Source organism: Gasterosteus aculeatus, chromosome 18 (assembly GCF_964276395.1).
Source record: "Gasterosteus aculeatus chromosome 18, fGasAcu3.hap1.1, whole genome shotgun sequence".
NCBI classification, from domain to species: Eukaryota; Metazoa; Chordata; class Actinopteri; order Perciformes; family Gasterosteidae; genus Gasterosteus; species Gasterosteus aculeatus.
In genome coordinates this window covers 14591618-14713513 of record NC_135706.1, presented here as the reverse complement: position 1 = coordinate 14713513, position 121896 = coordinate 14591618, and the positions used below count along the sequence as shown (strand labels likewise).

Sequence of the window (121896 nt, the reverse complement as noted above, 5' to 3'; positions counted from 1 at the left end):
CGTTGTTTTTGCAAACACACCTGTGGCGATTTTGATTCTCCTGCAGGCCCAAATGTTAAAATGTTACTGTTCCTGTCTACGGTGATAAATGGTTGTAGGATATGTGAAACTGCTGCAGCGTAAATAAATAAATGATGGAATTGAGGACTGCGGGGGAGCCAGCACACGCACTTGGTTTGACAAAACTGCTTTTTCACTTAAATTACGTTTTACGCTCGCCGCTCGAAAGAGTACAACATCTAGAAATACGACCAGGGAGGTTTGTGAACTGCTGTCCTGACCACAGCCGAGGCCCGTGTGAGTCGCTCTGTGTCTCTCGGACACCTACCCACCACCCTCGAGGACAAACAAATGCCCGTGGGAGGCAGACAAACGAGCCCAGTGGCGGCCGGCGGTCGCGCCGGGGGGGGTCACAGTTTGACCTCTCAGAGGTCGTTCATTTGTACTTCAGATAGCGTACCTCTATCTGCACCCCACACACACACACACACACACCTCTCTCCCAACCCCCCCCCTCCGGCTTCCAGGGGGTTCTCGCTCTGCCATGTTGTCCTTTCAATCAGCATGTAATTGGATCAGCCTCAGCGATTAGATAAGAGCGACGTATCTGGCTCAAAACAATGATGCATATCGCATCACAGCCGCGTGATCTTCTCAAACCACTGTGGGCACCACTGATCAAGTCCTCAACCCTCATTCCTCGGCCCGGGTCTGACGCGAGCTTCGCAAAGGCACGCGCACACACACACACACACACACACACACACAATATGCGCATGCACGTGCCCTCAAAACACACGCCTTTACATGGTCAGTCATTCAAAAGAGGGAAAAGAGGGAGAAAGCCTCAGATAAAGCCCTCTCTTTCTAATCCTCTCACTGGGGTAATTAAAGATACTCACGGCTTACTGTGCGAGGCCTTATCCTGCAATCTAAAGCATCTAAATGCCGAGCAGCTTTTACCTGCGTTTGGGTTCTGAGCGCCAGCTCCAGCAAAAAGGTGTTTTGGCAACAGAAGGGAGCCCAGCTATCGCTGCCAACGGATTAACACGACAATAATTGCCTGATCTAGAGCTACGCGGGATGAATTGCCCCTCGTGCTTTGATTTTATGACTGAATGGGAGAATAGATGAATGAATGTCTTCAACTAGACAAAGTATATGGCGCTGGAAGAGCTCGGGGATCCAGCGAGGGGAAGGCCAACAATCGAGGGCACCCGGCGTCTCAGGTAACGGCACGCACACCCGGGCCCCGTCCGGATTTTAATTTCTAAGTGGAAGATCTGGGATTATCCCTCATAAAATGTTATCGTCCTGGTAGGAGAGAAAGATATCTTGTGATCTGTCGGGGGGGGGGAGGGGGGAATTTAATCTATTGCCACCTCTCCGAAAGATAACAGGCCGAGCGCTTTGGCCTCAACAGGCCCGAACCGCCGTCACCTAACGGGATTCACTGCAGGGAATCAATGGGGGCTTTTCTTGTGCAGATGACCCAAACATCAGTGCTGCGTAGCCCCCCGCCCCCCCCGCAGCCCGAAAACAACGCAGCAAACCTCTGTCTCAGAAGACAAAACGCGCAACTGTTTTCAACGACACTGGACAGAAATTGAAATAAAACATATACACGTTTCTCTCTGCCGTAGCAGACCAGACTTTCGACGTGTTGTGCTGTAGCTCATCTAAAGCAGCAATGTGTGCTGCCAAAAGCTGTCAATAGTATAGTGAGTATGTGCTGTCAAGTGACATGAGGCATGTAAACATCTGCTCTGGGGTCAGACACACGTGTACAAGCACACGCACACACAGACAGTGAAGTTCAGCAGGAGCACGTGACAGTCCAGTGCAGGGACTAATCCTCTAAAACCACAAACGTAACGCACTGTGAGGCCTTTATCTATCAGCCTTAATACAAACATGTTTGATCCAGCTATTAACACCTTCGGCAATTATCTATTTGTGAACCAGCATGAGTTGTTTTTCTTCCTCTTGCGGTCACATTCACATAGGAATATTACACCCCCCCCCCCCCCCCCATGGCACTATACGATAAGCCAATGTGATGTTATTTAAAAACGTAACACAAATAGACGATCGCTAGTATGGAACATAACCTCAAAAACAAACAACTAAAAGCAACAGTATGGTTTTTAACTGTTGACTGAACGACTATTTTTATGGGGTGAATTTCCAGGACATGTATAGGTGAGCAAAAAGAGTTGTTTGTAATAACGACAGATATTCTATTCATATATGCGCTCAAACATCGAGGTGGGGATCAGCATTTTATAGAATCATTTAATTGGACTGTAAAGCAGCAGGACTCCAATTCATAATATATAATACAAAAGCAAATCCCGTGAGGCTGTCGGGGGGGAAACTCTTATCCAAACTGGGCCACTAAAGCGCGTTTAAACGTGAAAACGCTGCGGCACTGCGGCATGTGGAGGTGCGCGGGGGTTGTGTGTGTTTTTTTTTTTTCTTCTTCAGTGGATAAATGATTGACAGCCCTCGGTGACATCACTGCACGACAAAAAGGGTCGCTGGGGGAAGCGCAGGCACCAATCAATGCAACCACTACGCCGTGGCGCACAGAGGAGAGGCGACGCGCTCCCCGACTGGAGGCAACAAGGTCCAAGGAGCGACGCTTTGAGTGCGCTTATCTCCCCCCCCCCCCCCCCGCCCGCCTCCCTCCCCTCCCTCCCCCGACACAGCTCCGATCAACTGCCGCTGTCTGTATTTTGTCCCGGCGAACTGCTCTCCGTTCGAAGATGTTCAACCAAGATGCTTTCCCCATAGATCGGTCCTGCCTGCGCGGCGGCTCCGCTTCCTCGTAGACCGAACGTATCTGTTTGTTTGTTTTTGGTTGTTGTTTTTGTTTTTTTTTGTGTTTTTTTTTCCTTCTTTCCGCGCTGACCGAGACCGAACTCCGAGAAGCAGCTGGTGAGAATATGTGCGAGAGGCGATCGGCGGAGGGCATGGGCTGTCTTGGGTCCCTGGAGGAGAAGAAGCGTGGATTAAACACGAATTAATGTGGAATTTATCGGAGCGCCAAGGTGGAACGACGACCGGTTCCTCGCTTCCTCGTCAGGTAAAGACTTTTCGCCCCCCGGTCGGACTTTTGTGCAAAGAAACCACACGCCGTCTGGTGTAAATGACGCTGACCGAGTGTGTGCGTAAAAGTTTAAGCGTCCCCAACATATGAAGTTCTTGTTTGTCTTGTTTTTTTTGTTTTTTTTTAAATGTCTTGTCCCGGGTCACATCTGTCTCTGTTACGCACGTCAGATGTAACACCTGCGAGCCCCTTGAAGTAACTCTATCCCTTCTGATTACACATGACCGCCGAAGCCTCCGCGAACCAGACGCGCGTCGGCTCGCTACACTTAAAACGTGCTTTCGTATCTCTTCTAATTGCAGACTGTATGTCTGCGGTGCCCCCCCCCCCCCTCTCCTCCTCCTCCTCCTCCCTACCCACCCTCTCCAAAAACCCCTGCTTCTTTCTTTGATTTGTCATTTTTGTTCGTCTCTTCCATACCTGCCTCACCTTGATATTTGTGCTTCTGCTCCCGTTGAGATCAATCTGGTGCGCTAAGGCGCGCTCCATCGCCGGCGGGGCTGTTTTTCTCAGCCCCCCCCCCCCCCCCATTTTTTTTTCTTTCTGTTTTTTTTTTTTGTTCTACTTCAAAGTGAGGAGCCTGTCTTCCCTTTCTAACCTGCAGCCCTTCAATCATTCCTACTGTATGGGAGGAGGGGAGGTGGGGTGAGGGGGGGGGGGGGGGGGGGGGGGGGGGAGTGTTGCGCTCACTTTTGGAGAAGCCCCTGCTGTGTCTGCCCCCATGTCAATACCCCAGCGCCAGTGTATTGACGCGACACCAACTTTCTCCGCAGGGACTGACTGATCATGGTCGCCGTGGTCCGCTCTTTCATGGTACTGCTGATCGCTCAGGTGTTGCTGGAAGGTGCTACGGGACTCATCCCCGAGGTCGGCCGGAGGAAATACAGCGAGTCCGGGAAGCAGACCCCCGAGCGGTCGGAGAGCTTCCTCCACGAGTTCGAGCTCCGGCTTCTCAACATGTTCGGACTGAGGCGCAGGCCGACCCCGAGCAGGCAAGCCGTGGTGCCGCAGTACATGGTGGATCTTTACCGCATGCACTCAGCGAACGGAGACCACAGCGCCAAACGACCCAAGAGCATGGGGAGGCACGCAGAGAGGGCTGCGAGCAAGGCCAACACGATTAGAAGCTTTCACCACGAAGGTATGTATTAGTGACATACCTGTCTCCCTCAGACGGCACCAGCCTATATTTAAACATGACTAGTGCGCCAGGGCCGAACTTCAGAGTCTTCTCTGTTTTATGGAGCGTTCGTCATTTACAGGTGACACGCGTCCACGTTATGTGTCACAGCCTTTACCCAAACGTCCCCCTCTGGCGCAGCTGTCACGGGGTTCGAAAACATCAAGGTGGGCGGCGGTGTGCCTGCGGTAATTTGTTTCTTAATAATTGATGGTGTTTGCGTGGGACTCCGAAAACAGTTTTTTTTTTTCCAGACACGCACCATAGGAGCGGGATAAAGGGCGGCGTGCGCGGGCGCGCAGGTGATAGTCATCTCCGTCTCACCTCAAGGACACGGGACATGGCATTACGCGGGCACGCGCTGTGACATATCGGGCTAGACGGAATTCTGAGTCATTTCCAACAGGACCTAGACGAGTCCTTGGCAAAAAAAAAGGAGGCCAATGAGAGTGTCGCGCGGTTTCGTACTATATCCGAATCGCCCCTCTCTGCGCGCCGTGCGCCATTACGCGCGTTCCAACAACCACAATTGCTCGCTCCGTTTTTTTTTTTTTTTTACCTTGGATACACGTCGCTTGTTAAGTTCGCTGTTTCAATTCCATTTTTAAGTTAACACACGCTGCCCTGATGAATGAGGCGCACACACGTGGATACGGTGCATTAGTTCAGCAGCTGTACGCCGTGTTTACACGATGCCACAGACGACCACGGTTATTTTAAGCCGCCTAAAATAATCCAACAGGTGAAATTCAAACATGACTGAGGCTTATAAACCCGTGCAGCAGTGCCCCGAGGCCCTGGTCGTACTATCAAGAGGATGATGAATGAATGACATGATAAAAAAAAAAAACCTTTACTCGTTGAACATAGCAGCTCTGTATCATTCTATCCGCTAGGTTCCTATATTCCACTTAACAACGTTCAAGTCACCCGAGTCCATAGGAGCTCCACACAGAGTCCTTGTACAGAGTCCTAAGTGTTTTAGTGGGGAAGTTTCCATGGGTGAGTCAGAGGGGTGGTTGAGTGGTTGCTTGGGTGCTCTCCAGAGGCCTAGTGCAATGACACCCAGTGGCTACACTGACACACTACAAACACGCCGGGCTGAGTGACTGCTCCCTGCCCACTACTGGAAACCTCTGCAGCTGGCCAGCAAACACCTTGACACCACCGGCCATTACCGATGTGTTCAGACAGTGTTTACACACGCTCCGCTGACTCTTTCATCCCATGCTAACAGAGCCGCAGGCTTGTTAAGGCTTCCCACGTCAAGAGACGCGCAATTGACGGCTACTCCGCGTGACAAGCATTTCATCGACTGATGTAAGCGCAGCGCGTCGATGCAAACTCGCTCTAATCACTCATCCAATCGGCCGTCTGATATTATATGTGCCCGGGTACTTAGTTTCACTCCAATCGCTTTTCAAAAATAACCATTTCCCCCGTGCCAAATAGAACATTTCCACCATTACGCAGGAAGTGGCTGCATGCCTGAAGACAGGTCCGTGATGAATGACCCGACATTAGCCTTTATCTTCTGTTTTGGCACGTGACGCAAAATGAAATTAGGAATGTTGATACACTTTTTTTTCCCGACAAGCCGCAACTCGTTCACACAGAACAGAGACAGGAGGGAGAGAGTGAGCCGCAGAATACACAGAGAATGAGTGACAGACGAGGAGGCGTAGAGAAAAGAGGATTTGGGGCAAGGAGAACAGAGGGAGAAGGGGATTTGGGAGGGGGGGGGGGGCTGAGGAAGGAAAGAAAGAGAGGGATTGGGGACAGGGGAGAGGGAAAGAGAGACAGGGGGCTTTCCCACATCAAATGAGCAGTGATAGGCCTAATTGAGGTCTTTGTGCCTCTGGAGGGAGGTTTAGGATGAGATGGTGGAATTTCCTAAATGGCTCCTTTGAAAGCGCACCCGGTTCAAAGTTTGTGTTTGTTTCACCACACCGAACAGATTAAAAAGTGCGTCTATACGTCTTCTATGAACTTCATAAAGTACAAGTTCAAAGCAGAGCAGCCTTAAAGAAAATTGCAGCTTCGACTTGTGTCTTTTAATGTGCACGCATGGAAGGGGAATACCTCGCGCAGAGGGTTTCTACGCTTTGATTGGTCAAATAAAAGCAACGTTGTATCAGCTTTACGTTTTATGGGCTGTACATGCAAATTGAGACATCGCATAGGCCTTATTACCATGGAAGTATAACCTTTCACATTAAAGCAGTGACATTTCAGAGGGGGGGGGGGCAGTTGCTTAAAGGTTAACGCAACAGTTGACATTTATTTAGGAACTTATTCAATCAGGTTTATACTGATTTCCACATTCACCTTCTGTTCATGCTCCTCTTCTGCGCGTACGCCAGCAGCCGAAGCAAAAAGGCTAATTTGACATTAGAAGGCCGACTGGCGAGCGTGTCTGGAAGCGCGCCGCTTTCACCGTGAATTCACCAGCGTGACACCGATTAAATCTCCGCGAGAACATCGTCACACAGAGTGACACACGCAAAGAGACAACGTGTGCGCGCGCGCGTGTGTGTGTGTGTGTGTGTGACAATGGCCCACAGCCGCTCTGCGTAACCACGTGGCAGCTTGGCCGCGCAGAAGGCAGCCTGCAAGTTGTGTGAGTGTGTGTGTGTGTGTGTGTGTGTGTGCGTCTTTGAGAGAGACAGAGACGGAGAGGGAAACCATGAGAGGAACCGTCTTTTGCCAATAACTCGCTGGGCTTGAATCCTGGATGTTGTTTCACGTTCTTGAACCGTGCCCTGACTCTTTGTTTCCTCGTTGGAATGGACTTCACACATACGTCCTCTCACGCCATGTCTGTCCGTGTGCCGTCTCTTGCAGAGTCCATGGAGGCCCTGGCCCGGCTGAAGGGTAAAACAACCCAGCAGTTCTACTTCAACCTCACTTCGATCCCCGAGGAGGAGCTCATCACCTCCGCAGAGCTCCGCGTCTACAGGGACCAGGTCATGGGAGCCGCGGCCCCCGACAACAGCGCCGGGAACAGCAGCACTAGTGGCAGCGCGCCGGCGGGTGGCTTCCATCGCATCAACATTTATGAGATATTTGGAGTTCCCTCCGCCCAAGGTGGGGAGCCCCTGGCGCGTCTGCTGGACACTCGGCTAGTGCGGGACTCTTTGAGCCGCTGGGAGAGCTTCGACGTCAGCCCCGCCGTGTCTCAGTGGACCGCCGGGAAAGGTCGCAACCATGGCTTCATGGTGGAGGTGCATCACCCAGAGGAGGGGGCGACGGACGGGGAGCACGCCCAGAGACGCAGCAGGCACGTCAGGGTGAGCCGGTCCCTGCACCAGGACCGGGACTCGTGGCCTCAGGCTCGGCCTCTGCTGGTGACGTACGGTCACGACGGCCGCGGGGACTCGGTGCTCCACACGCGGGAAAAGCGCCAGGCGGCGCTCCGCAAACAGCGCAGGAAGCACCAGCACAAGGCCAGCTGCAAGAGGCACGCCCTGTACGTGGACTTCAGCGACGTGGGGTGGAACGAGTGGATAGTGGCGCCGCCCGGCTACCACGCCTTTTACTGCCAGGGGGAGTGTCCGTTCCCCCTGGCGGAGCATCTCAATTCCACCAATCACGCCATCGTGCAGACGCTGGTCAACTCGGTCAACTCGAACATCCCCAGAGCCTGCTGCGTGCCCACTGACCTCAGCCCCATCTCCCTGCTCTACCTGGACGAGTACGAGAAGGTCATCCTGAAAAACTACCAGGACATGGTGGTGGAGGGGTGCGGCTGCCGGTGAGATACCGACAGTGGAGTGGAGCGAAAGAGACTGACAGAGACATCAGAGGTTATGTGGACACCCGGTTTCCCAATGAAGACGTTTATTTATATGAAAGACAAAACAGAGTTATTGTGGAAGAAGAAAAAAAAAGCTATATATGAATATATTTATGTCTACGTAAAGTTGGGAAAAATAAATATTTTAATCAGAGGAATATTCCTTTACTGGTTTTGAAAATGTATTTCAAAATGGGTGCAATACCACATGAAGTATAATGCTCAGATTTTTATTTTGTATTTATTTCTATTATAACCACTTTATTTGTAAATAAATTATGTGTATTTATCGTGAAAAAACAACAACCGTGTTCACTCAAATTTTCCGAGAGCCGCCGCCGGGAACCAGTCCCTCCCGTCGTTGACGTGTCCGTGCGAGGGGGCCGACGTGTGGGGGGGCGGACATGAATGACGAGTGTTTCAAACCCTGACAGAAATTAGCTGCACAAACACGCCGCGTGACGAGGAGCTCGCGCCGCGCTGATTGCAAACCAAGCATTGGACTCCTTTTGGTAAACGTAATTGGAAACCGACAACAATAGAGGCGGGTCGGGGGCGCCGGGCCGGTGTAATGAACTGCGGTGGGGTGCAGGGGTCACATGACGGGAGTGACACGTTACAAGCCCACGAATGTGATAGACTCCCAGGGGAGGATTAGAACAACACCAGAGCATGTTTTCATGCATTACATGTCACTGCGAAGAATTACATGTCACTGCGAAGATCCCTGGGAACGTTCCACTTGGCTCCTGGTTTTTTTCTGGTCTCGACCAGTATTAACGGAGGGGGGGGGGGGGGGGGGGTGGGAGAAGGTGGGGGGAGGCGTGTGGGATCTGCAGGGCTTCTGAAGGAGTTCTGACGAGGGCGGCGGGGTTTATTTATGCTGCGATTTGAGACTTGAGAGATCTCAAAACTGTGGCAGGCTGACCACATCAACGGGCTATCAGCAAAGACTGGCACTTTAATTAATAGAGACACACACACACACACACACACACACACACCTGCACCTGTCCACATACTGCACGTGCTCAGACAGATTCTTCCCCGCTTCAGAGTTGGCCGCCTTTCTTTGTCGTCTCTGACTCACGGGGCTCTGGTGTGTTTCGGCGCTGAAGGAAAAAAAAAGCAAAAAAAGAGTAAAGGAAAGAAATAAATCCAGGGGCACGTTTCAGAAACCTTCTCAGCTGCAGCAGATAACAAAGGGCAACACAACACAACACAACACAAACACAATACCCAACGCCGACGCTGACGCGCTTCATTCAGGGGGACGAAAACAAAAACGTAGCACATGTTGCCGCAGGGACACAGTTTGAACTGTGGACACCTGAGTCAATATCGTCCCACTGCGAGTGTTTAAGGTGTCGCCACAATAGCCGATCAGATGATGAGAGGGAGAAGAGAGGCCGAGGGGAGAGTCTCTGCAGAGTTTGACTGACTGCGTTTTTCTGCTGTGTTTGCATTAGAAAGGGTTTGGAGGGATCACAAGGCAGCTCAAAATGCTCTAAATAGAATGTTTTTTATGTGAGCGCACATTGGGACCGTGGAATGTTGGTTTTCAATCTCAGACACATGCATACGCATGCACGGAAAACCAACGTGGTTGTTTTTTCAATCATCTATTCAAGGGTTTCCTGGTGGGCTCTTTCTCCTGAAAAACCCCACAAATGTGCGTCGGACAAAGATACGCTTGTTGCTCATGTAGGAGATGTAAATCAAAACAGAAGGGGCCGTGAGACTTTATTCGGTGGGGGGGGGGGGGGGGGGGGGAGGGGGGGGGGGCAGCAAAAACATGCTGAAATGTCACTTCTTCTTTTTTTTCCTCAGATCACATCTGTTTACCTATTCTTATCCTCCGAGTGTTTGCACCCGGCGACTCCAGATGATGCAACCGTGCAATTATTTCAAACCCTCCCCCCCCCCCCCCCCACCCCCACCACCACACCACATTTCAGTTTCAATCTTCTGCATGTGTTATTTTATTCTACCATGCACGCCCTCCCCCACCCCCCCACGCCCCTCTGGTCCCATCTGGTGTCCATTTCTCTCCTCCGTGGACCCCCACCAACCCACAACCCCACAGATGGGCTGCTGCACATACCTCTGCCAGTAGCAGCAGCCCCATTTTAATGGACTTCAGGAGGAAGTCACTTGGCTGGCACACTTAATGAACATTTGATACAAACCAACAGTTAAAGCGTTAAAGTCCCAAAAACACGGCTGGAAATTTCTGTGTTGAGCAAAAAAAAAAGGTTTTGAGACTGAGTGGCTTTTGCCATTATGGTTCAAGTCCATAAACCTTTCATTGGGTTGGGTGGAAATACTGCTCCCAGGGTGGGTAGCACTTCTGAACCCCCCCCCCTCCCCTCCCTCCCCCCTCTCACCCGGCACCCCCGTCCCAGCTGAAAACAGGGTTCCGGTTGCCGCTGTTTCCTCGACTTCTCTCTCCGGAGCGGCGTTAGTGGCGGCCAGGTCCTAAACTCCTCGCTAGGAACAGGGGTCAAGGGTCAGAGTAATAAGGACCCATTATCTCCGCCATTACCGAGTGGCTTCCCGGCTGGACGCGTCACGCCGCGGGCTAGCGGTCAGCCGCCGCGGGCTGAGGCCCGAGGAACGTGTTTGTGTTGCAGAGTCCGTTCTTTCCACCCGGCACAACCAGCACCTATTTCGCCCCGCGGGAGAATTGATGATGAGCTCAGACATTTAGTCTGAGTGCAACTGTTTATTCCATGATTGTGTTACAAAAGCCCAACTGTGAGATATGTGTTCTTGGCAAGATCGTCTTCACCTGCTACACAGACCTCAGCAGAGTCACTCTGCGAAAACAGATTTCCCCCCCTTTTCCCTCCTCCGGGCACATCTGGTAAGTCTGTTAGAGGTGTCCTTCGCTGTCTTTGTTTACGCACAAAAACACACAACAGAGCAGCCGCATGACTGATGAGAAAAAAACAGTGGGAGCGGCGGCCCGCTAGCGTGGCAGGGCTCGTTTCGTTTCGTTTGGTGGGCAGCAAACCGCACCGAAAAATATCTGCAGCGCCAAACAAGCCAAATCATAAGGGCTGCGAAAAAAAAAAACGATTCCCAGATTTCTGGGCCGGGGCCGGAAGGGGAAAGTATGTGGCACGCCGTGTATCTTCGGTGAGGCGGAGGGGCTCAGTCGCCGTGGGAGATCTCCGCTGGCTCCGTGCCGGGGTGGGACGCAAAAATGAGACCAGCGAAGAGCTTTGGAGTCTTTTTCAAACTTTGGATTTTTTTTTCTTCTCTTCTCTCTCCTTCGTGTGCTGCACACACACAGATTTCAGAGGTGGTGCACGTGGTGTTTTCTTTCCCCTCCCTTCGGCATTCTGAGAACAGCCAGTCAGATGACGTCCAGCATGAAACTGTGGCATCTGCGCTGCAGCTCCGGACACATCAAACAGACGCGCGTCCGCAGGATTCAGGAGCAGCGCGAATATGGAAATGACTTTCCCAGCACGACTGCACGCACGATTGTACTTTTTCACGTATATACAAGCGTCCTTCGCCCGCACGTATGAATTAAAGCTGTGAGCGTGTGCCACGAAAGGCACCGGGACACCAAGAAGAACCCCCCCCCCCCCCCCCCCCCCCTTCCCCGCCGACCTTCTCCTGAAGTATGCTCGACTACGACCATTACTGTAAGAGCTAATCATCCGTGCAATCACGGTGCCGTCGGCCTGGAGTGACATGCTGAAATCATTACCCCTGGCTGGGACGCCATGGAGGAGACTATAATACAGCCTTATACTCACAGCAGAAGAGTTAAACGTTGGTCGCCCGTAATGATACTCTGGAGGCGTTGAAGGCTCAGAGGATGGACGTGACCTTAAGCCAGACGCTTTTTGTCTGCGGGGAGCAGCAGCGGGAGAAACGGCCTTCGTGACACCATTTCCTGCCAACCGAAGCCATTTTTTTTAAATCGATATAAATATATGTAGTTGCCATGAAGATCATTCATTTTCATTTTATTTGAAACTGTTATTTTGCGACTCGAACAGACGGGCGTCAGATTGTGTTCGTTGCACTTTCCACGCATACAGGCAGGAAGGAGTTCCATATGGACCACATATGGGCCTCCAGAACTGGCTCACGGGTTGGATTTGCCTCTACATGCTGATCTAAGGTCAGTGTTGTGTTTACTCCTCTGATGGTTACAGTTATGGTTGGGCAGGAGGGGGTCGCAGGGGGGGGTTGAACCCGACTGATCCCGGAACCTTGCCCGAAGGGCGTCTCTTACACCCCTTGAAAGGGGTTGTGTGGTTACGGGAGAGGCCTCCATCTTTGTAGCAGGAAGTGCAGAGATCCATCAAAGGGAGCTACATGACATCCTCCAGCACGCCTGCTCAATAAACGTCAGTCCCGAGCCCCGTAAATCCCACGCATTCCCGCGCACGCGGCTTCAAATCAGCGCCGCTGCTGATTCGGAGCGGGGAAAAGGAAGCTCGAGACTCGGTTTTGTCTGATGACAAATAGTCAACACAAGTGAGTAATAGGTATGGTACAAAAAACAGCACACAGATACACAATTACGTCGCTAAATAGGCAATAAAACGCACATTTTAACGCAAATTTCTTCTCCCGAAATCAAATTATTTTGTACTTAAAATGAAATTAAACTGGAAACTGAAATTTAACTTAAAATTAAATTTACTTAGGTCTTTCTACAAAAGCCATATAGAAATAGAATATTTAGAAAAGTATATAACATAGTAGGTATAGTCATTGTGATATTAAAATATTTTTGTTGTCATTTTGACAATATGGGTTCTCTACCGGCACATGTATGCATGTAACCATCTGCAGCTCTGCCCGGGTGAGACCACGACGCTGATAGCAAAGACCAGGACGGTCCGGTCCAGACCGCCTCTCTGCCGCGGCGGACGCCACCGCGCTGACGCCGACATCCCTGTCGGGCTGAAGTGTCGACGCGGCACCTTGAGGAGCTCCAGCCATGAAACGAAACCTGTTATGGAGCTCGGGGCCTCACTTGGTGGTCTATGAGAACAAGCTGGCGCGGAACCTTTTGTACTTATTGCAGATTACCGAGAGGCTGCTTCCAGATGCGGTGCACCGGGGGGGGGAAACGGGCCCTCGTTCCCTGGGTGGTACGGGACAAACCCATTCCCCACACTTTTCTCATTAGCGTAATAAGCTTTGTATAAACCAGTGCACCGACATTGTCAAAGACACATGCACCATCTCCTCCATCCGTCCATCCATCACACATCTCTGTGCTGCAGCTATTCTCGTATCATGTTACTGTTTCAAGTCGAGCTGTGCACTAATTATATTACACCAAAGTGATGCAGCGCGTACGGCACACTGCTCGCGCGGTGGTTCGCGGGAGAAAGACTTTTCCGTACCCATCTGTTACTTTAGAAAAAGGCCTGGAAGACCTGATTGCAGAGGGAGATGAGAGAAGCCTGTTTATGTAAAGAACAGGTCCACAACCAGAGGGCCCCATCAGCTCCGCTACAAGGTGGAACCCTCCACCCCCCCCCCCCACATCACACACACTCTCCCACCGCCTGTCAGTGGCGTGGCAAAGTCTGCCTCACCAGGCTTCCTGTGACTCACTTCCTGTCCCGGCCCTGCACCTGCACTCCCCCCTGGGTGATGTCATGGCAGGTTTTCCTCTCGGAGTCGCACTACCGAGCACACTCCCCCGCCTGCGTGCGTGCAGTGTACTGTGTGTGTGTGTGTTTACGGGTGTACATCCATCAGCGTGCCTGGCTCAAACATCAGTCAGCGGACCTGTGGTGAATGCCGCCCTTCATGGCTTCGGCGGTGACCTCTTCCGTGAGGGAAAGGCTTTGCAGCGCTGAAAGGCAGATCAAACAGAGGCGAGTAAGAGGACAGTGGTGGTTGGAACAGGGAGTCCCAAAGCTGGATTATTGGGACCCCCCCCCCCCTTCCTCCTCCTCCTCCTCCTCCTCCTTGGCTACCGTCTTCTCTCGGATACAAATGAGTCCATTTGTTGCCTCCTTGTGTCTGCGTATTAAATTACCCCTCCGTCAATCCGTCTGAGAATCCTCACTGAGCTTCACGTAATGAAAACTCGACCTCTATGAGAAAGGAGTAGTTCTGTTTTCCAGTGAGGAGAAACCACCTCTAGATGTCCTCAATATCTGCAGGAATAATTACAGTAGGCCGCTCCACCGTTGGTGACCGCAGTGAAAATGATAGATTGAGGGGAACACACTACTTGGACGGGCCCATGAGTAAATGGAAATATTGTTTGAGAACGAGTGCACGCTTTTTTTCCCCCTCGTCCTCGTAGGCCGTTAGAGGTGAGGGCTTTTTTTTTTTTAACTCGCTCTTTTCTCCCTGGGATTGAACGTGTACGTACGTGAACGGGCAGGAAATGCCTTCCAGCTCCCGTCAAGCAGAGGAGAAACCCGTCGGAGGTCAGGGGTCGCAAGAGGAAGGCAGCAGACGTGTATCTAATATTCATTTCCCTTTCTGGTACGTTCACAGACCTCGTGCTGGTTTCACTCCTTTATGGGGTGCGTTATGGACCATTACTTCTCGCTAGTTGCCTGTTGACAACATTAGCCGCTGTAATGGTCGTCCGTGGGAAACTCTGCGCCGCGTCCTCCCTGTGTGTGTGTGTGTGTGTGTGTGTGTGTGTGTGTGTGTGTGACGTTCATCTGGTCCTGGAGCTGATAGATGGTCCTGCACCAGAAAGAGGCCAGTGAGACAGTGAGATAGAGAGAGAAGGGAGGCTCGCAGTAAAGTCCACATGGTCCCATCGTGACTGGAGCGGCATGAAAACGTGGTCATTAAGCGCCCGCGGGTGTGAAGACGGTTATTGATAAAGCACACTGAGAAACGTCTGTCTGCCATTAGAATGGGCCCCGGTTTACCAACATGCGGGGGGGTTGACATTGGACTGGATCTCTGTGCTGTCACTGGGCAAACAGCGAGCGTTCTGTTGACTGGGACGTAAAATCGTGCTGTTGGGTTTTGGGTTTCCAGAGCGGGATCAGGGCTGCAGTATATTGAGTCCATGTGGGGAGCGCGTTTTTAATCTGAGCCTTACCCACAGTCCTTCCTGTTTCTAATTTGGCGCTGCAGCGGTTTTGTCCGCGGGCCAAGAGCCTCTCTTCCACAGAGTGTCTATTTCCTCTGAAGTGAACAGTACCAGGTGTGCTGGCCTGAGATCCCTTGGAGAAGCCTGCTTATGAATGGCCCACATCTCGCTCTTTCTCGCCTGTCTTTGTTTTATTTTTTTCTTCCTTTCATTCTTATTTCTCATTCTGTCGCGCATTCTCTTTCTCTCTCTCCTTTTCCACATTCTTTCTTTCTTTTTTCCTTCGCTGTTATGTCTTCCCCGCCGCGGTTGATCCCTTTGTCTCCCTCATCCCTTTGGATTTTCTTTCATTCCTCCCCTTTGCTCTCTTTGCCGCCTTCAAGATCAAGGTGTGGTGCTTTGATAAGTCATAAAAAGGCAGCCTGCGCTGATGAAAACAATAAGAGACAATAGCTTGAACAAGGGCAGCACCATCACACGTCAACCGGGCCAGACATCGGACGTAATGAATCTCACCAGACGGTGAAACTGTCAAAACATCCAAATCACGTTTGGAATTCTGTTTATTCGCCTTTGTTGCAGCATAAAATACCTCAAATCCTTCAGCGGTTACAATCATTCTGAATGAACTTAACTTAAAGAAATGTCCACAAGCAGCCAAAATACCCTAAATAAGGAACACAATTAATTCATGCGTGCAGGTGGAGGCAGAATGTGTGTGAGCGATAGGCTCCATCTTCCACACGTTGTAATCAGTAACTCATCCAATCTGTGAGCAGAGGAGACATGCTGTCACGCTGCTTCAAGGAGGCACCGCGATTGGAATTAACCTCCAGTGACCTTCACCCCCCCGCCCCCCCGTTCCCCTCCTTCCCCAAAACACACTCCCTAATGAGTTGCGCTTGAAGCGGCGCGGCCTTTCCTCCGAGGCAAATAAATCCCATCAAGGCAAAGTCATATTCTCACTCATCTCCGAGGACAACGAAGCAAGAGAAAGCGCGTCGGCTGCCAATGATTTAGTGACTTAACACGGGGGGATACGTCTGCAAAGCCATCAAGGAAATGAGGGTCCACCCAAAGGGCTCTTTAACTGGAACACATGAACTCTTAATGGTGTTTGTGTTTGTTCAATGTTGCTTCCGCATCATTTGCCAAAGACTTGGTGTAAAGGTCATGAGCACAGGCCGCAGATTCTGTTCCCAGAGATTGTGAGTCCAACAAGACTTACGCTAACCTCGGATATATTTAATGTACTTTTACTTCTTTTTTTTTTATTAATATTTGTAGGGATGTTTAATCTGTAAACTATCAAACCTTGAGAAACGAATTCAGCCCTTATTCCCGCCTCACCGACCACCGATCTGTAGCGCTCCATTCCACTCATACGTCGGTTGAAGAAGTAGCCTTTGACCCCCAACTAACAATGGAACCTCCCCGGCCTTTCCACTCTTCTGATTCTGTGCCAAAGAAGCCAACCACGGGCATTTACGCCTCCGGACGTGGCGTTTCCGGCATCAGCACACGCTTGTGTTTACACAGGATGTTCAAACTTGATGCAGATTAAACAAATCCAATTTGGAGGCTGAGTTCCATCACCTCCTTTATTTCAACATTAAGTAGATGAAGCCGGGGGCCAGATCACAGCTACCATGTCCAAGAGGATTGTGTAGGGGGGGGGATGATGTGTACACCAGTAAGTCCAGCAAGTATTTTGAGAGTATTTATATGTGGAGAGAAGTCATCCGCTGGTTCCCACAGGCTTGCATGTGGTTGGATTTGCTCAGTGTGGTGTGGGATATTTTTTCAGAAATCTCCAGCTCTGCCTGGCAAAGAGCCGCGGGCCTTTCGAAGGGCCCACGGGTAGTTTGGCATTGGTTCCGTTCCCACACTTACGGCGTAAAACGCAGGGCCCGGCTTTGTGCAGACATGCCCAGACCGGGCACACGTAGCACCATTCAATGTTAGGGACATGTCATTTTGCCAGGACTTTTTACATCTTACATCAGATAATCACTGATTACTTAAACTCAGGAAACCCTGTGTAGGTCAGACGGCAATCGTGCCAAGTTCTCTTTCCCGTATGGGAGAGTAGACGGCTTCCACGTTTGGCCGAGGGCGGGTCCTCTGATGGAGCCGAGCTCCAGCTCCTCGGGTTGCTGACTGAGATGGGAAATTCTACAGGGGACTGAACGGTCTCTGACGCTTTTTTCACGAGTTGCAAAAGGACGTCCTTTGTGTGCACAAGAGTCATTTGTTCAACAGGATTTTTTAATTGCTGCTCGCTCCCAGTAAACCAGTAAGTTGGCTCGTGTTTGGGTCCTCACCTGTGTCCCACTTTCCCATTTCCGAGGGGGTCTTGACCTACTGTGGCACCTGTTTGGCTCGCGTCCGGTTGCCCATCTGCTCCGGGCTAATGCAGCCATCCCGCTTCTATGGAGTATTCAGGATGGCAAGCTGTCCGCCTAATTGTATCACATTCTACGGGCTTTGTCCCGGCCTTCCCTTGCCAGCTAAAGGTTGCCGAAATCTCATCCGCCACATCAGAGGGGCCCCTATTAACCCCTAACCCCGGGTTGGTGTGTGTGGACAAGGTCGCTCCTCACACCCAACTCCGGGCCCATTAACACGTCGCCCCATAGCAGAAAAACTATTTTGACGGGCTGTAATTGGCGCTAAGTGACGGTGGACAAAGGCCCCCTCTGTGCTGCCTGCCGGACTGAGCGTTACTGACCACTCTCTGAGCTTCACGCTTGACATTTCCTTTCTGAGTCCGATGTGAGAAGAGAGGAACTGGGGAAGCCCCTTCCTGCACCGCCACCTCCTCCGTTTCTCCATCCCTTCGAACTGTGTACCGTGGCGCTCCTTTGAAAACGTGAGATAATGAGGTTCTAGGTGGGCAGAGCCGGCCGCGGCAGAATTGCGCGGTGTAGATCAGCGGAGGTCCGACTAAGCCAATGGCAGGGCCCTTCCTTTCAGAGCCAGCCTAATTAGTTTATGTTAGCCGAGTAAGGTCAGGGGGCGTGTTTGACTGAGGCCTTTTCTTTAAAACGCCACAATGGCGCGATGATCTGTGGATGCAGGTGCAGCAATCGGCTGCTTTAATGTTGCGGAGCGGCTTTAGGTTTTGGTCGTACGGTTGAGCAGCGAACCGGCAAAGACAATGAGGTCTTTTACTTGAGTGTATGACATTTGTAAGCCATTCTCCAGCCATCCAGTTGGCTTTCCAAGTTGATTAGCCTTGAACTCAAAGCACTCCACGAAAAACATGGAAATCCCCTCAGTATCGTAGCCGGATGGTGGTTAAAAAAAGATGGCCAGCCCTGACTTACAAACAACTAAAGACTTTGAAAGTATACTTTTCCTGGTAGTCTTGGCCGGGTGTATTGAATCGCTAACCCTGAGTCGACCCAGCGAATTATAAACCGTGTAGTCTGAGCACTATGTTAGTAAATGGAAGTCTCCCCCCCCCCCTCCCCCCCTTAAATCGTATCACCATTTACCTTGACTGTTTTCATATTTATGGCCGATGCAAATCCCCAAAAATCACAGTCAATCCAACGATTGACTGTGATCCCGAGTTCCTCCTGTGTGCCGTGCTTGTGTCCTTAGCAACGCTCCAAGGGAACCGGGCCAGGCTTCCCTCACACAAAGCTGTATATTTAAGACAGGTCTAACTCCCTTCCGCATAGGCCCTGCCATGCTCTCATTCCCCGAATTTAACAGCCTGACGTCAGGCAGGAGCAGCGGAGGCAGCGGAGGAGACTTTAATACCAAATCTCTCCCCCCTGTCATTACCAGGCTGTGTGACCGCCTATCAGAGGCCCTTGAGTGATGTGGGGAAACCCGGGGCCCGGTCCTCCCAACCCCTGCAGGCCCGGCCGCCTGTTCTGTCCAAACCGAACCGAAAACTACAGGACGGGCACAGCCAGGGTTGACATCAATGAGGCGCCGGGCTCTTCATGCCCACTCTGTGGTCGGGAGGAGAGAAGCCTGGATCTCTCTCTCTCTCTTGCTCGCTCTTAATCAAACTTAGACTCACAGTGACAAAAATAAATTAGACTTAAGACTGTTTCGATAGCTGTTGCAGCTGGAGGAAGTTTCCTCTCAAACACGGTGGATGGAAGGTAGAAGGAAATTAACGATCTGGCCTTAACCCAGGTCGGAGTGATGGATAGTACCGGCCGCCTAAGCTGAGTTCTGGGTTATTTTTTCTATGTTCATCCCTCCATTAATAATCGCCTGGAGTGTTTTTCCTTGAACCGGAAAAAGTCAACCGCACCTTCGCCGACACTCTGAAGCTGACCACATTCCTATTAAATCCACATGCAGATCACCTTCATTTAATCGTACCATAAACCATCAACACAACAGCATTAAACTTACGGACTGACAAAGTACTGAATGATTATTTACACTGAGTTAAAATATGAAAATTGATAATTCCACTAGTCTTACACCTAGCATATGGCACTTGCATAATATTGTGTTCGAATTGTGTTGATTTTTTGCCTCAGAGGAGAGGGGGGTGGCGGCGGAGGGTGGGGGGGGGGTAACCCAAACAACTCAGTCAGTCAGTCCGGCAGCCCATGTGATGCGGGTCTTTATGAGGGGACACCTGCAGCACCCGGCGTCCCCGGGTCGGCTCTGTGAAAGCCTCTGAACTGGGTGGGGGGGGATTGAGGCGAAAGCCAGAGGGCCGGACCCAGGTTTGGCCCCGAAGGCCTTAACTATCACTCCAGTCCACGGGTTGCCTTTGGCCTTGCTAACTGTTCCATGAAATGGGCCCCAGGAACAGTGCAAACCTCCCAGAAACAGGCCGCTCACTGTTAGCCAACAGTGCCGCCTTTGTGTGAAAATTGTCAAAGCTGGCCCTTCTCTGCGCCGGCCCTGCCTTTCTTTTGAGCCTCAGCTGTGAGCAAACAAAGCTGGCTTAAAAGGTTTGCATGACGGTTGGCTAGCTGGCTAGCTAGCTAGCCGGCTAGCCGTGTAAGTGTTTGTGACTCCTGTGTTCTGCAGGTGGGGCTTCAATGGCTAATGAGAGAAGAGCCAGTCAACGCTCTACTGGCCAGGCCATTAGAAAAGACCAATAAGCCTGTTTTTTTATGGTTGACTGGGAGTGAGGCTCAAGGATTCACGATGTGATCCAAATTAAACACTTCTATCCTCGTTGAAATGTTCATTGCGAGCAAGTATGAGTGCTACGAGTCTTGCATAAATATCTAAGTCTAGACATTGAGTGCTCTAAGTTTTGGTTTTCATCCACAAATACAATTGTGTTCTCTAGTTAGACCGCATTAAAAGTGTTTTTGGCAAAGGCAGCAGTAATATTCCTAACATATCCTACCAGGACTCGTTTTCAGAATTCATCTTTTCGGATCGATCCATATTTCAAACTATTCCTCTATGATATCCCCCGTCACGCAAACATTCTGTGTATCTTATAGTAACTATTGAGCAGTTTATAGAATTCTTTAATAGTGTCAGGAGAACATTATAGTCACTGCTTTGTTACGTATGGTCGTGTATCGTCATGTCTCTTGTTTTAGTTTATTTAGGCAACTCATTCGTTGCATTCTGTCCAGAGCTTCTCCAAATAAAGAGGAGGACATTTGTTTGCAGCCAGCTGTCACAGGTGGTGAAGCTTAATTCAAACTCCGTCAGCAAAACACCGTCAGTGTAAACCTCACAGGGCTACGTCAGAGTTGCCAAGCCCAACATTGCGGTATTGTACAGCAACAACAAGTGCTTTGGTAACCTGCAAACTGAATATATATCACTGTGACCGGTGCAATGCCCCATCGTACCTGCCCTTCCTTTCCCTGCTCTGAGCAGAGAAAAGAACACATGAACGGTTGCATAAAGGACCCGCTGGTCATCTGAAATCACTGTTTATCTCACACACCATTCATCGGGTTTGTCGGAGCACAACATGTTCGGAGGAAACAGATGAAACCTTTTTTAAATGCTATTTGTTATGGGGTTTTTTTTTTATCCGTGGTTGAGTCCTCACAGCTGTGGATTCACATGCATGAGCTCCCTGGAAGATGTGTTGGCTTTTCAGGCTGTTGTGTCACAACAGGAAGCTATACAACACCACAAAAAAGAGCTACAGCTACATCTGCCACGGCAAGGATAAATGTTAACATATTATTTAAGGGAGATAAACTTTGCTAAGGCAGATTGTTTCCCCTTGTTTCCCCTTTTTTTCCCCCTTTTGGACAGAAAGGGAAACCAGTAGCACTCGGTTTAACCGCGCTTCACTTTGCATAATTGTTCCCAAGGTTGCTGTTTTTTTATTTGACTTTTCCGTGCCAATATAATTCAATTTCTGTGGCCAAGCCAAATATTTGCAGCGTGGCTTACGCTTCTAAACTGAGCTGTAGTTTGGGGCAAAAGAGGTTTGCCCTGCCAGTAGCCCTGCACAGGCACGGCAATAAACAGATTCACTGTTCATCCACAACAGCTCTGCTTCTAATCCCCCCCGTCGATCAGCGCCCTGCAACCGCCGAGGTTTAATCACACGTCAATCCACGCGTCGCACTCGGCTGCGTGCTGGATGGTTCGAAGGCGAAACCCACAGTTTACTTCTTTCGGAACAGATGACACAAACTGGAGGGAGTCAGAGTCATTTACAGTTAGCTGAATTCCCCGCTGAGAGGCCCCCGGCTCAGTGCTTCTTCCACAGAGCTTGCTGGGAAATATTTACAGATGGTTTCCATCCAGATCTGGGTCACTCCGTTCCACATTCACTGCACAGGTGAGCTGGAGCAGGTTCCTTTGGCTCTGCTCGCTGGCCGTCCTTTCCTTTCCACAGGGCTGGCAACGCCGCGCCGCCGCGTTCGGGCCCCCGGCGACAAACAAGAGGCGCTTTTGTCGACGGCGGCGAAATGACACCGCCAAGCCGCCCCGCTGCCAATGTTGTCCAGGTCTCCCCGGGTCATTCCCCCCCCGAGGGGCCACGAGACCTGCCGCGGGTCGGTCCAATAGAGGCCGGAGGGGGGGAGAGGGAGAGGGGGAGAGCGCCCTCGGGAGGATCGGTAACTCTGCTGCTGCAGAGGAAAACAGCCTCTTTCACATGGAGCGTGTCTTGGCGTCCAAGGTTGTAATCACGGAGGATTAGCCCAACAACCTCATTCCAGGCGGGAATTATTCCTTATTCCTGTCACGCTGTCAGAAATGATATTTACCAACCACTTTTCCCGACGGTCCCGAGGCATCGGGGGGGAGACTTGACTGATGAATGGAAATCGGGCAGGTGTGAGATAGTGATATGAGTATTAACAAAAAGGCTCGCAGGTGATCTCATGACAAGCTTCAATGTAGCTCAAATCACGGTGAAAAAAAGCCCCTGAATAAATTCAGATACTTCTTCTTTTTTTTTTTATAACCGCATACATCACAAAAGTCACCCGAGGCCGGAGCATCGGCCCTCAACAGGTGCAGCCCTCTCTCTCTCTCTCTCTCCCCTCTCCTCGGCTTGTTTTCCGTCTGCCGTACATGTGGAAAACATCTGCATAGGTGGTCCCTCTGCGCCCCCTCCCCTCATTTACTCCCACCCTTCCATCCTGTCTCCCCACGTCTTTCTCATTTCGTGCCGGAAGAGGCAAGTGCCGATAGTAAACATGGAGAGGTGTCGGCGTATTTCTGGGTCCGAGCTGCGAGGTTTACCCGAGCATATTTTTGTTCACTGTGAAAAAAGCCGACGCGGGACGGGACGGCCGTGCGCAGCTGCTGGTCTAATTTGCCCTAAGCATGTACAAATAGGACGGCCCACACAGACCATAAAAGTGGAGTGGAGGTTTTGCTCAACGCGGCACTTTTGTCTGACCGAGAGCACATGGCCGCCTTCCAGAGAACAAACAGGTCACAAAGGAGAAGACGCAGGCCCGCTCTGCTGATCTGTGCAGTATCACGGTTGCTCCACGAGTAAAGGACCTCGCCAATTTCATATCGAATGGCTCACGTTATAATAACATAATCTCATTGCCTCCTGTAAGCTATAACAATGTAATATAAATATTCTTTGTTTAACTTTTGCAACTTCCTATGCTTGAAATACTAGTTTTTATTTACAGACCGGAGGTCAGTGGCTGTCAGAACGTATTTACATCAAACCCTTATGTATATATTTTTTTAACAAAGTTCTCCAGGTTGTTTCCCACCTTGAGAATCGCACCAGTGTCCCTCCTGTTCCTTCTCCATACATTTTATTGCGCCACGGAAATTCTTATTTGCTCTTGAGCAATTTGCTCTGGAAACCCCCTGTAGATCCTATGAGTACCGTGCGTTTATACAAGTACACACACACACGTCTGATAGGGGTTCCCCTTTAGACACCGGATAAATAACTGACTTCAAACAGTGAACTAGGTGCTAATGAACTGGATCCTGACAGGGTTTTGCTTTCCGCGAGCACAGACACGGCCCACAATGGATCCATTCACAGGATCTCATGGAAAGTGTTGGTAAAGTAATCCCGTCGGAGTTTATGCGACCTTTTCCAACTCTCAGTACGTCTTTCTCCCCACAGGGCCTTTAAGGCCCGGCCAAAAACAACACCGACCTGCATCAGCTGATAGGCTACAGGCACCGGCGAACCACATTTGCATGTTTCAAAATGGCCCCCATTCACAAACGGATGGCGAGTTGACGCCGGGGGAGGGAAGGAACGCGACGCCCTGCTTCCTCGCGCGTACCGGCGCTCGCGAGATCAGGCGCGGCGACTTCAAGGCCGCTGTCGAAGGTGATTTGGTCCCGCGTCGCTCCGCGGCACGTAGCGCGGGACCGGACCGGAGCGCTTTCCGATCCACGCGCCGGGCCCGCAAGGAAAGGCGTTTATTTCATCGTTAACAGGACGCCTCTGTGTGCTCTGACAGGGGTAATAAAACTCAACAGCATCGCAGATGGCTTTGTTCAACGCATCGGATATTCACACAGGAATGAAATAAACGATGGAGACGGTTAGAATCGAGCATTTGATCGTAAATTCTGCTGACAATGAGGGCAATGAATCCATCAGGCTTAATGTCTGAAAAAGGGCCTGTCTATCTATCTGTCTTTGTCTCAATGTTGGACTAACGGAGTATCCGCCGCTCGCCATCTTTTCACATGGCCGCGCTCATCGAGATCTTTTATGTTTCTGGCCAGCAAAGGGATGAAATACTGCCGGTGACAGGTGAGGCGATGCTCTGTAACGCGAGCCGCTTCACAGTAGCCACTTTTCAGAAAAAAGTGCAGTCTTTAAACATTTGATATCGTGTTCCAGGCCAGGATTCAGGGTCACACTGAGCTGACGACCTCGTATTTATCTGACCTGACACCATGAGAAGTTTTATTTCCATCAGATGTTTCCGTGCAGAGGGAGCTGAAGAGAAAATCAGCCTTGGCTGTGTGGCATGGAAAGATCAAATAAAATTCATAATGCATGAACTTTTTTTTTATATATATATATATATATATATATATATATATATATAAGCTCCAATGGAAACATCCACAAGCGCGGACGTAAGACGCCACTTACCGGAGCACCCTTCGCTCCACCCTCATAAATAAACAATTAATTTTAGAAATAAAAGCGCCTTTATACCGAGTCTCCACTGCAGTGCGAGGATTACACACAGTCTATCTGAGGAGAGAGTCCAATATTTGGGCAGGTCCACACATACGGCCTGTGTTCAGTCGGCCGCTCGGCTCCGGGTCACAGACGCTCTGCTGACCATCACACCTGTTGCTCGACTCTCATCACAGGCAGAATGTCACATCTCGCTGACATTTGCAAAGCAAATAAGCTGCCAGGTGAAGGTTTGTCCTTTCGGGAGTTTTTTCAAAGGGAACCTCTCGATATCCCCGCAGGTCAGTGGGATTAAGGACGAACGCATTGCCATTTGAAAAAAGTAAAGTATGAAACAGAAGAACGACCCCCGAGCTGTCAAGTCCTTCTCCCACAGCGTAAGACGCAGGGTTTTATGTGTAGGGTGGGGGGGGGGTGGGGGGGTCCTTGGAACGCCACGGTGAGCAGTGGCCACCTTATGAAAACAACACCTTTGAACAGTGTTGACCTGCGATCCCGTAATAAGTCACGGACGAGGCCTCCGTCAACACGTCAAAGAAGGATGGCGTTCACTGCTCCCTCCCGCCTCCCCGCTGCATCCCCTCGAAGAACAACCCCGCCGCCCCGCTTCTCCCCCCCGGAGCTCCCGGGGCTCGGCGGCATGAATGGGGCATTGTGATGCGTCTCCGTCACGGCACTGAATGTTTTCACTTCCATTTGATCCGTCGGCGAGGCTGCTAATTGGGTAAGCGTGTTCCCAGGTCACCGGGAGGTTTCTCCCTCCATTAATACAGAAAGCCGGCGAAATACAGATGTTGTTTCCCACCCGCTTCCACGTAGGTTCTGACCGGCTTCAATTTATCGTGTTTAGAACCACGGTCCAAAAACCTGGCCCTCTCCTGTCCTCCCCGGGACTCTAAAGACCACGTTGGATGGTTCTCTGGGTGAAGCCCGGTGGATATTTGTCCTTTCCTTCAGCTTGGCCCGCGTGCGCGATGATGCCAGCAGGACCGCAGGTGTCACGGTGGCGTGGACATGGTGTTACTTTGTCTGTACTCCATCCAGGCCTGACAGGTCCAAATGATGTTATTTTCCATGTGTCCGTCCACCAATGACACAGTTTATGAGGCTCAGGGTTTATTTGTTTGTTTTCGTCATGGAATTTACATTTCCTGTCTTACACAACGACTCAAGGCGACCTCGTGTGCCAGCGCTGGAACAGAGAGCTTAGAGCGACTCACGGGGCGGCTTTGCTCCAGTTAATCTTCAGGGTGTGGTCAAAACCGTCAAGTGGTCGAAGAGACTGTCCTTTGACTGGTGCGCAGAAGTCGGCCCCGCGGCCGCCGCGCTGAAGTTTCCGCACCGATTCCAGGGCAAGTTCTTCTGCAGCTGTCCGCCCCGTCTCCTTTCCTCTCTCCATCTCTCCTCCCCGGGTGGGACAGTTTAAGAGACGCAAGTTCACCACTTGGTCGGTGAAAGGACGCAGTCGTCCCCTGCGATGTTCGGCATGACCTTTACTAAGAGTGACTCCAGAGATGCCTTTCATTTCTAGTAGCGTGTTCCTTTAAAAGGTCATTTTCATATTGGGATAACTTGAGTGGCAGTTATAAGCTTCTGGTTTCTTCCAGTAAGACACGTACGATGATTAAGATGTTTTTTAATTTCAAAACAGGCATGAATATTTCCACCGCGGTACTCATGTGGTTCTGTGTCATAAAACATACGTGACAACTAACTCTGGAGCTTTTCCTCCTGTGTGGTCTGATGGCGCCACACAGTGGCAGCAACTTCATTACAGCACCGACGTCCACTAAGAGTTTGCTTTTTCTCTCGTTTTTTTAATTGTAAATTGTTCGTGTCGTCTTCCAGGACACGTAGGAACCCTGTCAGATGTTTTTCTATGTCTCTCCGCAGGGGAATGCAGGCTTGCAGAATGCAAAAAGGCTAAAGCTTAAACTAGTTGATAAGTTGATTTATTCAGATGAAATTAAAGTTTAAAAGAGTAGAAATTAAAAAGTGATACATGCCGTCAGATTTGCGGCTAAGTCTATAATAAGAAAGATGGTAGTATATAAGCTAACAGGCGACAGGGTCGGGATTTATTAAAGTAAACAGTAAAGATCATGAGATATAACTTTATCTTTAGCCTTGTTTTTTTGCCTATGCTGCCTTCCCAGTAATCTCATTTCGGTCTTGAATACATGAGTCAGATGTCCACATGCAATCAGAGTATCTATTTCCTTCAAGTACCTGCCAAGTAAAACCATCCTGCGTGATCTGTGTGACCAGGAGGTGGCAGGCCTCACCCATGGGCCCCCTCGCCGAGGCTGGAACTGAAGCAAAACTCACACCTCGTCTTTTTGACTGTCGTATTTGTTTCATAAGTTGGCAATTTCATCATGTGGGAAAAGACCGACGCGAGTGATTCATCTGGGTTCACTCCCTGCGAAGGGTGTGGGCTGATTCATCCGAGGCTAACTAGTACTCAACATGTTGTGGGACTGTCATTAGTTGCGTGTATATATCATTTAGTATTCAGTATAAGACAAACAGTAATGAGTAAGGAACAGCACTCACCAAAACGTGTCAATCAATTTATAATGTCTGCTACACTCAGAGCACCGTGATACCGAACGTTTAGCTTCAGTCAGCGTTGACCCACCTGTGCCTTAAAGAGCTAACAGTTAGCTCACTTCCTCTACCTGTGCCCCCTCCCCTCCGATGGCGTCACCTGCCTCCGTAAGGGGCGTGTCCTCCGCCGAGGTGCCTCATTCCCGGTTCCTTCCACCTCACAAGAACATTTCTAGGAATAGCAGCAGAAAGCTGTGATTTAAGGTAAGGGGGGTTCTTGGAGTCGTGGTGTTGGGGTTTTTACAGGGACATTGTCTGTTTGGGACTGAATGAAAGACTTATCACGTCCCAGATGAGGACAAAATCCATTCGGATTGGGTCAGGTTGGGGCGGTTGTTACACGCAAAGAAGTTAATGGTTGATTTGTAGGAATTTATTGGACTATTATGGCTATGCTACGTCCTGCTTCACACTGCACAGCATTCTGTTATTACCAAAACGTAGGAATCACAAAAATGTTTAGGCCTTCCATTAGCTTTAGGGTGATGGAATTTTGAGTAAAAAAAAGATGCACGTTGCTTTTGGACATTGACATTCACGTATTGAAAAACAATTGTTCCAATATTAAGTCCGCTCTTACGGTGTGGTTTTGGTCTGTAAATGAAACACCTGTAGCCCACTGGCTACCTTTCTAAGCTATTACAATTATTATTACTATAACTATCGCATATTTGATATAAAACAGTAGTAATGCATTTTCTTTCTTCATGTTACAAACATTGTTTAATCCATCCAACTTTGGCCTTTATTGGACTAGAGATTCATCACGCTCCAACACATCTCAACAAGCCTTCGCTCAGCAGACATGCGAGCTCAAAACTTTTAAATGTACCCCCCCGGCCGCACAGGGAGGGAGCAGCGCTAAGAGAGCGGCGTGCGCTCATTTAACCGAGCCTCCCGGCTACACGGTTTCCCACTGTAACATTTCCACTGGGCTACAAACAAAAGAGGTATTTCTATTGATAGCCCCAGTCTAGACCACTGTGTGTGTGTGTGTGTGTGCGCTCGTTGACATCTCTTGTGGTTGGCCGAGCTGAGGATCGTGATGTGCATTGAGGGGGAGATGTGGAAACGTTGTTGTGGTCTCTCCTGCAGCAGATACGTGTCCCTGCTCGTCACACATTCCACAGCCGTACCCTCCCTGCTCCTCCCCCCCTCCTCCCCTCCTCCCCTCCTCCCCTCCTCCCCTCCCATCCCTTCGCTCCACAAATTACAATCCAGCAATGCCCAGAGCCGTAGTTACGCCTCGCTGTTCACAGCGGCCGTTTGCTGTGAGGATCACTGCGGTATCGAGAACACTGCAGAGGGAAGGACGGTTGAAATGTGCCCCACTGCTGCTTTGAAACACTGAGAGATCTCTGTTTGTTAACCGCCGGGCCAAGAAAATGTGGATGTTCCCACCGGATGTTGAGAAACACTTATCCGACTGACTCATGTTTTCAACCCAGATGTTTCCTAATCCTGCAAAACAAAAGAGAACGACAGCAGAGGCGTCACAGCGTAGTGGATTTCCCCGACCGTGTGATTAAAAAGAGACAGCCCGGGGTTTATTTCTCACTCCTGGTGTTGTGCTGTAATCTCTGTGCACCTCTTTCTCTTTAGAAACGGGGGCGTGATGACAGCCGCTGAGTATGGAGAGAAATCCTGGGAGCTGTCCGTGCAGGTGGATCAAAAAGATGGAGATGAGTCTATGAAATTTAAGCTGAGGGTGAAGGGGGACTTGCACGTCGGAGGCCTCATGCTTAAGCTGGTGGAGAAGATCAGTAAGTTCAATCCGTCACGCTCCGGTTTGGTTTGGTTTCCCGTGTAGCAGTGGGCCTCCACTGGACTACGCGGGGCCTTGAACCTCCCCCTGGTCTGTTAGTCCAGCCACACCCGTGTTTGCCCTGTATTCTTCTGCGCCACGGCGCTATTGTTCAGCCACAATGCGTCGGCTTTCGTAGCCCCGGGGGCCAAAGTTCATCTCCTTTACATACATTTAGAGGAGCTAATGCAGCGTGACGGATACTTTGGTAAGGATGTTTGAGCGGCGTGAGACGGAAACAGATGAAGCTCATCATCCGCGTGATGCCAGGTAGACTCGCACGAACCAAACTTGAATCATGCCCTCACACACCCGCACATCCAGCAAGGGCTTGTGTTGGCAGCGGATGTTGTAGTTACAAAGCCAGAGATCCGCATCAAGACCCTTTAAATGCGTTTGATCCGTTCTTCTGCAGAGGCTCCTCAGGACTGGTCGGACCATGCGCTGTGGTGGGAGCAGAGGAAATGCTGGCTGCTCAAGACCCACTGGACCCTGGACAAGTTTGGAATTCAGGTAGATTCCAAATGAATAATGTAATGTGATTAGAATTAGAACAGAAATAACTATTTGATATTTTGAGAGGGCATATTTTCCTGTCAAACGAAGCAGTGATGATCCTCAGTGTCTATTGTGTCAATCCTGCAGGCGCAAACCTTTTATCATACACATACGCTGTACACTTTTTGTGTAGCAAAGATCTACAGGTCAATGAGAAAGGAAAGATTCAAAATCCACCATTTTCCCTGGCAGGCGGACGCTGACCTGCGGTACACCCCCCAGCACAAACCGCTGCTGCTGCAGCTCCCCAACATGAAAACCATCAAGATGACCGTCAGCTTCTCCAGCGTGGTCTTCAAGGCGGTGGCGGAGATCTGTCAAATGCTCAGTGAGTTCCCTCCGTCCCTTTTCTTCCCCCGATCGCGGCGTCCCTTTTGCCGCTCTAAAATTGAGGCTCACCTTGCCTCCATATTGTCCCCCCCCCCCCTGCCCTCCCCATCTCAGACATCAGAAGATCAGAGGAACTGTCCCTGCTGAAGCCTCCCGACGACCCGTCCAAGAAGAAGAAGAAGAAAGACAAGAACTCGGCAGAGGAAGACATCTGGGACGTGGATTTGTTCGGCGGGGGGCCGGGGGGCACAGGTACCGTTTCTCAACGACGTCAGAAGAACGAAAGCCTCTCCGCACAGAAGCTGCTGACCTCGCTCCACTCAGGCTGATGCTCATCCTATAAAGAGAGAAAAAAGCAGTGGTGATGAAAGTGTTCATTTAAGGGTCCCAGAGTTAAAAGTCTTTATATTGAGATCTCAAAATACTCACAAACTTGCATAACTAAAGCTGAATAGATATTTTTCATTGCAGACAAAGACATGTTTAACAAATAACTTCGGGGATGTTCCTGGTTTGACCCGGGCTTTTTGCTTTTTGCCTGCAAATTTAAGTCAGAAGGATATTAATAATCTCTGTACAGTGAAACTTTCCGAGTAACTTCCGGCCCTAGAAGGGCTCGAATCTTCATCTCGACGAGTTACTTCTGCTGGAGGCGGCGAAGAGATGAGGAACACTTTGCAAAGCGCTGCGGAGATCTGACAGGCCACACTTTCCCTCCGTGAGATGTGAGAGAATCGCTCAGTGCGCCGCCACCTTCTCCCGACACAAACTCGCATCCGGTCCGGATTCCACAGCAACATGAAGATCCCCCTTAATGAGACCTTTTGATCTCTGCCCGTTTAATGTTGGTGCCGTCCCGGGTTTCACCGCGCCTCGCTTCCCTCTTAAAACACGATACGAAGGAAAGCTGAATCCCTTTTGGCAAACTGGATTTTAATCCTCCATCTGCTCTAATATTCTCCTTGAACAAGGCCCCATGCACAGTAAGACGATGACGGCCACCTACGACCCGGAGAACGGGATGCCGGTGTCGGCCACCAGCCTTTGGTTCGGAGAAAACCCCCTCGCCGAATCGCAGCCCAACTTGCCGCCCGCCGAGCTGGCTAAGATGTACCGGCCGCTCTCGCCGGTGGACAAAGCGCCCTACAGTGCAGGGTAGATGCAGAGAGGTCGTTTTTCTTTCTCTCTGCTCCACAAGCTCTTCTGATTATCTGTTTGTCTGTGATCGGCAGCTGGTTGGACTCCTCTCGTTCCCTCATGGAGCAAGATATCCAAGATGAAGAAAAGCTGCTGCTGCGCTTCAAGTACAACGTCTTCTTTGACCTCAATCCCAAAGTAAGAGGTGCCAAATGTGCTCCATTTTCACTCAATTTCAAGACTCTGAACTAAAATTGGAGCGTATGATGTTTGTGTGCTAGTACGACGGCGTCAGAATAACGCAGCTGTACGAACAAGCTCGCTGGTCCATCCTCCTGGAGCAGATAGACTGCACTGAGGAGGAAATGCTGATGTTTGCTTCACTACAGGTGAATAACGCGCCGTCACAGGTATCAAAGTCTGCATAGATCAGGAGGGAGAGTAAATTCTCCAGCTAAATTAAACCTCATGATTATTTATTTTAAACACTTAGACCCAAGCTCCGGCACGTCACATGTAAACTGGCTACTTATCACGGTGCGATTGGCACAATGTTAAATTGGATTAAACTATCTGTGCTCTATGTGCCGCTTAGGCTTTGAGTTGTATCCTTCCAGGAGAGCCAGCTTGGTGTCTGGATCCATTACATTACATTACACGTCATTTAGCTGCCGCTTTTATGCAAAGCGACTTACAATAAGTGCATTCAACCATAAGGGAGCAAACTCAGAAGAGCAAGAAACAAGTGCAATTTCCTCAAACAAGCCAATTTGCAACTTGCTATAGATAAGATGCCGTATAAGTACAATTTAAGTGCTACAATTTGTTAGTGTTTTAGTGGAGGTGGAGTCTGAAGAAGTGTGTCTTTAGTCTGAAGATGTGAAGGCTCTCTGCGGTCCTGGTGTCTTCAGAGAGCTCGTTCCACCATTTCGGAGCAAGGACAGCAAAGAGTGGAGATCTAGTCGAGTGTTGTGCTCTCAGTGAGGGAGGGACGAGCAGTCCGTGTTAGGACCAATCCATGTTGGGACGTGTCGAGACATGAGGATAATCCCAGTGGAGAGGTAGAGAGGTCGAATAGCAGTGGCTATATCGAATAGCAGTGGCTATATGGTGTCGGAGGTGAATAGGAGGCGGAGACGGGGGCCGAGTATAATGCAGTCAGTTCCAAGAGGAGACCTTCAAAGATGAATAAAGTAAAAACTTTCATTTGATTTCGTTCTCAGTATCACATCTGTAAACTGACGCTGTCGAGCGAACCACTGGACCACTCCAACGAGCCAGAGATAGATGAAGTCGAGGCCGCCCTGTTTAACTTGGAGGTGACACTTGAAGGCGGACTCGCAGACCGAATTCTGGTAAACATATTTTTATAGACTGTGACGCACTGGGATGAATGTTGCCGGTAATTTGAAGGTTTCAGGGGTCTGTTAAAGGTAGACCACCTGCTTTTTAAGCAGAAGATTGCATGTCTTAACACGGGGACACTGAGAAATCACGGGATGAATCATAGTTCTTTGTCCCCTCCCCAGGAAGACATTACAGACATTCCAGAGCTGGCAGATACCCTGCGGCTGTTTAGGTAAACCCACCTTTGTTCTTTTAATGAGGATTGCTGTTATGAATAACTCAAGTGAAAGATCTGGAATCTCAAATAGATGTTTTGCTTTCATTTCAACCTTCCCCTCTCGCATGATTTATAGAAATGGGTTTGACAATATTCTCTCTACAAATTGATTATGTGTAGCTGTGCCTCTGACATTATGGCTCATTACAGCTTATAGCGTGTCGGACAATTGATTCAAAGAAACAACGTTCCGTTGAGCTGCACGCTGATGTGAACGAACAAATGTCACTCATAACGTTTCTAAAACATTCATGCTTTTTCACTTAGTCTTAGGTTACAGCATTTATTGCAGCCGAAAAGCAACGATTTATTTGTGTTTCTTGCTGCCTTAAATCAGGCCCAAAAGACTGACGCTGCGTTCATACAAAGAATACTGGTTTGTATTCAAGGACACCACCATCTCTTACTACAAGAACAAGGAGACCTCCAGCGGAGAACCGTTGGAGCAGTTTCACCTCCGAGGTCAGTGGAGAAGAAGGAATAAAAAGCTTTCAGTTATATTCCACCTACAATTGCGTAGGGCGTTTCAGACTCATTTTATAGATTTTATAGACTCATTTTATTATTTACACTTACACATGTAGCATTAGCCTTGATTAGCAAATTAAATGAAGTAGATATCTAAATAACTAATAGCGAGGCGGAATAAGAAATATCTCGATACAGAAAAGGAAAACTAATAAGAACACTTCTTAATGTCTATAATGTTCTACATTGTTGAGGATTAATAACCCTCAATGTAAGTGTTCCCTCATTAATTAACTAGAAGTTGAATGTTGTACAGGTTGTACTATCCTGTATTGGTTATAGGACATTATGTAAATATCATACATCATAGTAAAAATAGAAAATGATGCATTCCTCTCTTTAAAACTGGGACAGTAGCCGCAGTTTTATTCTGTGATAATATTCACAGATCTGTTTCATCTTGCTTATCTTCTGCAGTTTGAGTCCACATTGAAAACCAAAGTTACTCTTGGAATTGATTTCTGTGTCAATGCGACAGGTTGTGAGGTTGTCCCTGATGTCAACGTGACAGAGAAGAAGTTTGGCATCAAGCTGCTGCTCCCTGTTGCCGACGGGATGAATGAGGTGTACATCCGATGTGACAACGTAAGACCCTCCTTTTTTTCCATGACATTTTCCAAACTGACATATTATGACTTTTTTTCAAAACATTTTTCCACCTAATAACTTTTTCATTTTTCGACCATACATTTTTTCAAAACATTTTCCGACCTTATATTGTTTGACTTTTTTTTCAAAAGAATTTCGGTCTCATATTTTGAATTTTTTTCCATGACGTTTTCCAAACTAAAATAATTTTTCGATTTCTTTTCAAATATTCCGAACTAATATTTGCTTTTTCAAAACATTCAACCAAATATTTAACTTTTTATCCCCATGACATTTTTGACCGAATATTTTTTTTACTTTTCTCCATGACTTTTTTTGACATACCTAATATTGTGACTTTTTTTTCAAAAAAATAATTGTCCTTATATTTAGAATTTTTTTCGATGACGTTTTCCAAACTAACATGGACATACATTAGAAAAAAAGTTTGGCCTAATATTATAACTTTTTTCTGTTTTATTGACCTTTTTTATTGAACATTTCGCCTTAAAAAAAACAAAACATTTTTACATATTGGCATTTTTCTTCGTTTTTCCATTACAATTTTTGACCTAATATTTTTTACTTTTTTCCATGAAAAATTTAGACTTAAAATATTCTGAAATAGTTTTACAAATTATTGTTTCAGCAAATTTTTTTCTCTTTTTATTTCAGCAAACGCAGTATGCAAAATGGAAAGCTGCATGTATTCTCGCCTCCAAGGGCAAGACGATGGCCTACAGCTCCTACAAGTCGGAAGTGAGGAACATCCAGTCCTTCCTGCAGATGAAGAGCCTGGCACCCCCTCCTGGTCAGGCCGCTCCTGACCTCAACGCAATGGAGATGAACGCTGAGTGTTTTTTCTCCCCGCGATACGCCAAGAAGCACAAAACCAAGCAGGTCGGTGTCTGGGCTACACGCAGCACACTGGGCTGCACAGCCATGAGCGTTTGAACTAAATACATTTGCTAAATCTGCCTGTGGTGATTGTTTTAAAGCTAACAGCACGAATCCTGGAGGCCCATCAGAACATAGCACGGCTGTCCCTCATGGAGGCGAAGATGCGCTTCATCCAGGCCTGGCAGTCGCTTCCGGAGTTCGGTATCAACTACTACATTGTCAGGTACAGTGCTTATTAATATCCAGGTATATTTAACACACAACTAGGGACATATTTGCACATCTAAAGGCTGTTTATGAATTATGATTTGGTAATTATTTCATCTGCTGGTCAGGTTCAAAGGCAGTAAGAAGGATGAGATTCTGGGGATCTCTTACAACCGTCTCATCCGTATTGACATGTCCTCCGGTATGCCCATCACCACGTGGAGGTTCGCCAACATGAAGCAGTGGAACGTTAACTGGGAAATAAGACAGGTGAGCGACCACTCATGATTTCTCTTCATCCAGGGATGCAGTTTTTTTGTCCGTACAGACGTTACTTCAGAGGTATTAATACGTTCTATGTGATTCCAGGTGACCATAGAGTTTGACCAGAATGTGTCAATGGCCTTCTGCTGTGTGAGCTGCGACTGCAAGGTGGTCCACGAGTTCATTGGTGGTTACATCTTCCTCTCCACAAGATCTAAAGACCAGAACGAGACGCTAGACGAAGAACTGTTCCACAAACTAACCGGAGGCCAAGAATGAGGAACGATCGAGGCCCGCAGGTCTTTTAGTACATATGTGCATGTAGCTGTGTTGTGAAAGTGCAGCATTCATCGACTGGAAACCTGACGACTGAGCGAATCACTGCCAAAGAAAATGTAATAATGTAAACTGTTAATGTAATGTGTTCACACGTAGACCATGTGTCATGGTATATCATACTGTGAACAGTTAAATCAGTTTACCCTGCACTAAACAATAATGGCATTCATGTAAATATTTAGTCAAGATTCTCTCAAAACTTGGATACGTTGATATTTGTAGGAATTCAGTTTTTTTTTAAGTGACAAAAAAGCTTTTTGTAAAACAATCATTAAAGAGTGTTTTTTTTAATGTATTTTACAACTTGTTTCACGTGTGTTCATCTGTTGTCATGCAAATACACCGTTTAAAGGCCGTTATAAAACACCAGATTGTGGCCTCTTGGTGGGAGATGAAGCGCCCCGAGCCTGTGCACGAGGTCACACATCTGCCGTGTTGTTGGCCTACATACTGTCAAAAAAGCGATTCAGCAGAACTCCTGTGGTGATAGGTAGTTTATCGAGTGGATGCTTAAATATAACTACATAATAAAAGTGTCATACAATCTAAAAAATAAATATTCTTAACATGACGACAGAATTATTCATTGTCCATTTTCAAATTAGTTCGGTATGTATAGTCTATAAGTTTAAAATACAAATACAACAACGATCTAGTTTATAAGCTAGCTAATTTTCTAAAAAATAAATATTCTTAACATGACGACAGAATTGTTCATTGTCCATTTTCAAATTAGTTCGGTATTTATAGTCTATAAGTTTAAAATAAAAATAAAAATCTAGTTTATAAACTGGTATATTTCTCATACGTTGCAATAATTTATATATTCCTCAACTTTAAATATCGTGTATCATGTCATTTAGTGATAAAAAAACAAGGTCAAAAACATGCTGAAATGTTTTCACAGAGTTTCTAAAAACAACTCTACTGGAAATACGTCATCGTACATCTCCTCGCTGAAGACCTTTCGGGGCTTGGTTCACTTACTTGATCTAAAATATATGCACAACTTTCATCATAATGTCGTTATTTCGTGCTGTTCCAAGTTTTTCTCTAAATGGAGAAAGTCAAACTCTCCCTCTGGAAGGCAGAAAGAGACATTCACGTTCATCGGTAACTCTGAAATCCTCAACCTGCCACCCACTCATCGCTCTTCGCTCCTATTGGCTGGCGCACTCAGCGACGCGCATCCGGCCAATCACAGAGGACGACGCTGCAGCGCTCGCATCGACCTGCGATCGTTTAGTCGTCCTGGGACGCTAGGGAAACGAAGGTTAGCACGTGGAAATCGGAATTTTTTTTGGGGGGGTAACAAGGGTAACTTGGTGCCTTCTGCTAAACGGTTTATCCCAACAACCACCCGGAAGAGAAGGTCACCCCCTCGGCTCACTGCTCCAGCGGTGCTTAATCATGGCGGACAACGTCGACGAGGACGCTCCGTACAGAATTAAAGAGGAGGACTACGTCGTGTTGAAACGGGGCGACATCTTCAAAGCCGTGCAAATTGTACCGAAGAAGTAAGTAAAACTAAACTAAAACTAACTCCGCGGGACGAAAGCCTCCATCGGAGCCACGCCCGGCGTCTCGCCGGCGACGCTCGCGCCGTTCAGCGGCGGCGTTGTTGTCATTGATCACCTCCACGTGACCTCCTGGCAGGAAGGTGATCTTTGAGAAGCAGTGGTTCTTCCTGGACAACGCCGTGGGGCAGCTGTACGGCAGCACCTTCGACATCGTGCCCGGGGGGACCCTGCAGCCGCGGAAGCCCAAAGACGCGGAGAGCCCCGCCGGTGTGTAACCTGCGGTTAAACGAACACACTCATCTCTCACACACAAACACACGTGTGACACTTCCAGATGAGGATCATTTAAAAAGACCCCCTTTCTTGTGTCGTTTCCAGATGCAAAGGAGGCGGGCACGGACAACAGGAACATTCAGGACGATGGCAAATCCCAGAAGCTGACCAGGGATGACATCGAGAACTTCAAGGAGCAAGGTCTAACAGATCAGGTATAGAAGTGTGCTTACAATCACACATTTGAGGTCTATTGCTAATGATAAGGAACCAGTGGGCTCGCTGCTGAGTGACACAGACGCATTGTTGTCTTTTGGCTAAAATGTTGAAGTGTAACAGAAAAGGTACTGGAGACTTTGTGTTTGCGCTCTACAGCAAATCATTCAGCAGCTTGTAGACAACAGCTCAACATTCATAGGGAAGACCAAATATGCCCAGGACAAGTACATCAAGAAGAAAAAAAAGAAGTGAGTCACTTCCGATGATGCACCCACAATTTGTTTCAGACACAAGTATTAATACAAAATCACTCATCGGTAGTTCCCATTCTTGTGCTTCTCCAGGTATGAAAACATCGTAACGATTCTAAAACCGTCCTGTCGCATCCTGGCCTTGATGTACCACGGCCGGGAACCAGGGAAGATCTGGTGAGTCACCTGAGAGGTTTGTCTCCCGACGGGGCGGAGCGGGGCGGGGCGGACGTGTGACGCCATGCGTGTGTTTTCCTGTGACGCAGCCACCTCAGGTACGACACGCTTGCCCAGATGTTGACCCTGGCGAACATCCACGCGGGCAGCAAAGTTTTGGTGTTCGAGACCTGCGCCGGCCTGTTGCTGGGATCCGTCATGGAAAGAATGGGGGGTACGTGGTGATGCGAGCGCCTTTTTGTATATAAAAAAGGATGCATTTGGACTTTTGTGGCCCGTGGCGTCATTTGCCTCCTCCTTCCTCCGCCAGGCTACGGCTCAGTGATCCAAATGTACCCGGGAGGTGGCCCCGTGCGGGCGGGTGTGGAGAGCTTTGGCTTCCCTGCACATTTTCACGATACGCTGCACGAGTTTCCCGTCTGCCATGTCAACGCTCTCCTGGCGGGCACCCTGGACACCGCCCCCCCCAAAGACGCCAGTGCTGGTAGAGACGCCGTTACTGGTTCCTAACTGGTTGTAGCTTTGTTTTGAAATGAAGTTATTTTACAAACTACAATCCACGCTTGGAAGATGTCAGCTGTAGATGATCGCCCTCGTCGTTGCAGATTCAACGCAGTCCGACGCGGCGGGAGAGGAGGAGCCGGACCCGCCGACGACCGAACCGACGAGCGGTCCGCAGGAAGTGAAAATGGAGACGAACAGTGCCGCTGATGACGTCTGCGACCCGGAGAAAGAAGCGCGGGAGAAACGCATAGAAGCCAAAGTACGGCCTTTTTACTCGCTTTACTCGGGACATTTATTAATAACCGCATTGGATCTTGAAGAGCGGGGTCAACGTCTTTCCTTTGTGCCGCGTCTTTAGGCCGAGGAAAGAAAGGTGAAGCAGGAGGAGAAGAGGAAGAAGCTGGCGTCCGCTGCTGCCCTGCTGGAAGGCAGGAATGCCGACGGGTTAGTTCCGGTTGTGTTTAATTAATAAGCGATGAACAACTGAACGATCTGTTAAGCGTGTCCGCGAAAGTCTAAAAGTGAGTGTAAGATGAAGGACTTTTTTTAATGATTGATGGGCGGGAGGCGTCGCGAAGGTGACAAGCGAGCCAGAAGTACGAGTATCGATCGGCTTCCTCTACATCACAGCACTTATATCAACGGAGGCCAGATGTCCTGAATCAGCCTCTCTCACTGACTGCTATCCAGCCACATAAAGGACGGAATGAATGTGCGCAGTATTCCCTAAATCAGCAAGTCTATCGGCAGTAACTGTCGTACAGCATCAGTGAGCTGAATCACACCGGCCGACACATTTCCGATAGCAAAGTGTTGACGGCGTGTTTCATGCTGGACCGGTTCCATGTAATTCCGTTTGCTCCCCGCGTGCAGGTTGGTTATAGCCAGTCGCTTTCACCCGTGTCCCGTCCTGATGGGCATGCTCAAGTTCCTCGCCCCCTCCAGGCCTTTTGTGGTCTACTCCCAGTACAAAGAGGTAAGATCGTGATGCGCGGGGGGGGGGGATTTACTGGCCTTAGATTCGCCCGCGTGGATCTCTCATTAGCTGCTGCCGCGCAGAGTTAATTTTAATTGCTTAGAGTTCCAGTGAGAAACGTCCCGTTGGATGTCCGCAGGGGAAATTCCAGTCCTGCCACAGTTACTATTAAGACTCTCCGCGGGGTAAAGTCCTGCTGTAAAAGGCTCTGGCTGATGTTAACGGAGGTTGCATTGACTTGCATTGTGATATTTAACCCAAATAATTAAAATAATTGTCTTTTTATGCAAATGACAATTTAAATGTCTAAGTGTTTACAGTCTGGAGCCTTGATGTCAATTATAGTTCCTGGAAATACAATTAAGTTTGACATGTGAGGCTTTCAAAAATATTAAAAGTTGGCAGAGGAAATTGCAATCGGTGCATCTGTTTACAATCACATCCGTGCCCTTGTTCGCGCTGTTGTGCTGATGTTGCTAAACGGTGTGTGTGTGTGTGTGTGTGTGTGTGTGTGTGTGTGTGTGTGTCCATCCGCAGTCCTCTTCTAAATACTCCTTCTTCCCCGCCTCCCACCTCTGCAGCCGCTGATCGAGTGCTACACAAAACTCAAAGAACAAGGCGGCGCGGTGAACCTCAGGCTCGCAGACACGTGGCTCAGACATTATCAGGTAAAACCTTTTTCATTTCAATTCCTCTGAACCGTGTCTTCAGTTTGAGTTACGTTGTTGAAGCTGCTTTCACGGTGCTCACCGTCACCGCTTGGACCACGATGTCTCGTCGCTGATGTTTCTCAGATGAGTCTTTTTTTTCAGCGCCAATAAAAACCTCCCTTCACCACTACTCCTTATCTTCTTATCTATTTGTTTTGCAGACAGACTTTACATGGTGATGGTGTATCAGTGGCAATCTAAGTTTATTACAAAGTTAAGACGAGAACTAACGGCCTTCATTTATTGCACATTAAAAGGTTTCTTCTCCTGGACAATTAGATGAGTCATCAGCACCGTTACAAACATTCTCCGTTGGGTCACTAATTGTTTTCTGCGCCCTGCTCTTTGTTTACTGCTGGAGGAAGAAGATCTGATCCTCGTCAAATTGTGAAACTTTCTTTCCCAGAGACGCGTCTCCTGACTGTTTGATCGTCTCGTGTCCCTAGGTGTTGCCTAACAGGACGCATCCCGTGCTACTGATGAGCGGCGGCGGGGGCTTCCTCCTCTCGGGAACGACGGTGGCCGCGGACGCCCCCAAACCCGCCGGCGCCCAGCGAGCCGAGGGCCCGGCGCCGAAGAGGCTCAAAGTGGCGTAAACGGATACGGAGGAATCAGATCTTTTTTTTTTCCGCCATCGACTTCTTTCGGCTGATTTGACGCCTCCGGTGTGAGCGAGACGCCGTGTCTGGTTCGCGTTCATCATCCTCCATCTTGCGTGGAGGAAGGCGTAATGGCGAGGAGTCGCCCGTAAGCCAGTTTAGCTTTTGTATTCTGTAACGAGCTGCAGGAGGAGTCTTTGTGTGCGATGAGGGTAAACAACGCATTTGTTTCTCGTGCCTCGAGGCGATCTGTGAAAGCTTTTCTTAAAGTTAATGGTCTCCACCTTCTAGTTTTTTATTTTTATTATTTTTTTTATCCCTGCAGAAAGGTCTATTTGTTTGATGGTCCAGCTGCTGGTGCAGCTTGACTGTGGGTGACATCTGTATCTGCACAGAATAAAAAACGCAGTACAAAAAGAGACTTCTGTGTGAACACTCGTTTTCTTCTTTTTAAATCATGAAATCATTTGAGATATTTGTTTGGTCCCAGAATAATTTATTTTTATTGAGTGCAGACTGATCAAACTCTTCAGAACACGATGATTTGAATCATTCATCTCAGATGCATATTTTTGCAATCTCACATTTGTCCATATTATATATTTATATGTTAACATCAAAACCATTTCCATGCTGAGTAATTTGAGAACACCAAAATATCACAAATACACTGATAAACAAGCTGCTTTTTTGGCTCCAGATTTTTTTTTCTTTTATCACTGTAAGCGTACTAAATTAGCTGACATACAGTAAGACGCAGCTCTTCTCCGCTGGTCCGTTTTGAAGAAGCTCTGCGTTCTGTTTCAAGCACTTGTGATGTCATGCAACTTGGCAGCGATCTTCTGCAGCTCCGTGTCCATTGTTGCGAGGTTTTCCAGCTCTTTCCCCTGAAAAACACGGTTAGCGAAACATCAAGTAAACACCTCCGCTTTGTAATATCAAATCATGTTTTATTATTTCCCCCTGTCCCCCTTGCAATAGAAATTATGATTACATTATCAGAAAATGGACTTGTTTACTGATGACTCTAAAAAAATCTGCATGAATTGGTCATTTAGTTAAATAAACATTGTTTTATCTTCCTTTGAGCCGTGGTGCCGTTTAGTTAACGTCGCTGTTTTTCTCCTCCAACGTGATCAGAGAGGAGGTCTCTGTAATGGCCTTATTATGGCTTTGATTGCTCTGGGAGGCCATAATCAGGAGGTCCTTTCGTGTGATTACTGCCGCAGACATAAAAAGCTGACGTGAAAAGTGCAAACAGAAGGGGGCCGGTGTCATAGAGAGGTGCCGAAAAGAAACGACTTGAACGGGGCAATAAAAGCTCTTCCAGAGAGGACGAACGCTTCGCTGCTCAGCTGCACAGCTTTTGATGTGCATTTGAACAAATGCTCTGCAGGCCTGACATCTCCACAGACATTCCCATAATGAGGATGCCCGAGTGCACCTGATGCTTGATAAGCTAAATATATAGGGTAAGAGTTTTTTTCTATATATTTAAAACACACACGTCTCTATTCTGAATCTTTTCTGTATTGCCAGTTTGTTTTTCTGGCTCCTATATGGTCTTCAACAGCAACTATAAACATCAGTGGTGATAACTGTGTATGTTCAGCTCGGGCCAGTGGTCTAGTTAGAGCTTTGACAAAGTGAGCATGACAGCAAATGCATCCTCACATCAGTCATGAAGGTCCTTTTCCTGCAGTTTTTCTTACCTCCTGCAGGGTCAGTGGTCTCTGGTGCATGCTCCTCTTGGGCTCCTCTTGGTTCGAGAGGTGGGCCAGCTGGTTCATCTTATAGCTCACTAACTTGGCCAGTTCGTCCATCTGAACACATTCAGGGCAGAATCGAGACTTTTCCTCTAACAAACTACAATGCGTGGCAAAATAATGATCTGCTAATCAATATTTCAAAAAAGAAAAGTAATATTTGATTCACATGTGTATGTAAATATATGCAGGCTGAATTAAATCCAGCCTGTAATGCGTACCTTGTTCGAGGTTGCAGAGTGCTCATCTGAATCCCTTTTGTACCAGGCAGGATGGTAGAATCCTCTATAAATCCAGGGATTACGCTTCTCAGCCAGATACCTGAAAAACAACCCCAATTAAACGCTGCTCTACCAACATTTCATGTCAGCACATGAACACTGCCAAAGGTTGGTTTGGTCCCAGCTGACTGCAGACCGCTGTTACTGAGCCATGCAAGTCTTTGTGCTTGTGGAATTAAAGAGAGCAGAGTTGGTCCGAAATGAAGAACGATAGAAGTACCTCATTGCTTCGTCCTTGTCCTCAGTTTCCTCGGAATCTCCCCCCTGTTCAGCGTCATCTTCAGACGAGCCTCCGCCGCGCTTGTGGAATTTCTTTTTATGGTGGTACCGATGTGTCGGTTTCCATATGCGCTTTTCGATCCCTGCCTCTTCTGCCCCGTGTCGCTTGTCGACGCCCCAGTCCTCCTGGCTGCGTTCCCCTTCCAGCTCATCTCTCGCCTCCTCTGCGAGCTCTTCGTACCGTTTGGGTCTCCTCTGGTGGAACCTGCCGGCCCTCCAGTCCCGTTTGTCAAGCCCCCAAGATTCCTGGCTGCGTTCCTCGTCGGGCTCCTCGCCCACTTCTTCAGAGAGATCTTCGTCCCGTTTGGGTCTCTTCTGGTGGTACCTGCCGGCCCTCCAGTCTCTCTTTTCCCTTCCAGTATCAAAGTCCCAGTACTCCTGGCTACGTTCCTCATCGGGCTCTTCCCTGGCTTCTTCGGAGAGGTCTTCGTCCCGTTTGTGTCTCCTCTGGTGGTACCTTCCTGCCCTCCAGTCCCTCTTGTCGAGACCCCAGGATTCCTGGCTGCGTTCTTCGTCAGGCTCTTCCCTGGCTTCTTCGGAGAGGTCTTCGTCCCGTTTGTGTCTCCTCTGGTGGTACCTTCCGGCCCTCCAGTCCCTCTTGTCGAGACCCCAGGATTCCTGGCTGCGTTCTTCGTCAGGCTCTTCCCTGGCTTCTTTGGAGAGGTCTTCGTCCCGTTTGTGTCTCCTCTGGTGGTACCTTCCTGCCCTCCAGTCCCTCTTGTCGAGACCCCAGGATTCCTGGCTGCGTTCTTCGTCAGGCTCTTCCCTGGCTTCTTCGGAGAGGTCTTCGTCCCGTTTGTGTCTCCTCTGGTGGTACCTTCCGGCCCTCCAGTCCCTCTTGTCGAGACCCCAGGATTCCTGGCTACGTTCTTCGTCAGGCTCTTCCCTGGCTTCTTCGGAGAGGTCTTCGTCCCGTTTGTGTCTCCTCTGGTGGTACCTTCCTGCCCTCCAGTCCCTCTTGTCGAGACCCCAGGATTCCTGGCTACGTTCTTCGTCAGGCTCTTCCCTGGCCTCTTCGGAGAGGTCTTCGTCCCGTTTGTGTCTCCTCTGGTGGTACCTTCCGGCCCTCCAGTCCCTCTTGTCGAGACCCCAGGATTCCTGGCTACGTTCTTCGTCAGGCTCTTCCCTGGCCTCTTCGGAGAGGTCTTCGTCCCGTTTGTGTCTCCTCTGGTGGTACCTTCCGGCCCTCCAGTCCCTCTTGTCGAGACCCCAGGATTCCTGGCTGCGTTCCTCATCGGGCTCTTCCCGGGCTTCTTCGGAGAGGTCTTCGTCCCGTTTGTGTCTCCTCTGGTGGTACCTTCCTGCCCTCCAGTCCCTCTTGTCGAGACTCCAGGATTCCTGGCTGCGTTCACCGTCGTCCTGCTCCTCTGGCGGTTCGTCGCTGCGCTTGTGGAGCTTCTTCTTGTGGTGGTAGCGGTGTGTGGGATTCCATATGCGCTTATGTCGTTCCTCCTCATCCTCGGCCCCATGCCTTTTTTCCACGTCCCAGTACTCTTGGCTACGCTCTTCCTCTGGCTCATCCCCTAAAGGTTCCTCATCTCGTTTGGGTTTCCTCTGTAGGTATCTAGGCCTCCAGCTCCGCTTCTCTCTCTCTTCACCTCCGTCTCCTTCTGATCTCCTTTCATCGAGCCCCCAGCTCTCCTGACTGCGTTCGTTGTCTTCCTCCTCTTCTCCACGTTTGTGCTTCTTCTGGTGGTATCTTCCAGCCCTCCAGCTGCTCCTCTTCTCCCGCTCCTCTTCCTCCTGATTGTCGTGTCTCTTCTCCTTTTCGTCTCCGAGACTCCAGGATTCTTGGCTGCGCTCGTCTTCTGGGATTTCTCTTTTATCCTCGATGGATTTCAGGAGAGCCTCGATGTCTTTTACATCTGCTCCCTTTGGCGCGTCAGGATCACTGTTGGCCGTCTCTCCGTGAGTTGCTGCCACCTCGATGCTCTTCTTGTCCAGCGGAGAGTGTTGAACCCCTATGACAGAACAAAAAAAAAAAAATCTTAGTGTGGCTCTGAGACTCAATCCTTTTGGGCAATTCCGGTGTTGTATGTGATGATTCATCACTTGTTTAACATGTATGTTAAATTAATTGTGTGGGAGGCACGTGAATGTTTTTAAAACCCTCTTTTGAAACGGGGAGGCAGCATGAAATATGTAAGAAGTAATAATAATTATAGCTTTATTTTGTCACCGCTGATGAAGACCAAAAAAATCTTTGAAGTTTCTTCGTTTGTGTTTGAATCTCCTCAATCTCTCATGCAAACTGACAGTTAAAAGAGTGCATTGATGCTTTAAATAAGCCTCTTTACCGTCCCCAGTCACAGTGACAAATCCGGCTGTTTTGAGCTACCAACCTGCTCGGAGGATGTCTTTGCATTCCTGGTCCAGCTGAGAGTCCGGTTTGGAGAGAGCTTTGGACAGGACTTCAACCAGGCAGCGTGTTACCTGCGACAAACAAACAAATACAGCAGAAATGCAGCTGCCTTCATTCATGCAAAGCTGCTTTTTTTCATTTCAATGATCGAAATTGCATACCACATCTTCTCTCTGCCCCGCTTTTCCCACTGGAAGCGCTAGATTTTCTGCATGAGAAAAAGAAACAAAAACACGTTTATTTAACCGCACGAGGGACGCGTGAAACAAAGTGGAGGAGCTCTCCGTGGTCCTGAACTGTGAGCGACAAACTTCGCAGCCGTGAAAACCGTCACCTACTCGTCAACAAACACGCCACCACAACGACAATCAGTCTCATCTTGGCGAGCTGAAGGTGCGTCCAGGACAGCGTGAGGGAGGAGAAGAGAAAAGCCACTGCTCGGGACCCTGCGGAGCGGCGGGGTGAGCTGCGCTGACCGGGCGCCTGCTGCTCTGAGGACCGGAGCGGAGGAGCGCCTCTAATAAAGAGAGGAGCGGGGGGGAGAGGGGGAGAGGGGGGGGGGGGGGGGGGTCCGCTGCGTTGATGTCACGACTCGTTGGACCCGGAGTCTGAGTGAAATCTGATGCCTCCACAGTGTTGACATTTGAGGGGGGGGGGGGGGGGGGGGGCGAATTAGCGATTAGTGTCACGGTTCATTCAGGTGACAATCCGAAGCGATTTTTGGAGACGGCGGAGTTGCTGCGTGTTTGGGTTTAATGCCGTGACATGCCGGAGGACAGGCAGGTACGGGGGGGGGGGGGGGGGGACATCACGATGGTTTGTGCACTCTTCTGCAATGCCCTGAAACTCTCCCTTAACATAAAAAACGACCACACTTTGGAGAAAGGTTGATTCAGTTCAGTGTGTTGATGGTGTTGTTATTCCCCTGCGGAGAGAAATACTTTATATGAACGTTAAATCATACATATTCATAATCTCTGGTCTTATGTAACACATCCGGATTATTAACTGCAGTGTTGACCTACATTTCATGTTTGCTTAAATGATATGGACTAACGTAGGATGTATTTACAGAAAAGGTTGAATAAGTGTATGGAGCTCCAATAGTTGGAATTAAACCCCTCAATAATTCATTTAGCTTTCGGCTCATTCGGTCTGGTTTCCCATGGGACCATGTGAGCTCCAGCACCAGTGAGAAAAACTAGTGAATGAAGACATCGATCGGCTGGTTGTTGTAGTGAACACTTCTTTGTAAGGACGGTAATCGGAACATCTCAAACTTGTTTCAAATTCCCAACGTTGCATAAGGAGTAATGCATGAACAGTATTGTGATCGCCACATGAGAATGCCCGAGCTGGGATGAGCTGATGTGTGCAGCGGCGGAGCTCAGAATTCTCGGCTCAGCTCGGCTCAGAACATTCAAACTGACATGGCATTTTTTATTTTTGCCACTTTATTCTCAGTAATTTGTTCCTATTCTTTCATTACGACCTCAAGAACAACCCGTGTCGTTTTTTATAATCCGAGGGTCTCATAGAACTTTGATTGTTTTACGCTGCGTTGCGCTACATCAGTAATCATGGCTGGCAGTTTTTGGGGGCTTTAAACACTTCTGCTCCCAACTGTCCTTGAATGACTCTTCCTTCAAAAAGGGTCCTTTTGGTGAAAGAAACAAAGAACCCTTGAAAACACCACTCTTTCAAACAAGAGATCGCATATCTTCCAAGACTCATATATTTTGTACATACATGTGTGTGGGCCTCTGTGGATGCTTAGAAATGCACGTTGATGTAAATGTTTACATGGCGGGTTTACACAGCAAGCACTGACCTTTATATATGGCAAAGTAAATTCATATTCAATCATGTCTTGGAAGCCATAAACCCAGAAAGAGCAACAGCTGCGAGTAAAACGAGAATATCATGCTCCATAAATCTGCTCCCTGGCAGGCAGGCTCCGTTATGTTAACTGAAATAATTACCGGTCAGGGCATAAAGCGACATCACAAACCCCAAGCACTATGTGCTAATGCAAAGCAGCCAGTGAGCCTCCCGAGGGACAGATTTGTGTGTTGTTGAGGATCAACAGCACGTCAGCATGTGTTGGAGAACGCGTGTGCACTCACACGTGTGTGTGTGTGTGTGTGTGTGTGTGTTTTGTGGCCTGACTGCTACTGCGGCAGGCCTGATTAATATTTCAGTACGCTGTGAAGATATAGGAGCTACAGGCGAGGGGCGGGTGTCTGCAGCGACGCCCCCCCCCCCCCCCCCCTCAAAACCCCCTACATCACGACCTGTGCCTGAAGAATCCCCTGTGTTAGGAAACTACTGAGGGACTCTGATGATAGTTTGAGAACACGAGGGGAGTCTGTGTTTGGTCATCTGTCGCCACACGCACACACCTTTGGTCGACGTCTGTCTGGTCAGTTGGTCTTTTTATATTGAGGTGATATCCCAAGCAAAGTTCTAATTGGCAAACACCCGTCCATCCGGGACATCTTCATAATTGCTGAAAAAATAATGCAACATAACAGTTTGACAGCAGAAAGAAAATATGACAATGTGTCTTACATATTATTCAAATGTACTAATTTTTATACTATGATGTATTCATTAAATTACTGATTGTATTATTGATTTGTATGTCGTTTTTAACATCAGAGCAAAGAAAGCGTTTGATTCCTGAAATGCGATCATGGTAAAATTCATAAGAAATGGTAAGAGTACAGTACATTTTGAAGCGTTTGGGGATTTACATCTAGCGCCATCATCAGGTCAAAATGTAACTACCTGTAAAACTAAATATAAATTGCTATTACTAAATACAAATTGCTACTTTATGCTATTTAGTAAACAATAATACGGTTACCTAAGATGGTGAACATGGTAAAGATAGCCAGCTAGGCTCCAAAAACCTCGGCATATTAGCATGTCAACGTTAGCATTTAGCACAAAGCATTTTAGTAATTTTAGCCCCTTTTATTCTGTTGCAGAATCGGAGCACTCCCGTGTTGGAAAATAGGCAGCAGAAAAAGAGCAGAATGGTTCGTGGATCCATGCAGGTGCCGTTATAAAGCTCCTTGGTTGTTCATTCATCATGGATGACGGAGGGCTTCCACTCAGGACACAATGCTATTAGCATCACTATTGTAGCAGCAGGGTGCTCTATCAATAGGAACCGAAAGGCCAGCAGCACAATATTAATATGGCCCATAAAAAGGTCTGATTTATTGCAGGATTTAAATGATCCTCATTACCAGACAGACAGGTGAAGGCTAATTACAATGTGCAAACCTTAATGATCAGATCTCCTTCTCACATCCTTTAGCTCCTATCTCCTCTTTCTGTTGTAAATCAGAGTACGACATGAATTGAAACGTGGAAAATGAAACTTTTTATATTTGAATCGAGGATTTGTGGTGTGTGTGTGTGTGTGTGTGTGTGTGTGTGTGTGTGAGGAACTGCAGACCACAGAGTCCTTCTGCCATCATTCAAGAGTTTTTCAATCTTTTATTATTTAGCACGTTGTGTTTTAGTTGTTTCCTTTCAGTAATGTGAGTAAAAGTGAAGAATATGATGACGTCTTTGTAGAGAAAAGAAAGATGAGTAAAAATGATGAAAGCTAAATGTGAATAAATTATGAATGCGGCAGAGTGGTTCGGTCTCTATAAAAATTATTATGACACCTCTAAAAGTTAATTGTCTATGGAAGAAAAATGTCTATTGAGCCAGTTTCCCTGTCGCAGCTACTGAAAAGCTCTCCCAGGGATTTAGCCACAGGGCAATTCATGCATAAATGGTAACAATAAAATATATAGAAGGCCACTTTTTATGTTTGGTGCAACTTGAGTAATGCAACATGTTTTTTTTTGTCTTTGTTCACACGGTTGTATTTAGCTGTGTTTCCTCTTACAGCCCTTACTGCAGTGCGGGAACAGCTCTTTTTTAATGGGGTTAGCTGTTGACTGAACTGTGCAAGTGAAAGTTAAGGACGATAAGTCAACACTGCTCAGCACAGTGGACGGTATCTCCATCTAAAGATCCATTATATAGTACACGCCTATATCAATGTAGAGATTGTGATACGGTCCCCTACTGTGAAACCTTTAATACCTTAAGGAAAAGGGTAAAAATACCCGCTACACAATAAACAAGGAAATACTGTGTTAAATAACACTCGTACACTCATTATCGTATATTCAAGTTTGATTGTGAAATTCTCTTTTCTCTCTTTTTGTAGTCGTCAAACCTGTAACAGTTATTATCTTATACTCTGTTTGATTTGATTTGTTAACAGTGAGTGATGCGGTCTGGAGGCATCTCCCCCGCTGTGACCTTCAGCTCTTCGGTTAAATTGACACTGATGCTAAACGCTGTTCACAGGGGAGATGACATCGAGTGTGAGGAGTCAGGCTGGTGACAGAGCACCGAGGGAAAGTGGATTACTTCTTCTAACTTCTTCCTCGGGTTCAGAATTAGATATATTCACGCAGTTGTTTGGAGTGACCTTAGACTGGGCCTCAAGGGCAACTTCGAAGTGACATTCAATGAGGCCTTCTGACCTTTGTCAAGCATTTACACCAACAACTTTAGCCAGAGAAATATTCCTGAATACGTCGCTGAACAAAACATTATACGAGAAAAGCCGTCTTTGCGTCAGTCAAACTGGTTTGTTTTGATCATATTGGAACAGATTTACTTTTCTTTTGTCAGGAATCGTGCATTTGGAAGTCAAATAAAACGTAAAAACATTACGCAACAATTTTAAATGAAATGTTGACTTTTGCTTCCTTTACTCTTTAACTCATAGAATAAACCCACATATCATCGTGTATCCGCAGGTTTAGTTAAAATCCTTGTTTTCTGAGGACTTAGTTTGCCCAGTTGGGTCACGGAAACTGGATCAACATCAAGTGGACATCTGTCCCTTGTTCTGGGAGAACATGCTTGTTTTGTTTGTTGTGCAAATTATTTGTTAAATATTCAATATCTGTGAGCCGGTTTAGCTGCTGAATTTCCTTTTGTCCTCGATTAGAAAAAACACCCTGATGGGAAGAATATACAAATCAACTGAGAGATCGTGTGTGCTCTTTTTTTCTGTGCAAAATGCTTCTCATTCGGTTGCAGATGGCGAGATACAAAAACAGAGGGGGAAAAAAAAAGTGTTTTCCCTTGCTCTGCAGGAAGTGTCTTTTTTTAATCAATGGCACTGATTCTTCCCTCCCAGAAGGACACTCACACGGATAAAGATTAGTGGCAGTTTGGGAACTAAAGTAGAGTTTCTTTTGTTTCTTTCTCACGTTTGAATAGATTGGTGCTGACACTTGTTTGCTTTGAGAATAAAACATGTGCAGAAGGAGTTTGGGCAAGAAACATGTTCACGCTTGATGTGAAAGTGGCCGATCATCCTCAGGCCGATTCAGTCTCTACTGGTTTGTCTGAGAGGAGACACGGGCGTCTCACTGCACACTATTGTTCCCGCGGAGATTCATCGGAAGCGATGGAAGCATGGCGCATGGGGCTAGAACACAATGAAGCCTTCGATATAACAACCTTGTTGCACAACAACACAAACACGGAGACTCTCTTTTAAAGGAACGCTGTGTGCACGATGTGTCTTTAAAGTTGAATTGCTACGGACCATCGGGGGGCGGCGGGGCTGCAAAGAGAAGTCTGCTTGTGTATGCTCGTATATATCACTCCTCCGCTGTCCAAATGCAGTAAAATAAATATATATATTATACCAGCTATCTGAAAATACATCGTATAAGAGCTGTTGTCTTTTACTACTCGTTCCCTCAACTGAAGCATGATGGCTTCTTGCTGCATGAAGAAATACTTCATGCGCCGTGACGTCTGCTGTCCGAATGTTCTTTGCTGCTTTCAAAAACCCGTGCGCCTACATCTCTGCATCCCACTGGTCAGAATGTGTCAACATTACTTTGTGCCGTTGTTCAGGAGGGCGAGCGCATTCGCAGCGTGACTCAGGATGCGTTTATTGCTCTGGGTCACATGTACACTTTGCATAAGCAGAAAAATGATCGTTCTGGAGTAAACGTCTGGGCTCTAATGAGCAGCAAACCCAACGTCTCCCAACAAATCAGCTTATATGCTTCTCTAAACTCCAAACGACAAATTGACAAATACAGCCTGCCTGTAGGTCATAAAATGATAAAGCATGTTGCAGGGGGATTAATGATGTTTACATCGCAGCCAGACGTTAAAATTTGGAGCTCTGCAAAGCGTCCTTTAGAAAGTAAATGACTCCCTAAGTGCAAAGCCCGACTGCACACATTAGCATTATTACAAAAGAGAGAGCGTCTCCTGCGTTGCTGCCTTCCCGTCCTTGTTTCAACGGTTCCCCAGTACTTTGATCTGGATAATGTCAGTTTGACCCAGTTCTTTCCTGTGGAACTGCTTGTGGTGTCATCGATTCATCTCAGGGAGAACGGGCGAGCCTCGGGGGGGAACAACGGGTGACTTTGACCTGGACACTCTGCTCCCCAAACACGAGGAGGGGAAGCGCTGCGTGTGAACCTTAATTGTTAGCATCCTTTCTTTTACGAAGCTGGAGGGTATTTTGCATACAACAATTTCCTGTGACGGCCGTCTGCACCTACCGTGACACACTCATCAGCTTTACACAAAGAGATGGGATCAGTTATCCGAGTGAGGGACAGAGCCTCCCTTTGAAGGCCTTGATCTCTTCATCTAACCATCTTCCTGATTATGTCTCGTCAAATGTGACAGTTGGAGGTCCAAGCGTTAAATACGACCCGTCAGAGTTCCCTCTGATCTCTCGGTTGAGAGTTTTCTTCCTTTTTTTACTCCTCAGTATGAATTAATTAAATTGATGTAAATAGCTCAAAAGTAGGCAGCCTAGAGACCCTCAAAAACTATCATCAAATATTTTAAATATATCTATCGATCCGTTTATTCCTAATTGTATCTTTCAGTGCAGCTTATGCTGACTGGTTGTGGTTCAAACCAAGACAAAGTAATAACTAACATATTAACGTATAATGTGCAACTGATAAGAGAGCTGAACTTTGTCCTGAGGTGAACAAATGTGTTACTGTATTTTGTCCCAGGCTGTTTCTCTGCAGTTTATATTTTATAATTCCACTTTAAATCCACCCTTTTGGAACAACTCCACCTTGACAATCCAAAATCTTGCAGTGAAGTTGCAATGGCTTCGGGGAATGGAAGCAATGGACCCCGCGATGTTGTATTTGATGTAAGTACATTGAGTTATTCGGGTAGATTATGTGTGGTCTCGTGTTGTCATTTGAAGTATTTTCTTCTTAAACAGAGAGACGCTGCTGTTAATGTTGTATCTCGTATAACGGTGAGGATTGAACGTGCAGTTAGTTTTGTTGATCCTAATTCACAGCGGGATTTTATATTTGAAGTTATGCAACTCTTAAAATGACCCTACGTGTTTTGAATGGCGCTGCAGATGGACGACAATGATCAACGAGGAGCAAAAGAGACACGCGGGAGCAGCTGTGAAACAGAGGAAGATGGAAATAAACCCACTTATTGTGTGACCGACGTCCCCCCCTGGTACCTGTGCATTCTTCTAGCCATTCAGGTATCACAAGGGACGTTACATGTCTGTTTTCGCCTGTCCCTTTAACTGCACATCGCACCCCAGGGGAAGGAAACGGCACGCTTTATTTATGTATTTGTTTTCAGCTGTGTCATCAATGCGGTCGATTCCTCATCCCTGGTTCCTCTCCCGTGCAGCATTACCTGACATCCTTTGGTGCGATGACCTCCGTCCCCCTCATCCTCTCCGAGGGGCTGTGCCTGCAGCACGACATCCTGACCCAGAGTCAGCTCATCAACACGGGTTTCTTCGCCAGCGGCCTGATCACCCTGCTGCAGGTCACCTTCGGCGTCAGGTCTATTACATAATATTGGTATATTTATGTTAACAAACATGTGAGAAAAAAATGGCAGTTTTTATTTTTCGCCACATGTACTTGATGGTTCAATCCGATTCACTATCAAATGCATTCATTTTCAAAAAAGGTCTAAAGTATAGAGCGTGGAGGACGGATTTAACAGTCTGAAGACCGAGCTGCTCCGGACTGTGATGGTCCAGCAGCTGATACTTCTCTACTTATTGTAAGAGAACTGCAGGTTGAACAGGTTGTGCCTGTGGAGGAAATGTAGTCTTTTAATATCCTTTGGGTTGATGTTCGGCAGATGGGTATCAAACGATGTTTGACGATGTCTGGGTGGTTTTAATCACAGGAGCCCTCCTGTACGATACATCACACGCCAGTTTGCAATATCTCCAAGCAGGAGGCTATCTATGGCTCCTCTGGCACAGGAATCTTTTCTCAAGAAATACTATATATATGATAATTGTGGTGCTTTTTTCACCAGGATGGAGATGTGTGAGCACCATGTGCGATTGTTATGGTGTTTTGTATGTAATTATTTTCTTCAGTTTGGGATGTTCGCATGAATACATTGTAGAATAACGTATTAGTGTCATTTGACATAAGATTTTGGTAAATGTCCAGTGAATGCCAGCTCACCAGTTGCCTAATGAGCTGTTTCATTCATCTCTTGCATTAGAACGGGTGAAATGCTTTTATCTGATGGACCTGTTTCTGTTTCCGTCACACTTGTAGGCTTCCCATCCTGCAGGGGGCCACCTTTGCTTTGTTGACCCCGTCTATGGCCATGTTGTCCATGCCAGAGTGGAAGTGCCCAACATGGACACAGAACGCCAGTCTGGTCAACACCTCCTCCCCTCTCTTCGTAGAAGTGTGGCTGACCCGCTTAAGAACTGTGAGCCGCCACAAGCGACGCGCCTTCAACGGACCGCTGACGTGAAACAGCACCTCCGTAGACCTCATGATTAATTCAGCTTTGCTTTCCTCACTGGAAAGTAATCCATCATGTTGGGGTTGTGGTCTGTTGCTCTAAGAAGGAGAGAGAGAGTGGTGACATTGATGCAAATTATCTTGATTATTTTGGTGCTGTGCACAGCTGCAGGGCTCCATCATGGTGGCCTCTCTGCTCCAGATCCTGATCGGTTTCTCTGGCCTTGTCGGCTTCCTCATGCGCTTCGTTGGCCCCTTAACCATTGCCCCCACAGTCTCTCTCATAGGCCTGTCACTGTACGATTCGGTCGGAGCCAAGGTCGGCAGCCACTGGGGCATCTCTGCTATGTACGTGAAGCATCGGTAAACGCCTCTTTGCCCAGTTGGAGGCGAGATGTCTTCACCGTGTGAACCATCAGCATATTCCTTCAGTGGACGTGGTGTTGTCACCTGCCTGCTTCTAGCCTGATATTAGTCCATCATTTCTTACACACAGGACCACGGTGCTGATTGTCCTGTTCTCCCAGTACCTCCGTCGCACACCAATCCCCGTTCCTGCATACAGCCGAGCCAAGAAACTGCACTCCTCAAAGTTGTACATCTTCCAGACAATGCCTGTGGGTTGTGTGGAAATTGTTGTTGTATGTTTGTTTTTTTGGGTTCGTTGGAAATTGGCTATCACTAATGTAAGATGTCTTGTTAGATTCTGCTGGGCATTGCGGCGTCATGGTTTGTCTGCTACCTCCTCACAATCTCGGACGTCCTGCCGTCTGATCCGGCGCAGTACGGCTACCTGGCGCGCACCGATGTGAAGGGAGATGTGGTGAACCAGGCTTCCTGGTTCACGTTACCTTATCCCGGTAGGTCCACAGGAACACCACCAACATACCTCAAGCGTCAAGGAGTTATGGGAAGGTGGAGGTCTTCAGATGCACTCGTAGGCCAATTCAAGAGCCAATACTTTGTGGTTGCTGAACAGGCCAGTGGGGCATGCCAGCTGTCAGCCTGGCGGGCGTGTTGGGGATGATGGCTGGCATCGTGTGCTCCATGGCTGAGTCTGTGGGCGACTACCACGCGTGTGCCAGGCTGTCGGGGGCCCCTCCTCCCCCGAAGCACGCCATCAGCCGGGGCATCGCCGTCGAAGGGCTCGGCAGTTTGTTGGCAGGGGGCTTTGGCACGGGCAACGGCACCACGTCGTTCAGTGAAAATGTGGCGGCCCTGGGGATCACTAAGGTAAGAGGAGATGTTCACCTCCAACCCTACCGTCAAACCCTCATTTAAACTTGGATTTAGAGGAACTGAGATGAATTAACTCTTATATTTCAGATTACTTGTTTGTGTGCCTGCAGGTGGGCAGCCGGGTTGTGATCCTGGTGAGTGGGGTCTTCATGATTTTGATGGGGATGCTGGGTAAAATTGGAGCCATCTTCACCACCATCCCCACCCCTGTGATGGGCGGGATGTTCCTCATCATGTTTGGAGTCATAACAGCAGCAGGTGTTTCCAACCTGCAGGTAACATGACTCCTTACTCCCCTGGATTGTTTCCACATGCTTTGTCACTGTTGTGCGTTTTGCTGACACGTGTCATTTTACAGTCCACAGACATGAACTCCTCCAGGAATATATTTGTTTTTGGCTTTTCCATGTTTACTGCACTCGTCATTCCGAACTTCATAACAAAGAATCCGGATTTGTTACAAACAGGTACCTAACGGGAAATGTCATTACTCTCAACGGCTTGCCTTCACTCGTTTAATTGGAGTTTAATTTATGAATTTGAATTTGAAAGTATTGCGACTGAATTGAACCTACATGTTTCTCTCTCCGGCCCCTCGTGTTTAATTCAGGTGTTAAAGAGGTAGACCAAGTGTTACGCATATTATTGACCACAAATATGTTTGTGGGAGGAGTTCTGGGCTTCTTCCTGGATAACACAATTCCAGGTAAGCTGAACTGGAAGTTTGATATTGAACCAGATAGGATGCATTATGGTAAACTATATGTTACTGGGGTCTAATAGTCTTTCTAACCCCCCGGTCTAAGGGACCAAACGTGAGCGCGGCCTCTTGGCCTGGGACAAAGGGGACCCTGAGGACTCTGCCCACGCTGCAGGAACTGATCAGGTGTACGACCTCCCGTTCGGCATCACCTCTCGCCTCTCGTCCCAATCTTGGGTTCGCCACGTGCCGTTCTGCCCGTGGGAGGGCAACGGATCGGGCAACGACGCGCCACAAAGTGAGCAGCCCCTCAGAGGCCCGCTGGTCACGGATGAACCACTCTGAGGTCTCGGAGGAGGTAGCGTCTTAGTTATCTGTTACACAAATTAAGACTTCAAATTTGGGATAAAAGGCCGTTTCCTTACATAAGTCTGCAGCCCCTCCACTACTATGTGACTTCTAATTTTGCCAAACTGCTTTTAGGCAACTTGTGCCTGTGTAGCTGTTGCTGTTACGGGGCATCAGATAGTAAAATTAAAGCCATATCAGCCTCTCTTTTTAGGACACACGGCTGTTTCTAATCAAACAAAGGTCATTCTTTAGAAATATTGAGTATCTCTTCTCTGAGCCTGTCACTGCCGAAGGGTGATTACAGCACGTTTATGTACATTTACTGACTTACTTGCCGTAAATTCTGCCGTCAGCGGGTTTATTTTTATGTGTAAACCATGCTATTCACTATTTGAGGAATAAACACATCTGCCCATGAACTGGAGCGCTCACACTTTGTCAGTTAAAAGAGAACCACAATCAAAGTGTTGTTGTGTTCCACCTCTACGCAGAATTCTTCTGCTAACTCTCGGCCGGTCACACACACACAACTAGAGAAATGGGTTCTTCATTCTCCTCTTTCGAAGGAAATTAAATTTGGCCGGTGGATAAGTGTATTATCACACAGCCCCCATCTTCTTAAAGAGCTGCAGCAGCAACCCTCAGGCTGTTATTGTGTTTCCTTCAAACACAGATAACAAACCACCTCAATCTGTCTCTTTTGACCCCGGCGCCTTTGCCCCGTTCCCTCAGAATTCATTTCCTCCGCTGCTGTGACAGGCAGGTCCGTGGACACGTGTCATTCACGATGGAGTCTCGGGTAGCACTGTGCCACTAATCTGCATTTCAATGAGAAAACGATGACGACAACTCGGTTATTTCTCCTCTCAGAAGGCTTCAAATTTACCACCACGGATTTTATTTTTATCTCAGCTTTGAGGAATTGCTTCTATTTTGTCTTTTGTGAAATCTACGTGATCTCATCGGTCGCCCTCAGCTTTCAGACACTTTATGAGATTTATTGTAAGCACTTTAGAGCGCGCATAGGGAGACGAACAGGACATGATGGAGGTGTTGTGTCTTCGTTACCAGCAGATGGGGATCAAACTGCTGGGAGTAAATACATCTTGGCACATAAACGGTTCCCACATTCATCCGTATGACGGATTGTTGTGTGAAGACTGTACGCGTAGGACTTCTTATTACGTCCCTGAGATTTGGGCAGGAGCTTTGTTATCAACAGCCGTTATTTTTCTATTCTCAGTTTAATTATCAGAAAGGTTCATTTCTGATAAAACATGTGTCAGGCTCCACATGCTGTTTAGAAACAAAAAGAATTCACAACTTTACTCCACGGGCAGATCCGACTGATGCTGCTAAACCATCTTTAAGCCTGGCTGTTTTACCTTCTTAATTATTATGTTATTATTTGTTTTCTGTGAATATTTGATCATTTTCTAATACAGTACATCTTTGTGTGGAATTAAAATGTTGCATTTAATCTATTTGCCGTGCCTTCTTCCTCACTCGTTTCTTGTTCTTTTTTTGTGTCACATAAAGTTTGTGATCCATTAAAATGAACTAATTACCTGTGGATGAGCCCACTAGAAAAGACTCTAAATCAATGACTCCAACCATGTGATCAATGTTGTGGCTGCACAAAACAATACTATTTTATGACGATGATGATTTAGTTCTACCATGAATTATTCAAGTGGCGCACATTTGTTCTCTTTTCTTTTTACCATCCGACACAACATGCACTGTAATTCTGGCGATTTTGCTTCAGCCTGCAGGGACTCTTATTCCATAATCTACCTACAACAATGGCAGAGATGCGCGTGAGAAACAGCGCGCGTGCACATGAATGATGTTTTGGCGGCGTGAGTCTGAAGTGGGAGCACTGCAGCTGAGAAATATCCTGAAATATTCATAATGTTGCAGTCAAGATCTCCCTCTTGTTTCCTTCTGCTCTTTCATCTGGTCCTCACATGCGGGTTTTTCATTAACAAAGCCGGGGCCCCCGAGTGAAGAAAGCCGACTTTTGGAAACAGCTCATCCCTAAATGAAAGCTCTCGTTGTCCTCGTTCCCTTATTAGTAATCCACCTGTCTGCATGAGCCCAAAACGAGACAAAACCCCTTAATCCCTGATTCCTTCACGACGTCACACAGGGCACGTTGCAAGCGATGAGATGACGGAGTGCCCTGCGAGGGAACTAAAGGCCCCCGTGGTGTTAGATTTACTCTCGTTTAGGCCGCGGCGCTCTCTCCTCCTTGCCTGCGTTGGGTCCATTCAAACACTGGAGGGGGCTGCGGGCCAAGCTTTGGATGGGAAGCCTCTGTGAGTGCGTTGGAGGGTCACCAGGTTTTCTTGAAACAAGTATTAACCTGAAATCCTCGTCACACAGCAGCACTGGACGTAAAATGTGGGAAATCAACTACCGGCTGCTTTTATTAAAATTATCACAATAACAATTGGCTAAGAGCTGCAGGTGTTCAGGTTGCCTTTGGGCTGTGCAACCGGTTGAAGAACTTGTTATTGTGAGACATATTATGGAGAATAGTCCCATTGTGGTGTTTACGGCAAACAGCCGTGGAAGGGGCTCCTGGCATTGCTTTCAGTGACTCTCCCTCCGTCTCAAACTAACAACTCCTTCATTCCCTCCATCACAACGTGTGATTCCACCCAACATGAACGTGCGTATCGATTTCTACTGACGGTACGTGACCTCGATGCAAAGTCATTTCTGTTGCATGTTTTACGGGCGGTTTTTTTTTACGGGCGGGAATGGATCCAGGAACAACAATATTTTGATTTACCACTACCGCAGTAATAGACGCCGTGTGGGATTTATGTTGCTAAATAATTCTTCAAACGCGTCTAATTTAATTTAATTTAATTTAGTTTGCCTAATTCCGTTTGCTCCCTGCACTACATGTAAAAGTACGACTTCCTCGGATTGCCGTTGTTTTGTTTACCGCTTTCGGGCGGTCGAGCATGCGCCGTCGGCTCGTGTTCCGTTGATGCGGTGACCTGACGCTGCGCCCGGGATCCAGAGCAGGGCGGTATGAGCCGGCCTCGCCAAGCTACCGGGCGGAAGTTACGACACGTCACGGCAAACGGCGATTGTACTTTCAAAATAAAAGGCCTCAATGCTGGTGAGAGGGATACGGATTTCAGATGCACGAGGGTGAATGCACGCGGTCAGTGCAATTTAAATTATTAAATGAATAGTTCTTTGCCTTCGTAAATAAATCCCACGTTGTATCACCTTGATCCAAATTAGTCGTTTATAACCCAGCGGCGGTACGCATGACGTATTTGGTGTTGGAGTGCTCCGTTTAACGTTTCATTTTCCCTCGCTAAATTATGGCATTTGCAAATAACACAAAACTGTTTACTACCAGCTAAACCGCGTTCTCTTTACTTGCCGCTGTACACGTCAAACAACGTTACATGACTTTACTTTGAAAGTCTACACCGGAAGTTTCCCTGTCCGCGCTACCCGAACTTGCTGTTTACTTGTAGCTTCCCCATTGCGTAGCCTCCTTTGTCGGGGACAGTTTATTTTCTTTTAGTCAGTTTGGGCAGTTCAAAATATACCATCTATGTTGTTAAAAACTCCATTCCGAAAGGCGTTATTTTTGCCACCGGAATATTTGACGTTAGTCAGCTAGCGTCCGGCTTCGTGTCGTTGGCGGTGACCCAGATGGACTTTATGCTGTCGCAAAGCGTAACGTTAGACCGATGCCTCTCTGCGGGATAGCTGAACCTGGTACACGGTGTACCCTCCTCCTCCAGCACCGCTAAGGGCCAACGCGACGTCCGCTGCCAAAGTCAACAAGGTAGCCGCCATCTCCGCTATTAGCCAGCTAACTGTTCGTCTACGTGATGTTAATTAGCCAGTAGTCTCGATACGTTTTATTCAGCGTTAACCTCGTATGTTTTTAACCTGTTTACCCGTGTCAACAACAAGTAGTTAGCATAATTACCTTTTAGGTTAAAGCACTTTTTTAGTTATTAGTACTTGGCGCAGCAGGATGTTGTTGTTGTTTTTTGTCTTTTGTACAAAACACGAGTGTCATCATGTGTTTGTTGTCTCAGCTGGTTGCTGTGTGTGTGCCTGCGTCCACCATGGAGACCACCCAGGTGACCTTAGCTGTCAGAGGCGAGACGTCCTCAGGTACGGAGGTCTTTTCTATTTGTCAACTGTAGTGTTGCCAAAATATGACTCTTGTCCCCTCACGGTTTAGACTATAATGCAGTTAGGAGTCTTTCGAATTGTAACATTTTTAATGATGTTGTAGTTTTTATAAATACAATTTATTTTCTCTTTTTTTCTATTCTATTTTTTTCTAAATTTCTGCTGAAGTGACGTCATGTAAAAGGCCTTTTTGATGACTTTCCTAGGGGAGGTGATTGCAGTCGTTGGTAGCTGCGAAGCCCTGGGAAGCTGGAGTTATCAAAATGCGGTGGTCTTGCTCCCTGATGGGAGCGATGAGTACGTTACATTTCCTGTCCGTTGTCCCAGTCATTCAAACACATTTTTAACTCATGCTCTTTCTTCTTCCCGGCTATTGTGTCGGTGTAAAACGCTAACGTATGTGTTTTACCCCCGGACAGAAAAATATGGACTACAACGATCTCCATGCCTAAAGGGGTTGTGTCCAAGTATCGCTATCTCAAGGGTTTCTTTCTGCAGTCAAAGGTGAGCAGACACTCCTGTGTTCCTAAGCATGTTAGCCTCAACTAGTTCCACTAGTTTATGTCTTCCACTGACTTTGAGTTCGTTGTACAACTCTCAAGACTTGATACAGTTAAACGCAAGGACCGCAAAGATTTCTGTCATCTCTTTCCATAACCTATGCCCATGCCTTCAGGGCGTTGTTGTGGAATAGCCAACCCCAGATTGCGTACCCCTTGAAAGGAAAGGGACAGAAAATTGTGTCCCGAAAATGGCGTGATAAATCTAGTGTGGCTGTCCCTGAGTATTATCTTCTAACGCGGGTAGATGCGATCAAGCGTCCTGATTTGGTTGAGAGTGAGTCAATGGATGCACTGCATTGAGCCACTAAAGTTCTGCACGTCTGTTTACGTTGAGCGCTGCGCATCAGCGCACTCTCAGAATAACATTTAGCTTTTGCACGACCGTTAGTTTTCGTTTCAGCTTGGTGGCGACTGCTGGAAAAAAGAAGAACAGGCGCTAATAACCAATTTAGGGCAATGCTGGCTTACGCAACCGATTTAGGTCACCTTTTTGCCAGAGAGGACAATTGAGGTGGACGTCGTGAGCAATGTGAATGAATGCGATGAGCTGGGACATTTTCGGACTACACACCAACTAATGTCACTCTCCTAGCTAATCATCAACCAACTTTTGGTGCTAGGCTAACAAAAGTCAAGTTGCTGTTTGTCTGTTATAGCAAAACACCACACGTACGGGGGACTTTTTTCTCTGGGCTATTAAAATGTGTTCCATGGTTTGGCCGACTGTTACATTGTTGACGGCACAGTGCTGCCTCTCGTACCTTTTTGCTCAAGTACGGGTGTGTTTTTGTGTTTCTAGGTCAAGGGTTGGTTTATACCGCATGCGATCTGAAGCCTGTTCTGACTGGTTTTCCTGTTGTGCTCTTTGGGAGAGGTCTGACTTCTTTAAAGCCCTTGGCTGTGGATTGAAACCTGTTATCGGCCTTCAGGCGGTTACCATTTGCCACGGTTTTGATCTCTTCATCGAATCGGGGGCCAAGCTTGGAAGTTTAAGGATCTAAGGTTACTTAGTGTGGCATTTTATTTTGAGGCAGCAATTCAGCTGTTAACTCACGGATCATGTTTTTCATAATTATAGACTTGAGCAGTGTTGGTTTCCTTTAGAGCCATGTACTGTTCTAAGTAAATGACAGATGTGTGATGCTGCTGCCATATCGGTGATAAAGTTGATGACGGCTTTATTACAGATGAAGACAGCGCCTCAATGAGTAACTCAAGACCTTTTCTTTTTCTCTCTTCACTAACAACCCCACTTTTCAGATTTCAACCAGGGCGACTGACTGCCCCGGATGGGGATTGGTGACTATGCCAGCTCTAAATCCTTTCTGACACTCCCAACAGCGGCTTTATTGAGACTGAAACGTATAGCAATGTATGTGATTTGAGAATCCTAACATTGTACCCAACATTGGAATTGCAGAACGCAGGGGGTCCCCGTCAAGTGCTAGTCAATATGTGGGAGACCCATCAGCAGCCCCGCACGATGAGCCCCACAGGTATAGAATGAGAAGAGAAGAAAAAGAGCTGCACGCCGTAGTTTGGTTCGGGAAAGCGTTTCCAGAACACCTCCCATTCCCACCGCTGGCACAATATGTTACAGTTGCCTTCGTGACGGCGAATTCCCACCGTGACCCAACCTTCTGTTTTTATTGTCGGACCATTTAGCGTTACGGACGTTTTTTATTTGTGAGATAAAACTTCTAGAACTCAGGGTCAAGACTAGTCGATGTCAGACGTGGTCAGCGAGAAGTAGATTTGTGTGTGTGTGTGTGTGTGTGTGTGTGTGTGTGTGTGTGTGTGTGTGTGTGTGTGTGTGTGTGTGTGTGTGTGTGTGTGTGTGTGTGTGTGTGTGTGTGTGTGTGTGTGTGTGTGTGTGTGTGTGTGTTATTCAGGGACATGAGGAACGGAATGGGGGGGTGCAGACAGTGCACCATTCAGTAGTTAATTATTATTATTGATTATAGAATGATCACTGGGGGCAGTTTCTTTTGTTCTGAATAAGAATGTTCCTATTTAACTTATTTTGGGCAAAGTGTTTTTTTTCCGTCTGTAATTTATCTGTAGATTCTTGCAAATTTGCCAAAGAGCAGGGACTCCACTTGCTGTAATAATCTACATACATATATATATATATATATATATATATATATAATAAATAGCTGTAAAAGAAACACTGCAATGCAGCAGATGTCGTAAGCCGATGTTGTCAACCGTTCGTGGATAAAAGCCACGGCTTTGATTCCTATTCAGACGGCCATCGCTGCGATTATAAAAATGACTATTGATTCAGCTCGATGCACAATAATGTGTCTACTTGATTTATTTTTTTTCTCACTGTGCACAGCTTCTACATTTAAAACGCTGCATATTTGAATGATTCCCCCATCACCGTGCAAAGCTCATTGTAAAAGAGCTTGAATGGTAAACCTGTTGCAGCCACATATGCACCCGGATGTCAGGGCCCCCAGTCTTTATTTCTGTGTTTTTGTTTCAGGTCTGAGTAGTTTAGTAATCACAAGCCTGCCTGATTAGCATTGATGACATTCCCATGCTCAGAATTGTAGTTAAGAATGATTATTTATTATTATTTGATTGCTGAGATTGTGAAGTTGAGGCAAATCTAAATCTCCTCTCTATAAACAGAGAATGCTCTTGTTGGATTTGACCTCAACCTCTGATGTTGAAATTCTTCTAAAAGTTTCTAATGCCCCTTTTCTCTTTATTGCAGCGTCACACCAAAATATTGACGACGGACATTTTGGAATTCACAGTAAGTTTTTCTTTTTTAATTTTAACCTAACTAAGCCCCCAGTTTAGACAAACTTAACTGTTAACTCAAGCGATCTTTCCGTTTACAGAACGAATCAGCTTCGCGGAATGTAAAATCCCAATGAGATGAGAGTACCGTAAAAACTAAATTGCTTACTGATGTACGCAATCGTTCTGGGAAATATAAATCCCCAGAGGCCACATTGTGTCACTTCCCGTGTTCTGTTCCGCAGAGGTTTTGATCTCCTTCTTTATAACGGAACAAGCAGTTCGCCCTTTTCTGTCACCAGGTCTCTGATGGAGATCCGTTGTCCTCACATGCTTCCGGCCTGTGTCCTCCCTATTTATAGATGGGGTGAATTGTGTTGACTCTGGGTGGCTCACGTGCCAGACGGAGATTCGCCTGCGTCTGCACTATTCTAAGACGTCTCCGGTGTCTATCACCAAGAAGAAATACAAGAAGTCTCGCTTTAGGTAAGGGATGACACCGAGGTCGAATCCAACAGCGCCCGGCGAAAGTGACATGAGGCGGATCGGTGGATCACGGCGGTGTCACCAGTGCCCCACAGGAACTGACGTATTGTTTGAACTCTTTTATCTGACCCGCCTACGCAGAATCAAGCTGACATTAGAGGGATTTGAGGAGGAAGACGACGACGAGGAGGAGGAACAAGAAGAGCATAGTCACTCGTCTCTGGACAAGGAGACCACCACTCTGGAGATCAGCATGATCAGCGCCAACGGCTACAAGTCGCGCCACTCTCAGCCCGAATGCGGCTACGCGCTGGAGCCCTCCCAGTGGACCGAGTACAGCATCCACAGCATGGACGCGTACAACCTGGAGCTCACCTTCGAATTCTTTGAGGTAAGGCTACCTCTGATAAACCAGTAAACCCCCACCACCCCCTCCTTAGTAGGAGCAAGCACGCGCCGGGTACCTGTTTTCATTGGACGTGTCTGTTCACAGGAGGACATGAGTGAGCACGTAGTCCAGGGCGACGGTCTCCCGGGTTACGTGGGCACCGCTTGCCTGCTCTCCTCCTCTTTCTCGGAGAGCGGGAAGGACTACGGAGTAGCCACGCTTCCCATAATGGGCCGAAATTCCAGACAGACCATTGGGAAAGTGCGAGGTGAGTTCATCTGTCGCCTGGCGGCGAACCGAGCGCGTGGCGCGTGAACCCGCTGACTCGCCTTGTGGTTCCGTTTTAAGTGGACTACCTGGTGATCCGGCCCATCCAGGGTTACCAGTGTGAAATGAGCTCCTCCTTCACCAAGTACTGGAAGAAAAGAAGCACTCTGAACGTGGGCCACAGAGGCGCCGGCAGCACACATGCAGCCAGGTGAGTCCCTGACTCTTTTGTTGGACGCCAGCCACAAAGAAATCATTGACTCGCGCAACAGAGTGTCCGTCACCGAGGCGCAGCACATCAGCGTATCGGTTCCCTGTCAACAAATCGTTTTTTCATTTGTGTTTTACAGGCACCAGAGAGTCCGGGAGAACACAATAGCTTCATTCAAAAGCGCTGCCAAGCATGTGAGTTGCGCAGATGATTAAAGCCCGAGTGAGTATTTCCCCTCGTATCGTGACCTCCGCCTTAAATTGGTCTCAATCGTGTGCTCGCAGGGTGCAGCCTATGTAGAGTTTGATGTCCACCTCTCCAAGGATGCCGTTCCCATCGTGTACCACGATCTGACGTGCTGCATATCCACCAAGAAGGTAAAATGATAAGAGACGTCTTATAACGTGGTTTACTTCTCCTTTTGGATCTGAACTGATCGTGACCCGACGAACACACGTTTGGAAAGATTGGACTTAAATCAATTAATTTCCTTCTCTTTGTCTCTTCATGACAGAAGAACGACAAGACGTCTCTGGAGCTTATCGAGGTGCCGGTCAAAGACCTGACTTTTGATCAGCTGCAGCTTCTGAAGGTAATAAATAACCAAACAAACAACAAATACAACCTTTTTGAGTCTTTACAGCTGGACGGAGGGCTGATTTATCGTGATAAGATACCAAACACTGATTGATGGAATTGTGTGCTTTGTGTTTTTCACAGCTGGTCCATGCCACTGCAATAAAAGAAACAGATGACAAAGGTATGACCCCCCCCACTGTTTGTGTGTTGTCGCACGTCGTGTTGCAAAGCTGCGTGCAGACATGTCTGTCTTGTAGAGACTGCCCTTAATGACATTTTAACAAAACATTCAAAGAAAACAGTCATGACACTGTTATAAACTGGTTTGACTATGTAATCACACACAATGACATCTTAATTGTAGAATCTAATCATTCCACTTTACTTGAATTCAAATAAAAGAGGTATGACACTATTATAAACTGGTTTGACGATGTAATTACAAATATTGACATCTTAATTGAAGAATCTAATTGTTCCACTTTACTTGAATACAAAGAAAACAGTCGTGACACTGTTATAAACTGCTTTGACTGAACTGTAATTGCACATGACATCTTAATGAAAAGTTAAAATCATTGCCGTTAATGTGTGTGTTCCGTCACGGCAGAGCGATGTGTGTGACGCTGAATCTGTCAATCAGACAGCAGGTCGGTCGCCCGTCGCGCGTTAACGCTCCTCTGTTTGCCGCTTCAGATCTGCTGGATGACGAGGAGGAAATCGATGAGCATCAGCCTTTCCCTTCCCTCTCACAGGTGAATGGCTGCATAAAGCTCATGATTTTATAGAAAAGTGTATCTAATCAGTCGATGCATAGGCCTGCAAAAAGGACTATACAACTGATTACATTATATATCGATTTCTACCTGCACACGGTCATCAGAAAATGAACAGCGTCCTCCTCACCTCTCTTCCAGATCTTCCAGGCTATTCCTGAGCATGTGGGCTTCAACATCGAGCTCAAATGGATCTGCCAGTTGAAGGTGGGTACACTGCTGTTCACACTGTGAGATCCTCCTCTTGCAATGTCACAAAAATACCAGACAGGATTTATTGCTCAAGCGATCCGCAGGTCGTCACGCTTGTTGATGTTCAGTGTGAATGTTCTCATGGTAAACTTGTGTGTGTTTTAAATGCTTTTTTTCATCAATAGGACGGCTCTTGGGATGGCAACCTATCATCCTACTTCAACATGAACACCTATCTCGACATCATCCTGTCCTGCGTTCTGCAAAAAGGAGGAAAGAGACGCATCGTCTTCTCCTGCTTCGACCCGGACATCTGCACCATGTGAGCAGAAGATAAAGGATGTCCATGTTTGATTAGGCTGGAGACACTTCGTACTATCTAGAGACACAATAACCTTTTGGCTTCAGACAAAGACATTTTCTTCAGAGAATGCATGTTCATGCTACTTGAGTCAGTTTAGATATTTTAGATTCTTATTTTAGAAGTTTCACTGAGATTTTAGTTATAAAACCAGGAGCGGCTGCTGACTTCTTTTCATGTGTTTCCCTCAGGGTGCGTCAGAAGCAGAACAAGTACCCCATCCTCTTCCTGAGTCAGGGCATTACAGACAAATACACGGACCTGATGGACATCCGCTGCCAGTCCACTCAGATCGCCATTAGTTTTGCCCAGAGCGAGAATATTCTGGTGAGCAGAAAGTCAAATACTTCTCCAGATTGTCTAGAACTACAATGGAACATTTGATAAAGGTTGTTTTTTTATTTATTCCACACATAGCAGTACAATAGTGTGAGAAGACTGGGTCAGCATGGTACAAAAAACAGCATTTTAATGTATTGAAATGTGTAACCAGCTAAACCTGAACCGTACACACATATTCAGCTTGCATTGGAATGTGTTGCAGCGGACTTCTTGAGCAGAGAAATTACACAATGTGCTTCAGAGAAAAAAGAGTCCACACAGCAAAGCAGTGTGCGAGCATCGCGCCGCGTCAGCCGTCTTTAAGGGATGAACTCCACTCAGTGAATGCAGCGAATCTGATCACATCCCTTTTTGGGGTTTATAGCCCATATGGCGACGGGTTAGCTTGCCGGCTGCGTGTCACATACCGTTTGGACCGGTACCACTACATTTGTGACAAACCCAACAAAAAAAATCCAAACGCGACGGAGCCTTTGCTTTCCCTCCCCCGGTGTCCCTCAGGGCATCAGTGGCCACACCGAGGAGCTGCTGAAGAACCGCTCCTACATCGCCGACGCCCAGTCCAAAGGCCTGGTGGTGTTCAGCTGGGGAGACGACAACAACGAGCACGAGAACAGGAGGAGGCTGAGGGAGCAGGGCATCGACGGGCTCATCTATGACAGGTGGGTGTCAAGGCCTCAACTCCCCCCAGCGTAGAGCACCCAGTGGGCGGCGCTCACCCTCTCAAACATGAAGTACACGCTTTGTTTGTAAAAAAAAAAAAAAAAACAGTTTCCTCTGTTCAAACGTTGGTTTCACTCACCTGGCCTTTCATGTTCTCCAGGCGTTCCTGTTATTGTGTCAGACGCCACAGAGTCTGCACGGTACACGCTGTGCTTGTTGTGTCTCCGTTTCGGGCCGCAGCCTATTAGGATTCCCAACGCCGCTCCTTGTTATGCAAAGCGCCGTTGTTATCAACGAGGTTATGTCACCGAGCCCTCGGCAGGCCGCTCGGCCCTTGATGAAAATGTTTTTTTTTTTTTTTTTTTTTTCTTTCAATCATTCATCGACCGCTTTGTCTGTGACAAAGTGACACCGGCGCTGTTACATAAAGCCGGCGGGCTGGAAGCGTTTTCCTCTGGGCTTACAAGAGCTGCGTGGTCAGCGATGCCTTACGGACTCCCCTCCCCCCCCAAACTCCCCCCCCCTGCAGATTCCACATGTAACTTCATGTGCGACCTGAAAGGCTCCGGGTGGCTGCTGCTGTTGTTGTTGTTGTTGTAACTGTGCCTCTTTCTTGCAGAATTTGTGAATGCTTGGTGCCATATTTTGACTCAAGTTCTTCAGACTCCCGTAATGTCTCTCTGGTTCCTGGCTGGTTTTGTTTGTTCACGCACTCTGGGCTGATATTTGTAGAGTACGTGACTCCTCATCGGCAATGATGCTTTTGAGGAGTGGACCAAACATGGCGGTTTGATTGGTCAATCGCAATGTTTGTATTTTTTTAGAATAGTGTCCCTCCGCTTCTTTAACGGCCGCTCACCGTCTGAATTATGAAAAACCTCCTGGTTTTATGCTTGGCATGATATTCAAGACATTCAAGAGCATTTTTGAAGTCAAAAAGCACCTTAAGTGAAGTGCTTGTTTCATGCATGAGGTGGTGTTATTTTGACACATTGGGCGTCTCTATAGGCCAAAGAGATACGATTATTTGCACCTCTTTGTGTTTGTGGACGATCTGCAGTTTGCTTTCTCTACAAAAGGGGACGTTGCTCTGTGATTTCTTTGTTGGACTGAAGAGTAGTTTCACTGCTCTGCTTTGATGCGATATTTGAATGACTGTTTGAATACTTAATAACAGAAGCTGTTGATCGCTCGTAGTATACAGCCTTTGGTTTTTTTTTTAACCCTGATGTCAACGTCAAGCAAAAGTTGCACTTCTAATATAGTTAAATATTTGTCCGCGGCTTGAAGCTCGCCGTGAAGCATTGGACGGACCGGCGCTCCTGTTCACAGGGCGCCTGCAGAGCTCTGCTAAAAGCATTGTGCCCCCCGTGGAACAGAGTGTTTAGCTTACCACAACAAAGTCTGGCATTGTCCGTGCGGGGACGGAACGATCTACCGCACCTCGCTGGGGAGGAGGTCGGACTGGGCGCATGAACCTGCTGCTGACCAGTGCAGTCGGATTGTGCTGTTTCCATTCGAATGGCTGCATGAATGAAAGGAGTGTGATCTGAATGTTTTTTTATTGGTAAACCTTTTTTGCATCTTGTCCAGCGGATATTCAACCATTTTTCTTTTAGCTTCTTGTGAAAAATGAAAAATAAGACAATTAGACAGTATGTATTAGTTTGACTGGACTACTAAGTAGTGCTGTATTATCATTACTGTTTAGTAAAATCATCGCTTCATATTGTTCTACAAAATGTTGTTCTTTAAATCCATAATTCCAAGACAATTGCAAGTAAATGTAATAGAAGGAGTTAAGTTTTATAATACTACACGTGCCATATGATCTGTACTCCGTATGACCATCGCGGTGCCCTATTACTCATCAGTGGGGGTTTATTACCTTTTAGTAGCCAAATGTTACTGGATCTGTTTTATTTTGAATGACCTTTCGACCACATTCGCATATCTAACAAAAGATGTGTCCTCCCTCCGCCCTTTAGTATCTGCGAGGAGTTCGGAGAGCAGCAGAACTTCTTCCAGGTAGAGGAGCAGCACACGCTGCAGGAGGTCATCACAGAGGAGACCCGTAACAGCTCCAGCTGCTCCTGCTACTCCATCCCCTGCGCCACGGCGTCCTGCGTTGCCTCCGAGGAACGCGGTGGCAGCGTGGAGTCCGACTCCGGCCTCAGCTCCTCATGACTGACCCCAGACCTGCGCGGATGAGGTCTTGGGGGACCGAAGTGGGAACGGATGATCAAACAGAATCATGTCGTTTGCAGATCGTTACAAGATCTCTGATTTCTTAAACTCTTCAGAACTTAATCACAAGAGAAACCACTTAAACCGTCTGCACTCTGCTCGATTACAACATCCGTCTATAAGTCCTGCATCTTCACACAAGTTTTTATTTGTACTTTTCTATCGGGAAACATGTGCATGTTTTGCCAAAACATAAAGACAGCCATGTTCATGCACAATAGGGGCGAACTATTTGTCACATTGCATAATATTGGGCTTCCGTCGCATCATTTCACAGGACTCAAATTTTTCAGTTTGTTTTATATTTTACGGGTGTAAAAGTCTAACTGGAAATACATGATGATGTTGCATTAGGCTTCTTTTTGTTTCACTTTCTGCTGTTTTCCTATTTTCCGTGCATGGAGCCATTACCTTGAATGTTATTCTCATTGTCTCAAATAGCAATGATTAACAGCAACCGATTGCTATTTCTGGTTCAGCACAGAGATAATTTGGGGAGGTGCAGGTTGTCATTAAGAAATGCTTGCGTGAGGGATTTATTTAGTTTAGAGTGGACTGGTGGAAGCACCTCCTTGTCCTTTACATGCTGCATACTGAATGTGCTACATTCTTTGTTCTTATATCTACTTGATTTGAGGAGAAGCAGAAGAATGTTTTATTCGCCAGCGTGCACACAGTACATGCCACAGCCTTATGGGGGGGGGGGATAATCAGGTCTGTTTTAGTTTTAAAAACCACCAATACCTCACTCATCTTCGATTAGAATAGACTTGAGTTGAGATGCGTGTACAGAATGAACACGTACTTACCTTCTCTCCTACTCTCACCCGTGCTTCTTATCGCATGAAGGATCATCAGCACGATACGCTTGAAAACACTTCATTTGCATCTTGATATGATGTATTTATACGATGCAATGGGAATGCTGTACGTTGATCCGAGCAAAACAGATCCATGTATTGTATACCGTCCGTGTGTATCTATCTGTTTCATCACACAATCTCTTAACTCCAAATTGTAATGATTGAGTCGTGCATGGCCACAATATTTGTGTGAATCTGATAAATAATGTAAACTCCCTGTCAGGACAGAATTGTTTTAAAGGTATTGTAAATAAAATCAAAACCTATATTTGTTTATTTTGTCCTTTTGAACTTTTTTCTTTTGCATCCCGTAGGCAGATTTTGTTTCGTTGCAAGCTCCTTTTGCTTGTTTAAGTAAATCAGAATCAAATCAGAAAACTATGAGGTTTGTCGTTGATTCCTCCATCTGGCATGGACTGCATTCTACTGAGAAGATTCCTAGAAATACGTACAAAGCACCCTTATCAGGACACCCTGTGTTGAAAACTGAGCTGTAAAGGATAGAAGTCGTGTTGCTGTTTGTACAAAACATTAGAACAAGTTTTGTTTCTGGAACTGCTGTTTACACAAGATAACACGTGCACACTCGGCAGAAATGTGCACCAACAATGTCACGCAGGTAGTGGTTATCAGCATAAATCTGATTTATCCCTGATCCAGCAGCTTCCCTTGAATCTGCCTGGGCCGTCCAAAGGCTGACTTAGATGGATAAAAGCTTTTTTGGAAGGTGCAAGGTTGAAGAGCAATTAACAATGAAAGATAACCGGACACGCAGTGCATTACACTTAGTTAGGTGTGCCTAAATACTTGTAAGTGCAGATGGCAGAGTGGAATATGCAAGCAGCAACTGGTCCTACAAAATGACAGATAATGAGCTCCATACAAGACCAAACAGAAATGTACAAGTAGACCGGGTTTTAAAGCGAGAAGTTTACACCCGCATTTAGAGAAAAATCCTTGCTCTCTAATAAGCAGAAGCAGGCCTTTGTGTGCATGTTCAGTCAAGCACAGCCATCATTACTTTATCATCAGCGGATTGTTCATCAGAGCATAACAAAAGCACTAGTGCTTTGTTCAGAATCCATTCACTTTATTCACCTACATCGTACGCATGTGCGTGATAATTCATCTTGTTAGTGACACCTGTGCTATTATGAAAAGGCCTACTACAACTTTTAGGACATGGTATAAAATCCATGCAGCTGAAAGATCTTGAACATTTCAACAATGTAATGTGCAGTGAATCTAAACATGGCTCAACTCTATGTTTTAAATGGAATCCCGCACTACATGACGGTAGTATTTCGGGTCAGGTGGTAACAATTGTATGTTAGCCATTAGCGCCCTCTGGTGTAGAGAAACACGACGTACACCATTGCTTCTTTAATATTTTTTTATAGAATACAATAGTAAATGTTCCATCTTTATGGGAAATGTAAATAAATGGTGGTTTAATAGTGTATAACATGTTATCTATCTATGCGAATCATGCGGTGTGTGCAAATGTCGCGTTTTCTGGGAGTTGTAGTTTATTTTGCCATTAAGCCAACTACGCCTGTCACGTAAAGAACTCAATCTCCCACAATGCAATCTCGGCTAAGCCACTAGCTTGTACACGCCTACGCTAAATAAACCCGTCGACTGTAATCCTCGCTGTACACCGCGGAATCCTCTGCGGTTATTTTTTTCTGTCTCACCACAAATTCTTCTCGTTTAAAGCAAAGACATGGACAACAGTGGGAAAGAGAAGGAGGCGGTTCAGCTCATGGCCGACGCTGACAAAAAAGTCAAGTCGTCCGGCTCCTTTTTGGGAGGGATGTTTGGAGGGTAAGACAGCACTGCACCAAAGAACAGACCGCTAGCGAGCGTTAACCGGCAGTAGGCCGACCTTCACCTACACGTACATTACGCTCATTATCGACGTGCTACTTAGCAAGATGTTGCACCAATTGGTTCAGTTAATTGGTTCACATTAAACTAGTGACACTCGACACAACGCGTGTCAATTGTTGTTATGTCAGTTTCGCTAGCTAACGTTAGCCGTTGGTGTCATTGTAAACAAACCCGCGGATCGGGACGCTCTGCTGGAAATAACGTCAATGCTAACCGTGACCGTAGGATATAACGTCAATGCTAACCGTGACCGTAGGATACAATGTCAATGCTAACCGTGACCGTAGGATACAACGTTAATGCTAACCGTGACCGTAGGATATAACGTTAATGCTAACCGTGACCGTAGGATATAACGTTAATGCTAACCGTGACCGTAGGATACAACGTCAATGCTAACCGTGACCGTAGGATACAACGTTAATGCTAACCGTGACCGTAGGATATAACGTTAATGCTAACCGTGACCGTAGGATATAACGTTAATGCTAACCGTGACCGTAGGATATAACGTTAATGCTAACCGTGACCGTAGGATACAACGTCAATGCTAAGCGTGACCGTAGGATATAACGTCAATGCTAAGTTAACGTAACTGACTGTTAGCTCAATTTATGAAATTAATTCGTCACGTGCAAAGTCATCTCTCTGATCCAACCTCGTGGCTTTTTATTTATTTATTTATTTTCCCGCACTGCACTATTATGTAGGTTCAATTTGAATGGTCTCATTAATACCCGAACACACCTAACGTCAGTGACCGAGGGCTTCTTCGAGGTTTACGGATTAGGGAAACAAAGCATCTTTTGTCATAGGAGTCACGCTGAATGTTTTATATTATATATATTTGTATTGATATTACGTGGTGTGGAGGAAAGTAATAGGATGGCACCATGCAGGGGAAAAGTGTAACACAAATTAAACCGAGGCAAAATATTCTCAAATTCAAACTCAAATTATAAGATTTTGTTATGTTGTTATGTTTTGTAACAACTCTGGTAGTAACATTTAATAATATTACGTAATTTATTAAGTAAAGGAGGATTATGGGTCCATACCAGCTGTCTTTACAGCGGTGGCTCTTACAGTGACCTTTGGCAGATGGATCCTTGTAATTTCGATTAATGAATGCTATCTTGGGATGATGATTTTCATCCGGGGCCCAAATACAAAAACCAGCACTCTGGATTTTCGCCAAAGTTCTTTCCTCCGTGACCCCCAGATGTTACCAGTTGGCAGCTCGTGATAACTCTCGGCAGGTTTTGTGGTAATTCTGTGGCTGACCAGGCGGTGATGTAATCCCAGAGTCTTATTACAGCTCCCTGGGGTCCACTTGTTGTCATGAAGGGAGGGAGATTTACAGTGCCTGTTTAGAGGGATTTAGATAAACCAGTCCACCAATCAAAGCACGGCTTCTCTCTTGAGAAATGCAGCAACTATTTATCAGTTAGAACCTCAAGGGTGGTGACATATTTTATTTTTACCGTAGCGTACTATTGAGCCCTTCTATTTAACTGTAGTTCTGTTTCCTCTTTGTTTTCTTTCTTTGTCTAGAGGACCTCAAAAAGTGGAAGAAGCCTGTGAGATGTACTGCAGAGCGGCAAACATGTTCAAGATGGCAAAGAACTGGAGCGGTGCGATGAGTTCTTTCCTACCAAAGATATTGTCCACATATCAATTTCCACACACATTTGGCACTATTACTGCAAAGTGCAGCATTTGCAAAGGTGTCACAAGTACAAAGCAAATGTGGACTTCTGTGCATGAAATAGTGTAAGCATTGAGTGTGCATCCTTCTCTTCTTGCTTCTGTCTCCAGCGGCTGGAAGTGCGTTCTGCAAGGCGGCACGTCTCCATATGCAGCTGCAGAACAAGCACGACTGCGCCACCAGTTTCATTGATGCAGGAAATGCCTACAAGAAGTCTGACCCCAATGGTGAGATTTTATTTTGTGGATACGTATTTTGCACTGTTCCAAGGAATGACGGTCGTCGCTCTCATCTGTTGAAATAACACTGCATGCGGACTGATGCATAAGTGAGGTGCTCTGTAAGATTTTAACAAAACTAACTGTCCCCTCCTCTCGCCTTTTTATGCTGCGAAAAGAGGCAATCAAGTGTTTAAATGCGGCCATCGATATATACACAGACATGGTAAGATGCATGTAGAGAGCGTCCCTCTATGTTCTGAGTCACAGCGGTACATGTAGGTTTATTGTGTTATATTTTTCATAGCTTAGTTTTTAGTAGTTCAGATATGAACATCTGCAAGTCTTCATACGCACATGAACAAGCAGACTTCGTTTTCTCAGGTTCTCATTTTTAGTGATAAGTGATATTTGGGCCCATATCTACACATTCATAGCACATAAAGGTTTGTGGTTTGTTCACACTGATACTTTGATCAAATTGGATACTTCTTATTTTTAGGGGGGATTAAAAAGCTAAAACTTTCCAGAAGACACTCTACTGCTTGGCCTCACTTTGCACAGAGAATATAACACAACATTTTCGTAGACTGGAGGGGCATCTGTGGATTAAATCCGTCAGTAACAATTCCTCCTCCTCCAGGGAAGGTTCACCATCGCGGCCAAACACCACATCAACATCGCGGAGATCTACGAGTCCGAACTGGTGGATATTGAGAAGGTAATATCGCTTAATACAGTCGATGATTATTAATGCCATCACTATATTAATCACTATGGGGCCTGTTCCTCTTGAGGAACACAAAGCCTTATTCATGTTGTTTCTTCCTTTGTGAAGGCAATTGCACATTATGAACAAGCAGCAGACTACTACAAAGGGGAAGAATCCAACAGGTGATGTCAACGTCTGTTTTCAGCACTAAAATCTCAAACTGACTAGTCCCTGTATCATTTATCACTCTATAAACACACACAATATGAATTCATGGTGAAGATGTGACTATATATCCCTTATTGTCTGTGTCGTGTACCTTTTTGTGTTGTAGCTCTGCCAACAAGTGTCTTCTGAAGGTGGGGGGCTACTGTGCTCAGTTGGAGCAGTACCAGAGGGCCATCGAGATCTACGAGCAGGTGAGCACTGCTCCCGTTGGTCCCGTTTGTCCTGTCTCCATCCGCACAGAGATGCTGACGTGTCTCTCGTTGTCTTGGCGACGCGGATGCATCATGTAGGTCGGAGCCAACACGATGGACAACCCGCTGCTGAAATACAGCGCCAAGGAGTATTTCTTCAAAGCCTCGCTGTGTCATTTCATCGTGGACGAGCTCAACGCCAGGGCGAGTTTACACCGGCCGTGGTTCCGTAGATGGATTTGTGGCGGCGAGTCGGGTTTGGAGTTTTAACGCCTTGTGTCTCCGCAGATTGCTGTTGAGAAATACGAGGAGATGTTCCCGGCTTTCTCAGACTCTCGAGAATGCAAACTGTTGAAGGTAACTCGACGCTAATCACTGGAATACGATGACCTCCCACCGTTTGGTTTCTATGGGTAACCCACTTTTTGTTGTCCCAACAGAAACTTCTTGATGCTCATGAGGAACAGAACAGCGAAGCTTTCACCGAGGCTGTAAGTGTTGGAGACCCTGAGAAAGTCCCTTTGCTTCCGCTCTGGTTCTTTAGTTGGACCCCTTGTGTGTTGAGAGCGGCTTTAAGCTCAGTCTCCCAGGACTGCGTGTTTATGTGGAACACGTCCATATAAAGATGAGCTCCCAAAGTAGTTGTCAAAGCCAAGAGGGAAGAGTCCTCGTCTACTGTGTCTGTCATTTCGAGCTTCCCTCGGGACAAATAAAGTTATCTTGAATCCTAAAACTAAGATAAGCAAGCAGAGTCTGACTAACGCTGACCTGTGGGGGGGGGCCCTCTCATCCCCGTGTCTGTCTGCAGGTGAAGGAGTTTGACTCGATCTCCCGTCTGGACCAGTGGCACACGACCCTCCTGCTGCGCATCAAAAAGACCATCCAGGGCGACGAAGGGGATTTGAAATGAAAGACAGCCGGAGGTCACAAACACAACATGGAGGGACAAACCCATCACGCATGCTCACACACACACACGCACACACACGCGGCTCTCAGTGTTAGCATCTGGAGATGAGTGTCTGCTGATGACTTTGAATATTCCACTGCTCACCTGTGTGACCCCCCCCCCCCGCCCTCACCTCTGTCCAGAGGATTGCTGCATACGTCGTCCTGGGCTCTTCAGAGCGGTACGTTGTGTTCAAACCGGCGTTGGACAACAAGCACTGCATGTTTTGTACAGTTAAGGCTTAACTAGTCTGATGCAGTTCAGTAGTTTTTCTTTTTCTAAATCTAGTTTTATGTGTATTTAAACAGTTTGTTCTACACAGGATCATCATGTGTGGAATTTGAGAATGTTTCTTAACCTTTGTTTTGTGGTTTGTCGCCCAAATCCATGTTGTGATTGTTCTTAAAACTAAAGTCATTACAGCCACACAGACATATTTAGTGTCCATTTTGTGGGGACAAAATGGACAGACTCTTCTTAAAGAAGGGCACCGATATGCACCAAGTGTAGACTGTTAAACGCTTGTATCATTTCTATTAACTTTGGGATTTGTTGATGTAATAATACTTCGTGTGAACCTGTACGTTGTGACTTATAGTTTGCTTGTGGGGGGGGGCAGCAGGGGGCCCTCTTTTTGAACGAAAAGCACTGATGTGAAAATGAGGACTCGTTGTCTCCGGGGCAGTAATCTCTGGATAAGTTGCATCATTAGTCACTCATCTCGTGCCGGGACGTGAACGTCCCAGCGAAGGGTTCCTACGCCGGTCGCTAAGCATGTCGTTGTGTAGAGATTAGCGTCGTTCCATTCACTAGCGTGAGACAGACCAAAGGTTTTACCAAAGGGGCCGTCGCCCTGCGTGTCCAGCTTCTTCCTCCTGAAGGGACGGCGGTGGACTGGATGGGAGCTGCGTGCTAGTGGACAGTAATAAAGATATTATATCCCGGCTCTGCTGTCCTGCTTTTGATTAACGCAAAAAAGCAATGTTTCATTTATTATGCTTTTATTGTCTCACAACATTAGGTCATTTACGCGATTTGTAACGATCGGTGGAAGCGCCTCTAAATTTAACTTGTCACATGTGCATCATTTGTTATTCTAGGGGTGGAAACTGACTGGTAAAAGTACGCTAGCATTTAAAGTTAACTGCCACTCCATTATTAATGCATCACACATATTTTAAGGTGAACATATTAACATAGGATTTCTGTTCTATAGTTTGAATTGATTGATATAATAATAGAATAATCCTCCTACCGGCTCCCTGTAGTTTTTTTTATTGATCCATTTCCTTCACTGCAGTAAATCTGCCTCCCTGTCACACAGCAACCGGACACGTCCCATTGATCGGATTAATTACGGTGTCACGTCTACTTTACGATTGAGCTTTTCCACTCTCAACAGCTGGGCGGGGACAGTCTGAGACACAGCTGTGGCTACTTGGTCCCTGACAACAGAACGTTTAAAGGATCTACACAACTTCAACTTGTACATCCAGACCAACGCGAGTCCTCCGTTAATCACCAATACCTTTTATTATTGTTGTTTCAATGGAGTGCGAGAAGCACATCAAGTGTGTCCATGAAACGGAGTTTGTAACGTGGTCGATCCCACATTCACACACCGCAACTGCAGAAGTATGTACATGATACAACATTCATCCAGGAGCATTTCCTACACAGCTTCTTCGGCCCCTTCAGGTTGGCCCGAGGGCTCCTCCGCTGCCTTCTCCTCTTCATCACTCAGGACGGCGGCAGTCGCTTCCGCTCCAGAATCATTGGCGCCAACGATCACGGTCTGGATGTCAGACTGCGAGACGGCTTCCTCGACGGCGGCCGCAGGCTGCCAGACCGGAGCCAGAATGGTCTGCGAGGCAGCCGCCTCCAGGACGGACGACGTCGACACGATCCGGATCGCGGGGAGCGGCGGCAACTCGCCGTCGGAAACGGGATCCGAGGGGGGCGGCGGACAGAGGGAGGAGGGGACGATGTGCGCCACGGACACCGGGCTGGAGAGGGAGACGGGCGCGCCGTCCAAAGAGACGACGCTGGCCCCCGCGCTGTCGGTGGTCCCGATGGGCTGGATCCGGGTCCCGGGAAGCATCTCTGTGTGAAACACCGTGATCCTGCCGAGGGTGTCGTGGCTCACCAGAGCGACGGCCCCCTGACCGGTCCATTCCACCGGGAGGGCGACCGGGTCGGACGGCGCCGCGAAGGAGTCCGTGTGGGTTTTATCAGCGGCGCCTGCCACCGCAGCACTTTTTCTGACCCCGCCCCTTTTCTCCTTTACTTCTGCCTTATCCGTCTTTCCCTTAGTGGGGGGTTTGGGTTTCTTGTCTTCCACGTTTCCCTCCAGCACCACGAGGTAGGTTTTCCAGGGAGCATCCGAGTCATGGATCTGAATGTGTAAAAGGAAAAACGGGTTATTGGAACAGTCCTTAACGAAGCCCCCTAGTTGATTGGGGGGGGGGGGGCGAGCGGCGCTCACCATGGTGTGCCGGCGAAGGGTGGACTTGTCGGTGAAGGTGCGCCTACAAAGGCCGCACATGTACGGCTTCTCTCCCGTGTGGATGCGCTGGTGCCTCTGGAGGGCGTTGAGCTGCGTGAACTGCTTGTCGCAGTCCTTACAGCCGTAGGGACGCTCGCCTGTCGGTCAGCAGAAGGGGGGAGGAGGAGGATCAGGAGGGGATCAGGGGGGGGGGGGAACCGCCACGGGAAGCCGGCCCCTCTGCCGCTAAAGTAGACCGTGACTCCAAAAGGAGGAGGAGCAATGCGCCAACCGTGCCGGCGATTACCTGTGTGTGTCTTGAGGTGCTGGTGGAGGGAGTTCCTCTGAGCGAAGCCTCGGCCACACAGCTCGCACTTGTACGGCTTGGTCCCGGTGTGGATGTTGGAGTGGTGTCTCAGGTATTCTTTAGATGCAAAGCTTTTCCCGCACGCCTCACACATGAAGGGTTTCTCCCCTAAAAGGAGAAAGGTAAAAAAAAAAGCCTTTTAGGTCTGCATGCAGAGAGGCTCAGAAGACGGCTTCAAGGCCCACTTAGAAAAACTTGGTTCTGAAATGGTAAGCCCGCCCCCTCACCTGTGTGTGACCGCTTGTGATAGGCCAACATGTGCTTCTGAGTGAAGCGGGATTCGCACTCGTCGCACGCAAACGGCTTCTCTCCTGTGTGAATCCTGCACGTAGAAAGACAAGTTAGCAAAGATCGATCATTCTCAATCCCTCTTTTTATGGGTACGTTTAAACGGGACAGGAAACAAACAAGCCTCTGACCCCCCCCACCCCCCCTACGGTTCCTCACAGTTCTGACCGAGCCGCCGTCGGTGAGCTCCGTACCTGCGGTGCATCTTGAGGGCGGAGTTCTGGGTGAATCTGGACCCGCAGTCGTTGCACTCGTAGGGCTTCGCCCCCGTGTGCGTCCTCTCGTGCAACAACAGGGCGGCCTTGGAGCTCAGCGCCTTCCCGCAGTCGGGGCAGATGTGGCGCATGGTGTTGCGTTCGTGTACCTGAGACGATCATTGGTGGGGGGAGCATGCAGCTTAGACGTGACTCGCTTCAAGTTATCATCACTGCAGATATCCTTTAGATACAGGAAACTTCACCAGCGTTCACCTGTCTTTGATGGCGGACAACGTCCTTCTTTCGCTTGAAGGACTTGGCACAGATTTCGCAGGTGAACAGCCTCTCGCTGCTGTGGACGTGCTTCTCGTGGATCTTCAGGTTGCTGCGGTTAGCGAAGGTCTGCTGGCAGATCTCACAGCGATGGACGACGTCTGCTTTCACTCCATGGTACGTACTGGTGGAGAGAGCAGCCAAAGGTTAGATAAGCCACTCTTGTTGAACGCTGCAGAGCTTCAGGAGCTCTGGGCCGTCCTTGCTGGATGATGAACAGGTGAATCCTTGATGATTAGAACTCAAGTCAAACCGCCATTGCTGAAAAGGGCAAAACGTATTGCTGATTCAAATCAGAAATCCTAAAAACACTCAGATTTTTGTCCAATGTTGAAGTGGTCCTACCTAATGTGCTTCAAGTAGCTTCTCTCATAGTGGAAGGTCCGTTGGCACTTGTTACACTGGAACTGGGCCTTGGAGGTATTTTTAACGGTCTTCTTGGACTGTCCCTCCTCGTCATCTTCCCCATCGTCCTCATAGTCCTCGTCCTCCGGAGATAACAACAAGGAGTCTTCGGGATCACTGCTCTGCACACCCTCCTCACATTCCCAATCATCCATATCCGATTCTGGCGTCTCCAATGAAGGCGCGTGTCCTTTCTCCGCCGGAGCGGCTGTCTCGTCTGTGTCCTCGTTGGTCGCTGGGTCTCGGTTGGCCTCGCTTTTCTTAGTTAAACGCCTCTGAAGGACTTTGCGGCCGGCCAACCTCAGCTTGAGGATTTTTCCTTGTCCTTCGTCCTTCACTTCCTTTGCCTTTAATCTTTTTGGGATGACTTCTTTCTCGGAGCTCTGTGGAGAGAGCCGCCGCTTAAGAACTGCCCTTTTCGGCTGCTTCTTCGTCTCCTCGGCACCGTGTAAATCCCCCTTATCTGCAACTTTTGATGCGGATTTCTTCTTCGTGGTTTTTGGTAGGATTCCAGCAGTCATGGCCTCACCACAAACCTCGGACAGGTCCTCACAGTCCAACAGTTGAGCGACTGCTTGGACGTCGCCGACCTTGTCTCGGACGACCTCGACTTTACCGGTGTACACAAATTCCAAAAACTTGGAGAAATCCCCAGAGTGCATGTTGGACAGCAGCACTTTGTCTCGGCCGGCGTCCTGAGAGAGCAGGATCTTCTTGAAGTAGCCGCTGGATGCCGCCAGCATCAACTGATGGGCCTGAAACTCCTGCACGTCTCCCTGGTAGTCCACCTGCACCGTGACGTCATTTAGCTGCCCCTGCAGCCTCAGCTGATGGAGGGACGACAGGATGTTTTCATGGTGGGACTTGGAGGTGAGCTGGACCACTTTAAGCCCCATGTTTCATTTGTGATGCTGGGGAGGGAGGGAAGAGGGGTGAGGGGGTAAATAAATTGTCAATGTAAATTCTTCGTTAACGTAACGTTATATTAGTTTGTTTCAGAGATACCACCTGATGCCTTGCTCAAAGGCTAACACTGATATTAACCCGCACGGTTCGCTGACGTTAGTTTAAAAATAAAGTACCGGAAGCCCCCCTTTGACTTCCACGCGCACTGCGCTTTGTGACGTCTCCAGCGCTTTTACTTTAATCATGCTCGGTGCCGGGATGTGTCAATGCTAACGTTAGCCTCACTGACGTTAGCCAACGAGCTAGTTTAGCTAACGTCAACTGTGAACGCGAGGCCAGCGGGTTGGCTGTGCTGAAACACGCGAGTTCGATCCCCCGCGCGGAACTCGCGAACTCGAGACGCGGGCGTGCGCGCGCGCGCGCGCGCGCGTGAGGCTATGCTAGCTGGGTAGCTAGCTACGCGGCGACCGCACGAAGCGGGGTTTCTTACCGTAAGCTCGCTAAAATGGCAGCCCTTCACAAACGCGCTCCACGGCGGAAGGAGTTTCCTGTGGAAATCACTCACCCGTCTTTCTCTCTTTTTTTTAACTCCATGACATCCGGTGCCGCGGTGGCTGACTCAGGATCCGTTCTTATGTTGCGGTCACCTATGAATGTTTGGATTGCGGAACACAACCGCTGCTCCTAGATCAGTATTGGAAGTTGTTTTTTTTTAAAGCTCTCAATACAGTAAAACACAATATAATATAAATGTCTTTACGGTAGTTTTACTAGCTACTTATCAGTTCAACCAATTTGAAAAAATCCAAACTAATACAAACAAATAATGGGTTGTATGTCTATCGTTTCAGTTTCACCTCCGAGCTAAGAGGAAGACCCTAAAGTTGTATTCGGAAGTCGTTAAGCAGGGTAAGTTATAAAGCCATCGCCGCATTTTTGTGATTATTATCGAAATAGTGATTTACAAATGTAATGGCGTTACCGTAACTCAATGTGTGTAATACAGCCTCACGCCCGCATGGGGGCGCCACCGCACAGTGGGGTCCACGCGCCGTACACAGCCAGTTGATTTTAAAAAGATTAACCTGCATCTTTAACATCCAAAATCAGCATTTTATCCTGCATTTTTATGACAGAATTAGTAGTCATTATGTATGAAACCAGCCATTTAAAAAGTAGTGCTTAAGTAACTAACCGGTGTGTTGAATTTGCATTACGAGTGCTTTCAGAAATTATAAAGAGAAAAAAGGCCAACGCACCAAAGGATTTAAGCTTATTATTTTACATTTAGACTAGTAAAAATCATCCGCATAGTTGCAAAAGTATGCTGTCGTCCCAAAGGTGTATGGAAAGCTACTTGAGGATTCACCAGGGTGCCGTTCTGCAGCAGCCAAGCTTTTCTTCTTCCAGAGGAAATCCATATACCTTACATTTGTCTTAATGAATTCTGCAAGCTAGCAATCTGCTCTCTTCCGGTGACTCATGCTGCTCTCCGAGCCGAAAGCTCTGCAGACTTCGGCTCTGACCTGGAACACTGTGTTCGCCTGGCTTTTATTACAGTGCTCCTCTGCACACACACACACACACACACACACACACGCACAGTACCAGTCAAAGATTTGGACACACTTTGTCATTAAATTAAAAGAGAAAATGTGTCCAAACATTTGCCTGGGACTGTACACACACGATGCCATGTTTTAACGATTACACTTTGCATAAAAATGGTCCCTGCTGGTTGAACTTAATATTTAAAGACACAACATCTGCGTATGTAATGATCTGTAACGTGTGTGCTCATGAGAATCATCAAGTATTTGCATAGATATTGATATGATTCCAACCTTACCATGAAAATAAGCCTAGAGTTTATTGGCGTACTGAATTATATGCAAATGAATTTGACTAGTGAAACGAATTGATTCTCATTATATTGCCAATAATGCAAAACATTAGACATGAAATTAGAGGAATGAAAACACTCTTTACTCCAGGCTGACAAGCCCAAAAGCTTTTCGCCCCCATGTTTGAATAAAGGACTCTGTGTTCCACAAAGGTCTGGCTCACAGAAACGAAAAAAAAAAAAAGATAAAATATCAGCTTCATTCGTCACTGCACTTAAGACCAGCCGGGTCACATTTTACCCCCCCCCCCCCCACACTGCATGCTCTACTGCAACATATAAAAAGTTCAGCCAGCCCCAGTTTGAGGTCGGTGCCGTCACGGCGGAGGAACGGACACGAGGCCACTGGAATAACAAAAGGTCAAACGGTCATTTGAGAAAACGTGGCCGATTTGATCTCCTCTCAGCGTTGGTACGGGCTGGTTGACTTTTCCCAAATGCCTGCGGGGCCGTGTGTGTGACCCCCCCCACCGCCCCCCCCCCCCCCCCCCCCCTCAGCGTGCCGCGCTCCAGGCGACCCCGCTGACGCACCATCGCGTTGTCAGCGATGAAGACGAGCCGCGAAATGCTGGCTAAGAAAAGGCAAACGCAACGTGTGTGAGGGGAAAACAACGCTTCGACCCGAGGCCGGGTTTTTAATTCGAGGCTGCGGAGCAAACGCACACACACACACACACACACACACACACACTGGATTCTGGAGTTTTTTGTGGTCGACGGTTGTGTGTCCCGGAACTTTGATCTGAATGCGGCGAGGAGGGCCGGCGCCGGGTCAGTCCGTCGGCGTGCGTCCCCGCGGGACCTCTCCTCGGCTGACTCGTGATCGCAGCAGACGAACCAGCAATGGTAAACACAGCGACACGGCGGGATACAGAAGAAGAACCGTGGCGTTCGCTTTGTGCTCGCTCATAGAACCACGCAGGCGATGCCAGACCCTCGCGGCGTCCTTCTCTGGTCCAACAGAGAACATCTCTCATCAAAAGGAATCAGTAGGCCTACTTTTTGTCTTTTAAGTTCCTACGTTGACCCCGGGATGCACTTTATTGATTTCATGCATATTTGCAGGGGGGATTTTAGTCGTTGTGGTAAACAAACAAGCTTCTCGTCCGTGTTTTTGTGAGGTTGGAAACGGGGCAGAAGGCAAATATTCGTCTGCTCTCCTGACGCTTCAATTTAACTTCATTCCCCCGTTGCTCCGTTCCCCCTTTTCTGGCTGGCCGGGCGCCACGCCACATTCAGAGCGTCCAAAATGTCCCTGGAACCCCCCAAAAAACCTCAATTGCTACATGAGGACATGAGAGGGGAAACCAATGATTCACAAAAACTGCAGCAGAATCTCAGTGCCGTTAATGTGGAAATGTGCTGGTTCTCTTTGGCTTGTTTGGTCAATTAAAGCGAGCGCAGACCGCGTGACGTTATGACGTCAGCGTGCTTGGTTCAGATAATCATCTGATCCGAGGGGACAATCTGTGCGACGGTGGTGATTTCACCGACCTCCGTCCTGCAAGACGAATGGGCGAATGTCACCACAACTTACAGAACGGCACGACCGCCCCGGGGGAAGACGGTCGTGGGGCTTGATAAAGTTGATAATGGCGCCCGTCGTCTCCATTTCACCAAACTGAGCTGTTTTTCTCTCCCTCGTCCTCTTCTGGTTTTGGAAAAATATTTCCCTTTTCATTGATGAAAAGATACCCGACATTCTGAGAGATGAAATTACTTTCCAAGAGGCCTCTTAACTCGTCGTCTCCATTCCCAGTGCCCCCCCCCCCCGTCTCCCCCCCCCACCTCCCTCTCTCACCCCACCTTCACTCGTCCTTGTGCATGTTCTATTGTAACTGTATACAGCACTTAGCACTTCAGACACACGCAAACCGGCACAAGGACGACCGCCCACTCTCGCCACGCTCATAAATAGACCTTCACCACTCCCCTCGCCCGCCGGGCCCGCGTGGGTGCGAGCGGACGTCGCGTAGCTCGCACCGAAATAGAACGCCAGGGCCGTGGCGCGGCGTGAGGGTGGACCGGGCCCTCCGGCCCGCAGCGGGGAAACAAACAGCGGTGACTCACACAAGCGTGTCCCTTTTCAGAAACGTGTGTTTTGTTTTTTTTCCCCGGCCCATTTGCGATCTGCAGCGCGCTACAAAACAGGTGGTCTCACCTCCGCGCAGCTTCCCACAATGCAATGCGCCGGCAGACTGTGCGCGACATGACCGTCAGCACATTCCTGGAGAGCTGGAGCCCCAGGAGCAACAATCCCTCCCTCCCTCCCTCCCTCCCTTCCTTCCTTCCTTCCTGCCGCCCTCGTGTCCTCTCCTTGGCTTCCGTGGATTGCATCACTCGTCTGCCTGCTGGCCTCCTCGGCTCGGACCCTTTAATCACATGTGGCGCGCACACACACACACACACACACACACACACACGAGTGAGTGCGTGCACGCCGCAGACGCACACACATTGTGGGCAGAAGGCGCACTCGTCCGTCCTCGGTCTGGTTTTGTGGCTTCAGTTGGAATTTTCTGGTTGGTTTGAGAGGAGGATTCTGGAGGCTTTCCAGCTGCCCTCCGAAGAACTGGCTCCTCTCCCTCTTTCCCTCCACGTCTTTGTTCCTTCCTTCCCCTCCTCCCTCCCTCCCTGCCTCCCTCCCCTCCCTCCCACTGGCTACCAGTTCGCCCTCGAGGTCAGAAATATCCTGTGGTTTAGGCTCGATCCCCTCGGATATGCCGTTGGCTCCCTCCCTCTTTCGGTCTCCCGCTTCCTTTCAGTCTCACACACACACTCGCTGTTAGCATACCGCAATCCACCAAGCGTCCCCATACAGGAAACACATGCTGGGATCAGCATAGGCGGGTCTGCATGTCTTGTAACTGCACACACACACACACACACACACACACACACACCCTCATCGGGGGTCAACAGCCTCTCCGAACTCATCCCGTCTCTCAACAATCAGACAAGCAAAACAAACGGTCGCGGTTCCCTGAGCCGAAGTTGTCCCGGCACCAAGACGCCGTCCATCTTAAATCTGATGTTTCAGCGCCGGTAGGTTGGTGACTCCCTCGAGGTCACGGTCGACTTGAGCCCGGTTCCTCCGGGTTCACCTATTCTCCGGGTTGTGTAACCTCGGCGGCGGCCCGGCGCTTGTGTAACGACGGGAGCCCGAGAGAGCGCCGGTTCGCCCGCTCGTCCCCTTCGTCGGGACGCCCGATCAAAGGTCCGACCCTGGACTCTCTCTCTCTCTCTCTCTCTCTCTCTCCGTCACGGTCACGCAGATGTTGAGAAAATAACTCCCTAAACTTCGCACCTACGCGGACCTGCTGGCACGCCGGTCACCTCTGCCCGCACATCTGGCCCCGAGCTCGAGTCGATCACTTTCACGGTCGGGAGTTTTCACAGGATTCGCCGTTTCAGATTGACTTTACTCGCCCAGTAAAATCAAGCCGCCAGTCGCTCGCGAGAAACGCTGCACGCCGCCGCTCCGCTTCGGCTTGTTGACACAACGGCTCAAGCCGGATCGCTTGTCAAACACACAGCGTCAAATGGACTCTCCCAAAAGGTCTGAGTTCTCCATTTTCCTTGCGTGGAACCGGAGACCACAGACCGGAAAATGCACTCGCCAAATGGTTCCCGGCGGCCAACCACGCGGCTGGACGTTTACTGTTGTTTTAAAAGCACAATAGAGGATAATTGCGGTGCGGGGTGAGAACATGTGGGAGGTGGTTGCTGTGCAGCTTCTGGGAATCCAATTCACCAGGCAAGATGTTCTCCTGCCGACCTCTTCGTCTCGCCAAGAAAACAACGGCGACCTCGCGGGAGCACAGCTGAAAGCCACCATTTTCCTCGCTCTCCTTCAACGTCCTCTCCGAAATGTCTCAAAAGTGGAGACGACTGAGGCGAACGAGGAGGGGAGGATGTGACTTGCTGAGACCCATGACTGACACGTTCACTGTGAAACAAGACATCTAATGTGAGTGAGTGTGTGTGAGGGGGACGGACAAGGAGTGAGAGGACGAGATAGAAATAATGTGTCTCTGACACACACACACACACACAATATTCTGTCTCCCTCGGCTGAGTGAAGTCACGGGACTGAAGCTGCAGCTCAGTAATTTCCTCCCATCCGGGCCGGCGAGGGGCTCCAGAGGGGCTCTGCAGGACGGCCGTCTCTCTCTCTCTCTCTCTCTCTCTCTCCGCCGCCGGCGCCGGTGTGTCACGCTTTCCGTAACGAGCTCTCGTTTGATCTCGTCGGTGTCTGTCCGTGTGATGAAGACGACGCGGGGGGGGGGGGGCGTCTCCCGCGGTTGGCCGGTGTCGGATGACAGGAGCGTGGAGCGGAGCGACTCATCCCGCTGCTCGTTTGTGACGGCGGTGAGATCATCGCTCGCCCGTTGGGCCCTCGGAGCCGGGCCGCGGGGGAACCAGAGGTCGCGTGCACGTTAGCGTATTAGCTACGAGTAGCAACAGTCCTGCTTACCTGAGGCCTTCACACACCTGTGAGCGTGCAACCAGGCCAATGACATCATCGTGGTACATTTTTCAGACGAAGCTGTATTTTTCATAATTATCGTAATACTCATTTTCTATCGCATACTAAGCTTAATTCTGGCTTAATGATTTTCCGTTACACTCCACCTCGCACATCTGTGATGTAAATCATTTTTAACAGCAAACATTAATTAACTTGGATGAATCTGTTTGCCTGGGGGTCAGTTCAATCATTGTCGCCGCAGTTTGCCATTATGTGGTTGGTGACGGAGCGCAGCGGCGAATGTTCTCCGTGAGAGACGCGAGATCAGGAGAGGCGCTTGACCTCCATCTGTGTCCGTCCCCGATGTCAGACACGCAGACGCCGACGTCCTCGGCGCTGCTTCGTATGTGTCGGATTCGCCTCGCTGTGGTAAAACGTACGAGCATCCTTTTGGCTAATCAGAGAGGACCAAAGGATCATCAGACTCTTGATGGGAGTTTTTGATTACGCTTCATTACGGTGGGGGGGGGGGGTGGGGAGGAATGGGGGGGGGGGGGGGGGGGGGTCACCTTGACTTTGCCACTGCAGTGCAAATCAGTAAGTTAGGGAGGGGATTTTCTTTTTTCACAATTTGTCTAGCGAGTCTCACATCGTCTCAGCGTTGCACAAAGTAAATACACAAGCAGCATTCATAGCCCCCCCCCGCCTCCCCCGTCTCCCCCACGCTGCCTCCCTCTGTGTGCAGCAGCGGTGCGAGACGGAGGACGGGAGAGAGACTGGGGACACAGGGACACGGACAGACTGATCCCGTCTGCCTCATTAGGGAACAGCGCTGAGTTCCCGGGTCGCCATGGAAACGCAGCAGCATCGTCGCAGGCTGTTTCCGCGGGGTTCTTCCCCGTCGATCGGTGTCTCCACATTCGCTCGTCTTCAGGGACACTCAGATCCCTGATACGCCACGGCTGCTATGACTCATACGCAGCTTCTTGGGGGGGGGGGCGGCATCTGGAACAAAAGGGACGGGGAACCAAACGGTCCGCGTGCATGCACACGAGATGGGATGCATGCAGGTAACACACATGCTCCAGATGTTCTCATGAAGCGTGTTTTTTTACATCTGTTAAACAGCCCACGCAGCCACGTAGACCTTTTAGGATGCAGCGGTTTTGCCCTCATTCTTTTTTCATAACGTGACAGATGTGCAGCACATCTGAGTGCACCACGCCGGCCTGGTTTGTGTTTCCCCTCATTATATACATCAGGTAGATTAAGGGCTTTAATCGCCCTTTGGTCTCACAGATCTGCTGATGTGCTCAGTGAGTTTCCCGCTTATCTAGGACACCAGATGTCAAAATCTGGGACCTTGTGGAAAGTCGGGACGGCGCCCGCGGGCAGAGATGACTGATTTCCAAACGTTGAAATGAGGAGAGGAGGTGGTGGTGAGGGAGACACGGTGCGAGTCCTCGCCAAAGAGGAGCTCGGCTCACGCAGGCCGGCGTGGGACACACAATCGCACACGCGTGTACACACACTCACAAACACACACACACACACACCCTAAGGTGCAAGGTAGAACAAAGTGATGAGTGACCCAGTGTCTCATCTCTCTCCTGCCATTGCCTACAGCTGTTCCATCAAAGCCTCTCTTCTGGCACCTCTTCATGTGCCTGCCTGACACGCATATAAGCATGTGCATGCACACACGCACACACGCACACACACGCACACACGCGCACACACGCGCTTGCCTCTTGGTAATTTATCGCTCCTGCCAGCTTTATCCGGCTGTTTATCTCTCCCATCTTTTCCTAACTTCGCCCTCCTCCTTTTCTCCGTTGCTCTCCTCCCCCTTCAGACGGGCATTAACCACATGTGGCTCAGCGGCGTTCTCGCGTCCGCGGGAATGGATCTAAAAACAGGCGGGAGACATTGGTGTCAGACAGACAGCCTTTAATCCTGACGATCCCTCCGCTGCAGCATCTCCGTCACGTCCTCCTGCTCGCTTACAGATCGTGTGCTTTCAATGTGAATTATTCTCGCTGAATCTATACGCAAACATTCCGGTAGCATCCGTCAATATTCTAACGGTGTAATATTGTATATTCAGAGAAAAAAAGTGTCCGGCTGCTGAAGATGTGGATGATGGAACATGAAAGACTAGCATAGGCCGTCCTGGTCTTTTATGTTTTATGAAACAAAGCACCCCATTGAATTTGCATTGAAGAATTACCTTTTAGCAAACAGTCACTTGTGTAAATGAAGCCCTCGTTGGTCGCATCAGCACCAGCATTCCGATTCCTCAAAATGAACACTGCATTGCTGGTAAATCCCGGCTTCCGCGTCACATGTGCCGCCGGTTTCCCTCCACGGCTTTGCTTCGCGGTTGCTTGCTGAAAAGATCGAGGTATCAGCTGCGATGCTCCAAGCTGCCTTTTATTTCTACTGTCGGCCGTCTCAGGGCCTTTTTCCAGCTCAAGCTGCGTTTGTACAGAAATGAATGAGTTAATTGCACAAACCTGACCGTTGACAGCAATGCTCTTATTTCATCAAGATAAAGATGTTCTTTTAAAGCAACACGTTAAGATCATTTAGTTATCTGCAGCGTAACACCTTCAAATGACAAGCTTCCCGCCTGCATGTGTGCATCCTTTAGCACTCGTCATTTTGACTAAGAGTCATTTTATCCGTTGGGATTTACTTGTTTCTTATTCCAATGAATCGTCAAGGCAACGTGTCTTTGCGACTGTTCCGAAAACAACAAAATAGGAAATAATAGTGTGGAACGGGCTCCGTGACATTGACCCAGCAAAGAAGGGCCCGTATCTGTCTTCCAATGCATTAAATGAACTAATGAGGTGTGAAACTGTCCCGTTAATGTCACTGATTGGGTGGGTGAGGGGGGTGGGGGGGGGTCTGGCGCCACCACAGAACAGCGTGTAACATGTAAAAGCCGACTGCAAATCAAACATCGGTTAACAGGGAAGCCGGAGAGTCCCGGACGAACGGCAGCGGTGCATCGCCGATGAGCTTCCTGCCGAACCGCTTCCAGCCGGCCAGCCAGCCGCTCCCCTGCTGGCCGGCTGTGTGTGTGACTCATCACAGGGAGCACGTGATCGCACACACACACACACACACACACACACACACACACATGCATGCAAGTACAGTCACGTTCATCTGCAGGGGGGGCTTCCCTCTGCATCGCATACGTTGAGAGATTCCTGACTGGCTCGCGGTGGAGAAGGGAAGTCCTTTGTGTCTCAGCGTGAAGACGTTTCTTTATGTCACTGGCAGCGCGAGTGGACGCGTGAACGTGAGCGTGGTGATTTTTCTTTTTCTTCCTACTAATGAGGGGGTGAGTCATCCGGACAGGGAGACCCCGTGGAAGACCGGCATGGTTGGTGACTCACCCGGCTCCAAAAAGCGTTACATACACATACATGTGTATACGTGCACACGGTTTCAGTACACATCAAAGGTGTGCATATTCATAAATGCATGTTTGTATTTTAGCATTAACGAGGGCTTATGCTAACACATGCTATCACTGGAAGTGTGTGTGTTTTAGAGCGTGTGTGTGTGTGTGTGTGTGTGTGTGTGTGTGTGTGTGTGTGTGTGTGTGTGTGTGTGTGTGTGTGTGTGTGTGTGTCCTATGGGTAGACAACTTGCTTTGAGCTGTTTTGGTTTCTCTTCCTGCAGAGTGGGTGCATAATCAGAGGAACGCCACAAGGAATTGTTGACTCCATTAATCCAATACGCGGGAGAGCGTTCCTCCTTCCACACCTCCCCCCCCCCCCCCCCCCCCCCACCACCACAACACCCCCCACTCCTATCAGCCGTCTGAAACAACAGCAGCAGCACGATGCTACATGGACGCGAGCTTCTGCGTCTCTGATTGAAGTGGCCTCGTTAGTTTCTCGGCGCCGTGGCCTCTGCAGCAGAGAGGACTTCAAATGTATCACAGACTCCAGGCTCCAAATCTATTAATCAAAAGGCGTAAAAGAAAAGCTCAGATTTTCTGATTCCCGCGTTAAACTTTAAATTAAACTGTTTCACATGAAGTCGTGAGTTGCATTTCTATAACCGCTGGATCATAAACATACTTACAATGTGTTGTTCTAAAGCATTATTATATGTAACAAGATTATTCCATACATATCTATTAGAAACCAGAGCAACATGAGCGGAGAACATGGACCCACGTGAATGATCCTGACGGACACATTGATTAGCAGGCCGTGTTGCGTGCACGTCACTGTGGTTACAGCCGTTCCAGTCTATCGCTTTACATCTACGTAATTGATTGATTAATTGATCAGCCAGCCCGGCCGATGATGAGGCCGTGATCCAGAGGAGACAACAGCGGGATCATTAATCGGCGTGCGCGTGTCACAGGATGCTCACGTGTGGCTTTTTGAAAGGTGCCGGCATTTCCTGTTTGTTTGTTTACACTGATGAGAATTCATAAGAAAAAAGGAAGAGGGAAGTGTGTCTCTCTGAGCCCCTCACACACACACACACACACACACACACACACACACACACACACACACACACACACACACACACGCGTTTGCTCTCCCGAGGGTCACCTTGAGCCGCGCAAATTGGCTTTGTTGGTGGAGGTCTCGGCGCTGGTATATTAGGCGGATGCTGCATCCCTTTGAAAGTGTGAACTCGACTCTCTCTCCAAACCGCCTCCCCAAACACGTCCCCCTCCTCTCCGGCTCTCCTCCTCTTTTGTGTTTACTCGTTTGTTCCTCAGTACTTCCCCTCCGCCGGCCCGATCTCGTTCATCCGATCAGTGTCCCTCCCTCGTTGTGTCTTTGTCTCCTCTTCCCTTCTCTCCCTCACTCCCGTCTTCCTCTTTGTGGAACGGTCTTCTCTGGTATCACTGAACTCGGCCTCCGCGGCGTTTCTTCACTCATTCAACCGACGGGATTAAGTACACTTACCGCTGTTTGTGTGAATGCATTAATTCAGCTTCTCTCGTGACATGCAGGAGCTTGGGAAAGTGCTTTCATTTGGGGAGGAATAATACGGTTGTTTCACCAAAGTAGCTTCACACCATCAATTTCCCCAAAAGCAAACACATTCTGTAGCTGTAGTGTGCGTCTGTAATGAAATGGAGAACAGGAAGCCTGCAAACAATCAGGTGTGTAAATAAAAAGGGCATTTTCTCTATGAATGACAATGAGTATTAATTTCACGCTGAGAAATTAGCATCTTGTGGATGTCGGGTTTGTCATCTTGATAAACAGCTAATGAATATCGTGGTCGTTGTCAACACAGAGTTTTGTATTCTGCACGAGACCTGGACTATATTAATTGTCTTTTCACAGGACTGCAAGAACTCTGCCTTTGTTCTGGTAATTTGCAGGTGCAGATATTTAATTAAAATCAGAACCATTTACTGTTGCACATACGAGGAATAATTTTTGTCGGGATGTTGAAACAATGTGCCAAAAAAAACCAGAATATTGTTCAAATACTGAATAAAGCATCCTGTGTGTTCAACATTAAGTATGAAGAGCGGAGAGGATTTTATGCAAAAACTGTGCAAAAAGGTCGAAGTTTAAAATGATTATGGTTTTAAGCAATTACAAACTATCAATTGATGTGATTTTATGACATTTATTAACATAATTGTGTTAAATAGAATTACAAGAAAGCTCTAAATTGCCGTTGTGTGACGATAAACGACAAGCTCCCCGCTGGTTCTCTGTCACACGCGGGCGCAGCTCCACCAGCAACCAGGCACCACCGGACCTTCCTGACCCCCCCGACCCCCGGCCCCCGCCACTCGAGGTCAATGTCTGACCTCAAACACTCATCCGTGTCTCAGCTATGCAGGACGAGCTCGCCAGGGGAAGCAGCGGGATCAATAGTAACGCTGTCAAACACCATGTTGCAATAAACGCTGCATCAGATAAGTTAGTGAGCAAGCAGAGTAACAGATAGTCAGCTATACTCATAAGTAAGTAGAAATAGTTTTAGCTTAGTTAGACAAACAATAAAATACTCAGTTAAAGGTAATAAGTTGAATTAGTTTGCTACGAGACGTTAGGGGTTGAAACAGCTAAAAGAATGGCTGTAGCAGTTAATTAGACCCAAACTATTGGCACTTAAAAACATCTCCACTTGGGAGAATTGCACAGAAAAACTGTACAGGGCAAAACCACATGTTTTCTCTTTCTATGTCAATGTGTACAATGTGTATCAGGTGCAACAGGCCAAACAAGCGGATCCTCATCTCTCGCCTCGCCACCGGCTGCGTTGGCATGGAAACCCCAGCAGAGAGCGGGGAACACTGTGGTCCGCCGGCAAATGGGTCACGTGGAGAGGAAAACAAGCAGAGGCCGGCGCGCGAGCGCGCACACACACGTAGACACACGCGCGCACTTTAAACCGGTGTGGCAACCCCCTCAGCATCAAGCGCCACGTTACAAAGTAAAGAAACCCCTGACCTATTTCACCGGCAGGCGGAAGAATGAGCCCCTTTCTTTTGCACAACATGCTTGTGTTGCAACACGTTAAAGGATAAGCCGTGGGCCATATGTTCCGCTCGGTCGGCGCAAGAGTTCTTGGAGGACTGTTGACGCCACTCTCCTTTTAAATCACGTGTATAATTGACATCGGAGACGGCCGTTTCGGAGAGGTGGACGCAGGGAAAAGAGCGCCCTAGAGGAGCGTTTGCTAAATGAACGTTCTCGCCTCAGCTTCCCGCCGGTGATGCTGGAGACGAAGGAGGCGGGAAGAGGCCTCCCGCTACCACCAGAGCACCGGCGCGGTGACTCACGTCCGCTGAGCGGGGAGCACGTTGGGAGAAGGGAGGAAATGGAAAGGAGATTAAGGAGGAGAGAGAGAGGGAGAGAGAGAGAAAAACATGGCAGATTAGTTCACTTCTCTGGCTGGTGTGTCCTCTGAAAGACTCAATCTCAGTCAAGGATTCAGTGTTACAGCAGTCGTGTGTGCCTTGGTCCACTGCCACATCTTGGTGACCTTGTAAAAGTATCTGCAGGGCGACGTGATCCAATAAACGAGCGCGTTTACTGCAGCAAAGTCTGCTAAGTTCTACACCGTGAAGCAACTTCTCCCTCCGGCGAGCCCTTTTTGCAGTTAGTAGTAAATGTGATGTGAAGATTTATAAAGAGCAGTCGCTCCGTGTGTCTGGCCGGCTCTCCTACGTGGTTCAGGGCCGGCGTTCAGTTACATCATTCTTCAGAGAACGGAAGCTCAGATTACAGGAAAGGCAAACACGGGCCTCAGGGGTCTGCATGAGTGTGTGTGTGTGTGTGTGTGTGTGCGTGCACTTGCTATCCCTGCTTGCCCTTCTTATATAACGAATCAGAATGCCCGACACGTCTTTCCTCTACGGATGCGGTTTCGTTCGGGTTCAGGTTTCGTCATTCAGCTCGACACACAGTTTCGGGGCTGTTTGTACATTCGAGATTTGGCTGATGTGTTTGTCTCCGAGATGCTCCCCCCGTTACCGTGGCAGCAAACACTGGCATTCCGTTAAAATACACTTCGGGAGCATTAACATAATAACTCACTTAGTACAAACTCACGTGTTGCGGCGCCAGCGTGAGTGAAAAAGTAACCGTCAACGTGTTTACGAGGCCGTCGGTGGTCCTTGCTCCTCATCGCACGAGCAGAACCCACAAAGCCTTTGCATCATCTTTGCCCAAAGGCAACCTATTAGTGCTGGATCGCTCTCTCTCACTAGGCAGCTTTACGTATTTCCAGGCGTTACAGCAGTAAACCCCCGCAAAAGGCTGCATAATTACAGTGTGTGAGTTAAGTTGGTGCTGTAGTAATTAACAAGACCAAATGGACTGCCGCCATGTCTCTGAGAGCCGTCACGCTCCCAGCCGGCCTCCTCGATCGGCGCAGCTCATCCTGCAGAATACTTTCTCAAACTAGCGGATATTTATAATAAGAGGCCGGTTTCCAGTAATATGCATGTAGGTTTGTCTCACAGGCTTTTTTGTATCTGTGAACCCGGAGCTCAGAAAATGTAATCTGGAAATGTTTACCGCCGTCGACGTTTTCAAATGTCATTTTTAATGCTTTGAGCACCGCAAACAAAATTTCCTTCACCTTTTGTTGTGTTGCAAACTGAAAGCAGCAGTCCTCAAACAAATCCTCATACTTAGATATTAGGTTTTTAGTAATTGGTAATCTCTAACCCTCAATTGAGCTTTCGGTGCCTCGGATGTGAGGCTCCAGAATAAGACATTTTCCTACGGATATCACGATAATAGTCTCCACACATTCGTACGCCGACTCGATTTCTGGCGAAACTGGGCCAACATCCCACTTGATTTAAGAAGCTTGCAGGAGGAAAAACACACTCGCGCGCTGTAGTTTTCCTCAGCAAGGATTCACAGAACATTACAGTCTCTTAAGATTCCCACTAGGACAGCAAGTTCGCCTCCTAATTAGTTTGAGAAACGGTGCACTTTCGCCCTCCGGCTTCATTAGCAGAGAATCAGATTGAGCTGCGATTAATCTGCGCTGGTGGTTGTGAGCATTCTGCTCACGCTGGACTGTTCCGTACGGCGCGAGTTCACCGGAGTCTGAAGGCTAACACACGGGGGGGGGGGCAGAAGCTTCCCCCCCCTTAGTGGCTACAGATTAAAGTCACCCCGGCCTGCAGATTGTCTCTCTGCCGTTCGCTTTCTGTAATGCAATTCAGCAAGGTGACAATGATGTGGCCCAGATGCAAAACCTGCTGGCCGTATGCAAAACGCAGTCAGTCCACTCTGGGAGGGGCGTTGGGTGGGTGTGGGGGGGACGGAGGATGGCAGTGATGAAGGAGAGCTCGGGTTGATACGGAGGATTCTAGTTTCAGTTTTGTGAATCTTTTCATGAATCCCGAGAAGGGAGATGCTTCCCCTCCTTGACTTGATATGAGCAGCCGCAAGAATACTGTTCCTCTGAGTGTCTTTTAATCCCCCCCGACCCCTGAATTATGATTATGCTCGTTCCAAATTGATGCAGTCCCCCCTCTCCTTATTTATATATGTCTCCGTCTCTCTCGGTGTGACAGCCGCATGACTCACACTGATGGGCCGCCACTCCGCTCTCCCACCAAAACATCACAGCTATCATGAATTATTTTTCCCTCCCCGACGGGGGGCTGGGACAGAGCGGAGGGGGGGGGGGGCGATAAAAGGGGAGAGTAATAGAGGAGAGGTGGGGGGTAGATTGACAGAGCCATAGAGACACGCTAGTGGAAGACAGAGATAAACTCTGACTTCCAGCTCCCGGGTGAATAATCCCGGCCGAGACGGAACGAGAGGACGGGGAAGCGGAAGGAGGCCCGTTCTCCTGCAGGACGCGCGAGGCGAGGCCACGGCAGGGCGGCGGCGCCGGCGGCGGCGGCCACTCTCCCGGCAACGGGGACGGGCCGCTGGGCTGCGGCAGCGGGGGACGTCGTCAAGGGGACGGCGGTAAGCCGATAACCCCGCGGATCATCCCGGCTGCCTCGGGAACATCTGGCCGTTGATAAGACGAGATGCACAAACGAAACCGTTTGTGCATCTCGAAATCGCCATCTTTTACAACCTCTGAAAAGCGCCACGTGCAACGAGCACCAGTGAAACCAGCGAAGTTAAAGGGGCATATTTGTTTAGTTACATTTAGCTGAAAGCTGCCATAAAGCTGCATGGTGGGGGGGGGCTAATCCCTCTGGGGGTCATAGGGTCACTACGAGCGATCTCTTTCATCAACGAGGTCATGCGCTTGGTTGCGCTATGGGGGAACTTGAGTTTAAATTCTGTAATATACAGGGAGCACATTTTAGTTCCTCACAGTGTCTGAATGTACCTTCATTAATCTTCTGTCTGAAACGAGTAGTTCTAAGGCTGTATATTCTGATTATACGCAAATGACACAGAAATCTGATTGACTTCATAAATCAAATGTGTTTAATTAAAACTAGTGTGTCTTATTTCACAGACTCCAGGTTGTAGGAAGTCCAGATACACACATGCACCCAGCGACTGTTCCATCGCCTCGTCTCTGCCCCGTGTATCATTTCTCAATGTCAAATGATGTAAATCTATGTAAAGTTTACGCAAATCACGCCGGAGTGATGCGCACGAGCCACCTGGCCAACACGCCATTTATCGTTTGTGCAGCGTGTGACACAGCGAAGGAAATCAGAGGCTCTCTGATCCGAATCTGTTGTCTTTTGGGGTTTAACTTGCATTTGCCGAGCAACAATAGGGAACAAATGTCCTTATTTCCTCTGAGGGGATGAGCAGTTTGTGGAATACTTCATCAGCGCAACAACGCACAGGGATCAAACACTTTGTTTTTTCCCGCGGGTGAATATTGGCAGCAAGCCCAAAAACGTTGAAAAGTGCGTCGCCTCGGCGCTTCAAAAGACGTCGGAGGGGTGAATTATTCACTCAGGCGTCCTGATTAAAAGCGATTAATCAGTCCATCCGGGCCGGCCCGACTGGAAACAATCTTCAAACGCCGCGCGGAGGTATTAAGGTGTTTGACGACAATCTCATTAAGGAGGCCAACTGCATGTAATCTTGCCTCCTTTTTTCCTCACTTTGTCTCCTTGTTGCACTCTCTTGCTCTCGTGTTATTATGCCCTCAAATATGCAAAGGAGGCATTTCCTCATCTGCTGTAATTAGCACAAATATATGCAAAGCAGATCAAAAGTTTGAATTTAATAAGTTTCATGTGCACAACAAATTAGGTTTTCATTGAGGCGTCTCCTCCCCCCCCCCCCAGTGCGCCGCGTTTATGAGTTAACTCGTGTTTAATCGCTGAGCCTCAAAGCTGACCTTGAAAGGATGGATTTACATGAAAGTTGCAATTTCTCTATTCAATTACGCCCTTCAACTCCCAGTGAAGGAGTGGATTATGAAACGCGGGAGTGACGGGGGTCGAACATGAGCAGGCATCTCATTTGTAGCATGCTAGCGGTGATGTGTTATCTCTGAGTTTATTTGACCTCCGCCAAAAAAAGCTCTAATGTCTGCGCCTCGGAATCGTGTCGGAAACCCACATCTATTTATTAAACTGGGCCTGCTGAGTCACACCAACACACACACACACACACACACGTGCAAAGATGCTTCAGGCCCACAGTTGGTGTGTCTGGTTATGAGCCCTGCGTCTGCATGAATGTGTGTGTGTGTGTCTGCCAGAGTGCCCGTGTGCCCGATCCCTCGTGCTCATGTTGTTGAGTATTCATCATGTGCTCCCGGGATAATGATTGGCGTTGCTGAGCGTGACCCCCCCCCCTGTCCCCCCGGGGTAATGCATTAACTTTAACTCGTAAACTATATTCCTAATGAGTCCCACGAAGCTGGAGGAACTGAATGCAGTTAACAGCACACGAACACTTAAGGACCACTGGACATAAAACAGACAAACACGGGACGCAAACGTGTCAAAACAAATTCCTTATAAGTGTTGTTTTCTTGCATGAACGTAACCATCGGTCTCAAGGTGGCCTCGTGGTTCGGCACATGACGGCCTTCGACGCACCCGCCGGGTTTGCAGAAAAGAACGTTTTTTTTGCTGCAGATTACGAGCGCCGTGCGCGTCGTGCACACGCGCAGTGCCAACTTCCATGGAATCGATTTAGCAGAGGAGGGATCGGTTCCACCCCCCTCTCTGGGAAGCCGTTGTGCCTCCGCCTGTCTGAGTTGAACGAATGAATCTGACGTTGCTTCCAAGAAAAGAATGAAAGCCCATCCAAGCCTCAAAGCCATAAGTGTTTGGATTCCAGTGACGCGCTGTGATGGATGAATAACGACAAAGAAGGCTGTATTAAATGTGGGCACTTCTCCTTAGCAGGAAGCATTAGCGTCTTCAGGGTACCAACTGCCCCCCCCCCCTCCCCGAAGTCACGGGGCCTTATCGCTGCTAGAAGATCTCGTCATGTGACTCCAGTCTTATCTGAGCCGACGCGCAGCCTGCTGTCTGGCTGCCTAAAGCGGGGTCAGTCCTCATCCGTGGGAATCAAGGTGAGGCCCCCCCCCCCCCCGCGCCCAGCCACATGTTCCTCACTCCGCCTTGGCCTTGCGTCATGTTTCTGCTCATCGCCACAACAACAGACGTACCGCTGGAAAGACGGGATGAGGCAAACGACTGCAGAACTTTGCATCAGGACTTTTTTTTTTAGACTGGGTGTGTTTGTGTTTGTGACCAACTTGTGGAAAAATTCCCAGGCAGCGAGTCAAGATGTGTGTGTGTGTGTGTGTGCGCGCAGTGGAATAAGGAGGTAAGACCGGCTTGCTTACTAGTTACAGGTTATGAAGTGCGCACACACACACACACATACACACACAGCTGAAAAGGCAAAGTGACCTTTTTACAAATATTTTTTTTAACTTATTAACAGTTTCTTAGTTGAAGTTGGATGTTTTATATCCGCTGAATGAGTGGGGGCCCTTTTGCCGACACTTTTCTGACTTGATCTGCAGAATCATTGATCGCCCCGTCACACGTCCATCTGCCCTCGGTCCGTGTGAATGGAATCGCTCTCGCACTTCCCCCATCAGATCCTTCCTGTGGCCCCCGTCCGTAAATGCATTATAAATGAGCCCGCTAGCATCTCCAGCGAGACGCGCGAGACACCGCAGACCGTCGCTTCCTGCCTTCCAGTAAGCGGCGGCCCGACGCCACGTGACCCCGGCCTGCGGGAAACCATGTGACCCGGCGGTCCGGCCCGAAGGCCTTAATGCTGTGAAGCAATGTTTTGAACCCTTTTCACTGCAGAAAAGGACGAACCCTGCGTGAAATCCTCATGTCAGGCGCGCATGTGACCCACGCCAACGGGAGGACGTGCCGGTCCTCTGCTGGAGCGACGCGCCTCAGTGGCCCGGGCCGCCTTCGGCTCTCAGAGGAGAATCAAAGGCTCGAATTCGGGGATACTTTCTGCAGGTGTTTCGCAATGAGCAAAATCCCGTCCTTTTCAGTTACGCTGATAACGCGCTTGATGTCTGAGCCGAAGGACTCTGGGACGAAGCACCGGCGCACTTTGAAGTCGCTTGTTGCGCAGCCGCAGCCGAGAATCTGTTTAATGTTCAGATGGCTGCAGTGTGTCACATGACGGTGTCCGAGCATGAAAGCCGGGGTAAGAGTGGGAATAAAGATTTCTCTTTTCAAAAGCTCTGTGCAGTGTGCCGCCATATTGTCTCTGAAGCTTTATCCCGGCCCGAGCTCTTATGCAGCCTCGAGCTATCTCACACACACACACACACATTGCACAAATATAGAGCACGCACCACATTAGGTAGGCTGGAAAAAAAAAAGAAAAAGAAAGGGAGATCGTGCTATGATCCACTTTGGTCGGTAAAGCCCCAGAGCGAGCGTAGTGGTTCTATGAACTGTGCAGACCGGCTACACACACACACACCATAAACACACACACACACACACACACCTGCACACACACGCAAAGTTGCAGTGGGAGAGTGGGAGCCGCAATGGAAACTCTGAGTCATGAGTGCTCCTGTGCCATTCTGAACCTAAATCATTGTGGCATTGAGTCACTACAGGGCTTCCTGTGTGTTCATTAGCGTGTCTGCGCGTGTGTGTGTGTGTGTGTGTGTGTGTGTGTGAGCTACACAGGCTCGATTTACAGTCTGCGTATTTAAAGATACGTGACGTTCTACTCAGAGTGCACGCGCAACTTTCAATTCATTTGCAGTGTTTCTCTTCACACTCCTTTGAGTGCCTTTGGGGTTCGTACTGGCACATGCGATAGACATGTGAGGTGTGTGTGTGTGTGTGTGTGTGTGTGTGTGCACGATAAACATAGAGATCAACCTAAGGGGAAAGCCCTCATTCAGCAAACTGTGTCCTGAGGTCAGAAGAGAAGCTAACTGGCGCTCTTCTGTGTAGCCTTCAGCCTCAACACGAGTCCGGTGGGCAGCTAGTTCTTCCGTGTGGGCAGTCAGGGACGCTGCAGATAGCAGCATAGCGTCCGCACACGTCTTTCTCATGCTCACCTTTGCTGGCTCGATAAGAACATTGCATGGCATGTCCCGCCCCCAACTCCCCACCCGTCCGGGGCTTTCGTTTTCTTAAGAGCACAGTTGAGTCTCGGAGCGTCAATGCGTTCTGATAGCACACGAGAAGGTTGACATGTCAACACAACCCGGGTCCCCAATCATTTTCCATAGAGATAATGAGGGCTCTTAACATTTCTGTTGCACCAACACGAGTGAGTAAACACACGCGCACACACACACACACACACAGAGGGGGGTATGCAGAGGGCATTATGACCTGTAAGTAGCACTGGGATGTGTTTGTGGTTGCAGTGACTTGATAAGCACATGAAAACGAACGTGATAAAGCGCTGAACATTGCGCTCCTGCTTACGTCGGCGCGATCACACAACTCTTGGCAGCCGGCTAGCAGTCATGGTAACATGCTCGCCGCAGGATTTAAAGATAGCATTTATACAGCCGTCACCACCCAGATATATTGCAGGTGGTGGAGGTGAAGGAATAGCCTGTCGGGTTTGTGTGCAGTTCACGTCGTGGCCATTCTCGGTCCGGGACATGTTGATCAGAAAGTCCTCGTCGTGAACTGAACCGGGGGCCCGGGACTGATTTGCAAAAAAAAAGAATCTGTAGGAGTGATTATGAGACAGGAAGGTGGGAGGCTCTGAAACTGAAACTAGCCCAAATGGAATCAGATGCATGTTCAGCCAACCGCCGTCAGCCCACTGCTGGCTGCCTAACAGCTTCTGACCTTTGAGAATTAGACGGATATGGAAATTGTTGAATTTCCATATATTGACCTGAATACTGACACGCGGCTTTTTGGCTCCGCTGACTGTGCAAACACTCGAAAAAACCATCAGAAGAGCATCAACATAAAATGTGTCGCAATCCGTAAAGTGAAGTGCATGCTGGATGTTTTCCACTTTGCCGTGTGCCTCCTAAATCCATGACCCACCGGAGAGGCAGGTAGTAACTGAGCACTTTGACTCTGCTCCACTTCAGGCAGACAGACCGGGGGGGGGGGGGGGGGGGGGGATGAAGCGGCTGGCCGCCTCGGATGACTCATCTCCATTGATGAGCTTAGCAGCCATCAATTCCACTCTGGGGAGCGGGGGCCCGGCACTCTTCCCCCCCCCCCGCTGCACTTCAGCCCGGGCAAGGCTTCCTCTGCACCCCCCCCCCCCCCCCCCCTCCCAGCAGAAGGCCTGGAGCTCGAATTAGCACTCTGGCAGCGATCCATGTGACAGAAGAGCAGTGAAGGCAGCAGCCATTCATTCCTCTGGAAGCCTGAGTCAGACTCATTGTATCAGGGAGACGGGGCCGGGGGCCGGCTCGGAGCGGGCCTGCTGGTTTGTTGTTTTTCCCCCCCCCACAACGAACGGGAGCTAGTTTTCCTCTGCAGGAAAAGGCTCCATCACAGTTTGAGGAAAAAAACGCCGTGAAAATGCAACTCGGCACAAAGTCCTGATCAGCCGACGGCTTTTTATACGAGATGTGTTACTGTTGATTGCAGTGCTTCATCTCCGTCACGTGGGCAGAACATGTGCCTGCTTGAAGCTTGATATTTTGCACATTAAAAAAAATATACATATATATACACATATTCACACACGCCCACGCCCATAGGGAAACACATATACATACTATTCTTATACTCTACTGTATGTATAGCTGCCTTTGCGGATGTCAAAAAATTCCCAAAACCAAAACCACGGACCACAAACCACTGGGCGACGTCACCCCTTACATCCCGCCTGGGGTTGCATTTCATCCCCCTCTCCTTCTCCCAGCATATCTGCCTCTTGGCTATACGCTACCAATGGAACCAACGTTGAAGGGATTGTTACAGGAAGATGAATCACCAAAGTTCATTAGTTTGTGACAACATCTTGTGTACCTCATCACGGCGTCTCACTCACTGGAGTGGTGACAAAATGTGATGCATTTATGTTCCCCTTCTGCTGCTTTGCAAAACACATGTAGTGGATGCAAAGCAAAAGACCTGTGATCAGAAACCTGCCGCCGCCGCCGCTTAGTATTTGATATTGTCTCTCGTTCCCGTGCATCCAAAGTGTGATGTTATCCCCGGGTGAGGAGATTGCTTTTCTGGTTCTCTCCCTCATCTCTTTGGCAGTTTTTACATCCGAAGTGGGAGAGGTCACCTCGACACGTTGCGGGGGGGGGGTTGCAGAAGCCGTCCGTTAGATTTCAAACAGAGGCGGCGGCCCGCCCGGCACTCGTGGCCCATTTCAGAGCAATAACACGACTACATCGCCAAAGTCATTTTACGCAGCGGACGATGTTTGCTGCAGCGGTGCCACATCGGACACGGCGTCGTGTCGCGTTTCTGAGGATGGCAGTGGATGCTGAGGGAGCCTCTTTGTGTCCGAGGCCCCTTTTGTGACATCTAAAAGGGCTCATTGCGCTAATCACCATTCACACCATCGCCGTCATTGTAGTCGTCTTCTGTTGCCACAAAAGTGCAGTTGCGATGACAGTCATTGTCATCGTCGTGATCCTTATTAACGGTCTTTGTCATGGTAAGTAATCCAATGGTGTCGTTCTTGCACTCTTACGCGATTATACGGGGGAAATGGTCTAAATCGGCTTAATAATTATTTTAAATTATGTTTCTTTTTTGCAGGAAAATAAATTGGCATTTTCCAAATGGGGCTCATCACAGCTGAATTCATTTAGGAAAGCGGCGGATCAGTGAACGGTGACGTCATCGTACGGGGTGGAATGTGACTATATCTGTTTAGTCGGATGCAGAACGCTGCAGGAAGGAAAACCTTTCTCTCCTTCCTTAGAGTTCACTTGTAGGAACGTCCATCCATCATCACGATACAACACATAAACAAAAGATGCACACTGCGTGTTGAGGGATTGTTCTTGATTGTGTTACGACCAGGCCTCTACTTTGCAGGTAATTTCTCAGCAGGAAATGGGAATTTTCCGAGCCTGCAATAATTGCATCATGCTTGTGTTATTTGCATCCATATGTGTGTGTGTGTGTGTGTGTGATTGTGTGTATTTTTATGTTGCATGTGTGCAAAAGAAGAGAAGCGAAGAGTAATTTGATTCGAGACAAAATTAAATCCAATAAAAATGGAAATGCATCTGTGTGAACCTGTGGGTAAACAACACAGGTGGTTTGGGGGTGGGGGGGCACATTGCCCTTCCTGGGTGTGTTTACATGACAGCTGTGTTTACTGTTCACAGAACAAACCGATGACCCGTGAGGGGAAAGTTATATTGTGCCCTTTGAAAACAAAGGGATCCGGTGTGAATACTAGTATGAAAAGCTTTCTCTTTCGTTCTTATTTGCTAACACACACACACACACACACCTGTGAGGTCAGCATTAAAGCACAGACCGTCCGAGTCAGCAGAAAGGGTCGCCTAAAGTGCTACACTGAGAAACTAGCGGCCGAGCGGTTCTCATCCCTCTCCACATTATCTCTCCATCGGTGTTGCAGCAGCGAAGGTGTGCTGCTGGAAAAAAACCATCAAAGATACAATCGTAGAGATGATATCTGCAAGCGACGCTCCACCCACCTGCTGTGCACCACCTCTGTCTCCGTGTGATGCACCACATTAGAGGCTTATCTAGAAATCTGACATCAGAGGAGGTCTGGCAGACAATATGAAAGGTTGTGCTCGTGGTTATCTGAGCTTTCATCAGAGGGCTTTCCGGCCCCACCGAGACGCGGCGTCCCTTCTCATTATCCATCCCAGCGTAAGCCGTCGTTTTCAAGAATACGTGGAAGAAGAAGGGGGGACTTCACCCCTGACGATCGCAGTGACGTGATGGCGAGCCGCGCACGCGCCGACCCGTGTCCGGCACCGCTTGCCACTGATTGACGCGCCGGCCTCCGTTAGCCAGATGTGGTGGAAACAGGTCATTACTGTCGCAGCTAATGCTGCTGATGTTGCTTACTGTGACAGTAACCCCCCCGTCCGTCCGTCCGTCTTGAGGCTACTTCGCCTGAGGCCAAGGCCCTTTGAGACGATAGTCGATTAGCATCTCGATAGCCGCGCATCCCCGACATGGAAATACGTGGCGTGTTTAAAGCGCTGCTGTTAAACATCTCTGGAAGCCAGCCAGTGGATGCCGGCGTTCCCTTTGCGACTCGCCTCATGTAACCGTTTACATATTCTTTTTTTACCCTGAGTGATGCTCTTCTCTGATATCACGGCCTTTGTGACCTAGATTCTATGTTTCGCAAAGACGACTTTGCCGTCCAGATTTCAAAGCAACAGAGGAGCTTTTGTTTAGTTTTTTTTCTTAAAGGCAACGTCGACAATAAACAGGGAGGCTTCCTTCTTTGTTTGAGCTAATTGTGATGCAGCAGCTTTCCCCGCCGTCTTCAACAGGGGGTTGTTTGACACGTACGGTATATTGAGTGATTGCAGAGAACAAGGACTTCAAGGCAGCCTATTGTGTGTGTGTGTGTGTGTGTGTGTGTGTGTGTGTGTGTGTGTGTATCTGCACCTGCTAGTGTCTGGTGTATGTACAAACACCACTTGTCATATGAGACTCCGCAGCGCTGCAGGAAGGAAGTTGAGCTAAAGTGGTGAAGTGCAGTGGCGAGTGATGTCCTCGTCAACATCTGCTGCACCTCTGCATCCCCCCCCCCACCCCCCCGCCTCCCTGTGCAGCAACAGCATTAAAAATAATGACACGGTGGTTATCAAATCCTTTTTAAATTGAAAAAGAGGCGCTGCCTGCCGCACTCGGACGGATTCCGTTTGTGTGGTTTCAGGTTTCACCCCCATCGAGGGAAAAACGCTGTTGCATGTCAAATGAATACAGTATAATTAAGCGGTAATGCACTTTAGATGAGGGAAATGGCGCTGAGCCGGCCGCAATCATGCAGACGATAGAGTCCTGCGTCTACGTCATGATGCATGGTTCGGAAAAAGGTGAGTGAATCACGACTCTTCGCCATCATTTTCCTCTGTCAAACACACCTTTTGGCACAAAATGGCTCATGGAGCGAGAGCGGCGTTTCTCTCCCAGGAGCTCAGAGAGCCGGGTCCCTTGTGTGTATTTCAGCGTCTGTGTGTGGTGGGTTTTGTGTGTGTGTGTGTGTGTTTGTGTTTATATTTTGCGGCCCTGTGCAATATGCCCCGGGGGGGGGGGGGGGGTTGCCATGGCAGCAGCTTGAACGTTGCTCGAGTCTCGGCGATGTGTGCGGGTTAACGTTCCTCGTGCAGAAGGGTGCCAGACGAGGACAGTGTGCTCTCCTCATTTCACAGCTTATTATGCAGAGCGCCAATCCCCGGAAGAGAAACGGTTTAAAATTGACCTTCCGCAGTGTGAATATTCCTTCGGTGTGACTGGAATGCTGTCGCATTAGATATAATAGCCGCCTGAATAGTCACAAAAGAAATGCCTGTCTTCTTCTTCTTCTTCTTTCATCCACCTGACACCTCAGGTGGATCCATAAGCCGCCACATAATTGCTACAGTGAAGCTAAAAATACATATTTGTTCCTGTTACCTGTAGCACTATTAATTCATCCCTTATTGCTATGGTATTATTTTTATCTGCCTCCGGTGTGAAGGTACTGCAGCACATTAGGAACTAAGAGTCACCAGATCTTTGTATTGTCTAGAGGCCGTTTGCCAGCATTGGAAAAGGATCTCGCTGTTGGGTGCATTTGGTTGGCGATTAAATCATTAAATCTGCCATATAGTTCTATTATATCGCAGAGAAAGCGACAATAAAGGATGACAATGTGATTCTGTGCACGAAACGTCTTTAGGTTCAGTCGTACCCTCTTTGATCACACTTTCACAAACACAACAACCAGGTCCAATTAACTTGAAATCAGATTTTCGTTGCCATCTTTGTGCACCGGTTTTGACCCAAATTGGACAACCGGGTTTGCAGGATGATCGTTATCTGTGTTCATTTGGCTGCTGGAAGTCGACCCCTCGAAGGCCAGACAGGACCGGGTGAACCCCATGTTGGGCCTGAAGCCCCCAGTTAGCTTCTCTCGGCACTGACGCCAAACCAAGTTGCAATTCACAAATGAGCACAAAGCCTTGGGGGCCGACCACTGCCTGCTCCGCTCTGTTGGTATTCCAGTGTTGCTCAAGAGGAGCGCCGCGATAAGCCTCTGGGGGGGGGGGGGGGGGGTTCGGCTCGGCCTGCACATCTGTTCTCACTGTACGTCTCTCCTCGCTGCAAGCCATTCACCTGCGGTTCACCCGAGCCGCTGATCGCTGTGGAGAATCACAACTCAACAACCAACGGCGACAAGCACTGAGCCTCTGGGATTATCGGACGACGTGTTTCTCAAGGGGCCTCGCATCCCAACGCGCGGCCCCGAGTGCGCGCTTCTCGCCGCGTGCTGCGACTCCCCTGCAAAATGGTGAAGAGTTTCTGACAGACGCCGCGTAATGTTGCCGCTTCCCGCTTGCCGCGTCTCCTAAAATGTCCGCGCTCCGTGCAAGCGTCGCCGTGCCGGGGAAATGTTTTCCCTCCACGCGCGAGACAATATCAGCTGTCAGGTGGAGCGGGGAGAAGAAACGCAAAACCGAGACACCGCTGATGTCGCGTTTGCCGGGGAAATCACTTCCTGGCAGTTTTGACAAGACGCGCTCGATGCCGCCTTTCGTGCGTCTGTCACTTCAGAACACAGTTACCACATATTGCAACAATGTCGCAATGCCTTTCAAACAGCCGACGGTTTACCCCGAAGACATTCGCGCTCACGTTGACGCCATCTGAGCCGCCAAGCCGAGGCACAGACGAGAGGCAGACAAGCCGAGGTGAGATGCGCTTCCTGCAGCCGATGCCATTCGGAAGCCCTTTTAAGCCGCTGAAGCTGCGTGATTTCACTCCTGCGCGGCTCTAATGTGTGACTATTATTAACCTCCTCCACTTGTGTGTGAGTGAGTCACCCTGTCCGGTGCTGCCACGAGTCCTCGCTCAGCCGTCCGACTTCATGAGGGAGAGATCCAAGCCAGTGACGCCAATCCTGCACCCGCCCATTGGCTCTTTGGGACAAGATCCCTTGCGTTTTAAAAAGGGGCCTCGTCCGCGTGACCTGCCACTCACAACCGCTCACGCCGTCCTCCCCGCCGCCTCGTGGACCGTCCCACCGAGAGGCAAAGAGGACGCCTCGTGTTCATCAGCAGAGGTTGTTCCCGTTGTGTTCCCGTTGTGTGGCTCCAACGGTTAACGCGTCCATCACAACGAACCTTTTGGGATCTGCCAATTTCAACTCGTCTCTCCGTCATTTTAATCCGTTTCGGATCACAAACCGAGCTCGCTGATTTGCCACTCGGAGGGAATGGGGAGAAATGTCGGCATCGTGGTGTCATCGGTGAAACATTATACCCAATCAGCCCCCCCCCCCCCCCCCCCCCCGTGTCCTCGAATCGGCTCACTCTCTCGGTTAAAAACAGGCCTCCGGTCCCAAAGTGCCGCTGAGGCCAGAATGTGGCACACGTAACCATCCCCAAAATAACTTTTGTTTTTTTTCGGTTTGCACTCGAATGAAATTGAGGGGTATCGCAGCTGCAGCCCTGCAACCGACACGCTCGCCGCGGTTTCTATGAGTAAGCGGCGACTTTGTATGAGTCTCACCAGTAAATATAGAAATAAAGGTTCCGCGAGGGGCCGGCTCTGCAGTCGACACAGAAGCGAGAATGCCTCCGCTGCCACGGCGTCCGTTATGACTGTGACTGTTTGCTACTATGACTCGGTGCCCTTTACTCCCACAGATATCGGCACAAATATATATTAAACATCTGGTCCCCCTGCCTGACACAAAGCATTTGCCTCGATTTCTAAAGACCACGTTGGGGGGGGGGGGGGGCGACACGTTTCATCCCTCTTTCCTCCTCCTTTTCCATCCCGCGTCCTCACCGCCCCGCCGCCGTCGTCCCCGCTCACTCTCGCCGAGGGATCTCAACCCTCCCGTGCCTCCGCATCCGTCTCCTCGCCTGTACATATGATCGCGTTTCTCCGTGCAGGCCGCCCGCGGGGACGTGACGGCACCGATTCTGGCTGGTGTCAACGGGAGCTGGCTGCCGCCGCGTTGCTATGTGACAGTGTGAAATTGCCTATTTTCCGAGTGCACAATGCGAGGAAAATAACTCTCATTTGAGTGGGTTTCAAGATGTATACCAACAAATTTCATTTGATTGCAAACCGGCCGTGGAGAAAAAAAAACATTCCTCTGGTGGATTTAAAGCTGTGGGCCTTCCTGTAGCTTTAGCATTGCTGGGGAGGGAGGGGGGGGGGGGGCGACCGTAGATCATTTTCTACAGGCCAAGGCAGCCTATTAGGAAGTCGGTGAGTAACACCGCTCCGGGGATTCCGAAAGGTTCACCCGTCCTTATCGACCTCTGTTGGCGTCCAGGACACGTCTTGTTTCTGCGGTAAACACACACACACGCGTGTGCAGTCAGGCGCCCCCAGCCCGGAAGGGGCTGTCGGGGGCCTTGGAGGCGTGTCTGGAGAGCTGGTGAGCCTCCATGGATTCTCTCGAGTGCTGCGAGTGACTCACGCAGTGTATCAGGGAATGGGGGCAAAAGGAATCTTTGGGGATTATTATTCTGATTCACGCACAGCTGTGGTTTAGGTTTAACAGAATCCCTATCAGAGCTTGGAGTGATGAGCAAACACATGATGCACTCTGGTAGCGTGTGCATAGCGTGTGCGTATATACAGTATCACTGTGTTTTGTCCAGTGTCCAACATTCTCCATTCTTCAGCAGCATGCTGAGAGTTGTTGTTAACATAATTAGACAAAAGCCACGTTGTTGTATTGTTGTATGGGGAAGAATGTACAGTGGGTGGGTAGATTATATCACGGAACGCAGGGAAAAGAACACGCATGCACAATAATGAGGCCTGGGATGTAAAACACATTGTGAAACTGTGAACCCACCGAGAAGCCTCCGTGGGACAAACGCATGTTCACGCCGCGGGGGTTTATTTTAGGCGTGCACGCGCGAAAACACAACACGCAGAATGGTGCGCGTTTTGTGTATCCGCGTGCGCGGCCTCCTCGGGGGAGGAATGAAGGTTAAATCGAACACTTCCGCCTGTGTCTTCTCGTCCAGCTGCGAGCATTCCTCTCGCCGCCCCGGATGTTCCTTCGTGGAATTACACGTATCCGGCCCGCTGGTGATCCGCGGGGAACAATAATGCACCTCTTCCATCCGTCGCTCGGTGATGCATCACGGGGGCACAAATCTGCAAGACGGGAATGTGTCACACGAGAGACGTCTCCGCAGCGCGCGCGGCCCCGCGCCGGCTTTTCTTTTTTTTTTTTGGAAATGAGGGTTTTGTTATGCACTTTAGGGGGAGAAATGCAGTCCCGTCGGATGAACGAGGACACATCTTCAACCGCTGATTGAAGCCCATGTTTTCACAACACCAGGCGATGCACTTCCATAAACGACGTGGCGCACACGTCGTGTTCGTGGCACGTGCGCATCAGCTCTGGAGAGGAGGAGGAGGAGAGGGGGGGGGACTCCCTCCTTTCCACTTGGATGACATTTCAGGAGGAAACACGTTTGTAACACAGCACGTACAGGAGATATACCCTCACCCCCCCGCCTCCAATTTACCAGCGTGCTGTGCATTTAGATTCCTTGAAGAGGGGGGGCGGGGTCTCTCACATGACTGCGCTGCATGTTCTATCCCAGGTCGGAGGCCAATGGGGCTTCGATGTGGGCGTGACGTCAAGGGGGCGGGGTCCGCCGTGCCCCTTTGTGTGTGTGCGTGTGTGTGTGTGCGTACAGGAGAAGCCCCCCTCCTCCCTCCTCCCCTCGTTCTTCTGTCGGCGCTCTCGCTCCTGTGCAGGCGCAGCTCGGCCTCCCCTCCGCACTTGAATGGACTAGATTCCCAGCCACGTAAGAAGCACAGCGGCGCACCGGCAGGGGGGGAGAGAGAGAGAGAGAGAGAGAGAGAGAGAGAGAGACAAAGAGAGAGAGAGAGCGAGAGAGAGGATGTCCTGTTAAATCAAGGGATCGGCCTGGGGAAGTCGGCCGGCCGTCCCTATCCTGTCCTCAGCAGCAGCTCGCGTACGAGACGGACGACACTTTTTTTTTTTTTCTTTCCTTCAGCCCGGAGTAGACCGACGAGAGACGGAACCGAGGACGTCCCGGTTCCCCCGGCGCACCAACAACAAGAACCAGAACAAAAAAAGGAGAGCAGCTTTTTATTCAGCTCCGGATGGATTTTTCTCCGTTCTGCGGTAGATGACAATCGCCGTGCGTGGATATGATCCCCGGGAACAAGGCCGTGCACTGACCTGGTCCTAGTTAGCCAAGTAGGCTAACTGGTTAGCTCTGCACCTGCTAGCCATCTCGTCAAATTTCGGCTAAATTGAGCAGCTATATTTAGCCCGCAGGAAACTTGCTCTATTTATATAAATACGTCTACATATTGCATGTGTGCTTCTTCTCCCGTGCCCGCCGGCTGTGAATTGTTTCCGTTTTATGAAACGTGCCGTCCCGTTGCCACGGTGAAGAGAAGCTAGCGCCCGGTCCACGGACTTTTTTTTTTGGGGGGGGGGGGAGTCGGCCTTTGTCTCGCTGCCCGCTCGCGCTGCTGCCGTTACCGACTCTGCATGCCGGTTCGCACCAAACGGCGCATTCAGTCGACTTCTGCCATTTTTTTTTTTTTTTTTTTATAAAGCCCGGTCGAGTCTCTCGAATGGAAAACAAAGGTGCGGAAATCTACAGTTGAAAATAAATAATAATAATTTAGAGGGGTTTTTTTTCTTTTCTTTTCACCCCCCCTCAGTTGTATGAAAGGCAGCGCGCCGGCTTCGCGCGTGACAGTCCGCCACGTTCCCCGCAGGCAGCGCGCTCCCTTCTCCTCCACGAGCCTCCAGCACGGCGGATTATTGCGTGTTTAATGCACTGAGTTCGTCCCAAAAGTCTTGCCTTTAAGGAAGGGGGAGAAGATCAAAGAGGAGGAAAGGGCTCCCACACACCCCCGGGTGCCTCTCTCCCCCCTCCCCCTCTCCCCCCACCCCGCAGATTTTGTGGAGTTGTCGCCCTTCTTCCTCATGAACATACAGAGGTCAAATCCAATTAACATTTCACGTTATGGGAGATCGCGGCACAAATCGCACGACTTTGAGGAATTGTCTTGCCTGAGGACCAGCGAGTCGCACCAGAGCTTCAGCCCCAACCTCGGGTCCCCCAGCCCGCCGGAGACCCCGGACTCCTCGCACTGCATCTCCCGCATCGGGGACTACCTCCTGTTGGAGCCGCTGGAGGGAGACCACGTTTTCAGAGCCGCCACCTGCACAGCGGGGAAGAGCTCGTATGTAAGGTTAGTAGGCGACGTGGTGGCTGCATCCTACCTTCTTTTTTATTTTAAAAGCTATCTATCGTGACAAAGTGCGAATCTTTGCAACAGGAGCCACGGTGGCTTCGTTTCGAACGGGCTCGACGTGCCCCCCCCGCAGTGAAACACCTAGTTGGTGTCGTTGCGTCTGCAGCCCTCTGCACTTTTTCTTTTAAAAATAATTGCTGGAATTGTAAATAGAGAGCAGGCAGGGCAGCTTAATGGAAAAAGTGAATGGGTGAGCTGCGTGGTTTGGGTTGCATGATGTAATGTGGACAAAGGAGTGAGTTACCAGGCGCGCGCGCACGCACGCACACACACACACACACACACACACACACACACACTCTCCCTGTTTCATTCTTGCTCACCCCCGACTTCCCTCTGTCGTTATTTATTTACTTGGCAGCCTAAGCACCGTCCTTTTGCAGCGATGTGCACGGCGATGGTGATATTCCGTGCACGGTTGTGCAGAAAGGAGAACCCCGGGGAGGCTGGGGGACTTTAATAGTGCAGACAGCTGCTGCCATTGACCCCCCCCCCCCTCAGACCGTTGAAAAAGGAAACCACTTGTCCGTCAAGGTTAAGGACAACCCACATTTATGGCCGATATGGGCCGTGGAATATCACTGATTGTGAGGGCGGTGGCGTTGTCACGCAGGTACACTCCATTTTAAACGGGCTTAAGCGAGGTCGTTGCACGCACCGGTGGACTCGTGAGGCACGACGGCGTCCAATAACCTTTTGACTCACTCCTTTCGTCATGGCAACAACAAATGAGCGGCCTTTGGCACCGCCTGTGAGCTAACTGGCTCTTGACCTCATTCCCTATGTGCCGGTGGTTCCAGTGCAGGACCGATCAATCCCCCCCCCCCCACCCTTGCAGGATTGATCAGTCCCAGCAGGCTGGAGGCCGGGGTCTCTACTTCAGAGCTGTAGGGGTGTATTCGTATCGACTGCAAAGTACTCACCTGAACTGGTTGTGCTGAAAGTGAATGGGGGGGGGGGGGGGGGGGGTTACTATGGAAACAAAAGACACTGCAAACCCTGGCTGCAGTACAGCGGCGTTCAGTAACACAATGCTTTCACTTTGCCTCTTTGCGACCAGACTTCCTCTGCCTCAAGAGCAAAAACAAGTCCGGTGTCACAAGAAGCAGTAAATGTGCAAATTAAAGGACAATTTGAGTTTGTCTCTGACGTGGGAAACTTTAAATCTATATGCTTCCCTGTGTTCTGTTTGCAGGTCTTTGAAATTGGCCGATACCAGGAGTCGCTGGCGGCCTACTTTGCCCTCGGCCAGCACCAGCACATCAACCAGATCCTGGAGATCCTGCTCGGGGAGACCAGAGCCTACGTGTTCTTTGAGCGCAGCTATGGCGACATGCACTCCTTCGTCCGCACCTGCAAGAAGCTGCGGGAGGACGAAGCTGCCAGACTCTTCTATCAGATAGCCTCGGCCGTGGCGCATTGCCACGACAACGGACTGGTCCTCCGCGACCTCAAACTGAGGAAGTTCGTCTTCAAGAATGACGACAGGTGAGTTCTGCCGAGGCAACGATCGCCGTGCACGTTGGCGTTCACCCGTTTCACCTGGACTTGCATGTGATGCACGTGCACATTGTAGCCGTGTCAGTATTATCCGTGTTGTGTCTCGGCTTACATGGAGGATAGTGTAAACTGAGACGATACCAGAATGGCACGCCTCACCCAGCCCCCCCTCCTTACTGTCGCCCTGAGCTATTTCTGTAGGTTTAGTAGTGGAAATGACGCACACGTCATAGGATGGCGTGTGGTGTTTTTTTTTTTTTCCTTCCAAAAGCAGCGGGCGAAGTTACGCGAGTCGCTTTCGCATGACGGACGATTAATCCGGTTGAGTTTATGATCAGCAGGAGGAGTCGACGCTCTACTGACCCCTGGTGGCAGCATTTCACCATGAATTGCATAAAATTCAGCCCTCTGTTGCCCCAGCAACCTGAGAGCACCTTTCATTTTTTATTTTTTCTTTATAAATTAATAAAGATAACATTTTAATTCTAAAGTTAGTTTGGGGATCTTTTTTTATTTTAACAAGCCGCTCCGATCTAACGCCGACTGCCCGTTTAGCTGAAAGTGTGACGTCATATTTTGGCACAAACTGTGGAAAAGGGAAGTTGAGCCGCCTCACGTCTTCACTGCGGTTCCAGTGACCTCAAATGTCCCACCAGTCAGACGCTCCAACCCCCCCCCCCCCCCCTCCCCATTAAATGATTGAGGGTGAGTTTTAAGAGTGGGCAGTATCGGGTCACATTTCCCGTTTGGCCGCTCAGGAATCCTCTCACCCCGTTTCGGTCCCTGTGGCTCAGCGGACCGCGTCAGCGACCCAGGGGGGGACGCCGGCGTTCGGGGTTTGACGAAAGGCCACAGTGAAGCAGGGGAACAAGCCCATACATAGAAGGCCACCTGAGCAGGCGTCCTCGGCGCGTGCCAGCTCCCCGGCGTGCTCCGGCTCACGCCGCTGCTGGCCTTAACGAGCATGGGTCAAAGGTCGGCCCGGCGTGGAATACAACATGGCTTCTTAGGAGGCCCCTATAGATACACCAAGCACGTAGACATTATTGGACCAGCGTGCATTGCATCCCATTGTTTTTCTAAGCCCTTAACTATAATTGCAGGTTTGCACAGTCGTCCAACTAAACTGTTATTCAGTGCTGTATTTAAAGGATAGCAAATAACTCGTGGGCTAATTGAAATGTGTCACTAGAAAGTGTCTTAGCCAGTGCGCCCGGGTTTCCTTCCCCTCTTTGTGTGGTGCGTTGGGTCTCGTGCAGCTCACAGGCAGGCGACGGCGACGGCGTTTGCAAGGCCCCGAATGTTGTTTGAATGCATGTAACGTAAAACCATCAGTCACCCATAATTGTGTTTCTTTTGAATAGAAGGAGGTCTTTTCGGAAAGCCGTCTTTTTTGGCCGGGCTTTTATCTAAGTGAAAGGAAACGTCAGACTTAAGCCCCCCCCGGGGCATCATCTGCTCCACTTCCCGTGATATCAGAAGCATTGGATCTAAAACACTTAAGATGCCCCCCCCCCCCCCCTCCCCACAATGAGCGTCTCGCCTTTCCGTTTTTTGTTATCCAAAAGTGGAACTGCGAATCGGGGTCACATCACTTGGCCGCGTTGGCGTCGGCTGGATTATTCCCGGCGTTCCGCTGTTCTCGTAAAGCGGCGTCATCGCTTTGTCCTTTCTTTTTTTGTGTCCCCCCAGAAGCCTCGTGAAGCTGGAGAGCCTCGAGGACACCTACATCCTGGACGGCCACGACGACTCCCTCTCAGACAAACACGGCTGCCCGGCCTACGTCAGCCCCGAGATCCTCAACGCCAACGGCTGCTATTCGGGGAAGGCGGCGGACGTGTGGAGTCTGGGCGTGATGCTCTACACCATCCTGGAATGGGGCGCTACCCGTTCCACGACGTGGAGCCGGGCTCCCTGTTCAGCAAGATCCGCCGGGGCCACTTCAACGTGCCCGAGACGCTCACGCCCAAGGCCAAGTGCCTGATCCGCTCCATCCTGCGGCGGGAGCCCGCCGAGCGCCTCACCTCCGGGAGGTCCTGGAGCACCCGTGGTTCGCCTCCTCCGGGGCGCTGGGCGGCGCCGTGGTGCCCGGCAGGGCGGAGAGGGGAGCAGGAGCAGATCGTGTGCCGAGGTGAACATGGAGGAGGAGCTGGAGCAGTTCTTCAGCTGAGCACACACACACACGAGCGCACACACACACACACACACACACACACACCAAGCACAAAAAAAAAAAATAAGCAACGGACGACTCGGCCGCGGTCGGCTCGCCGCGCTCTCAGCAGAGCCGTAAACAGTAGTTTAGAGATTAATAGGTGAACATTTGTCTCATAATAAAGGTTGTTTCCATCACGTTTCCTCTTTCCACCGTTTTTCTTGGGGAAACCTCGAGCCCGCCGCGACAAATGGCATCTACCCGTCAACTGGCGGCGAGCGGGAGCCGCGGCGCCAGGCGGACATGCAAGTTGCAAACAATGTAGCAAAATGTATGTTGTTCCGTTTGGTTTAATGTGGTGGGGTTAAAAGTAGACGCATTCACCATTTTTGACACTATATGGAAAGCAGGAAGGGACAAATGAGCACCGGAGACCAAGGAGAGGGATTCCGAACGAACTGACAAAGCGCAACACGGCACCTTTCCTCACCGGTTCGGTTCTCCATCAGTTGGAACAACAGGAACAACATCGACCCCAAGCTGTCGTCATTTTCCCTCCCAGCCGCTTAACTCCTCTTTTGCTTTTCAGTCATCCGCGCTTCTGTTCCTCATCCCCGCTGTCCTTTTTAGTCTCAAAGCGACTCCGCGGTGTCGGTCGTGCTGCTGGTGTCGCTGCAGGAGCCTCAACTCCTCTCTTCTGGTTTTCCTTCCATCCGCGGCATCATGCGCTCGAGGCGTCGGACGAGTCCGCCTCTCAAAATTAACTTCCTGTTATTTAAATGAATTCTTCAGTTGTAGGAACGAGAACGTAACATTTATTTAAAATGTAACAGCTATATATATATATATATATATATATATTCTATAAATAAATATAAATATATATATTTAAAAACCACATTGCAGGGTTTTCCTTCAGAGATTCCTTTTTCATGTATGATGTAGGCAATATCTGGACACAGGACAGACGCACATGGCTTGTCTGAAGTTTATGGAATACACAATCTTCTTAGTATTCCCCCCCCCCCCCCCCCCCCCCCCCCTTCTAACAGCCCCCCCCCCCCCCCCCCCCACCCGGTCTCTCTCACTTCTTCTCACGGCCGTGATACGATCGGGTCATAGTGTTGCGCTCCGAGTGGGAGCCTGCGGGCGCCTTGTGTCGTATCTCAATGTTACTTGAATTTGTGTTTTTGATCTAGTCGTTGGCATGTGCCCCATGAATGCTATAGCCTGCCTAGCGAGGGTGGGTGGGGTGGGGTGGGAGGGGGGGAGGGTGTTCTAAGTTTTTAAGAAAAGTACACAAAAGAAACCATGAAATTTCTCAATTTGCAACTTTTCTGATTTGCTTTTCAATACATAAGTTAAAAGAAATTGCTTTTTTTGTAGACTTTTATTTAAGTTGGTGCTGATCCGGTGCTACTGCTTAGTCCTTTTGTTTCATGGAGGAGGGTGGTGCATGGTGGGATATCTGCCTCAGATGTTCTGATTGTATCGTAACAGATTCTGGTGTTTTGTCCAAATTTATTCAGTAAATAAATTGTGAACTGCTACTTGGGTTTGTTGTTCTTTTTGTGGTTGGCGCATGAACGAAACACACAGAATTCATCGTCATCACGCTGTGTGTTTGTTCGGTCCAAAATATACAAAAACAACAGACAATTTTTCATTTTGCATTGGTAACAAACATCCATCGGTTTAAGAAAACGTATAAAGTCAAACATCTCAATGGAATAATCCGTAAATACATCTGATCAAAGGACTCTTTGTTAAGAGCTGAAGCCTCCAAATCCCCCAGTTAACGAATACCAGCCTGATCTCTGGGGGGGGGGGGGGGGGGGGGGGTGTTCCAATAGTATCATACCGTTACATACGTTCATACTAAATGCCTTCATAATGAGCCTTTTTGCATGTTGGGACTGGCTCCATGCGACTGCGTTCAGGCCTCCTGCTGAAGGCCCTTTTTTATAAGCCTGCCGTGTGTTTTGCACGTTTCAAACTGACGGATGGTGAATTCTGCCCAACAATAATTGCGTATTTGAGTCACAAGCGGCGTGGAACTAACGGGCGGCTCGCGGTGTAAACAACACCGATGTATAGATGCAGAAAATGATCGTTCCTGAAGTCATCACCAGCCCCCCCCCCCCCCCCCCCCCCCCCCCCCCCCCCACCACGTGGCGTAGATGCATCTCGCAGTAATCTCCCTTTGAAATCCAATCTGTGTGGGGATTAATGGGCATGAGATAACCGCTTTAGGGAGGAAGCGCTGTGGGCTGTTTCCTCTGATGAGTGGGAGATATTCATGATGCTATCGCTCCGCGTAAAGACCGAATGATGTCGACGGGGATAAATGGATGTTAAAGCACCAGTATTTTGTGTGTTCCTCACACAGTGCCGTGGAGCCGGTTAAACGTTTGCATTTTAAAGGGTTCAGCTCAACTCAAATTGAAGATTCATTTTTTCTAACTATGTTGTGTTTTTTTTTTAGATCTTTCCAATATCATTGAAGCTTCTTTCTTTCAACTAAAGCTCAGGTCTTATATAAAAGATACATTTGAAAAACTTTCCGGATATCATCACTGTTGAGTTTTTCATATGTATTTTTTATACAGCCCCCTCACGTCGGGGAGCAGCCAGTGAATTGTGGCTTCATTATTGGGTAAGAGCACCGGAGCTGCTCCTCATCAGCCAGCAACTATTCTGCAATTCAATTAACTGACATTTGGGTTTTATGCAGCTCGGGGGAACAACGCCGCCGTCTCAGAGCGCTGGAGGGTTTCCTGTGTTCCACCAAGCTGCTCCAATTAAGGTTAACGGCGTGGTTATGCAACCGCCCCCCTCGTGCACACGGGGTACCCTTGGGTGTCCTGGCACCAACGACCACAAACAGACAGCAGATGGCCTGTGTTGTAGGGGGCTTCAGTCAGGTGGGTGCGTGAGTCATAAGTGCAGCAGATGACCAACAGGCCACACAAACCTCCTCTGCTCTTTATCTCGGTGCCTGCAGTCATTCATGGGGCCTCGTTGTCACCAGATATCTCCTTTGGATCAGAAACATTTTGGTTCACCTGTTGCAATAAATGAAGGTAAAGTTCTTCCATACAGGCAGAAGGAATTACAGATGGTTGCTTTCAACACTAGATGGAGCTCCTCCACAGAGGGTTTGAGTGGAACATTTAGTCCCATCTGATCGTCTCTGGTAAATAGGGACTATTAAAGGATGATCTCATCATTCATTCATATTCCGACCATTTGATTTTATTGTGTATTTATGTTTTAATTGGTGTTTTCTTTAATATTATTTTTTTATATTTTATATATATATATATTTTTTTTTATATATATATATATAGTGCACTAATCATAGCAACTGGAAAATTAAATCAAACGAATAAGTGCTGTTCTTCAATTAATTATCTTTTTTGTAGCTTTTTTAAAACTTCTGAAAACTTTGTACCAAACCTTAAGTTTCCCTTGATTATATTAAATACGAATAACTAAACGAGCAAAAATCTATTTGGATTATCCCTCATTCAAGATTTAATGCCTTGTCTGACCTTCCAAATTGTGTGTTTTAAAAATATATGTTTATTGGATTTGGCCCTCAGCAGGCAACAGCAGCAAACCACCCGACGACTGTCATCTCCTTAAAATGCTTCCAAGTCCTGATTGGTGCACGTGGAAGCAGGCGTGCGGCATAAAACCAGCCCGCGTTAGTTCGTTCTGCAGCGCACGACATGGCGCTCGGCGTCGCAGCCCGAGAGGCCTCGTGTGAACTCCCAGTGAACAACACGCTGTAGACGCCGGGGATCCGGGAAGCGATTGTGGGAGCGTCACAAGCAGCTGCAGTGAACGGGCAAGCGTCCGCCCAATTAAATGCTCCAAATTATTACATGCAAGTTTGCTCCTATTTGACGTCCTGCCCCCTCCCCCCCAAAAAATGTTTGTTTTTATCGAGCGTCGCCCCAATTATCTGCTCGGTAAACAGCGTAATCAGGGCCTCCAGATGACGGGGTAAATTGGAGAGTGGTCTCGCATGCTGTCTTGGGTTTTCACACTCTTTTGTCAATACCCAATTATCCT

General features: G+C 48.7%; 9 protein-coding genes across 18 annotated transcripts; 7 read left to right on the top strand and 2 right to left on the bottom strand.

Annotated features, from left to right (window-relative positions):
- The first annotated feature begins 2557 nt into the window (after positions 1 to 2557).
- On the top strand, positions 2558 to 8388 carry bmp2b (bone morphogenetic protein 2b). The gene is made up of 3 exons (XM_078093577.1): positions 2558 to 3088; positions 3886 to 4253; positions 7137 to 8388. Exons 2-3 carry the CDS (start codon positions 3899 to 3901, stop codon positions 8048 to 8050), a joined length of 1269 nt encoding a protein of 422 aa, XP_077949703.1. The 5' UTR covers positions 2558 to 3088; positions 3886 to 3898; the 3' UTR covers positions 8051 to 8388.
- A 19010-nt stretch (positions 8389 to 27398) lies between these two features.
- Positions 27399 to 35908, top strand: fermt1 (FERM domain containing kindlin 1). Of its 2 annotated transcripts, XM_040161262.2 has the most exons (16): positions 27399 to 27530; positions 28929 to 29089; positions 29546 to 29643; positions 29881 to 30016; positions 30133 to 30270; positions 30990 to 31173; positions 31251 to 31353; positions 31437 to 31544; positions 32379 to 32510; positions 32685 to 32734; positions 33117 to 33241; positions 33786 to 33892; positions 34571 to 34795; positions 34894 to 35018; positions 35131 to 35272; positions 35372 to 35908. In XM_040161262.2, the coding sequence occupies exons 2-16, from the start codon at positions 28942 to 28944 to the stop codon at positions 35543 to 35545; spliced, it is 1995 nt and encodes a 664-aa protein (XP_040017196.2). In that variant the 5' UTR covers positions 27399 to 27530; positions 28929 to 28941; the 3' UTR covers positions 35546 to 35908. The 2 variants fall into 2 exon arrangements, with proteins under 2 accessions (XP_040017196.2, XP_077949700.1); XM_078093574.1 differs by lacking the exon at positions 27399 to 27530 and having other exon boundaries at positions 28556 to 29089.
- Positions 35909 to 36667: 759 nt separating this feature from the next.
- trmt6 (tRNA methyltransferase 6 non-catalytic subunit) lies at positions 36668 to 41251 on the top strand. The gene is made up of 12 exons (XM_040160734.2): positions 36668 to 37122; positions 37262 to 37392; positions 37504 to 37613; positions 37774 to 37865; positions 37962 to 38045; positions 38135 to 38259; positions 38356 to 38529; positions 38651 to 38808; positions 38908 to 38993; positions 39423 to 39525; positions 40107 to 40193; positions 40682 to 41251. The coding sequence occupies exons 1-12, from the start codon at positions 37016 to 37018 to the stop codon at positions 40829 to 40831; spliced, it is 1407 nt and encodes a 468-aa protein (XP_040016668.1). The 5' UTR covers positions 36668 to 37015; the 3' UTR covers positions 40832 to 41251.
- Positions 41252 to 41309: 58 nt separating this feature from the next.
- chgb (chromogranin B) lies at positions 41310 to 46133 on the bottom strand. Its single transcript, XM_040160731.2, has 7 exons — positions 45861 to 46133; positions 45684 to 45730; positions 45503 to 45593; positions 43102 to 45121; positions 42822 to 42921; positions 42547 to 42657; positions 41310 to 41721 (listed from the first exon to the last, which is right to left on the bottom strand). The coding sequence occupies exons 1-7, from the start codon at positions 45898 to 45900 to the stop codon at positions 41638 to 41640; spliced, it is 2493 nt and encodes an 830-aa protein (XP_040016665.2). The 5' UTR covers positions 45901 to 46133; the 3' UTR covers positions 41310 to 41637.
- A 6417-nt stretch (positions 46134 to 52550) lies between these two features.
- LOC120808478 (solute carrier family 23 member 1) lies at positions 52551 to 58246 on the top strand. 3 transcript variants are annotated; one of them, XM_040161429.2, is made up of 12 exons: positions 52551 to 52759; positions 52982 to 53116; positions 53272 to 53429; positions 54171 to 54330; positions 54532 to 54713; positions 54862 to 54982; positions 55069 to 55225; positions 55345 to 55598; positions 55715 to 55879; positions 55963 to 56071; positions 56215 to 56310; positions 56411 to 58246. In XM_040161429.2, the coding sequence occupies exons 1-12, from the start codon at positions 52712 to 52714 to the stop codon at positions 56647 to 56649; spliced, it is 1824 nt and encodes a 607-aa protein (XP_040017363.1). In that variant the 5' UTR covers positions 52551 to 52711; the 3' UTR covers positions 56650 to 58246. The 3 variants fall into 3 exon arrangements, with proteins under 3 accessions (XP_040017363.1, XP_040017362.2, XP_077949701.1); XM_040161428.2 differs by having other exon boundaries at positions 53221 to 53429; XM_078093575.1 differs by lacking the exon at positions 52551 to 52759 and having other exon boundaries at positions 53007 to 53088; positions 53221 to 53429.
- A 730-nt stretch (positions 58247 to 58976) lies between these two features.
- Positions 58977 to 71809, top strand: gpcpd1 (glycerophosphocholine phosphodiesterase 1). Of its 6 annotated transcripts, XM_078093572.1 has the most exons (22): positions 60105 to 60481; positions 60741 to 60819; positions 61047 to 61137; positions 61260 to 61344; positions 62664 to 62702; positions 62824 to 62899; positions 64132 to 64173; positions 64523 to 64646; positions 64788 to 65037; positions 65140 to 65302; positions 65383 to 65512; positions 65652 to 65706; positions 65797 to 65889; positions 66027 to 66104; positions 66233 to 66272; positions 66788 to 66846; positions 67009 to 67074; positions 67245 to 67381; positions 67612 to 67747; positions 68264 to 68424; positions 69045 to 69094; positions 70414 to 71809. In XM_078093572.1, the coding sequence occupies exons 2-22, from the start codon at positions 60771 to 60773 to the stop codon at positions 70455 to 70457; spliced, it is 1968 nt and encodes a 655-aa protein (XP_077949698.1). In that variant the 5' UTR covers positions 60105 to 60481; positions 60741 to 60770; the 3' UTR covers positions 70458 to 71809. The 6 variants fall into 6 exon arrangements, with proteins under 6 accessions (XP_077949696.1, XP_077949697.1, XP_077949699.1 ...); XM_078093570.1 differs by lacking the exons at positions 60105 to 60481; positions 69045 to 69094 and adding an exon at positions 58977 to 59355; XM_078093573.1 differs by lacking the exon at positions 62664 to 62702 and having other exon boundaries at positions 60099 to 60481.
- Positions 71810 to 73126: 1317 nt separating this feature from the next.
- napbb (N-ethylmaleimide-sensitive factor attachment protein, beta b) lies at positions 73127 to 78378 on the top strand. Its single transcript, XM_040161275.2, has 11 exons — positions 73127 to 73362; positions 74983 to 75062; positions 75247 to 75363; positions 75534 to 75580; positions 75998 to 76075; positions 76193 to 76248; positions 76401 to 76485; positions 76585 to 76689; positions 76774 to 76842; positions 76926 to 76976; positions 77294 to 78378. The coding sequence occupies exons 1-11, from the start codon at positions 73262 to 73264 to the stop codon at positions 77393 to 77395; spliced, it is 891 nt and encodes a 296-aa protein (XP_040017209.1). The 5' UTR covers positions 73127 to 73261; the 3' UTR covers positions 77396 to 78378.
- A 570-nt stretch (positions 78379 to 78948) lies between these two features.
- Positions 78949 to 83036, bottom strand: gzf1 (GDNF-inducible zinc finger protein 1). 2 transcript variants are annotated; one of them, XM_040161272.2, is made up of 8 exons: positions 82906 to 83036; positions 81450 to 82420; positions 81045 to 81228; positions 80769 to 80938; positions 80514 to 80608; positions 80227 to 80394; positions 79920 to 80077; positions 78949 to 79829 (listed from the first exon to the last, which is right to left on the bottom strand). In XM_040161272.2, exons 2-8 carry the CDS (start codon positions 82403 to 82405, stop codon positions 79107 to 79109), a joined length of 2454 nt encoding a protein of 817 aa, XP_040017206.2. In that variant the 5' UTR covers positions 82406 to 82420; positions 82906 to 83036; the 3' UTR covers positions 78949 to 79106. The 2 variants fall into 2 exon arrangements, with proteins under 2 accessions (XP_040017206.2, XP_077949694.1); XM_078093568.1 differs by having other exon boundaries at positions 82592 to 82909.
- A 29548-nt stretch (positions 83037 to 112584) lies between these two features.
- trib2 (tribbles pseudokinase 2) lies at positions 112585 to 118012 on the top strand. The gene is given in 7 exon segments (XM_040160781.2): positions 112585 to 114061; positions 114064 to 114098; positions 115357 to 115649; positions 117354 to 117534; positions 117537 to 117684; positions 117687 to 117766; positions 117769 to 118012. Coding segments are annotated over 7 exon segments (1032 nt in total). The 5' UTR covers positions 112585 to 113829; the 3' UTR covers positions 117832 to 118012.
- Positions 118013 to 121896: the final 3884 nt, after the last annotated feature.

What these genes read in the sequence shown, in the direction of transcription:
- bmp2b (XM_078093577.1), top strand. Translation starts at nt 3,899, where the DNA reads ATGGTCGCCGTGGTCCGCTCTTTCATGGTACTGCTGATCGCTCAGGTG. An exon ending in TAGAAGCTTTCACCACGAAG is followed by an intron (nt 4,254 to 7,136) that starts GTATGTATTAGT and finishes CGTCTCTTGCAG; the next exon opens with AGTCCATGGAGGCCCTGGCC.
- fermt1 (XM_040161262.2), top strand. Translation starts at nt 28,942, where the DNA reads ATGACAGCCGCTGAGTATGGAGAGAAATCCTGGGAGCTGTCCGTGCAG. An exon ending in TCTTTGACCTCAATCCCAAA is followed by an intron (nt 31,354 to 31,436) that starts GTAAGAGGTGCC and finishes TTTGTGTGCTAG; the next exon opens with TACGACGGCGTCAGAATAAC. An exon ending in GACTCGCAGACCGAATTCTG is followed by an intron (nt 32,511 to 32,684) that starts GTAAACATATTT and finishes TCCCCTCCCCAG; the next exon opens with GAAGACATTACAGACATTCC.
- trmt6 (XM_040160734.2), top strand. Translation starts at nt 37,016, where the DNA reads ATGGCGGACAACGTCGACGAGGACGCTCCGTACAGAATTAAAGAGGAG. An exon ending in GTGCAAATTGTACCGAAGAA is followed by an intron (nt 37,123 to 37,261) that starts GTAAGTAAAACT and finishes ACCTCCTGGCAG; the next exon opens with GAAGGTGATCTTTGAGAAGC. An exon ending in AGACGCGGAGAGCCCCGCCG is followed by an intron (nt 37,393 to 37,503) that starts GTGTGTAACCTG and finishes TGTCGTTTCCAG; the next exon opens with ATGCAAAGGAGGCGGGCACG.
- chgb (XM_040160731.2), bottom strand. Translation starts at nt 45,900, where the DNA reads ATGAGACTGATTGTCGTTGTGGTGGCGTGTTTGTTGACGA. An exon ending in CAAAGACATCCTCCGAGCAG is followed by an intron (nt 45,122 to 45,502) that starts GTTGGTAGCTCA and finishes GTTCTGTCATAG; the next exon opens with GGGTTCAACACTCTCCGCTG. An exon ending in ACTCTGCAACCTCGAACAAG is followed by an intron (nt 42,658 to 42,821) that starts GTACGCATTACA and finishes GAATGTGTTCAG; the next exon opens with ATGGACGAACTGGCCAAGTT.
- LOC120808478 (XM_040161428.2), top strand. Translation starts at nt 52,712, where the DNA reads ATGGCTTCGGGGAATGGAAGCAATGGACCCCGCGATGTTGTATTTGAT. An exon ending in CCCGCGATGTTGTATTTGAT is followed by an intron (nt 52,760 to 52,981) that starts GTAAGTACATTG and finishes ATGGCGCTGCAG; the next exon opens with ATGGACGACAATGATCAACG. An exon ending in CAGGTCACCTTCGGCGTCAG is followed by an intron (nt 53,430 to 54,170) that starts GTCTATTACATA and finishes TCACACTTGTAG; the next exon opens with GCTTCCCATCCTGCAGGGGG.
- gpcpd1 (XM_078093570.1), top strand. Translation starts at nt 60,771, where the DNA reads ATGGAGACCACCCAGGTGACCTTAGCTGTCAGAGGCGAGACGTCCTCA. An exon ending in CAGAGGCGAGACGTCCTCAG is followed by an intron (nt 60,820 to 61,046) that starts GTACGGAGGTCT and finishes TGACTTTCCTAG; the next exon opens with GGGAGGTGATTGCAGTCGTT. An exon ending in TCACCTTCGAATTCTTTGAG is followed by an intron (nt 65,038 to 65,139) that starts GTAAGGCTACCT and finishes GTCTGTTCACAG; the next exon opens with GAGGACATGAGTGAGCACGT.
- napbb (XM_040161275.2), top strand. Translation starts at nt 73,262, where the DNA reads ATGGACAACAGTGGGAAAGAGAAGGAGGCGGTTCAGCTCATGGCCGAC. An exon ending in TTGGGAGGGATGTTTGGAGG is followed by an intron (nt 73,363 to 74,982) that starts GTAAGACAGCAC and finishes TTCTTTGTCTAG; the next exon opens with AGGACCTCAAAAAGTGGAAG. An exon ending in CCATCGAGATCTACGAGCAG is followed by an intron (nt 76,486 to 76,584) that starts GTGAGCACTGCT and finishes TGCATCATGTAG; the next exon opens with GTCGGAGCCAACACGATGGA.
- gzf1 (XM_040161272.2), bottom strand. Translation starts at nt 82,405, where the DNA reads ATGGGGCTTAAAGTGGTCCAGCTCACCTCCAAGTCCCACCATGAAAAC. An exon ending in TCACAAGCGGTCACACACAG is followed by an intron (nt 80,395 to 80,513) that starts GTGAGGGGGCGG and finishes TTCTCCTTTTAG; the next exon opens with GGGAGAAACCCTTCATGTGT. An exon ending in GCACCTCAAGACACACACAG is followed by an intron (nt 80,078 to 80,226) that starts GTAATCGCCGGC and finishes GCTGACCGACAG; the next exon opens with GCGAGCGTCCCTACGGCTGT.